Here is a 137,984-nt window from a genome sequence, read left to right as displayed (position 1 = left end):
AAGTATGTGAGATTGGTTAATGACTGGCCCGTGTGCAAACGTGTGTCCCTGTGCACATTCCTTCATATATCTTCATGTATGTGGGTGTGCTCAGGTATGTATGTGTCTGTAGGTGCATGTGGGTGTTAAGACCTTGGATTCTCTAGCCCAAAAGACCTGAGTCCAAATTCCTATCCTGTGGGCTGGCTGGTTAGCTCAGTTGGTTAGAGCACTGTGTTATAACACCAAGGTCAAGGGTTTGGATCCCCACACTGGCCAGCTGCCAAAAAAAAAAGAACAAAAACAAATTCCTATCCTGCCACTTACTCTTTGTTTATAACTTCAAATAAATGACTGCTTCTCTCTGAGCCTGTTTCTTCACCTATAAAATGGAATATAATAATTATGCCTGTCCAACATGTTGGCTGAGGAAATTCAGTCAGTCAATGTCAGTAAAGTGCTAGCTGTGACAGCTGATGAGGTTATTATTTATTGCCATATATCTATACGTGGGATTATTTCTGATGTATGCAAGTACATGTGTGTGGGGATAAAAGCTACACCCTAGCTGTACCAAACATTTCAGAAAACTCCCTCTTCACACAGGGACTACCCCAGACTGCCCCCAAGGATACATCCATCACGGCCACCATACTGCGACATGTGTCAATGCCAAAACCATCGGTCTTCAGATCAGGGTCTGTGGGGGACAGGTTGAAGGTCAGAGGCCAGATGTCACAACCATCCTAGCCCCTATGCCTCTAAACCTGCTCTGTGTCTTGACTCCAGTCACTCACGTCGGGTCACAACTTTGTTGAGAATGTTCATGAGTTCTGTGGCGCTGACCTCCATGTCCTGTGGGTGGAAGTTAGGGGTAGGTCAGGGGTGACTGAATAGAGTCTGGGAATGTCTCGAAGGAGAATGGGAACTTTGGGATTGCCAAGTGTATGTACAAGGGCAGCCCAAGGGAAAGCATGGAAAGGTCAGGACAGGAGCAGGGCCCCGGGTTACTTACATCTCCAGCCAGCTGGGCAAACAGTCTCCGGAACTGCCGGACTTCCTCACTCTCGTTGGCCTCAATGTTGGAATAATGGGTGCGTGGGGGCTGCAGAAAGAGGAGATCTCAGAGCAGGTAAGAGGGGTGTCTTGGCTGGGACAGCTCCCTACACCCAAGCGCCCTAGGTGGGAAAGTCAGAGTGGGCTGGGCGCCTAATGATCAAAGGAATGAGGGATGGTTAGCAACTGGGGAGTGAGTATGTGTGGCATGGCTAAGACACATGGCTCAGTTTGGGGACAGGACAAGGGGTGGACTTAATGGCAGAGGAATTTCATGAGAGGGGAAGGGAGTTGGAGCTTCTCGAAAGGATCAGGGATGGAGCCTGGAAAAGGCCTTGGAGGAAGAGGGGTCTCTGGTTGTGGAGGGCGGCTTACCGGGGGCTCCGGGTTGTACTGCGCAGCTGCCTCACTGAGAGGAGACAAGGAGGAGTTAGCACCGGGGGCGGGGCCTCCAACTGGCAGCGCCAGCAGAACCGCCAGCTCCAACCTCCCAGACTCCAGCCTACCGCTCTCCTTGGACCCTCCGTCCTTCATCTTTCCTTGTCTTCACCTGTCCTGCCCCTTCTTTCCCTCCATCAAGCCAACCCCAACCCGGAGTCTCGCCCCAACGGTAGGCTCCACTGCCAAAGCACAGCCACCCAATGGCAGATTCCTAGAATCCCTTCGGCCCCACTCAAATATTAACCCCAAATCTCGCCTAGACTCAATAGACCCCACTCCTTCGAGGGCTCACTTCATAAAGGCTCTGCCTCAGCTTCACAGGGCCTCATCTTCCTTAGATCTCATCTAACCAGAACCCTACTCCATTGCCTCCCCTTCCTGAATGCCTGTCTTCCCACCATCTTGTCCCAGCTCCATTAGTTCCTGCTCCTTCGAAGGAGCTAAGTAGGCCCTCACAAACAATCTGCCCTTAGGGCCGGCCCGTGGCTCACTCGGTAGAGCGTGGTGCTGACAACACCAAGTCAAGGGTTAAGATCCCCTTACCGGTTTTATCTTTAAAAAAACAAAAAAAGCCATTCTGCCCTACCCCCACCAGGGCATTTTTCTCCATTAATCCGGTCAGTTCCAGACCAGCCCCAGCCCCTTTTGGGCTATTTCTCTTGTCTCATTAGGCCTTGGCTTCTCCTTGGCACACCTCCTCATGGACCCACCTGGGACAGCAGGTCCCGCCCATATCCCAAGCTCTGCCTCCACGAAGTGTCACCCAGATTTTTGGCTCCGCCCCTTTAACGTTGGCCTCGAGGATAGCCAATGGGGGCCGCGCCCAGCCCCCATTAGCCCCATCTCCTCAAACCCCGGTCAGTCCCCTCAGTGTCCACATCCTCCTTATTAATCCGCACTAGACTACACCCATGTCAGGCCCTGCCCCACGAACTGACGTCAGCCTCATTAGGGTTCTCCCAGTTTAAGGCCGGTGCCCCTGGCCAGGCGAGCCCAGCCTAATTCACGCTCCCAGGTCAGCCTCCAGTTTAATTCCATTCTATCAGTGTTGGGCCACGACCCTTTCACCAGGCCCCGCCTTACCTGATGGCGCTAATGACTCCGCCCAGGATGCGCATGGCCGTTCCACCTCCTCCGCCGCCGCCTCCGCCGCCGCCTCCGCCGCCGCCCCCGGCCCCGCTGATCAGGCCTCCGAGCACATTCCCCAGGCCCCCGCCCAGGCCCCCGCCTCCACCGCCACCACCACCGCCACCGCCCTTCAAGAACGAGTTAACCAGGAACATGGCTGCGATTCAAGACTGCCGAGGGGGGAAAAGAAAATAAGGTGGATGCCTCGGCCCTGGGCCCACCCTCTGCCCCCCAAACACGCATTTCCAGTAGCTGGGCGTCTGGAGGGAATCAGGCCTCCGAGTGGAGGCCAATCCTCCTGCTGGGGATCTGGGTTTCTGAGGGCGGGTAGTCTTCGAATGGGTGGGAAACCCTCACAGGTCTAAAATGTACCCGTCAGGTTTGAGAGACCCTGGACTGAGTGCACGCATAGGCATCATTAAGTTAGGTGTACAGGTCTGGTGGGAGTTCTCCATAAGTGGGCTCCAAATTAGTGTAAGGCGCACCCGACATGTCTGGGCGTTCCAAGGTGAGATCCAGAGCCCCAGAACTGAATTTAAGGGTCCTTGGCAGGTCGGGGGCTCGGATCATATATCCTCGGCCCGGAAGTCCCCGAGGCGGGGTTTAGGAAATCCTGAATGTGAGTTTGAGCGTTTAGGTACTCCCTGCAGAGGGATTACAATGTCACCGCTGGGTTTGTGGGTCTAAGATCGTGGCTGTGAACCCCAGGCCCCGGGATAATTGGAATGAGGGTCCTCATTGGAATTGGGAGCACGGATCTAGGATCGCGGTTCTGGATGCCGCAAGGAAAAATTTACAGGGTACCTCTCAAATATATAGACTTGTATTTTATATCATGAGATGGGGAGTGGAAAAGGGTCCCCGGGACGGGATAACAGGGATTGGACAGATATGAGGGTTCGCATCTGAGATCACGGGTCTGCGGGCCGCCGGGGCTGGAATTACGGGGTACAGGGGAAGTCTGGGCGCTCACCGCCTCACTTACAAGTCCGGCGATCCGGCGATCCGTTCTGCTGCCCTCAGGCCTCCCGCTGCGTCGGGCTCCTGAGGGCGGGGCCGGTGACTCAGGAGGCAGCTGTGGGGTTAGACACTGCACCGCGGCCCAGCAGTCTTCCGCGCTGTCCTAAAGCCCGCAATGAGCACTGCGCCTGCGCACTGGCCCCAGCCCCCGTAACGGGACCGGCACGCTTGTGGCCTGCGTGTTTCTGGCGCCCCAGTTTCTAACCCCCGGACTTAATAGGTGCCCAGTGTTTCTCCACAGCTCTGAAGCCTCGGTGAAGGCCTTCCGGGACGGGAACTCTGAGGTGACTCCCCAGTGTCGTAGGGTGAATATTCGCCCCGAAGCCTGCCAATACCTGGCCACGGTGGCAGTGTTCTGTCCGCTCAAAGAGGGATTCAGCACGCGGCCCCTCCCTAGGCCTTGTCGCAACAAACAGACCTGGAGGCCCCAAGTTTTGTTTGGCTCAGGAACTGAGAGAAAAATGCCCGCATCTGTGGCAAGGACTGACGCTAGACCGGATTTCCCGGGTCCCTGCAGCAGCCCGGATGGCCGTCAAACTGCAAGTAGGACTTGGCGGCCTAGGAAAGCTGACTTGTGCCACCCAGCCCCTCCCGCCAGAGGTCACCGGAATCTTTTTTTCCGTGGACGGGCCCAAAGTGTCGCCTCAGTATTCCAGTCTCTAAAGAGGATCCTGGACACCAAAAGAGTCCTTTGGCCAGGGCCTGTTTTCAGAGACTAGGTGTTCCCGAGGTACCTGAGGAGGAGGAGGGAGACTAGGAGGAAGGCTGCGACCGAAGCCGCCTGTGGAGGTCTTTCGCTTGCTCTCCATTCCAGCTTTCAACCTGTGCGGGCCCAGTACTTTGCAGGGCTCCTCAGAGAGACCTAAATCTGGCTCCCAGGCAGTCTGGCTGTCTGACTCGTAGTCCCTCCCCTGGAGGCTGGCTAGGCATTAGTTTGAATCCTGGCTCTGCCTGTAATATCTGCGCGACCCCAAAATGGTGACTTGATGTCTCTGAGCAGCGACTTTCTCATCTGTAAAATGGGAACACGTGTTGGCTCCCCTCACTAGGCCCTCATCAGAATTAAGTGATACACGCTTAGTAAATGGCAGCTATTAGCCTCTGTGTCTGTGCTCTGCTGTTCCCTCAGCCTGGAGCCCACCTGTATGCCTCAGCATGCCTCAGCCTCATTGACTCATCCTTAACACTGACAAAAACCGGTACTTGCCGAGCACTCTCCTTATGTATATCAGATCATTTGTCCTCATAACAGCCCTATGGGATGGATGCTATTTATTATCCCCATTTTACAGATAAGTAAACTGACTCTGAAGTTAAACCCAGGTAGCCAGTCTCCCTAGTCTGTACCCTTAACCACTTATCTTATGCACTGACTCTTTAATAATATAATTACGATAATACCTCAAATAACAACAGCACAACGGACAAAACTGCAGTTGCAGCTAATGCTTCTTGAGGGCTTGCTGGGGCCAGGCCAAGGTGACTGCTACCTAAACCTCTCCATGAGGTAGGATCTAAAAGGAGGGAAAATGGAGGCTCTGAAAGGCAGGGTCACAGAGGATGGCAGCACCCAGTCTGAACCTGGGCTTGGCTGATGGCAAATTTTTTGGTGATGACTAATCTGGATTCTCTTCTCACCACATCCCTCCCTGCCATTCTCTGTCCTCTCCCCAGGCTCACTTGCTGCCAGGCCTTTGCACGGGCTGTGCCCTCTGCCTGGAACACTCCTGCCTTTTTTTCCCTCCTGGTTATATAGTTACTCAGGCTTTGGGTGTCAGCTCTGGGGTCATCTCTTCTAGGAAGTCCTCCCTGTCTCCATCTCCACCCCCACAGAGACTAGGTGAGGCTTCCAGTTAGAATGCTCTCAAAACAGCTGGTACTTTCTCACAGCACTCACTGCCAAGTATAATGATATTAGGTTTTGGTCCTCCTGTCTGTACGAATCATGCCACAGGGTACCTCCCCTACACACATGGCTTAAATTCCATCACGGGGTATCGACACCTAAATTTTTGTCTTCAGCCCACACATCTCTCCTAAACTCCAGGGTTGTACAGCCTGCATACTACTCACAGTCTCCATGGGGAGGGTGGAGGATCTTAGAGGCGATTCAAGCTCTATGCGTCCTAAACTGAGCTCCTGATCTTCCTCCTGTAGGGGCCAAAGGAAAACTTCACCCCTAAAGTTTCATTAATAAAAATCACTGACAAATTTAGATCAATAAGAAGAAAAGGCATAACAAATTTTATTATTTAACGTGCTGGGAGAAAGCAAAGCACAGGGGAAGCACAAGAGTAATGTCCCAACTTTCCTTTGGGGTACAGAGCTTATATGCCTGTCTCCATAGGCTAAGAGATGGGGAGGGGGGTGTAGGAGTAAATGATTCTTAGGGGGATGCAATGGGCCTGGAGAACATACAATAGCCAAGGATAAAGTCTATTTGGCCTGCAAAGCAGGCAATGACTGGTAAATTGTTTTCTTTAAAATACTGAATGGGACTGAAATTTAAGACAATGGCCTGTGACAAAATTAGTCCAAGAGTGTTGACTCCAGTCTTCCTTCCTATGATATAAGTTAAGTTAATGAAAACTCAGGGAAACTACCAAAGGTAACTGTCTTCTTTGGTGGGTCCGGACTTTGGGCAGATAAGGGAACCAGCTTTATCCTGTGTTTCAGAGAGTGACAGAGAATTGGGGGACAGGACGAGGGGGAAGGGGAAGCCAGAGAGACCTTGGGGCTGCTTCTTTATTTCAGCCTGTCAAAGCACCATAGTTTTGGGGTAACAGCTTTTTGCACCCCAACACTCCCAAATCCGCTCCATCCCCACTTTCCCCATCTAGGTTGATGGCATCTCTGTCGTTCTGGTGACTGAAGCTAGACAGCCCAAGGTCCATCCTTGACCTCTCTCTTCTTTTCACACACACTCCAACCTGTCAGCAATCCTGTTGGCTTCACCTACAAAATCTAAACTCGTCTCCCCCTGCCTGCACCTCACTCCAGGTAAGTGTAAAAGTTCTCACCACAGCCACCAAGGCCCTGGTGATCTGTCTTGTCACCTCACTGCCTTCATCTCCTCCCCCTTGAAAAAATAAGAAGAAGCCCTACTGGCAGCTTCACCTGAATGTTCCCAGCTGAACGCAGACAAAACTTAATGAAGAGGTTCTGCAAGCATGACAGTGTCTAAACAGCCTCTCCCAGCACACACACAAGGCTGCCACTCCATTACTAAGGCCCTTTCTAGCCCCACCTTAGTGCCTCACTTCTTAGTGCCTCAAGTCTACACATCTAGTGATCTCAGAAAGGTCCCCTCAGATCTCTGATTTAACCCCCGCCTCACCCCCACACTGCTCTTATCATTTATCACCTACTAACATAGTATGTACTTATCCATTTTCTTGTCTGTCTCCTCCACCAGAATGTGAGTTCCCCGAGAGCAGGGATTTCTGTCTGTTTTGTTCACTGTGTACCCAGTTCCTAGAACAGTACCTGGCATATCTTAGGTGCTCAATAAGTATTTGTTGAATGAATAAATGGAATGTTTTGTGTGTATTTTCTCATGAGATTTTCAGCACCATCAATGAGACAGTATAGCAATCATTGCAATGCCTCTCACCCTCTCTCAGACTCCCTTAAACTCAGGCATAGTTAGGTGACTTGCTTTGGCCAATAAGTGAGTGCAAGTGTTGGGTGTGTCACTTCCTTGTAAAGCATTTAAAAGCCAGTGCAGTATTGGCCAGCCACCACAAACAACAACAACAACTCAAAACAAAAGTCAGTGCAGGATGCTCCATGCTCTGTTGCTCCATGGTCCGCTGCCCAGGCAACACTGGGGGCTGTGCAAGCACAGAGGTGCCACACGAAGGCAACCAGCTGTATCACTGAGCCATGGCATGGAGGACACCTGCCCTAGATAGTCACTTAAAAAGCACAGCAGACTTTGTATGAACAAGAAATGAATTTTGTGGTATTAGTTCACTAAGGTCTAACCCAGGGCTCATTTGTTACCACTGTGTAACCCAGGCTATTCTGACGGAGGAAGGTAGATGTTATTATCATGCTCACAAGGAAACTAGGACCCAGAGAGTGAGGTTACTTGCCTGAAATCACACAGCTGGTAAGTGCCAAAGTCAAGATTTGAACGTAGGAAGGCTGGCTTTGTAGTGCACGCTTTTAATCCTCACAATTTGCTGCCTCAATGACATCATTAATATTATACTGGTACCAATTAATAAACTTGCAATAGTCATAACTACCTTAGCTAATGCCACCCGACGGCTCGATGGGACCAGGCTGGAGTGACTACTTTATAGGCATGTCTTGACAAGGCCTCTCACTACCCTCTCAGAAAGGAACTATCTGAGGAAGTGGCTGCTCAGAGGGGCTGAGTCACTTGCCTCAGGCCACACAGTACATGGCAGAGCCAGGTCTGAACCCAGGTATGGTTGATACCAAATTGTTATGTGATGACTAACCCAGGTACCTGTCTCTCTCCTGCCCTTCCTTCAGCAGGTCTGAACCACTTCATTTCTCTTTCCTCTCACCAGGCTCCTTGCTGCCAGCTATTGCATGGGCTGTGACTCTGCAGGATCACCCCTCCCACCCATTTTGCTTTGGATTTAATCATCTCACCAAGGAAATCTTTCTTGACCTTTCTCACCACAGACTAGAGCAAGTTGCCCTATTATATGCTCCTAGGACTCCCAAACTTCTCCATGACACTCATAATAAATTACAATCTGTAGTGTTTAAAAACATCTGTCTCCCTGACTGGCTTGGAAGCCCTATGGTGGGGACAAGGCTGTCTCAGGCACCACTGTGTCTCTAGCATCACCCAGTTCAGGGCTAGGCATGGTAGACATGGTCAGTAACTGTTAGCCGTTATCTTCATCATCATCCTTTCTTTTTTTTCTTGGCGGCTGGCCGGTATGGGGATCTGAACCAGTGACCCTGGTGTTATAAGGCTGTGGTCTAGCCTATTACCAAACTCAGGTCCAGCTGCCAACCCCTTGAGTAGAAAAGAAAAAAAAAAACAACTCAGAAGTCAAATGGTTGGTGTTAGAAAAGCAGATGTATTCAGCTGAAGGAGATGGTAGGCTATCCCATCTCAGAGGTTTAGATTTACTGAGGGGTTTTTAAAGGAGGGGTTGGGGGAATGGAATGTGGGAGGTGAAAAGCAGGAGAGAAAGAGATGTGAGTTACAAGGGGTCTATTTCTATGGGTCAGGTACAAGGTCTCACCAAGGCCTCATCTGGTTTCTGTTCTCATCCTCACTGTTATCTCAGGACCCTGCAAGATTTTGACTTGTGCCAGTGTACTTGGAGGGTGCCCAAGGTCAGCTTCCAGTCCTTTGGCCTTGATCTTTTCTCAAAACTCTACAAGTCTCAAAGAAAGAACTGTTAGCTTTGCAAAGTACTAATTAGCTTCTCGGCCTTGTTTCCCTACTTAGCGAGCAAGATAAGAAAGTCAGGGGATGGGAAGTGTAAGGAAAATAGCCTAAGTGATTCATTTTCAGGAAGAGCTTAGCAAAGGGTGTTTAAGTTGCAAGGGGATAATAAACCTTAGGCAGTGTCCAGGAAGACTGTGCATCCCATAGCACTCAGCCAATGAGGAACTTGGGGGAGGGACTTGCACACTAGAGAATAAATTGCTTGCTGTAACAGTTTCCTGTGTGCCTGTTAGACACCTGATCTTTTAAGACCGTTATTAAAGTCTTGTTTCGCCATACCTCGTGTCTTCGTGTCCATCCTTTGGCATGGGATGGGTGAGGGCATTTCTCACAATTTGGGGGCTGGTCTGGGATATCCTGCAACTGTGGGACTGGGACCCGGGGTGGGGAGGGGGGAAGATGCATCCCACCCAATTTCGGGTGGCCTGCTCTGTCTGGGTGCCCCGGCTTCTCGCAGACTGCAGAGACTGTTATTCTGAAGATGGCAGAAGTGACGCTGGCAGAAAGAAAGCAGACACCGCGGCAAACAGGCAACCTCGTGAACGAGCGAAGGTAGGAAATTAGACTATAAGTACTGCCTTGGTTGTTGGGCATTTCCCGGATGTGGCCGAGTGTGTGTCTGAGATGTATCCTAGATATGAAGCAAATGCGGAGTCTTGATCCGCAGTTCCATTTTCCTGGGAGGGAAACGCCGGCGACAAAGCGGGTCCTGAAGTGTGCAAGAAGCCTCCAGTAGGGGGCGCGGAGTGCCTGAGGAAAACGCAGACACAGGGATCCCTGACCTAAGTGGAAATGGGAAGCAAGAATTCTGGGCCGAGAGAAACAAGGAAGGGAGAAAATAAAGAGATTCTTCCCAACATTCCCTCAGATAGTCCCTTGGAGGGAATGTTAAAACACTGGGAAAGTAATTCCTGGACAAAAAGTAAGAAACAGAAAATGATCAAGTACTGTTGTTTTATTTGGACCAAAGAGCCCATTCATAAACCTTCAGTTTTTTGGCCACAGTTTGGCTCAAATGAGGACTGGGTCTGTCAGGCCCTCGTCCTCTATGTTAATGATAAATCCCCATCCTCAGGGCCGGCCCGTGGCTCATTTGGGAGAGCATGGTGCTGACAACACCAAGTTACGGGTTAACATCCCCTTACTGGTCTTTTAAAAAATTATGTATTTATTTATTTTGTTTGTTTGTTTGTTTGTTTATTTATTTTAAATTTTATTTTGTCAATATACAATGTGATTGATTATTGTGGCCCATTACCGAAACCTCCCTCCCTCCTCCCTCTCCCCCCTCCCACCCAACAATGTCCTTTCTGTTTGCTTGTCATATCAATTTCAAGGAATTGTAGTTGTTGTGTCTTCTTCCCCGCCCCCCCCCCCCCGGTTTTTTTTTTGTGCGTGTGTATTTATTTATTTATTTTTAGCTCCCACCAATAAGTGAGAACATGTGGTATTTCTCTTTCTGTGCCTGACTTGTTTCACTTAATATAATTCTCTCAAGGTCCATCCATGTTGTTGCAAATGGCAGTATTTCATTCGTTTTTATAGCTGAGTAGTATTCCATTGTGTAGATGTACCACATTTTCCGTATCCACTCATCTGATGATGGGCATTTGGGCTGGTTCCAACTCTTGGCTATTGTAAAGAGTGCTGCGATGAACATTGGGGAACAGGTATACCTTCGACTTGATGATTTCCATTCAGAAATGGTGCTGACAACACCAAGTTAAGGGTTAACATCCCCTTACTGGTCTTTTAAAAATTTTTTAAAAAATAAAAACAATTAATAAATCCCCATCCTCTCAGGAGGAAAAAGATTATGTTCTATGATGGTTACCAGGGACAACTCCCATGTTTCCTTTCAAAGTTAAGGGAGAAGACCCCAAGAAAAAATCCTGGGACCCTCTGTCCTGCCTTCTTCCTCCCTATGCCCAACAGAATGGGAGGCAAAAGGACCCTAGACAGTATGAATGTTTGGATTCCCATGCAGAGCCCGAGCCCTCAGCCCCCATGGATCCATATCCTAGTCTAAGGAAAGAATTAGAGCAATGTAGAAAGCCCTTGAGAACGTTCTCCTCCCATCGGGGTCTCCTAGGGAAACCTCCAAAATGTTTTCCCTTAGGGAAGTCTCTATGGGACAAGGAGAGATTGGATTCATGAATGCCCCTCTCATGAATACTGAAGTTAGAAATTTTTAAAAAGAAATGAAATCATTATTACAAGACCGCCTTGGTCTGGCAGACCAACTCAACCAATTCTTAGGGCCCAGCTATTACACTCAGGTCAAAATGATGTCTATAATGCACATCCTCTTTATGGGGGAAGACAGAGGATCCGGTCTGCAGAACGAAAGTTTCCAAATTTGGATCCCAAATGGCATAATAATGATCCCAGAGACAGACCCAAATGTAGGACCTCAGAGAGTTAATAATCAGAGGAATCAGAGAATCCACCCTGAGGTCACAAAATGTTTCCAAGGCCTTTGAGATTCACCAAAAAAAAAGAGGAGACTCCTTTTGCCTTTTTACAGAGACTCAGAGAGACCAAATGAGAAAGTACTCTGGGTTAGATCCAGAAGACCCAATAGGATAGGTCCTCTTAAAGGCTAATTTTGTGACTAAAAGCTGGCCTGATATTACAAAAAAATTACAAAAATTAGATGGTTGGAATGAGAAACCAATTCAGGAACTACTCAGGGAGGCCCAAAAGGTGTTTGTGAGGAGGGAAGAAGAGAAACAAAAACAAAAAACAAAGATCATGGTATCCACAGTGGAAAAGGTTGTTTGAAAGAATTTGAATTCAAACCCTCCTCACCGGGGATGAAAGAACCCTAGATTCCAGTAAAGGGACCAAAAGGGCTCTCATGGAGAAAAACTCCAAGCTAGCAATGGGTGTTATAAATGTGGGAAACCTGGTCATTTTAAAAGAGATTGCCCCAAATGGGAAAAGGAAGAAAGGTGATATCCCTCATGACTTTTGATGAGGATTAGGGGGGTCAGGGGTTCCCTTTGGTAAGGTCCCATCAGGAACCCTTGATAAACTTAAGGGTGGAACCTCAGGAAGAAGAGGCAACATTTTGACACAAGGAAAACCAAAGATCAATTTCTTAAAAACTATATACTGGCCATATCCTCTACTCTGTCTACCCTCGGGTTAAAAGGGCTTCTTGCTTAGATCCTGCCTCTTGAACCCGCCATCCATCATTTCCATCCTGGTGGCCTGGTGCTGATCAAGACATGGAAGGACGACAAACTTTGGCCGAGCTGGGAAGGTCCCTACCAGGTGCTTACTATTGCTGTATGAACTGCTGAAAAAGGGTGGACTCACTATACGACGGTCAAGGGACTAATGACCTCAGAAACAGAAACTGAAGATCAGTGGGAAATGTGCAGGTCCCCAGGAGAATTAGGGGTATCTTTAAGGAAAGTCCCATAGGAAATATGGGCTGGATTCAAATTTGGGCTGTAACATGGATGATTCCAACAGGATGAACTCTTATACCAGGGGTTAAAGGACAGATAGGATGGGATAATGTCCAGGGGGTTAGTACATCCACACATGCCATCAAGCTAGTTATAACTATAGCTATGATTTCAAAACCCCAAACCATCCAATTTGATGCACGTCAGGTCCTTTCCTGTGGTAATTTAGAAAACCAGACAGTTGTCACAGGTGGACAAATATCTCTGCCCTGAGCCAACTTCAACTACCAACCACCTGGCAGATAACCCTGTCCTAGCTGGAACAATGTATGGTGGACCACCCAATGGAAGGGATGGACAGTAGACATGGGAAAGGTCACTCCAAATTGGAGGCCCTTAAAAGATAAAATACATTTCACCAAACACCTGCCAGAACTTAGATTGTGACCTTGTGCTTCTGACTATTAATGACCCAATCACTTTAGATAAGGAACCTACGGTGGCACTCTGAATATATGGGCTGGGAACAGATATTACAGGAAGAGAGCGCATGGGGCGATTTGCTCTCAAACTAATTGAGAACGAAATAGTGAGTACTCCTGAGCCAATCTCAGATTCCAAAGAATAATACAATTTTCCCAGTAATGACCTCAAGAGAGTAACAATTGAAATAAAAGATTTGAGACAGACTCTGGAGATTGAGACAGGATATGGGGATATAAATGCCTGGGTAAAATGGGTTAAATTCTCAGTGCATGCATTGAATAAGAGTGACTGTTACTCGTGGATTAATTATATTTATTACAATCAACAGAGGTTCATTAACTATACTAGGGATGGCTTCCAGTGGGTAGCCAGTTAGTTGGATGCCACTAGCCAAATGGCCTGGGAAAACTGGATCGCATTGGACATGATTCTGGCAGAGAAAGGGGGAGTTTGTGTCACGCTAGGAGGGAAATGCTGTACCTTTATTCCAATAATACTGCCCTGGATGGGACCATTACTAAAGCACTACAAGGGCTCACAACATTGGCAAATGAACTGGCTGAGAATACAGTACAGGCACTAATGATCCCTTTACTGATTGGTTAGAAGGATGGTTTGGAAGATGGAAGGGAATGGCAGCCTCGGCCACGAACCCGGCGAGGCATTCTCTCTCTTTGCCTGCCACCCCCAGAACGAGGTCTGGGACTCTGGCAAAGGACTTCCTCTTGCAACCTGGGAAGCAATGGGCAGTGGCAGCACATCCCAGGCTTACTCCCAGATCCTGAGTGGTCCTTTGTCCCCAACCCTACCTGCCTTCAAACCCTCTCTTCTCTCTCTCAGATCTCCCATGAAAAGGTGGACTGTTGGCTGAGGCTACACCTCAGTACGGTCTAAAGGCCCCAGGATTGTTCGCCCCAGTAGTCAGCACCCCAAAGGGTGGCGACCTCTCTCTTCTGCCTTGCCTCATGTATCCTGTCCCAAGACTCGAGCCAGCTGCTTTTCACCACCACATTCTATTGCTGATTCCTGCATCCAACACTGACTATTGATCTCTGCTTAGGTGAGTGAATTCTTATTTCCCTCTCACTGTGGGACCCCCTTCACTGACAGTCCAGGACTGTCCTCAAAACCTCAGCGCCAGGGTGGTGGCTCTCCTCTCAGCCACACTGGGGGCTAGGAACCTCCACACTTAGGGATGCCTAGTGTCATTAGTTTGCCTCTCACTCTCTCAGATCCTCAATGATTTCTGGGGATGCCTGGTGTTTAACTGGCTTGACCAGTTCTTAGAGAGTCCCTGAATAGGCAGAGCTTAGAAACAGCACGTCACTCTTGAGAAATGACTCCTCAAGATGGTGGTTAGTTAATAGCCCTTTGTTCTCTTCATTTCCTGGTTCTTCTCCCTTCTCAGGGCTCTGGCAGGCCTTTTTCGGGGGCTTGTCCTGAGCCATCAGACAAAGGGATTCCTTTCAAGGGGATAATAAATCTTAGATGATGTCCAGGAAGATTGTGCATTCCATAGTATTCAGCAAAGAGGAACTGGGGGGAGGGAATAAATTGCTCGCTGTAATAGTTTACTGTGTGCCTGTCAGACATTGGATCTTGCAAGACCGTTTTTAAAGTCTCGCTTTGCCATACCTCGTGTCTCTGTGTCCATCCTTTGGCATTGGACGGGTGAAGGTATTTCTCACAGGAAGAAAGAATAGAGAGAAACAAGCTGTCCTTTTTAAAATCCTCCCCCTGTCTGGCGCCCAGGCAGTTTTAGGTCCCAACATGGCTTCAGTCCTACTCACTCCAACAAACCAACTGAACCACCATCATTCTTTGGGGTATTAGTTATACAACTCAAACTAACCAGAATGAAAACTTGCTGAAAGTCAGGAAAGTTGTGTGCCTTCATGGTTGCACAGCAAATCTTCCTGATGCTTCCAAATCATGGTGCAAATGGCTCCCCCTCCCTTAGGCTCTCCTTGATAATTCCCTCCTTGCCTATGTGGCCCCAGCTAAATCAGGAACCTTCTCTGGCACAGCCTCCTGTGGTCCCACATCTCAGCCCTGATCACTCTAATAACCTATTCATTTTATAATGATTCAGTATACTGTGCATTTATGTTTTTTGCTCTTTCTGCAGGCATGTTATTTTTCACAATTAAAGATGTTTAAATATCTGGTAATGCTTGCTCTTTGCAGAAAATGTGTAAAATATAGCGAAATATATTTTAAAACAAAAACTCCCCTATTTTCAGAGACAACCTCTATTATATCACCCTTCTGACTTTTTCCGGGAATATTTTATATATTTCTGACCACATACTGTATATGCAAATTTGAATCCTGCCTATTTTTGCAAACAATTTGTAGTAACCTGGAATGAGCACCTATGTTCCCTTTGACTGCTCACCTGTGACTTGACCTCGCTGTTGTACATGGGCTGTGCCCTGGAAAGTAACCAGGAGGTGATCCTTGCAGTCCTTAGGGCGGAATCAATTAGATGTACAATTGGTTTCAATATCCCTGATAGGTCCTTACAGGAACAGTGGCTCCAACCTGCTGGGCCCAACTAGAAAGATAGGCTATTGGTTGTCAGATATCCCAATACAGCAGAAGCCAGAAATCAGGACTGTCATGGGAAATGTTGTTTGGATATTTCAAACACTGGGGACACCTGGAGATCCTTGAGACCTTTTCAGGGGATTTTTGAAGTTAAAATTATTTTCATACTACTACTAAAATGCCTTCTGCACTCATTCTTTCATGAGTATACAGAAGAGTTTTCCTGAGGCTACATGATAATATTCAACAGACTGCATGCAAAAGCAGATATGAGAGTCCATCTGTCTCCTCTTAAGCCAGGGAAGTGGATTGAATTATGTTCCCCCCAAACTCATTGAAGGTTGAATTGTGTCCCCCAAGTTTTATGTATTTAGCCCTCACTGTAACTGTTAAGAGAGTGGGAAATCCTAGTATGGTAATTGAAAGGTGGAACTTTGAAGAGGTGATTGGATTGTAGGACCACGCAGTAGTGAATGGATTAAAAATGGTGGTCAGGGGCATGGTTCTGAGGGCTTTAAAAGAAAAGAGTCTGTCTTTCTTTCTGCTCTCTCTGCTTCCACCATCTTGCAATGTGAGACCCATGAGTCACTGTTGCCACCAACAGATGGACTTTTGACTTCCCAGCCTCACAAACTGTAAGTAATAAATGTCATTTTTCTTTATAAATCACCCAATTTCAGGTATTTTGTTATAAGCAACATAAACGGACTAATACAGCCAGACATTAAAAAGATTTTTTAAAAGATTTTCAAAATATAAAACAATGCCATTCTTCTAATTTTTTTCAAAACAGTTATTCTTCATTTAAAAAATGTTAACAATGGGGCTGGCCCGTGGCTCACTAGGGAGAGTGTGATAACACCAAGGCCATGGGTTCGGATCCCATATAGGGATGGCTGGTTAGCTCACTGGGAGAGCGTGGTGCTGACAACACCAAGTCAAGGTTTAAGATCCCCTTACTGGTCATCTTTAAAAAAAAATAATAATAATAAAATAAAAAATGTTAACAATGTTAACACGTGTTAAACAAAATTTATAGGAGGCCATTGTTTTGGACTGAGGTTCTACTCTAGGCCCCAACAGATCAAACCAAATGGAGTTACTCATGCTAAGTGCCACATAATCAAACTGAATCTTTAAGGAAGCAGGAAAATTCCCAAACAACCCAGTTTCTCCTAAAAACAGGAGATTCACAGCAACAAATCAGAAAGGACCCAGTCAACCTGAAATGGCATAAGGAAGTCTCCTCTGCTTTAACCCCTTACAAGGAAAGTAATCTGAAGTAACTAAACGTTAACCAGTCTGCTTTTTTGTATTATTCTGTTTCCTTTTTCCTGCTCAAGCTACCTTACAAAAACCAATTGTTCTGTCATGCCCAATGGTGTTTCCTTCTATTTCTAGACAGGATGCTATCCAGTTCATGAATTGTTAATAAAAGCCGATTAGATCTTTAAACTAAATTTGTTGAATTTTTTTTTAACACATGCAATGGTTTATTATTTTTAAAATAATAAATACTCAAAAAAATTTTTTTAGGAATTCTAAATTTCTAATGTGGTAAATATCTGCAGATATAACCCTCATTAAAAACTTCTTTTAAACAAGCTCTTTGAGGGCCGAGCCCGTGGCGCACTCGGGAGAGTGTGGTGCTGATAACACCAAGGCCCCAGGTTCGGATCCCATATAGGGATGGCCGGTTAGCTCATAGCTCACTGGCTGAGCGTGGTGCTGACAACACCAAGTCAAGGGTTAAGATCCCCTTACCGGTCATCTTTTTAAATGAATGAATGAATGAATGAATGAATAAATAAATAAATAAATAAATAAATAAGCTCTTTGAGGTCCTCAATAATTTTCTCAGAGTGTAAAGAGGTCCTGAGACACAAAAGTTTAAGAACTACTGGTTTGAATGTGAGATATTACTGCAGGACCAGTAAGTTGAGGTGGAGAATTGCCTCTTGAGTTTAGCAAGGAAGGGCTTTAGCAACTTTTTTCAAAAGTTGCTTTTGTGGAGCAGAAGGAGGGGGATCAATGGAGAGACATGTAGACACCTCTTTCCTGAAGCTTGACCATGGTTTTATAATGGATGGATCAGGCTAATAACACAGGAGTTGACAAAAATTCTTTGCTTGGCCAAACTTTAGTCCTGTTTCTGATCCTTCTCCTAGGCCCATCTTCCTTATAAAATCCAGTTTTAGTAAAGAACTCTGCTAAGTTAGTTTGGCAAGAACCCCCTGCCCCTGATATCTGATCAGGTTCCTCATCCTCCACCATTTGCCAGCTGATGTTGGATCACCCTGGCCTGTCTTCAGCTAGAATCCTGTTAGGCAGGTTTAGCCAGAATCTCCTTACCCCTGATGTTTCCTCTTAATAATTTTCCATTGACCCCCACATTGCTCCTTGGCTATGTATTTATTTTTTCGTTTTTTATTTGTTTGCTTGTTTTTTACTGTTCTTTTTATTGCTCCTTGGCTGTAAATTCCCACTTGCATGCTGTATTCAGAATTGAGCCCAATCTCTCTCCCCTACTGCAAGATCTGGTTGCAGCGGTCTTTTTTTTTTTTTTAAAGATGACCCATAAGGGGATCTTAACCCTTGACTTGGTGTTGTCAGCACCACACTCACCCAGTGAGCTAACCGGCCATCCCTATGTGGGATCCGAACCCGGGGCCTTGGTGTTATCAGCACCGCACTCTCCCGAGTGAGACTCGGGCCAGTCCGCAGTGGTTTTTATATCTATTGTGATGGTCCCGAATATAGTCTGCCTTACCATGCTTTAACAAGTGTTACTGAATATATTTTTAAAAACAGAATCCAACATTGGATTTTAACATTGAGGAGAGACAGCCAAGCAGTATGTGCTTCCTGACAGAAGAACTCAACATCACCCGTAAAGTATATTCACCCTCAAATTGAACCTGAATATGACCCAACTCTTTGGATTTACCAGTTTGCAGAACATACATGGGACAGAAGAACATAGTAAAGGACACCAAGAGGGATAGGTGGTTAGCTCTAAAAAAAAAAAGGACACCAAGAGTTGCAACCAGCCAAACCAGCCAAATAAGACAACTGTGGGAAATCCCACAAGAAGAAGGAGAGGGAGAAGGAACTGCCGTAAAATAAGACTTTTTAGAGAGCTATCACCAGAATGCAGTGCATGAACCCTGTTTGGACTCTGATCTGAACAAGCCAACAGTAAAAAGAAATTTATGAAATAACTGAGGACTTTTTAATACTGACCGTATATTAGATAATATTACAGAATTACTGCAATTTTTTAGGTGTGATGGAGACACTTTTAGAGATACATACAGAAACATTTTCGGATGAGATGATATGTCCTGAGATTTGCTTTAAAAAATGGGGGACAGGGAGCGGGGTGCAGAATAAATAAAACATGTTTAGCCATATTGAAGAGGAAAAGAGGCCAGAAAGGAAAACTGAAGAGAAAACTGAAGTGACTCCATGTTGGAACTTTACATGACTAGCTCCTCAACGCCTGAGAAACCGACCTTTTACTTGAATGTACTGACGTCAGGAATCCTTCTGTTCAGAAAAAGATAGGTATAATCATTAGACTTGGTACCGTAAACACAGTTAACTTTGTTCTATAGATCAAAATTGTCCTGGAAACCCAGTGTAATCACTTACCTATTATGTTTTAAAACAATATTTGGAATCTTGTTAACTGCTTATACTTTCTTGTACTTTTACTATAGAAACCTCTTGCTTTTTACCTCAAATGGGCAGACTCTCCCCTCTTGAGAGGTAGTCTTCCCTGATGTAGAAACCTAATAAAAGCCTCCTTAAAATTCCTTACAGACTGGGTGTTTTGCTTCAACAATATGTTGACCGTTACCGAAACTGGGTACTTGGAGATCCTTATACTATTCTAATTTTAAATTCCCTTGATAAGTTAAAAAAAAAAAAAAAAAAAAAAAAAAAAAAGCTTGACTGTGAAGGTGAGGAAAATAAAAAAAGAGGAAGGGCATTTTTTTTTCTTTATGACAGAAGCGTATTGGGTAAGTGACCGGTTGAGATGCAGGAAAGCAGGAGGGAAAAAAGGAGGCCCAGCCAGCCTCGGGCTCCAGTTAGTTAGTTCTTCCACCGCCAACCCTGAGTGAACAGCAGCGCCACCGCCAGGGCGGGGGTTCCCTTCGTCCAATTAAGCACGCCGCCCTTTGCAGGACGCGGAGCCAACTCCCTGCACCCCATAAACCCTCGTGCCGCCCGCAGGGGGCAAAACCTCGGCGGCCAGATTTGAGCAAGGTGAGGATGAGGATGTCGCATGGTTTTCTGGGAAATGCAGTTCGCGTGCCAGGCTGGAACCACCGCCCATGCCGCTGGCGAGACTACGCGCCCCACAATGCGCCGCGCGCGGATTCTAAACGGCGCGCTGCTGCCCCCTCGTGGCAGCTGAGAGGTTATTTTGCCGAGGATAGGGATGGTGAGGTGGCTGGGACTTGGGAGGAGAGCCGTCGTCCTGGTAACCTACAGGAGTCCCTTCCCGAGGGGGTGACCCAGACTTTGACCAAGAATAGTGAAGTAATTGGGGGCTGTGAGGATTAAAGGAAACCAGCACAGTAACTGTTGGCTGTACATAATTGTTATTATATGACAGGCGCTGATGTAAACGCTTTACATGTATTATTAGCTCCTTTACTCTTCACAACAATCGTTGGTGATTGGTACTGTTTTCGGACACAGTTTATGGGAATGAAGCTGAAACCCAGAAACAAGGAATATTCGTTTAGTCACTCAACTGGTCAGCGACATAACTGGGGTTTGAACCTGTTCGGTTTTAGAGTCTCTGCTCTTCCTCACTAAGGCTGTTACATCTCTCTTAACCAACTGAACTATCCGAAGTTTGTAATTGTCACATGAGTCAACTCTAGAGGGCCATGAAGATGCGAATCCTTGAATTGGCGATTTAGCCCTGCTCCAGGACAAAGGTCGCATTCAGCCTAAATTAGTGTTTCACACAGGGATCCAGTTTCTGATCAGCATGAATCACCAAAGGGATTACTTCAGGCCCAGAAATTTCTGTCCCTTATTGTTCAGGTGACTCCTATTCAAATGTCCCCTACCTCCATCCCTTCCCTTGATACCACCACCACTGGGCAGATTAAATCAAATTCCCCCTTCCCCCACTCCAGCAACGTTATTAATAATGGAATATTATAGTCAAACAAAAACAATATTCTGTAATTATCTGTTTACTTGTCTGCTTTTATTTATTTATTTATTTATTTTTTTTTTTTTTAAAGATGACCGGTAAGGGGATCTTAACCCTTGACTTGGTGTTGTCAGCACCACGCTCAGCCAGTGAGCGAACCGGCCATCTGTATATGGGATCCGAACCCGGGGCCTTGGTGTTATCAGCACCGCACTCTCCCGAGTGAGCCACGGGCCGGCCCTACTTGTCTGCTTTTAACTCCCAAGCAAGGGCTGTATACAATTCATGGGTATGTTCCCAGCATCAGGCCTGACATACGGTGGGGGCACAAAAATGTGGGGTTCAAATAAGGGAAACCAAAAGTATTTCAGCCCAAAATATACTATTTTGACATTTTCAAGATGGCTATTCAAACACCAAGGTCAAGTGTTCAGATCTGTGTACTAGCCAGCCATCAAAAACCGGACGCACGCACGCACGCACGCACGCACGCGCTATTCAGAGGGGCTGGAAACACAAAGATAGCTAAAAAGCTGCCTTTTGTCAGGGAGATTTGCATCTGTAGAGAAAATCTGCATTGCTGAAATAAACAGCCAGGCTTTCTCTGATCTAGGAAAGATTAACTGTGAGTCCTACACCTTTGTAGGAACTATTACCACAGGCTTCCATCTATTCTTCCTGACAGCTGCTACCTGTGAGGTTTCATCTGCAGGTGAGAGGTTTCTCACCGCTTTACTAGCCATGCTTCAATTCTGTAGCCACAGGATATTAAAACCTTCAGTTGGGCCGGCCCGTGGCTCACTCGGGAGAGTGTGGTGCTGCTGACACCAAGGCCACGGGTTCGGATCCTTTAAAAAAATAAATAAATGAATAAAATAGAAATAAATAAAACCTTCAGCCATCCGGCCTTTGAGTTTTTCAATACTTTGTATGGCTCCTGTGCACACATGTACATGTAATAAAATTTGTTATGCTTTTTCCCCCATTAATCTGACTTTTATCAGTTAGGTTTATAGATTCAATTACTGAACCTTCATGGGAAAAATTTTAACTTCCCTACACAAACAATGTGGGGAAAGGGTGTTGGACAGTCACTTGTCTTCCACCTGAGGACTTATGAAACCAAGCAAGGTTCATTTTGCGTTCAAAAGCATTGAATTCATGTTCCTCCCCTCCCCCCACCAAGAGGGAGAGTGGTGGACGGTGTAGGTCAGACATGGGCAGTTGTCGAGGAGGCAGGAGGATTTAATGAGTCTAGTGGAAGGAAATCCACAGCCTCTTCCTGCTGCTTCTCCTGAGGTCATAGATCTGGTGATCAGTGGAGGGTGGTCAATGGTGGGGCCACCAAAATCCACCAAAATCCATGGTTCTTTTTCACCATAGTGGCTGGGAGGGAGCTGCCCAGACCAGAGTGGCTGCATTAATGAGTTTGCACCAATACAATATGAGCAGCAGTGAAATGTGTAGATCACTTCTAGGACAGATTGTTAAAGAATATGGTGGGGGGCTGGCCAGTTAGCTCGACTGCTTAGAGCATGGTGTTAACGCCAAGGTCCAGGGTTCGATCCCTGTTACCAGCAAGCTGCAAAAAAAAAAAAAAAAAGTATATGATGAACTTTCTCCACACCATCTCCTCCCACTTGCCAGTGGAAAGCAGATACTTTTTGTTGTTGTTCTGTGGGTTTTTTTGGCAGTTGCCAGGCACAAGGATCTGAAACCTTAACCTTGGTGTTATCAGCACCACATGGAAAGCAGATAATTTGGAGCCTCTGGAAGTAATGGACACACAAGATGGAGTCTGGGTGTGTGAATAACCACACTGAGATTGCTACCAATCATCCAGAATACCTGCACTGGACTGTGCATGTGGGGGTGGGAGGATTTGTTACAGCAGCTACTGTTATGCTTACACATTGACCACCTTCCTTTCTTCTCTGGATCCCTGCAATAAAGCGAAAGCTCAAGGTCATTCTGTAACGTGAGTTTCTAATCCATAAACCCTAATGATGGTCCAGCCTTTCATACTGTAGGTAAGGCTTCCTATTCAGAAATTATCAGCATGATCCCTTCTATTGTCATCAATAATTTAAATGTTTCTCCATGTTCTTTTTTTTTGGCAGCTGGCCAGAATGGAGATTCAAACCCTTGACTTTGGTACTATAACACCTTGCTCTAACCAATGTGGGCTAACCAGCCAGCTCTCTCCATGTTCTTATGGACAGCTTCTACCATGCTGACAACTGAAAGGCATTCAAGTGCACCTGAGAGTCTGTGTTTAGATCCTCCACTGTGCCTTGGCAGTGACTGTGACCCTTGCCTGGAGCTCAGAGGTGGGATTTTAGGTGGTTCGTGCATCTATGGGGGGCGCATGATCATCTTCCCCTTCTTTTGGCCTCATCATACAGAGGTGCACTCTGAAGCCAGATCTTACAGTGAGTCTCAGGTCTTCAGTGATGCTTCATTAGCTGAGCTAATTCTGCTGGATTCTCTGGCTGAACCTAGCTTTGTAGGTGTAGGTTGGAAAGTTGGGGACACCTCCTCTAATGCTCCTCACTTTGACAACTCTTCGACCCGGAAGGGGCCTAACCCTTGGGGTCCTTTTCTAAAGTAACCGTGTTGTTTTCTTTTTTTGTATATTGACAACTTTATTGATTTGTGTGTTTGGGGGTGTGTGTGTTTAAGTAGATATCTGTATCCTTTGTGTTTGATATTAATCTGTTTGCTGTGTGTGAGAATCTGTGTGTACTGTTTCTGCATGTGACCTTTCATGTATGCCAGTCTGTGTGTTTTGTGTGTGTCCCATGTTTGAGTGTGAGTCTAGGTGTGAGGGGTATTCTGTATATCTGAATGTGTCCATGTACTTTGTGGTAGGTATCAGAGTGTGCATACATCAGGCTGTGAGGGCATGTGAGCAGCTTCCCCTGAGGATCCAGCCCTCAGGCAGTTTAACCTCATTCCTCTTACTGTAGTTATTCCCGCTGCTGCTTCCCCCTTCTCCAGAAGTTATAATTAAGTAATTACAATTAAATAGAGTCCTCCAAATAGTCATCCCTCCAGGAATCCCTTCCAAAAGTTAACAAAGGGTTATTATTGCACATGTAGACACAAGCACGGTGCAAGTCAGGCTCTCCAGAACAAATGGGCTGTACATGCACATGTCACATACCTGAGAGCACAATGTTTTTTGCCAGGCTCTATGATGCTATGAGGAACAACTTTTGTGTTACTTCTAAAGTCTTTTGATTTTTCTTCTTCAAAATATTAAGTGACCAGGTAAGGTCCACCACCCACAGGGACTGTGGCAGGACTACTTGTTGACCCCAATATCCCTTCTGCCTTACCTCTGTAGTATAAGAACTTGATATTTGGCTGGGAACATGGCTGCGTAGAATAAAGACTACACTTCCCAGACTCCTTTGCAGGTACATATGGCCATGTGACAAAATTCTGGCCAAGAAATAGGAATAAGTTTTGAGTAGTACACCTTCCTTAAAGACAAAGGGTATCCCCACCCTTCCTTCTTGGTGGCTGGAGCAGGTGAGGTGAGAATCATGAGGAGATGAGAGAGCAACCAGATACAAAGAGATGGAGACTGGTCCCTGACACAGAGTGGTCACTAGATTAGCTCCTAGTGATTGCACGAGACTTTCTTTACTTGAGAGAGATAAACTTCCATCTTGTTTAAGCCACTATTAATTTGGGCTTCTTTCTTATAGCAGCAGAAAATTATATTAACTAGCAAAGGACAAAAAACAATCTCGTGGGCCTCCAGCTATGAGCTCAGGGATAAAGCCTCATCCTGCCCAACCTCTACTTTGCTTAGCCCTCTATTTCATCCTCTTTTACCCAGCCTCCCTTGACCCCTCCCAAAATCATCAAGTCTTCCAAACACTTCCCAGGTTTCTGGCAAATTTAATGCATGAGTCTCAAAAAATCAATGGCGGGGGAAAGGTGAATAAAATTAAAATGGGGTCTGGGAAAGAGGGCCATGGCCACACGTAAAGAGGACAAAGAGTGGCCAGGTTATGAACTGGAGCAGGGAGACTCCTTGGGTGTCACATCTCATCCAACCCGTAGTCGTCCTCTGGGAAGTCGCCCACCGTCACAAATGATGGCTTGACAAAGGCGCCGTACTTGGCCTGGCATTCAAAGTAGCGTTTCCCATTCACACTGCAGGGCATGATGGGGGAGGAAGTGGTCAGAAGACGCCAACATGGCTCCCACTCCAGATGCTAGTATGGGCAAGCTTACCCAGCAACACACACGGACTTACACATATATACATTCACACACACATGTGCGCACAGATGCCTGAGTGGGAGTACTTGTTACCTGCCATCGTTTTTCCCTAACGGTTCATCATAGCGGATGCCAATCCAGTAGCCAGGCTTGAAATCTGTGAGTCCTGCCCAGGGAAGAAATCCCAGTGAAACTTCTGGACATAGCTCAACGCAGATTCGTGTCTGCCCATAGAGTGGAAAGCCTGTCCTGGAGAAAACCACTCCTTGCTACCTCCACTGGGGACACCCAAGACATCTCCATCTCCTGCCTGGACTAATACGGTAGCCCCTTCATAGATCTCCCTGCTTCCCACCCCTGTCCCCCTATTCTGTCAGCACCCCCAGACAGACAGGTCTTTGTAAAAATCTAAGAGGGATGGCACTGCTGCTTTGCCAAAGAGAGAGAGGCCTCAGAATAAACCAAATCTGTTGACAGTTTGATCTTGGACTTCCAGCCTCCAGAACTGTGAGAAATAAGTGTCTGTTGTATAAGCCACCCAATGTGTGATACTTTGTTAGGGCAGTCCTAGCAAACCAATACACAACAACAAAAAGACAACCCAATTAAAAGATGGGGAAAGGATCTGAATAAACATATCTCCAAAGAAGATATATACAAATGGCCAGTAAGCACATGGAAAGATGCTCAACATCATTAGCCATCAAAGAAACGGAAATCAAAACTAAAGTGACTTCTACTTCACACCTATTAGAATGACTATAATCAAAGACAGATGACAGTAAGTGTTGGTGAGGATATGGAGAAACTGGAGCCCTTATACATTGGTGGTGGGAATGTGAAATGGTGCAGCTGCTATAGAAAACAGTATGGCAGTCCCTCAAAAGGCTAAGCACACAATCACCATGTCATTCATCAATTCCACTCCTAGGTATAGAGAAATGAAAACATATGTCCACAAAAAAACTTGTAAAAGAACATTCATAGCAGCATTATTCATAATAGTCACAATGTGGAAATGATGCAAATGTTGGTGAATTGATGAATGAGTAAATAAAATGTGGTACATCCATACAATGCAGAATTATTTGTCAATAATGAAGTAGGATACACGTACGACATGGATGAACCTTGAAAACATTATGCTAAGTGACAGCAGCCAGTCACAAAAGACCACATAGTCTATGATCCCATTGATATGAAATATCAATCATATCACATAGAGGCAAATCATATCAGATAGAGGCAAATCATATCACACAGAGGCAAATCTACAGAGACAGAATGTAGATTAGTGGTTGCCTAGAGCTAGGGGATCTGGGTTTTCAGAAATGTTGAGTGGCTGCTCATGGTCATAGGGTTTCTTTTTGTGGTGATGAAAATGTTCTAAAATTGATTGTGGTGATGGTGCCAAAATTCTGTGAACATGCCAAAAGCTAATGAATTGTACGTTTTAAATGGGTGAGCTGTGTGGCACATCAATAATATCCCAATAAAGATGTCATTTAAAAAGAAAATCCACATGGCTCTCCATTGTCTCCAAGGCCCGGTGTGGTCCAACCCTGCCCATGCCCCCAACTTTACTTCTTACCTCTCCCTCACTCCCCACTAGCCAGGTTGACCTCTACCTCAAGCAAGGCTTGTTCTGCTCACTACCGCCTCCGGGTGGAACACTCTTCCCCACTTTTCACCTGGCTTGCTGCTCCCTTTCCTTCAGATGGTCCCACCCCAGGCCCGCCCTCAAGTCTGGTACTTGCTCTGGGCTCTCACAGTCCCCTAAGCTTCGCTCATCCCTGCCCTCTGCCTGTTTCCCATCACAGCTCGGACTACTGTGTCCTGTGCTTCCACGGTCACAGTCCTGTTCACCCTGCCAGATCACGCTGCCTCTGCTTTCCACTTCCCTTCACGAACACTTCAACACTCCGAGCTGTCACTGTCAGCTGATGGTTCTGTCTCCCCTACTGGATGGGATCTCCGTGAGGGCTCAGCTCCCAGCACAGCCTACCTCAGGACAGAGCATAAGGTCTCACAGACCCTGCTGGATGAATGACTGGTGTCCCCCTCAGCCTTGGCACCCAGGGATCCTATGGAGCACATACCTACATACATGATGGTGCCCCGGCGAGGGTATTGCCCAGGCACCCGCACCTCACAACGGCTGCCCACAGAGATGGCACTGGCCTGGGCCTTCTCCTCCGTGAGGCGCTGGGTGGCCTTGGCCTCTTGCTGTGCCTGCTCCTCTTCGTTGTATCGGCCTAGCTTGCTGCGCTTCAGGAATGAGCGAACTGAGTCTGTGGGGGTGGGGGGACTGGGTCAGACATGGTCTCTGGGGCTGGGCCTCTGGCCTAATGAGATAACCTTCCAGCCACAAGGGGACAAACTCTTCTGTTCTAGATGCCAAAGGGCTGTCGCTCAAGCCCCCCATGTCCCATCACAGCCTCAGCCTGTCCTCAGGACTCCCGGGGTCTCCCCACAATCCAGAAACTAAAGGGATGCTGGCTGCCTCCAGTCATTCACATGACCCCATCTTCTCATGTGTTCCTTCAGTCTCACATTTGCCTTCATACGGCCCCTGAAAGCCTCCTCATCTTTGCCACCACACATTCTGATCTGTCACCAGATGCCTGCACTGACTGCCATGCTGCCCTGTCTGCCCCATATTCTACCACGTTCTGCCCTATCCCCTGCCTCCATCTCACTCTGGCCACTCCCCACATACCTGACCCCCTACCCCTCCACCTTCCAGGCCCCCCTCTGCCTGCTCACACCCCCTCACACCTCCCAGCCCCCATTCATACCCCACGCCCCATCTATCCTGGCTGCTCTCCCATGCCCCCCACCTTCCCACATATAACTCACCCTCTATCCTCCCAAGCCCTCTGCCCCTACTGCCCACGCCACCAACTTTCTTGCAACAGCCCCATCTATCCTGCCTGTCCCCCACCTCCACCCACCTCTGGCCCCCACATGCCCCCATCCAACCCCATGTGCCCCATACCTTGCCTCTGCTCGTAGGCTTCTTGTGAGATTGTGTATTTCTCCACCTTGGATACATCCTCATATTCCCCAAGGCGGGCACCACTGTGGTCAATGACCTGTGTGGTGAGGGGAGGGAGGTCAGTGGGGATCAGGGTCCAGCCAGGGAGGCCTGGGATGCTGGGGTGCAGTTGCACACTGGAGCATTCTATAGACTTAAGTCCACCCCATCTGGGAAAAGACACATTCCTCTACCCTCACCTTTACCCCATCCTTCTCTCCTCTCCTGAGAGAGCCCAGCAGAAGGATAAGAGTAGGTATCTACACTGACCATCCAAGCCCCTGTAGGCTACTTCTGCCCCCAGATGTCCTGCACATGCTGGAATCAACACCACTGATGGCCTTGAAGTCACTGAACCCAACTGGCAGAGCTCAGGCCTTGCTCACAGCACATCTAACCTCTCTGGGCTTCTAGACCCTCCTAAACTGGTCACAACCTCCAGACCCGGAGCATCTCTTCCTGCACTACCTCCAATATTCATTCACTCATCGCTTACTGAGTTCCTCCAAGGTGCCCAGTTTGGCCCTGTGCTGGACGCTGGGGACATGATGCAAAAATAGACAAACACTTGCCCTCAAGTAGTGCTCATTCTGCTGGGAGGAGACCAACCATAAACAAACGAACAGGTATGTGTACTCAACACCAAGTGATGACAAGGGCTACGGAGAAAAATGCAACAGAGAAGAGGCTTAAGGAGCATGGGAGGGTGGTCAGGGCAAGCTGTAGGAAGGAGGGGATGTTTGAGCCAAGGCCTGAAGGACAAAAAGGAACAGCAGGTGCAAAGGGCCAGAGGTACAAACGTCTTTAGCCTTTTGAAGGAACAGCAGAGAGGCTAGCATAGGTGAGGTGGAGTAAGTCAAAGAAGAGAGGGAGACATAACGGATCATTGTAGACTTTGGTTTTTAGTAGAAGTAAGGTGCAGCCAGGGCAGGGCTCTGAGCCAGGAGGGCCCTGACGTGACTCAGGTGTTCACAGGCTCCCCTGGCTGCAGGTGGAAGCAGACTGTGGGGACAGGGACAGGAGCAGACCAGGGAGGAGGCTGCTGGGATGTCCAGGCCTGAGAGGATGGAGGCTGGGCTAGGGCAGGGGCATTGGAGGGGGTAGAAGAGTTTAGATTCTGGATAGATTTTGTAGATGGAGCGGACGGGGTTTGTGACAGATTGAATGTGGGTGAGAAGGAAAGATAGGTCAAGGACAATACCAATGTATTTGGCCTGAACCACTGTGTTAACATGGCAAAACAGAAATGGCTCTTACCTCAGGGTCAAAGATCACTATGAATTTTTATAAATTTGAAGTTCTATTATTTTAATCAATGAATATGGGTGATATTTATAAACAGAAAAAGAATTTTAGAAAAAATTCAGAGGCTCCACCTCTGGGACACCTTCCTTGAACGGTCTGGGAAGTCAGAGGCCTGTCTGGTACGTGAAGCACCCAGGTATGAAACCCTCTTGTTCGAGGATGCCACTGCCCACACCGGGTCCGCTTGCATCCCTAGGCTGAGGTTGCCCAGGTCATCCCAAAGTCTCAGTCCTGTGGACCCAGCACAGATTCCTGACCCACACCTACCATGGCCCAGGCCTCATCACCTCATCTGGACTATTCCAGCAGCCTCCTCCCTGGTCTCCCTATTCCTCCTGTCCTCCAGTCTGTTCCCCACACATAACCAGAGGGAGCCTGCAAACATCTGAGTCAGACCAGGGTCCTCCTGGCTAGAGTCCCCCTCTCAGCTTCCACTTCCTTCTGCCACAGGCATGACCTCTCTTCTGTCCCTTGTTACCTACCACCATCCCACCCATCTTAGAGTGTTTGCCCATGCTGTGCCCTCCTCCTGGAGCATACTTTCCCCTCTTCTGCTAACTCTTCCTATTTGTCTGGTCTCTGCTCAGGCAGCACCTCCTCCAGAAAGTCCGCTCCTCCTGACCTCACTGATCGGTCAGATACCCAGTATAGGGTCTCCCAGCTCCATGATCTCCTCCTGAAGGGACTTTGTCTCCACTGATCCTTCATATTTGGTCCTGTGATCATTTAGCTAACATCTACCTAACACACTGGACCAAACTAAAACAGGGATTTTCTCACACATGGCTCACAACTATATCCCTGGCACAACACAGACATTCAATGAACAAGAATTGAATAAATGAAAGAGAGAAAAAGAGAATAGGCACACTGACTTCTGGAGTCATGCAGACCAAGGTCAAAATTCTAGTGACAGTTCATCCTTAAGAAAGTAAATTTCATCCTGAAGCTAAATTTTCTCTGCTGCAAAATGGCAATAATTATACCAACTTCCCAGTCTTATTTTACGGCATTAACTCATCATTCAACAATGATTCACTGAGTATCCTCTCTGTGCCAGGCATTGTTTCAGGTGCTAGGGACACAGATGTGAACTAGAGTGAGGAACATTTCTACCAGACAATAAACCAGACCAACAAGAAAAATCCAGAGTACGTCAGGGGGTGATAAGAGCTAGAGACAAAAATCTAAAAGCAAAAATGAGGAAAGGGATGAGGTAAAATTTTATACTGATGCTGGCAAAGGCTTCACTTGGAAGGTGACATTTTAAGTACAGACTGGAAGGAAGGGTTGAGCCATGAGGACATATTAAAAGAACCATTCAGGTAGGAGATATAGTACATGCAAAGGCCCTGAGGTGGAGCTCACCTGGGATGTCTAAGGAGCAATGTGGTTGGTGCAGACTGAGTGAAGTGTGTGGCGGGGGGGATGAGAACAGAAAGGACAAAGTGAACCGATGCACACCGAGGTCCTTTGTGTTCTGGCTTCTCCCAATCTGTCCAGCCTCATCACTTACCCTGACCCACCTCACATTCTAGGCCTCTGTGTACTCTTCCCTCCACCTGGTATGCCCTTCCCACCTCTTCTCCTAGGCTGCCCTTTCCTCATCCTTCAGGTCTCAGTTCGGACATGCCTTCCTCCAGGAAGCCCGTTCGGATACTTCGAGGGGAAGTCAGGCACCTCTTCTGGGTGCCTTCTGTCTCCTTAGCTTTCCCCACCCCAGTACACACCACTCTGGGCTGTCACTGTCTAGTGATGGGTCTGTCTCTCACCATGCTGGACTGCGGAGTTCATGAGGGTGGGGCCTATCCTGGCTATTCCACAGAGCAAGGCACAAGTATTTATTGAATAAATAAATAAATGGGGGTGGGGGTCCCAGGTAGGGAGGCCTCACGTGGATGCGGCAGCCGTCATCTACAGGGTACGAGCCCAGCAGTGCATCCTCCTGATCCAGCTTGCTATAGAACTTGTCGTCAACTCCATACAGCTCCAGTTCCATGCAGGAGGCAGGGCTGCCCACCACCAGCTCCAGTTTACACTGTGGGGAGGGGCAGGGTGAGCAGGCGGGTTGCCAGTGGCCCCGCTCTCTGCCCTGAGGCCCTGCCTCTTGTATCAATAACCATCATCCATCCCTGATTCTCCGAAAAGACCCACCATTCAAGACCCACCGGGCCCCATCCCCTCTGCTCTCGCCCCGCCCTCTGATTTTTCTCTGGCCCGGCCCTGCCTAGGTCACCCCCCGCCCCCCCAGATCCCCAGTCTCTGCAACCTGGCATCATCTCCGACTCCGCCCTCTAGCCCTTTGGCCCCTCCCCCCGCTCGGGAAGCCCCCCATTTCTTTGCCCCGCCTCTCCGGGCCCCGCCCCTACAGCCACACCTTGAACTCGGCGATGGTGAGGCCGCGGCTGTACCGCTTCTCAGAGCGGAAGCTGTTCAGGGAGCTGCTGATGAAAACGGTCACCGTGGGCGCCGACACCCCCGCCACCTCCATCTCGCCGCGCCCTACCGGGGCCCGCAGCCCGGTTCAGCAGCCTCACACTGGCTCCGCAGGCGCCGCTGCCGCTACTGGGGTGTCAGCCCCTCCTCCTGCTCCCGGAACGGACCAATCCACGCTCTTCCGCAAGGAGGATCCGCCAATCGCCGCCGTCTCTGCTCCACCGCCAGCTCTCCGGTGTACTTGGGTCCGGCTCAGCCAATCCTGAGAGGTCTTCCATGGTTCACAGTTCTCCCAATAGCGGCACTGAAAACAGCCAGGACGAGAAGAGGCTGAAGCCGAGAGAAGGACTGGCCAAAATTGGCTCCTTCTGAGAAGTGGAAGTTCGCGCATGTGCACTGGCCCTCAGCCAAGCAAAGAGCAGTGGGTTCTTCCATTTATGCTCAGAGATTTACGGGTTACGTTGTGCATCGTTTTCCTGGCTCTTGTACCAGATGCATGCTATTCTGTAAATTGGGAAAGCGAGGCCTAGGAGTCGGAAGCAATTATCCTAGGATACCAAAAAATTGAAGCAAGTAGTTCGGCAAACCTCAGCGCGGTGAGAGCCAAGCACAAGGCCACTGCCAGCCAGTACACGTGCGTAGCTCCGCCCCTCTTTTGGCGAAGCAACTAGGCCAGACCCTTCCCGCGACCTGTAGCGCGGCAGAGCATGCGCGGAAGGTTGGTGGGCAGTGCGTCGCTATGGAACCAGACGGGACCTATGAGCCGGGCTTCGTGGGTATTCGATTCTGCCAGGAATGGTGAGGCCGGGGAAACAGGTGTGAAAGGGAAGCAAGGAATAGCCCCAGGACTGATCTCTGGCCTCCCCCTCCCTGCAGTAACAACATGCTGTACCCCAAGGAAGACAAGGAGAACCGAATTCTACTCTACGCGGTGAGCGCGAGCCCGCCGGGCCCCCAGTCTTCCCGACCGGTCCACCCATTCCCAGCGTGGCCCCGCCCTGCCCCGTGTGACCCGTACTCTGTTCTCCCCCGACGTGTCCTGGTCTTCCCTTCTGACCATCCCCCGAGTGAACCAGACTCTCCTGTCTTGTCCGTCCCCGAGGCGACTAACCTCAACACTCCATCCCGTAGTCATCCCCTTCGGGGAACACCCTGCCTTCCCTTCCAGTACCATCGAGGATCTCTCCATGATCCCCTTCCCACCACACCCTCCCTCTCGTAGTGCCGTAATTGTGATTACCAGCAGGAAGCCGACAACAGCTGCATCTACGTCAACAAAATCACGCACGAAGTGGAGTGAGTGGCTGGACCGGACTTTGGGGATGGGGGTGTTGGCTCGGGAGGCCAGGTCTGAGCGTAATTATTCATCTCCACCCCCACAGCGAACTGACCCAGATCATCGCTGATGTGTCCCAGGACCCCACCTTGCCTCGGACCGAGGACCACCCGTGCCAGAAGTGAGCGCGCAGCTGGTATTGGGGAGGGAGAGTGGCTTCTCTCCAAAAGGGAGGAGGCGGGTATGTCAAGCTCTGAGTGACTGAGCCATCCCCTCAGGTGTGGCCACAAGGAGGCGGTGTTCTTTCAGTCACACAGTGCCCGGGCTGAGGTGAGTGGCACGACTGCTTCCTGGGAATCTGGATCTTGGGCCTCTCCGGGGGCGGGGATACCAATATTGGGGTGAACCTGCCTTTCTCGGAATTCTCAGCCGGATCCTTACCAATTGGGAAAGTTCTCCTGTCTGTTCTTTTGGGATGAGGCCCTGCTGCGTGGAAGATTCCATCCATACCCTTCCTAACCATGAGTTCTTTCTGCCAGGACGCCATGCGCCTGTACTACGTATGCACGGCCCCACACTGCGGCCATCGCTGGACTGAGTGACTCCCCCATCCCTCGTGTTTAATAAATGCCACGTTCAGTGCGCCAGTTTACTGTGTTTATTTGCCCCATGGGCAGTATGCCTGTACACAGTCTCATGCAGCGCGGTGCAGGGCCCGGTGCTGTGCATAGGCGTCGGGCCTCGAGCTAGTGAAGCCGCAGTCCTCGCACACATGCAGCTTCTCGCGGCGCTCACGGTAAGCGTAGCTGGCTGGCTGCCCATGCACCTTAGCAAGATGCGCTTCAAGGGAGCAGCGCTGCGTAAATGCTTTCCCGCAAGCTCCGCAGCGGAAAGGCCGGATTCCTGCGCAGATGGGGCGTGGAGGGCAGGACAAAGAGGGCAATGACCTCCAGACCTAAAACTCTCACCTTGCCCTTCAATGTTGAGATTTTCCCATCCCTATTCCAAGCTCATCAGACTCATCTACCTGTGACCCCGATCTGCTATCCCCACCCAATGCAAACTTGGGCCAGACACTTGTGTCCCTACCCTTCCTCACCAGGATGTTCCTTCCCCTGGGGGACAGGGAAGGAGGCGTTCCCTTGCACCCTTCAATCTGGTACCTGAATGCTGTAACCTGTACCCATCTTCACTCTCTACCCCTCGGCTGGTCCCTACCTTGATGCCACCTTATACCCACCTGCTGGGGTCTGAGGTGCACCTGTCCCAAGTCTCCTATTGGCTGCATCCCTGCCCCACATAGACAAACACTGGAAAGTCCACAACCTGGGCACCTTCCTTCATTTTGTTCCATCCTGGCCTGGGGCCCCACAGCCCCTCCCCATCCCTGCCACTGCTTACCAGTGTGAGTCCTCATATGACGCTTGAGATCGAAAGCATCATGAAAGCCCTTGCCACAACAGCGGCACACGTGGCGGCGTGCTGGGCTGTGGCACTTGAGGTGCCGCGTCAGCATGCGCTGCAACGGGAAGGCCTTGGGACAGAGCGGGCAGCCAAGTGTCCCAGGGCCCCTAGGAGCAGAGGCCAGGGTGCCCTGTGCGGGCTGCCAGAGAGATGCAGGAGTTAGCCCTCCAGCTATACACTGCCCACCCTTTGTTACTCTGCAAACAAGTATTTACAAGTGCCCAGAGCTAAGGGGGACTAGGAGGCCTAGCCTAGCCTAGGAAGCAACTGATTAGTGTGTATGTATGTGCCACCCTCTCTCCAAGGCTTTCCCTCATCATCCCCCATGGCCCTTTATATTTCTCCATAGCGAGTACCATCTTCCAATGATTAATATATACTTTTCTAATTTTATTGTCTATACCCTCAGCCTCCACCAGAATATAAGTGCCATAAAGGTGTGAATTTTTATCTTACTCCTGCCAAATACCCAGTGCCTAGAACAGTGCCTGGTTCTCAGTAAACACTGAAATAATCTCAAGCACATTTACATTCCAGCTATTGCTTTCCTTATTCCAATGCATGCACTGCTGAAATATTCTGAGAGGCTCCAATACTCCTCATGCCTTATACTGCGCCTCTCACCCTGTTTGGTGTTCTAACATAAAGCAAATGAACACCCACTTGTTGGCTTAAATCCTGTTTTGCCCCAGTGGACAGAGAGATCTCTGGGGACAGGGACTGCGGCTGTCCACCTGAGAATATTGTTCTTGGGATGAGACCTAACAGTGAGGTCTCTACTAGGAAAGGAGAGGAATTCCCAAAAGAGAACAGGTGGAAAAGTCCTAAGGCAGGAGGGCATGGGCAAATGGGCCTGGGGAGAAAGGGGCAACTAACTTCGGTCAAGGCTGAGAGAAGGAAGGGATGAAACAGAGCCGGTCCTGTGGGCCTGCTTCAGACTCACCGCTGCCCAAGAAGAGTCCCTGAGGCCAGGAGACCGGCATGCTGGTGGCCCCCCTAGGCTGCTGCAGTCTGAGGAGAGAAGCCAGACAGTGATGCTTTCTGTCACCCCTGCCTCTTACCTCCAGACCCAATGAGGGGCCCACCTGGGATGTAGGCGTCTCCCCGGAGCTGGTCAGGCAGGTGGCCCCAGTTGGGTGGCTGCGGGCGCCGACTCCTGACCAGGAAGGCACGGGGCATCACCACGGGAATGGTGAGATGGCTCCACTTGCACAGGCTGCCTCCTCCACCGGTTGTCAGACCTCAGCCCCAGGACACCTATCCCAGGTGGGAAGGGAGGGGGAAGCTGTGGAGGAGCCTCATTCTCTTTATGCAAATTTCCTGATAGGCCCAGGGAGCAGATTTAGCCAGCTCTGGTTACCTCTGTCCTGGGGCCTGCCATTCATTCACCTTCTCCTATGCCAGGTACCTGAGGGGACTCTCCAGCCTCCGGGGCAGACAAGCACTAAGACTCCCAAGGAGGGTCAAGCCAGGGTAGATGGGCCTAGACAGCTCTTGCGGATGGGGAGAAAAAATATGGCCCAGAGGGGCTGAGTGTCTCCCCATAGTAACAGCACAGTAAAGGACTTGAAGGTCTGTTTGCCAGGCAAATCAGTCACCACCGGACACCCAACAGCCTACTTGGTTATTCAAATCACAGCAGCTGTCTGAGGAAGCAGGGGAAGGGGGCAGCTGTGATTGCCCTGCTCCAGAGGGTGCAGGGAGGACGGCAGAGCAAAGTAAGGACCCAGGCTATGCACCTTCAGACAGGAGGCTCCACCTCTCTTCAAATGCCCAGGCCTGAGTTCAGGTGTAACAGTTGTTAACAATTAATGGTTTAATAGTCCAGCCCTTAGTGAATGCCTGGGATACCACTGTCCTCCTCTCTCACAGTCAAGAAACTAAATGGGGTCACCTGACATAGCCAGGGCCTCCCAGGACCCTACCCCAGCACTCTTTTCTAGATTGGTCATTGTCTAACTTTTTTAGGAGTTAGGGATTTTGAACACTCCCTATGCAATTACTTTCATTTATTTATCCAACAATCTTGTAAGCGCCAACTATAGGCCAGGCCTAGCTCAACACTGAAAATGAACATTTTTTTTTTGGGTGGCTGACCAGTACAGGAATCCAAACTCTTGACCTTGGTGTTATAACACCACACTCTAACCAACTGAGCTAACCAGCCAGCCCTGAAAATGAACACTTAAGTCCATGCGGGAGTCACACCAGTGACAGACCAGAATGATCAAGACCATGAAGAGGAAGCACAGGCAGAGTGCTCCACACCATGACGGAGAAAACCTTGGGGCCCTAGGGACCCAGAAGAGGCTCTTGATCCAGCCTGGGGGCTCAGGGATGGCTTCCTGGTTGTAAGCCCTGAAAGAAGAGGCTTCAGGTGAAAGGGAAAGTTGTTCCAGGCAAAGGGAACGGTCTTTACAAAGGCGTGGTGGTGAGAGAAGGATTCTTTCTTTATTTCTTCACATTCCCTGAGAGTCAGTTCTGCTAATTCATTTGGGAAAGCAAAGGAGGCAGTGCTCAGGGTCTGCTGGCCAAGCTTTGTCACTTTATCTCTGCAGGAACTGGGGCAAGTCACTTCTCACTAAGCCTCAGTTTCTTCATCTGGAAAATGGGATTAAGGAGTCTGTCTATCCCTGGTTTGTGTTGAAGATCCATGTAGATCATATGGAGAGAATGCTTAGCGTGGGGTGTGGCATACAGTAGACACATAAATGGGGATGATTAGGAAGACTTGACGGGTAAGGTGGTCAGGGCAAGCATCTGGGCCTCAGTTGGGCCATCTGTTAAATGGGGATCAAAGTGGTGTCTCCATCTCACAAATGTTGGATTTCATGTGGCCATGTTTGGTGTGTCTGGCACGTCTGGCAGCTCAGCACCTAGGAGCTGTCCTGATGGTTACTGCTACTGGATGGCTAAAGACAGATGCAGAGTGTAGGGGGCAAGCTGCAGTGAAGGATGAGCTGGCAGATGGGTTGGGGAGAGCTATTCTTTGCTTCTTCTCAGGTGCCCAGTGTTCTATGCCCACCTCCATGTCTCTTGGGGCAAGTGGTTCCTGTGTTGCTGAAAACACATTAGGGAAGATAGCTGGTGCCAGGCATCATTTGCCCCCAGGCCCTCTTCTGTCCTGTTCCACCCTGCGCCATGTCCTGGGAGGCCGACTGGGTGTGCTGCATCACCTGGACTTCCATGTCCTCTGGTTTCCAGTGGATGTGGACAATGGGGTGCCCCACAGGATAGGGGGAGGAAAGTACAGTCTGGATGTTGGTCCCTCCAACTCTTTCCTGTGGGTTTGCCAGGGACACAGCTTCCCTCAGGACAGCCTTCTCTCCAAAATTTGCTCTTCTGGGTTCTCGTTCCATCCCTTTGTGCCCTGTGGCCTAGGGGGTGATAACACCTCCCCTCTGGTACCAGTCCTGGGGTACTATACCAGCCCTAGTGGTTTCTCTAGTCCTTGACTGCTCCTTTGCAAATGGTCCCTTTGTTAAACTCTCTTTGGAATATCCCACATGAGCTTGTTGTCATCTTCCTGTTGGGAACCTGTGGGTTCATAAACCGCATGCACACATATCAGATCCGGCAGTAGTTTCTTATCCAGGTGGTTTGTCCAAGAAGAAAGTCTGATCCTTCCAGAGCTGCAGAGCTTGGCATTTGGAAGAGGGGAGTGGCAGACATGCTGGCTCCTTTCTAATTACCAGCCCACCCTCCTTTCTTATTGAGAGAACCCAATCTTGTTTGAGTAGCAACATGCCCAGAACAGGAGAGATGGTCCAAGCAAATCAATCTCCACTCCTGTTGCCTCAGACTGATCTGAAGGAGAGACCTTTTGGAAGAATTTGTGCTTCTTTCCTGCTATCTGGTGGCTGCCCTGCTTCCTGCCTTTGCTCCTGGTTGGCTGAGGATATACTGCTGGGTGCTATAAGCTGGAGGGTAAAACTGACTCATGGGCGGTGACAGAGCAGGAGAGGAAGAGGCCAGGTCTATGACATAATCCAGAGTAACAAATGTCCTTACAGCTTGGGTCCCCATAAGCCAGGTGTTTGCTACTTGATATTGAAGGATTTACAATACAGGAGGGGTAATGCCATAAGGAACAGAGGCCCAAGGTGGTCTCCTGGGTGTCCAGTGGGGCTGGACACCAAACCTTGCCTCAGGGATCTTAGATGACCTCAGCCGAATTAGGCAGGTGCATCTTGAGTCATGCCAGGGTGGTCTGTGGGCCTGCAGGGAGCTTGTGGGGTCAAGCCTGCCAACAAGTTCTGGGCCACCTGGGCTCCCTGAGGTAGTGAGATGGAGCCTTGAGAAATAAACAATATTGAACATCTCTCCAAACACCAAGAGCAGGGGTTTTATTTAGGAAAAGAATATGGTGTTATGAATGTTTCTTGGACTTAAACTTATCATGAAGCAACAAGGCCCTCCCACCTCATCTCCGGCCCTCTCCCCTCACTCAAGCTATCCCAGCCATCCTGGCTTTGCTGCTATTCCTTACACATACTCCTCCACAGGGCCTTTGCACTGGCTGTTCTGTGCTTGATGTTCCTGAGATGTCGTCTATCAAACCTCATCTCAAATGTCACCTCAGCAAGGCATTCTCTGACCCTTCCACCAACAAAGTCAATCTCCCTAGCCTACTTACAATTATACAGATATAGTTCTAATTCCTGCCTGTTTCACTCTTCAGAAGGTGAGTGACATGAAGGCAAACACCTTGCCTGACTGTTCCTCACTCTAACCCTAATGTGGAGAACAGCAACAGGCACCTGGGGACTAGGAAGGGTTGTTTGAATAACTGCATGATTGGTCTTGATGTGTGCCACAAGTTATGGTAGCAGAGGGCCATGTCCTTATGTTAAAGGGTCCAGCTGTGCCACCAGGCAAGCTTGGGTTTAAGTTTCAGCTCTGGGACCGTGGGCAAGAAATTGGATCTCTCCAAGCCTGTTTCTGGTGGGCCATGACCACTAAATGGAGCACAGAAGAACTCACAGGCCACAAGTTTCCTTTTGATAGGCATTTGGGACACTGCAGGTGTTTGTGGTCACGAGTGGCCTTTTTAGCAGACACACCATGTGACTAGATGTCTGCTACCTGTGGGAGCTGGTACCATGCTGAGAGCTCGCAGGATATTGAAGCTAGACCCAGTCCTTCTGGCAAGGAAGGAGTTACTGGTCTCAGTGGCTGTGCCTGGCTCAATGGCCTGTGCCTGCTGCTGGGATTGTCCACGGGTGAGCCTGTTTATCTGTCCTCAGTTTTTTTTGCTGCAGATGTGGACAACAACAGCCTGGACCTTGTAATCCTATGTGGGCCTGGCCCAGGGGCCATGAGCCAGTGATGTAGCAACACAGGTACTGGTGGGAAAGGTCAGGCACATGGTGATCACAGCAGTTTCAGTGGGCTCTCAGACACCAGCAGGGGGCAGAGAGGAAGGGTTGGCCCCTCCTTGGGGCACAGTGAGGCCCCACTGGGCAAGAACCACACATGACCCCCCTGCAGCAGCTTAATGGACTGTAGATAGATAGGTGATGTGGGAGGCCAGGCCATGGGGTCATTATTACTGCAGTTCCCAAACTTCTTGGGAATGTTGATCCCACATTCTGCAGTGACAGAATCATGGAACAGGACCTGGCATTGGAGCAAATCCAGGTCCCTCTGGGACTCAGTTCACCTGAGCACTGCCCTTTGCCCTCCCTCCCTGCATCCACCTGAAAAGGGCTTGGTGGACGAGCCAGGACAGGCAACAGGAAATATTCCCCCAAGCTGTCAGTTTATTTGCTTAAAATACTTATTTCTTAAAATGTAGCAGGGCTGTGGTGGAGGGTGGCGGGCCGCTGCTGGCCCTCAGTCCCCCCGCGCCTTCTTCCTCACGGCCTGCACCAGCAGCTCTGAGTAGTGTTCCAGCAGGGCATGCAAGTCTGGGCTGGCCAGGGGGCACAGTATAGGTGGGGAAGGGTGATCTGGGCTGGGCAGGGGCTGGGCTGGGCCCACCTTGGTCCCAACCAGCCAGTCCTTGGCCTCCAACTGGCTGTGGATCCAAAGAAAAGTGGATGCCAGCTCAGTCCGTGCCTGCTCCTGCTGGGCGCTCACCTGGTTGCTGGAGACCAACTGTAAGAAATGGCAACCTTGTCAGGGGCCACCCAAGCCAGGCAGTCCCAGGGAGACTCCTCAACCCTTCCCCTCAACCTTGGGGCTCAGCTTACCATGTAGTAAAGGTCAAGGGCTTCTTGGAAGGCAGTCTGCAGCCTGTGCAAGACGTTCCTCACACTGCTCAGCTCAAGGGGAGCTGGGGGCAGGACCTTGGCTGGCACCCTGGGCTCCCCCCAGTGTCCAGGGCTGCCCTGAATCAGACTGAATGCATCTGGGGGTAGAGAGGAGGGAAGAAGCAAGACACCTCTACATTTTAGCTGATCTGAGAGAGGCCAGGGTGGCTGGGCTGATTCTACCTGTTGTCCCTCTGTTTGGAGCACTTCCCTCAAGCCCCAAGGTTCCCTTCCCTCCCCTCTGCAGGTCTCTGCTCAAATGCAACCTTCTCCCTGAAGCTGTTTTTCATCATCCTGTTTAAAACTGCACTGCCCCCGCTTCTCACTCCCTAACCATCCCCTCATATTTCTCTCCTTAGCACATATCACTTCCTAACACATTTGATACTTTCTTTAGAGATTTGGTCTGAGCATCTCCCCCAACTAAGATGTCAATTCTCTGAAGTCTTGCCTAGCACCATGCCCCATGTCCCTAGTGCCTAGAACAAAGCCTAACATGTACAAAAGTGCTCATTAAATGTTTAAGTAAATGAAGGAATTAATGAATAGCACAGTCCCTGTGGCCAGATCAAGTGCCCACCTTTGGAGCTGAACCAGCTAGCACATGGGATGAGCTTAGGGGATAGTCCCTTGTCCCAAGAGTGGTACTCACCAGAGGTAGGCTCCAGGAGGGAGGCAGTGCTATCAGGGACCCCAGGCCTGGCCTCTGGGAGCTGGGGGCTGTTGGGGTGGGCAGGAGGGTTGAGGGGCCTAAGGGTTAGGAGCCTTGGGAGAAAGGCAGAGTAGTGGTGCTTCAGGGCGCTCATGTCCATGGGGTTGGGGGTTGGGAAGCTGCCTGCTGTGACCATGACATCAGGGTGGGTGTCCACAGGCTCCTGGGACCAGACACATGTGGTGGGCGGCTCTAGTGGAGATGGGGGCAGCAGGAGCCCGTCACAGACACTTGACAGGGTCAGTCTCAGGCTGGCCCGGGCCTCATGGTTGCCCCAGGAGGTCAGGGCAGGCTTTTGGCCTTCACTGCCAGAATTGGGTGCCACTGTGGTGGTGATGGCCTGGAGCTCCTGGCCCAGGGAGGCTAGCTCCCCCACAGATGAGGGCCTGCGGAGGGGCCTGGTCTGCTCAACCATGACAGAGCTCTCACTGTTCCCAAGGGAGATGCTGCGTGACATTTTGGCACAGGAGCTGGCAGTGGCCTCCATATAAGAACAGATGGAGGGGGCACGGATACCCTGAGCCAGGCCTGGGTCAGGTATGGATGTGGGCATTGGAGGCTTCCTGTCTGTGGGCAGCACTGAGGAGGAAGGGACACAGAGTGCCAGGCTTGACAGACCGGAGGCTGCAAAGGAAGCAGATGGTTCACTCTCACAGCCTAGCCACAGAGCAGATGGGCAGGGCCCTGCCTCAAGGGGCTGCAGCGTCTCAATGAACACTGTCCACAGTTCAGCTGGGAACCCAGGGCCGCCTGCTGAGAAACCCAGGGCTGTTCATTTGGGGTTGGGGTACTCACTCAGCGGGCACCAGGCCTCTAGGGTCTCGAGGGGCTCCTCAGCCTTCCCCCAAGAGAGAACCTGCAAGTACAGCTCTGAGGTGAGGAGAAGGCCTCCTGGCTCCCAACCCTATGCCTTGAAGGAGGCAGCCCCAATACTCACGTTGGTCCTGTCTGGGGAGGAGTAGCCAGTACCTGCTCTCAGGGGCTCAGCTCTGGGCTGGCTTCTCCCTCGGTCTGTGGTGGGCTTGACCTCCGGAGACTTCACAAGGTGTGGGGAGAGCCGGGGAGGGAAGGCGTGGGTGAACCTGCTGGGAGGAAACAAGGTGGGAGAGGGACATTCACTCAGCCTTCCTTCTTGGGGTGCCTGAGGGACACAACCACGGGGGTAGGGGCCTACAGAGAGTGGGAATGTGGGGTGGTGCTTTACTAGCTTCTACCTGGGTGTCTCCTGGAGGCGTGAGAGGAACTGGGCTGAGATGCTCAGCCGGGGATTGAAGAAGTCGTCCTCGCCCTCAGAGACCTTCACATCTCTCAGGGACCCACGGAAGAGCTCTAGGGGAAGATGGCAAAGGGGCCCTCAGAATCCCTCCAGACAACCAGCCCTGGACCCAGGCAGACCCACAGACTAGCAGGTGATCCCTAGAAGCCCCCATCAAGAGTCGTGACACAAACAAGTCTGGAGTGGATGGAGCAGGGAGAGGAAGAACTGTGCAGCTCAGTCCTTAAGAGAAAAGGTATGCTCTCCCACTTACTTTCCCCACCCCCACTCTGCCAGGGGAAGCTCTGCTCCAGAGACACCCACACTGTGCCCAGCACTGGATGGACAGCCCAGGCAGGGTTCAGAGCACGGCAGGGCCCTACCTTCAGGGTGGGCGTCAGTTAGTGTCTCAAAGTGGTGGCGGAGGAACTTCTCCTGCTCAGGAGTCTGTGGCAGGGAGCCACTGCACATGCCTGGACCTTCGGGCCGAGACAACTCTCCTTCTGTGGTGCCTGGGCGTCCTGCAGAGAGGCGATGGGGGAGGGAGGGGAGAAGAGAAAGCCATCAACACCAGGAGTCACGACAGACGCCACTTAACAATGGAGAAAGCTGGACTCGCCCATCACACGCCCTGTTGCCAATGGGCTGAGAAGGAAACCTCCCTGTCCACCAGGTGAAGAAACTGAGGCTCAGTGAGTGCCAAGTCCAGAGCTGATGTGGGGCCAGTGGTTACAAACTATGACCATCCCTTAGCCAGGCCCAGGCATTGCCCTTCCCAATGTGTCTGGCCTCTGCTTACCTGGTGTGTGCAGCACTGTCATGGCAAACCGAGGGTCTAGGTCAGGCAGCGGAGAGGGGGAATGAATGGTGCTGAAGCTGCACTCCAAGTCAGCCTCTGACTCCCCTGAGTCTGAAGAAGCAGAGCATGCGGTCAGGAGCCCACAGCTGGGGCCCCTTCCAAGTTGAGCAGGCAAGTGGCTCAGCTTCCCTGGGCTCCAGTTTCCTTATCCGGAGATGGAAATAATAACATCCTCTGCCCCACCCCACCCCCATTCTTGTGGCCCAGCGAAGTTATACATCAAGAAGGTGGCAGAGCTGGGCTCTCAGATGGTGGGCAGTGGGCTCCATAATCCTCAGGTAATGGCAGGGACCATGTCTGTCTTCTGCGACAGAGTGAGCTTCAGGAGGACTGGGTCAAGGTCACCTTCGAGGCCCAGAAAGGGGCCTAGCTGAATGAACAGACTCTCACAGGGTCCCTCACTCACCCTCAGGAGGGCTCTGATCCTTCGAGCTGATGGAGGAAACCCTGAGGTAGGGGTCACCATGCTGGTCTTCAGGCCCTCCGTCTGCTTCCTTCTCACAGTACTTGCTGCGATGCCAATGGGGGTGGGGTGAGGGAATAGTAACTTTGATGAGTGAATTCTGACACAGAACCCCCAGGCATCCAAACCCTGCTCCTATTGGGGGCAATACTTCTGCCTCTCCTGCCTCCTCCAAATGCTCCCTTCTTTCCCTCAGGAACCCTCTGCCCTCCACTTGGAACCAGGGAAACCAAGGCTGCAGCTGAGGCTGCAGGACTGGGCTCCTGCCCTATCCAGGCCTCATGCATCCCCACTCCCACAAGCCCACTGGGAGAGCAGAAAGAAGTTCTTCCAGTGTGTGCCTATCAGCTGAGGTTTCTCTCCAACTAAGGCTCTCTTTGGTGTGCAAGGGCCACCCACCTGTCTGTCCCTGTGACTGTCACTTCTGCCTCCAGTGAGCAGATGACGAGCTTGCCAGCCTCAGAAGAATCCCTCTGTAGGGGTAGGAAGGAGGGATGCCCACAGCCATCCTCCTGGGGACTCTCCGACTGTGGCATGAAGAGAGCACGGCCATTCTGAAGCAGCTGAGGCATCCAGGCCCCTCACAAGCCGCTAGGAGTTAGGCCAACAATGGCATAATAGGAACAATGCCTGTAGTCCCCACTGTTGGACACCTGTGCCTGTGCCAAGTGCCCTGCTCACCATGAGCTCATTCTACGTCCTCCCTGCAGTCTCGGTTCCATTGCACATAAGGAATAGGTATGAATCCAAAAATGATGAGGCTCAACCCTCGAAGAGTCTATTTTATATGAAGTTCAAGAACAAGCCAACCAATCCATGGTGAGAGATCAGAATATTGGTCACCTTGGATGGGGGGTATTGCCTAGGAGGGGCACAACGGGGTCTTCCAAGAGGTAGAAAATACTCTATATTTTGATTGTAGTGGTGGATACATACGAATTACACAGGTAATTCATCAAGCTGTATGCCAAAGATCTGTGCATATTGTTGTATGTATATTATACCACAATAAAGAACAACAATTATGTAATAGAAAAAAAAAAGAATTTTGTTTGGAAAATAGAGTAAGAGCTGAAGTTGCTTGGACACCTCTATGGACCCAGGCACTGTTCTTAGCACTGAATTTCTGTAAAAGCCCCGTGAGTCAGAGATCATTATGACCATTTTTTGGAAAACCAAAGCCCAGTGAGGCAAGCCTCTTACTTTATGTCACACAGCCAGGAAAGGATAGAGCCAGGGCCCTATCTATTTGAATGCTCCCCACTCGCCAAAGACTCCCTGTCTGCCCTGGGAAGTCTTGTTGTGCACTAGGCCCAGGGCTCACCCTCCTGCCCTCCACCATCTCACGTAATCCTCTCTTAGCCCTGGAGTGGGACAGTCAGGCCTATGTTCAAAACTGAGCACTGAGGCCCCAAGTCCTGGGTGGGCAGTCATGGTGTAGGGGCTGCAGGCCTTGCTGGAATGGACAGTACATACCTCGCTCAGCAAGCCCACCAGGCTCTGTGGCTCCACTGTATCCAGAATGGAGTTCTCCAGACTCTTGGGCTTCATGGGAGTAAAGTAGCAATCCAAGTCCTGAGCATCCAGGATGGTCTTGAGGGGCTCTTGGTCGGCTCGTTCTGCCCAGCGGCCATGTGGCTGGTAGCTGCTCTTGGTGTAGAAGGCTGAGCCATTCACCACATCCTCATCTCCTAGCTTTAGGGATAGGGGATGGTCAGGAAGCCAGCCAAGTGCTCACTAATTCCAACAAGGGCCATGAACACTGGCATAGACCTGATCCACTTGTGGCTTTAACTGCCACTCAGCAACAACTTCCAATTATGTATCTCCAACCTGAAACTTTCTCTTAAACTTCAGAATTGCACACGTAACTGCTCTACGTCTCCATGTGAACATTTAGTAGATATTTTAAAGTTACATGTTGAAAACTCAACTCCTGATTTCCCCCCCAAACCTGCTCCTCTTTAAGCCTTCCTTGTCTCAGTTATTCTTTCCAGTTGCTCAGGCCCTAAGCCTTGGGATCATCCTCCATTCCTCTCTTATTCTGTCCCTTATACTCCACATTGTATTTCATCTGCAAATTCTGTTAGTTCTGCCATCCAAACACATCCAGAATATGGCTACTTCTCCACAGCCCCCATCCTGGTCCTGCCTACCACTGCCTCCTACTAAAACTGTTGATTGAGAGACAGTGGAGTGTAGTTGTTTGGGAACCAGGCTCTGGAACCCATCTGCATAGGGTCAGTCTCACTTCTTCTAATTCCTAGCTGTGTAACCCCGGACAAGTTACTTAACCTCTCTGGGCCTCACTTTCCCTATTTAATGGGGATAAGAAAAGCCCCTACCCTTAGAGAGAATTAAATGAGATAATACATGTAAAAGGCTTAGAACAGAGCCTGCACAGATTCGGTGTGCTATGAATATCTGTTGAATGTCATTCCAACTGTAATATGTGCTGATAAGGAGAAGCTTAAGCCTGAGTGAGCACAGCCAGGTGCCCTGACCTGGTCTGCAGGGGAGGATTTCACTGAGGTGCTGATATTTGGGCCTTGACCTTGCTCCTGAAATAAACTCTCAAACCTATAGTTTAGGATTCTGTTGCCAGCTTCTAATCCATCAGCTCCTAGCCCACTCCTCCATGTCAACAATCATTCATTCAATCTTTTTTTTTAGGTTATACTGTTCCAATTTAAAAAAAAAAATTTTTTTTGGCAGCTGGCCAGTATGGGGATTCAAACCTGTGACCTTGGTGTTACCAGCACCACGCTTGCCCAAGTAAGCCAGCCAGCCCCCAAATTTTGTTTTAAGTGATACATTGTAATTATACACACTTATGGAGTACCATCTGATGTTTTGATACATATATGTTGTATAATAATCAAGTTAGGGTAGTTAATGGGTCAACGCCTCATGCATTTATCATTTCTTTGTGGCAAAAACATTCAAAAGCCTCTCCTCTAGCTATTTTGTCATATACAAAAATTAACTGTTAAGCATAGTCTTTCTACTATACAACAAAACATAAAAACTTATTTCTTCTATCTAACTGAATTTTGTACCTGTTGGGCAACCTGTACCTGTCTTGACCCCCCGACCCCAGTCTCTGGTAACCACTCATTCATTAATCTTAATGTCATCTTGGTCCATCCTCTTCTTTGCCTCATGCCCAATCAATTGGTTCCACTTTTGAAATCCACCTAGAATCCAGCCATTTCTTCTTCCTGGTCCAGCCTCCAACCTCTCCTGCCTGGATTATTACAGTGGCCTCCTCCTTCCTCACCCCACAGTCTGTTTCAAACATGCAGCCATAGGGACCTGTTAACACCTGAGTTAGATCACAGCATTGCTTGACTCAGAGAGCTGCCCTGGCTCCATCTCACTCAGTGCTGTGGGAAAAAAAAAAGTGGAGCAGGACAATAAGGAGCATCGAGGTAACTTACCACAGTCCATGACAATCTGGCCCCTGTTGCCTCTCAGAGCCCCTCTCCTCCAACTCTGCCCCTTATTCATCCCTGACTCAGGCACCTCAGCCTCCCAGTTATTCCTTGGACTTGCTAAGGACAATACAGCCTCATTGCCTCTGCAAGTGCAGACTGTTCTGCCTAGAACATTCTTCCCCAGTATCTGCATGTCTCACTTGCTTCCGCTCTGCTCAAATAGCACCTTCCCAGTGAGGCCTTTTCTCTTCACCCTAAAACTGCCATCCTCCAATAATTCTTATTTTCCTTCTCGATTTTTTTCCCCTCCGTAGCACGTATCATCTCCCAATATACTATATAACGTGGATACTATCCCTCTCCCACACTAGCAGGTGAGCCTGTGAAGGGAGAGACCTTTGTCTTCTTTGCTCCCTACTGTATCCCTGGAGGCCAGAACGATGTCTGGCACAGGGCATACATGTTGCATGGATGAAGGGCTGTCTAGGCCGAGACTGAAAGGATGAGAAGGGCTCTCCAGGGAAGGGAGAGACATGGAAGAACACAGAAGGGCACCCTCCTTTGCTAGCCGCTAGGGTGTCCCACTCTCCTGGAAGACTCACCAACCGCTTTGCCCAGAGTGGTAGCTTGCCATTGGTCAGCAGGCACCGAGGATCTGGAGAGATACATAGAATCCATGAAAATAGGACAAACAACCCAATAGACAAATGGGCAATATACACAAACAGGTAGTTCTCCAAAGAGGCAACATAGGAACTGATGGATCAAAAGATGCTCAATGTCACTAATTGTCAAGGAAATGCAAATTTAAACAATGGGACACAATGTTTACTCATAAGATTGATCAAGATTAAAATTCTTAATACTACAACATGTTGGCCAAAAAACTGGGGGTGGCGGGGAGGGATGGAGGGCCTAACACAATGCTGGGTAGGGCAGTAACTGCATTTGGAGAGCTCTTGGGGTTCTTTAAAATAAAAAATGTACTAACCCCAGGACCCAATGGTGCCACTCCTCAGTCTCTATCCTGGAGAAATACTCTCACACGTGCCCAAGGAGGAGGCCCAGGAGTGGTCGGGAAAGCCTCATGCACAAAGGTGGTGTAAAATCAGGGAAAAGTGTAAATGCCCACCTGGAGGGGAGTAACTTAAAAAACTGTACTATGGTACTGGTTAAAAGATGGAGGCCTCTGCTTTGTATCCAACAAATGGATGGAGACACTTTTGAGAGGAAAAAAATACAGAAAAATATCTGCAGAATAATGTAATTTATGGACATAAATAATATGATGTGTTTCATAAGACCTATAAGAATTCATACTAATTAAAGTGGTCAACCTAGAGAGGATATTGGTTTGGGTATGAGGGTGGTGACAAGGAAAATTAGCTTACTATGCAATGTTTGGTTTTCCAAGGCTGAATTCTCATATTGCTGTTGCCTGTCAGTCAGCCCCTGCCTGTTTTCTACTTGTTGGAAGAGGCTACCACCCACCCTAAAAGCAGCCAGTGCTAGTCATTGTTCCTAGCCTCTTTGGCAGCTAGAAACATCACAGCCAATAGGAACTGACGGTAGCCTGCCAGGGGCTTTTGGGAAAGAAATGCCTCTCTAAAGGAGATTCTCAGGAGGGATTCTCTCCTCTTCAATCATATCTCTGATGTCTGGACCTTTTAAACCAACTTGCAACCATGAGGGCCTATGCAGAGGGGCTGAAATTTGGGAACTGGCCTTTTCTAAAGTTGTTAAGCTACTACTCTCCCTTTTGCTTGAACAACAGAATCTGTTCTGTCTTCTAGTTACCACCACCCTGCTTTTCCCCAGGACACCACCCTCCCCCTTTGGTCAGGTGGTGAGTGGAGCTGACTAAAGCCTCTGCCCTCGGATGTGATAACATGATTCGGGCCTGGCCAGTTACAGTGATTCACTCAGAAATGGGCACATGATTTATCCAGGAACATGAGTCACGGCCCCAGGACTTTTGGTGGGGCTATCTAGCAAAGAAGTGCTCTTTTCTCCATGGAGTTTTATAAACCGTAGCTGCTGTGGGCATCTTGTCCCCTAGTAAAGGGAGAGTATGCCTGAAAGCAAAGCCAACACAAAGAAAAGCAGAGCCAAAAGATGGAGGAAAAATCTTCCTTTTAACATCATTTGACTACCTGGATCCAGCCATGCTTGCAGACAATCCTCTCATATTTGCAGTTACATGAACCAAGAAATTCACTTTCCAGCTTAAGCCAATGAGAGTCTGGTTGCTATTACACTGAAAGAGTCTTGACTAATATTATTGAGTTTCAATATGTGCCAGGCACTGAAAACAAAGCAGTGGGCAAAACCCAGCCATGATTCCCTACACTGACAGAGTTCAAAATAGGGCCCCTACAGACTGGCCCTTTTCCCAACCTGGATCCAAGCTCTCTTTGGATGGTGTCTTCAGCAGCTCTTCTGGTTCACACTCTTCCTCCAGTTCATCTTCTGTCTGTTCTCCAGGGCTTAGGGAACGAATCTCACTGGGCATGGATACATATGTCTCCTGCCTAAAGCCAGGAAGGAGGATGATAATGAAAGAACTATATGTAAATAGGTGGGGGTGGGGAGCTTGCCTAGACTGGGCCCTGTGCTAAGCTCCATATGAACATATTCTTGGCTTCTGGTCAAGATGGTGCAGGGAGGTCTCTCACTTGACACACCCCTTCCACGTCACCACAAATAATGAGGTATAACAAAGGCTGGGCTCAGAAATAAGACAAACTTTCCAAGGGCTATAGCAATGAAACAGAAAACAAAGCAGATAGTGGGGTTGCAGTTCTGAGCTGCTAGCTTTCCTTCAAGTGGTAGCTATGAGGTTTTGGCTCCTCTGGAGTATGGGAGACTAAAACATGCTTGATATGAGGTGGGTACTGGAGCCATGACCCTGCTCATAGCAGCAGGTAGGCTGAAAGCCTCAAAACCAAGAGCCCATCTGTGATGCCTCCAATACCACCTCAGTCCAGGTCAAGCCCTGGTCTGCATGGGGGCCTAGGTGGCTGCATGGAGGCAATGGCAGAGCCTCAAGACGGAGAGGCACAGTCACGGACAGAGGCGGGAGAGAGAATAAAAACAAAAACCTTCCCACTCAAAATAAGTACCCCCCAAATCAAATCTCAAATCAAAAACTAGAACATGAGTTCACTCCAAATAAACTGGTTTTACAGCATAAAGACTTTAAAGAAATAGGTTTAGAAGACTCAAAGAAATAAGTGAAGGTAGCTATCATTTAAAGAGTAAGAAGATACTTCAGTTCCCTTGGACCCTTCCCTACAGTAGCCCTGTCCAGGCCACCCTCCTCCTACTGCTAGCTAGGTCAGGGGCCTCCCCTGGTCCCCACAGCCCCTGGGCCTTCCCCATCACAGTGCTCAGAGCCTCACCAAGCTCTCTGCTTTTCCACTTTGCAAACCTTCTCATATATATTACTCTAACTTTATATTCAAAGTCTGTCTCCCCCACTAGGCTGTGGTGCACTGAAGGCAGGGCCCAGGGCTGTCTTGACTGTGGCTATGTCCCGAGCATCACTCCTCATGGAGCCTAGTACAAGGAGACATTCCTCTGGTGAACGGACAGATAGGGGATAAGCAGGGGGCCACCAGGACCTGGGGTGGCTGCTCCACTTCCTGTCCTTGGTGTGCTGCTGCTGCTGCTGCTGCTCCTGGTGATTGATCTCCAGCAAGTGCTGCTTCATGCAGTTGGTGATCTCTGGGCCCAGGTGCCAAATGAACACACAGCTATAGAGGTCAAGAGTGATGAGGAAGGGGGAGGAAGAGGGAACACGGAGCCACAGCCTCGTCTGATCCTGGAGTAACCTGGATCACCACAGCCAAGACCCCATTCCCCAGACCCTCCTGGAAAACACCCCACCAGTTTAGTGCAGGGGCTCTGGACTTTCTCAGATCTACACCCTGGGCCCATGTCCAGGGCATCCCAGCAAACCAGGAGGCCCCAAGACCCAAAGAAGGGGGTTGTAGGGAAGGATTGTGGTATATCCAAGGGAGCAAGAAAAGGGACTTCCTCTGGCACCAACCACATGCTAAAGAATTTATATATATCACCTCGTTCAATTCTCATCATGCAATTTTCAAGGTAGATGGTGTCATCTCTCTTACATAGGAGCAAACTGAGGCTCAGAGAAGGGAAATGACCTGCTCAAGGTCACAAGAATATAAGTGACGGATCTGGGATCTTGGGTGCACACTGTCCAAGATGGAGTAAGCTGGAAAGCTCAGAAGTGCTCTCTACACAGACAGGCGTTGAGCTCTGTGTTCCTGGTGTCTGAGTCCCCACTCTCCCCGCAGTATATGTCCCACCCACTCCCACAGGGAAGAGCAGCAGGGAAGCCTCCAGGCCTGTCCCACCTGTCTCCAGATACTGTGATCAAGTGATGACAATCATAGGTAAACTTCATGCTGGTGACGATTTCTGCAAGCAAAGCATAGAAGGTACACTTGCCTTCTGAGTCACAGGCAGTGTGGGCAGGTAGGGAGGTGTCCCAACAGCGAGGCACACCCACCTGAATGGCCAAACATCTTGGCAATGCACTCGCCCGAGTAAAAGTCAATCACCGAGATGCTTTTGTCAGAGCAGCTTGTGGCTAGAAAGGTGCCTGAGGGGTCCACGTGGACCTGCCAGGAAGGGGAACCATACATCACTCAGGCTTCCTGCTTCTTACCTATAGAGAGGCCTGGGCCAAACATCCCAGCCCTCTCTGACTGAAGACGCCTTGTGCTGACGCTTGGCACAAGGAATCATCTCAGGTAACCCTCATGACATACACTCTAGTAGGGTAGGAACTCCTGCTCCCATTTTACAGGTGAAGACATTAATGACCGCCACAACAGTAATAATGGTAGCCAGGCCCTGTGCTAAGCACCGTACATGTGCAAACTTAATTCCTCCACAGAACAGCTCTATGATAGAAACTGTTTTTATTTTCATTTTACAGATGATGAAACAGGCTCAAGAGATGACACTGGACCAAGGTCACACAGTTAGCCTGAAACAGAGCTGAGGTCTGAACCTAGAGACTGAACTCATAACTCTCCTAGTCCAGACGCTCTGAGAAGGTCCTCACCTTGTCCTGGGTAACAACATATGTGGCAAAAGGAAAGCCAGGAGAGGAGTCTGTGCCTGTGATTCCTCCCACCACACCCTGTTGCCACTCAAAGTGGAACCCACTTAAATGCTCCCCCTTGGGAAAGGGCTCAGTAATAAAAGTGAAGCAGTCAGGACCACCCTCCCAACACCCTCTTCCCAAGCACACTTGCTTCACCAAGCCTGAGTGGGTGCTGGTCAGAGTGTGATCTTTTGATTAAGCACCAAGGATACAGGTCTCAGGAGGCCCATCAGGGCAGCAGATAGGGGGGCCCTGTGCAGGGGTGTTTATGTGTGGTTTTCACTCTGGAGGCCCCCACTCCTCACCTTCAGCAGGGACCCTTCATCACCCTGGGAGCCCTTGTAGCACTTCTTCTGCTTCCCATTCACAGTACTGTAGACCCTGAGGAGGTAGGGGCATAATGTGGCCAGCAGAGCCCTGCCTACCCTATCCCCTCTTACCCTCTAGTTCCTGCTGCCCTCTTGTCCCCTGAATGCCCCCGATACCTCTTGTCTTCATCTGATGCCTGGACTGAAACCCCATCTCAAGCTGAGGTTATGGAGGTTATGTATTGAGGTACTCACTGATTTAATGTCCGTCTCCCCCACCACATAGCAAGCATTGTGCCTAGCACTCAATTGGAATGAGTCAGTGAAGGAGGTGGAGAACCTGCCCTCTGCACATTCCCTCTCTGCCTTCCCCTGGCCCACTCCTCCAAATCCTTCCTAGACTCAGCTCAGATGTCTCTCCCTCCAGGAAGCACTGCTTGATCCTCAGGTGGGGTCAGGTGTCTCCCCAGAGCCCCAACAACCCCCTGGGTTCTTTCCATCACAGCCCTGACCACTCTGTGTTGTCACTGTCTGGAGAGGTGGCTGTATCCCCTCCATGGGACTGTGAGCTGCATGAAGGAGGGCCTGGGACTGCCCTGGGGCCACTGTCATGACCCCAGCACTGTCCAGCCCAGACAGGTGCTCAGGGAATGCAAGTGAATGAATGAGTTCATGAACCACATCAGCACCTCTCAATTATCCATACAGGCTCCTGGGAGAGCGAGAAGGAAGGCCTCTGCTGACCTGGAGGCTAGGCCTGGGAGAGCCTAGTTTCTAAGAAACACTCGCTGGGTTCCTCCACCCCTCCCAGCTTCTCAGGAACCAGATGAGCAGGGGAAGGAAAGCAGACAGCCCAGGAGCAGGGAGACCCAGATAGGCCTGTCAGTACCTGTTCAGAAACCAGCCAGGCCAGACCAACTAAGGGCCCTTGGTAGCACTTACCTCACGTTGCGGTCCTGGCAGGCCACAGCCACATACTTCTGGGTGATGTCAATGTCCATGTCATACAAAGTGGTTTTCTCTGCTACATGGTGTGTACGGACAAAGTGTAGTCCATCTGAGGTCTGGCAGAGCAGGCAGGACCTTCAGATGACATCCCTGACAAGCCTCCACCCCAGTCCCCAGGAGGCCACCCCACACTACCCTCTGGGCACTGCGAAAGTAGATGCTCTTGTCGGCCCCACAGCTGATCATCTGGATGTCTCTGTTGCCTGGGGGAGAAGAAGGCAGTACATTAGGCAGGGCTGGACCACACAGGTTAGGGGACCCATCCCAGCTAGGAAACTCCACTGCAAGGGCAATCAATGAACTTTGCTGGGATCAAGGAGGGCTTCCCTAAAGAGGTGATGTGGGTGATAGGTCCAGGTGGGACTCTGTAAGATGTGAGTTGTGTTTGTGAGGGGGCACAGATGGAGCTGTGGGCAAGGCAGGCCTGTGCAGGGCAAGGGCATATAGCAAACAAAAGGCCAGGGACACCAAAGAGACTCCATCACCAATCTGGGATTTAGATGGGTGACATGAACCACAGAGTGCAAGTGGAACTGGCTGGGAGGGACAGTGGAGGGACAGCGGAGGGACTGGCAGGGACAAGTGGAGACAGGCTGGGAAGCTCATAGCAATAAGATCAATCAGAACAACCACACAAACCTTGGGCCAGACCTGTGTGTGTGCCTGATTGTCCTGAATGCTCACCATCCACTCCATTAAACAAATGTAAACAAAGGGACTCAGAGACACAGAGTCCTTGTACCAAGGTACACAGAGAGTCAGGACAGGGCAGGATTGAACCCAGGCATTCTCTGGTGCCCAGAGTCAAAGCCGTTAAACACTGTGTCCTGAACCTGGGCTTCTCCTCTGAGCCTCAATTTGCTGTCTGTACAATGGGTCTAATAACAGTTCCTCCCCGTAGAGCTGTATGAAGCCATGGGAACACGGGCTGCCACGTGGTAAGCACTATACATGTTCTTGTTTTTATTATTATTTCTTTGTAGAATCAGAGTTGTGGTAAGGACAAAAAGACAGAACATATATAAAACACTTAAAATCTAATACAGCAGATGCTGCAACTCCATGAAGGACATTCAAGAGAGTCTGACACACAAGTATTAGATGTTACTCAAGCAGGAATCACCAGCTCACAGAAGGGAGTGAGCACTATGTGGGGAAGGACTGTGACCTAGGAGGGACTCAGAGAGGGCCTGTAAGCTACTGGTAGTGTTCTGCTTCTTAACCTGCAGGTGGTGAATCCAAGTATTTAACATCAGGACCACATGCAATCAGAACAGTCTCTGGCTATCAACCACGGGTGCATCTGTCCTAGTTCACACCTATTGACTAGGAACTTTGATGTGGATGTTCACCGTGTCATTCTGTAAACTGTACACAGATATTGTATTCACTTGCCTGGGTATATATTTCACAGAAAAAAGTTAAAAGATTAAATCCTTCTTTAGCAGGGTAGCTTCAGACAGGTTCTGGCTGGCCAGCGCCCAGTTTATACTGACTGATCAATGTTTTGAGCATAGCTCCTGGGGGAGCTAGCCTAGCCGGAGTAGGGCACCCAGCTGGTTTAGGATCTACATCCTTTTGGATTGGCCAGGGGCTCTAGAGAAGGGTCCATGCTCTTCAGAAGGTGGCCTTAAGGACCAACTCCTAGCCTACCCCCTTGGCCAGTCATTACCTCTCAAGGATCATTCATTAAAGGTAAGGTCACTGCTGCCAAACTGTTAGGTTTATTGATTTATTCTGACTATCTATATTCCATGGAATGGGATGGTTTGAACAGTTTTTTAAGAAGTCTGAGAAGTTTCAGCTGACTAGCTTTTGTTAGATCTTTATCAAAACATATCAAACACTGTTAACTTATCTCTGCCCAGCTCTCTACTACCTCAGCTAGACAGAGGCAGGGAAGAAAGTGGGGAAGACCAAGGGACATTAATACATTCTTACGCACAACATTATATGTAAAAAACTCTTCATAGGAACTTAAGAGTCAATGAATATATTTTCTCCATGAATAGATTCTTCCTGAATATAGTTTGAACATGTTATTAGGTTTTGATCAGTTAAACCCCTCTGGACCTGCCTTCCCTCCCTTTGGAATCCCTTAGGGTCAAGCATCTCCATACTGAATCTTTCCAGACTTAAGGAATCCCTTCAATTTTCCTGGCTGAGGGTGGGCTTTGGGGAAGGATAGCCTTAGGCAAGATCCTAGGCTGTGCACCTACTTGCTGTGTTGTTCTGGCTGTAAAATGGGGGAGCAAGGGGATAACTGCTGGGAAGAGTCCCTGTCTAGTTTACCTGATGCAGCCTCTAGCAATCCTTGATATCACCTGTTTTTCTGTCAAGGTTACCAGTGCCCATCCCACCCTCTCACAGGATCAGCACCACAATGATTTCCTTTGGGGGCCCAGCACTCTCCTAATGCTAGTCCTTCTGGACTGGGGGGAAATGGGGGAAGCAGGAATGAACAGAGGACACGTGAGTCAGACCTGGCCCAAGAGAACACCCCAAAGCCCTGGCATCAAGTAACTGCTTCTGGGAAGGGCAGATGCCTCAAGTCAGGACAAAGAAAGTCAGTCCCCAACTGCTGCCAAAATCGATAGGAAGAAGGGCAATCTCTTTCCAAGGGTACAACGGCAACCAAGATCCTGCCCACCAGAGAAGGGCACAGCTGAGAGAGAGAGAGAATTTTTTTTTCCAGCTGGCTTGTACTGGGATCCAAACCCGTGACCTTAGTGTTATAAGGCTGCGCTCTAACAACTGAACTAACCGGCCAGCCCTGAAAGTGGGGGCAGGGGACAGGGGAGGGAGAAAGGGGGAAGGGGGAGAGGGGGAGGGAGAGAAGGGAAGAGAGAGTTAGTTTTGATAATTTTAAAAAACTTCAACCTTTGGATCCAGCTGTGCCTGAATCCCAGACTTGCTTCTCCCTTTTCTGTATAAGGTAGAGGGAGTTTTTGCTCTTACTTGCAAGCAAAGCAGCCCATCTAACCAGGTGCAGGAAGCAGGAAGGAAGGGGCTCACCAGCAAACTTAATGGCCGTGATGGAGGAGGAGTGGTCGTCCAGGGTCTGTTCCAGGTTGTAGTTCTTCTCCACATTCAGTACATGGATCAGTCGGTCCCGACTGGCTGAGGCCAGCAAGGTGAGACCTGTCAGTAGAGGATAGGCCTGGGCTCTTGGAGGCTGCATGGGTGCCATGGTCTCCCAGAAGAGCAGTGAGACAAAGCTGTCCAGTCCTTGGAGAAGGGGTCTTTGGTTCTAGAACTGCAGTCAACTTATCCAAACCCAAAAAGGGCCACTCCTTCAGCTCTGTATGATCTTTGCCCAGAGCCCCCCCCAACCCTGGCATTTCATATCCCTCACCACTAGTTCAGGGAAGATGGATCTTGAGGTAGATATGGGCACTCCTCCATGCATGCCCACAGCAGACAATCTGTCTAGCTGAGCCCAGCACTCCTTCCTGCTGAGTCCAACTCCTGCGCCTGCCATGTGAAGCCCTGGCAACCTCTCAGCCTCATCTCAAACCACCAACCCCTCACTCTCTGAGCTCTGGCTACCTGGGCCTTGTCCAGGACCTAGTGACTGCCTGCTACCCTACCTTCCTTCTACCTCTGGGCTTTCCCTACTGCCCCTTCAGATAGCACTTACCCTGGTCACCTGGTATGGCTGAGGCCTAACAACACAACCTGAGGTACAGGGGAGATCAGGAAAGGAATACCAAATGAAGAGAGATTTAAAGAAAATTTGCTGGGGCAGAGGATGTGGAGGATGGAAGAATGAAAGAACAGCATGGGAAAAGAAAAAAATCAAAAAAATTTAAAAAAAGAAAAGAGGAAAAAAAAAAAAAGAACATGGGAAAAAAATCAACATTTAACATATCAGGACATAACTTCACCTATATTATATTCTGTCCAAAAATGTATTATCTGAATCAAATCATGAGGAAAACAGACAAACTCAAATTAAGGAAAATTCTACAAAATGATTGACCTATACTCTGCAGAAAACCATAGTCAAAAACAACAAATTAAGACTGTGGCAATGTTTCAGAGTAAAGGCAACAAACAAGACATGACAAGTATAGGGGTAACTTGGACTAGCAAAACAAAGGTGCTATAAAGGACAATGCTGGGACAACTGGCAAAATTTTAATAAGGACCTCAGGAGTACTCAAGTGAAATCCCCAGATTTGATAAGTGAGCCATGGTCATGTAAATGGATGTCCCTGTTCCTAGGAAATGCTCATAGAAGCATTTAAGGGTGAGGGGGCATGATACCTCAACTTACTCTCAAATAGTCTAGCAAAAGAAAAAAATAATAAGGTATATGCTATTATTTTATATGTGTGTGTGTGTGTGTGTGTGTGTATGAGTATGAACACACACATACACATATACAGAGAGAAATGAAAAGAGGGAAAGCAGATAAAGTTATACGTATAGTCACACGGTCAGACAGGATCTAAAAGAAAAAAAGTTGAGCAATCTGGGTGAAGGGTATGCAAGTGCTCATGACAATATTCTTGCAATTTTTCTATAGGCTTGAAACTTTTTTCAAAATAATTTCTAACAATCAATCTAGCTACTCCAGTAGAGGATGAGCTCATTCACATATTCATTTATATATTCACTTCTTTAGCTTGGGCACTGTTGGGGGGTGGGGGTGTGCTGGGACCAGTGGTGAGCAAGTCAAGCTGAGTCCTGCCTGCAGGTGTCTTGCTTTCTGGAATCCCAGCCACCCTGGTCCCTGAGTCCAGCAACAGAGGCCCTACTAAACACGGGACTCCCAGCTGTCATCCATAGTCCCACAAGACACCAACTACTCCTTTCTGTGGCTCTTCCAGGGGGCCCACTCCCCTGCGTACCTCCCCACACTCCACAACTGCCGTGGGCTCACCTGTCTCAGGCTTGGAGTACTCCAGGCATAACACCTCAGCATCATGGGCCTCCACCTTGACCAGCTCATCCATGAAGTGCAGCTCGTGGATCCTGGGAGACACATACTGCCCACTGTACCTTGCCTGGATCCACTATACCCCATCCCTAGGCACTCTGACACTGCTAGAAAAGGTCAGAACAGCCAGGTAGGCAATACGGGAACACCCTATTATGGCCAACCAGTCTAGAGATGCCCAACCACATCTTCTCATCTAGAAACCTGCCATTGTAAAGGGAGCAACATCAAGCAAGGGATCACTTCAGTAGGCACCAGCCCCTTGGGGTTCATGGGTTAGAGCATAACCCTAGGGATCCAGGACAGGCATTCAGGCAAGGCCACGTTAGAGGCGGTCCCTGGAGGTGGGGCAGGGGCCAGAGATCACAGTCAAGGACCTATGGATGAGAACATTTGATTCCAGTCTCTCATTCTTAAAGAGTCTTGGATCTAGACCTTCCTCATTTCCTCTAAATGGAATCAATCAACAGATCATCCCAGATCTCCACTCTCCACCCTTGTGATCTTAGCCCAGCCACTTGGCATCTCTTGTCTCGGTTAACCCATCTGAAAATGGAGTTAATAACAGCACTTACATCAGAGGGTCAGTGAGAAGACTAAATGAGTGAGTACACATAGTGCTCAGGTCAGCTCCTGGCTTGGGGGAAGAGGGCTATATCCATGATAGCTATTGTTACTGTCTTGCCACTCATGGCAGAGGCCTTTCTACGTGAGCAGCCCACCGACCCATTCAGTTTGCCTCATGTGGTGATTGATATCAAAACAGTAGAACTGGCCAGTAAGCTCAGTTGGTTAGAGCATGGTGCTGATAACACCAAGGTCCAGGGTTCCATCCCTGTACTGGCCAGCTGTTAAAAAACAAAAACAAAAACAAAAAAATACCAGTTGCCAATATTTAAAAATCAGAGAATTCACAGAAAAACCATCTGCACTTTCTGCTCCCATTGGACAATGGGAAGACATGACAACTTGGGGCATGTTTTCCTGGTGTTGTGTAGTGGCTGCCCCTTTATGGGACACATGCTCTCCAGTTTCCCCCAGTCTCTTCTATCCCCCAACAGTTCCAAAAAGCAGGTGGACACAGCTGTCATTTGTCATCTTAAGCCTGGTCCCTGTGAAGGGTTCATGTTCTACTGGGCTCATAATATCTTGAAAAACCTCTACAGGATTGGTAAACAGCCCAAACCCTCAAATGTCCCACCCTCTTGGCCCCTCTCCCAGGGCCATCAGGACCTCCTTCTAGCTGGCATCTTCAGTGACAGTTCAATATTGGTACCCAGTGGCTGGTGAAAGTATCACTCAGTCATGTGAGTTTGCATGACCACTCTGTAGGCAGAATTTAGATGCCCAGCTGCTGAGGTCCTGGTAGTTACCCTGATCTCTGCCCTTCTGGAAGCCCCTTCCCAGCTTAAGTTCCCAGGGAATAAATTAACAATATTATAATTAACAATATTTTGCTTTACTAGATTGCAACTCACAGTCCCTCATTCCTGACAGGCAGCCAGAGGTGCCAAGGCCCCCATTGCCCTGAGACCCCAAGCCAGAGCTGGGAAGTGTACACTAGACACCACCAGGGCCCACTTGCCTCAGATTTCCACTTCGGTCGCCTGAAGCCAAGTGCTGGCCATCAGGACTGACCTGCATGACTCGCACTCCAGCTTTCACATCCAAGGGTGTCCCATTCTCACTTCCCCGGTCAGGGAAGTGTGACATATCCTGCAGATGCTGGATGTCATTCTCCACATATATGACCTTCAGCAGGGTCTGCAGGGAGAAGAGGGCTGAGGTTAGTGCTGTGAGGCATTCGAAACACCTTTGAAATTCTGTGTTTCCCCACAGCCAGTCTCTCCTTCTTCATTAGTAACAGAACTCCAATTTTGAGCTGTGAGCTTCATCACTCAAATAACAACTGTTTCCCAGCCTCCCTTGCAGCTAGGTGAGGCTATGTGAATAAATTCTGGGCAATGAGACGTAAAGCAAGCTCTGTTCTGCTGCCATTCCTCCATCTTGGTGGGAACTTGAAGATGATGGCTGGATATTCAAGCTGCACATCTGATCATAAGGACAAGGGCCACTCCTTTAAATGACAAAATGAAGAGCTGGAAGGCCTTTGGGTCTCTCAGCTACCAAAACAGCCTGGACTGGTTACCTCCAGATTACTTCTATGAGTCAGAAAAACCAAACTTTTACCTCTTCTTTTGAGTTTTTCTATTGTGTGCAGCCAAGTATAACATTTACATCACAGGTACAGAAGAGATGACAGTGTGTGGGGAGTGAAGGAAGTAGTAAAAGAGCACCTGCTACACACATCCTGGATTAAGGGCCTTTTTCATTCCAGCCACACTGACCTCTTTCAGGTTTCCCAACTTACCAAGCTCTTTTCTACCTCAAGGACTTTGCACAGGCTACTCCCTAGATGTAGAACACTTTCCCCTCCCCTCTTTACTCATCCCAGTCTTCCATATCTCAGTTCAGTTGTCTTCCTCAGGAAGCTACTCCTAGCGATGCAGACAAGATCACACGATACTGTTATATATCTACTAGCACACTGCAAGTTTCTTTCATGGTGCTTATCACACTTTTTTTCCTTAGGTTGTTTTTTGTTGTTTTATTTTTTTAATTCTCTTTTTCACAGAGTATTGAAAGTTAGCATCAAGTGATTAGGTAAAAGATAGCAACATATATCAGAAATATATAACTACAGTGACATTGCTGTCTTTTTTTTTTTTTTTTTCCCCACAGTGAGGTCTTCTTAAAAGCAGCTGCTATTAAATTGTTTTCTATCATACTACCAAAGGTCAAAATGTTCTTTTAAATGCTGTACCTGGTTCTAGTGTCTTACTGATTTTGACCACTGCTGTTCATTTATTAGTTTAATTAAGTTTTGGCTCTTCATCACATCTTAGTGCCCAAAACTTCAAACCCAAACCAGTTGAATGGCCAAGTATATCTTATGCAAAATATTTAACAATATTCTGTTTTATTTTGCCACTCAGTTTTCTCTCCTTATAGTTTTGGAGGCTGGGAAGTCCAAAGTCTAGGGAACACATCAGGTGAGGGCCATCTGCTGGGTTGGAACGCTATTCTATAGAGTCCTGTGGCAACTAGGGTGTCACATGGTGAGAATGGCCTGAGCAAGTGCTTGCACTTTTGATTATACATAATTTGTACAGTTATTGGCTCACTGTCTGCCTTCCCTTTAGACTGTGGGTGCCACAAGGGCAAGAGAAGGGTCTATCTTAGTCTCTGTTGTGTCCCCAAAATACAGCAAAACACCTGGCACAGACCTTAATAAGTGTCTACAGAATAAATGAATGCATGATTTGGGTCTCAGCTCCCCAGAGCAGCTCCCTTGCTGACTTAGCAATACTAATCAAAAGTTCTTCAGTGAACTATTTTCTCCCCAGCCTCTCATCATGGCTCTCCCCAGGATCCTGCCAGAACCCCTACCTGGGGACTCACTGCATGGCAGCTAATAAAACAAGGGAAACCCCTGCCCAGCTTGGCCCATAAGGTTCTCTCCTTGACTCAAGACTTGGGGAGCAATTTCATTTCTGTTCAGCGTGTCAGGCTGCCTGCAGTGGCCATGTCCACACACACTTGAAGGACGGGAATAGACTGGAAGAGAAAATCAGAGAAAACTCCCTTCTGCCCCTGTATCCTAGCTAAAAGTAGGTCTTTGTTCCTCCTGAAAGATGGTTCTCAATGAAGTCACTCACATTGCTGAAAATGTTTTTCTGCCAGTGAGAGTCGGTTCTGCTATCCATGTTCCAAAAGCGGATGGTGTTGTCTGAGGAACAAGTCAGAAAAGATCCCGATGGCAAACAAGCTCTCTGATCTTCAAACTCAGGATACACCTATCGTTCCCAGAGAACAAGGAAAAAGGTGATTCATTACAACCACCTCAATGACAGCATTATGATACACTGTTGTATTCTAGTGAAGTACGGTGAAGATAAACAGGGATAGTACAGTACCTTCTATGTTAAAAATAAACAAGAAAAAAAAGGACACAAAATGCTACCATATATCATCTACATCCCACCTTCAGCCCAGCCTCAAAACATCCCTACTAATATCCAAGGAAAATGCGCAGCTCAGTCAAAAATAACTAAGCATGAAAAGAATCAAGGTACCATGAGCAAGAAGCAGCAGAAACAACAGAACCTAGCAAAGTCTTCAAATATTGGAGTTATCAAAATATAAAATAACTATATCCAATATGTTTAAAAAAATGATAACTGACAAGATTAAAAGTATGAGTAGCCAACCAGATATTATAAACATTAACCAAGCAGGGCTGAAAAAGAACAAAATAGAACTCCTTCTAGAAGCAAAAAATAAAACATATTAAAAACCAAAGATGACACACAGCTGAAAAGAAAAATAAGTGAATTAAAAGTCAGAACTGAAGACATTATTTAGAATGAAGCTCAAAGAGACAGAGACAACATATAAAGAGATTTCAAAATATGGAAGATTGGGTGTGGGAAGATGATGATAGCAGCAGCATAGATTTTTAATCTCCCAAAAATCCCCACATAAGAAAAAGACGAACCAGGTAGCCAAAATAAAACCCCTGGTTGGTTAGCTCAGTTGGCTAGAGTGTGGTGCTGAGAACACCAAGGTCCAGGGTTTGAGTCCGTACAGCCAGCTGCAAGAAACTAAACCAAACAAGCAAAAAACCCCCTAAACCAAAACCCCGTAGGCAACAGTTACAGCAAAACTATGTGACAAAATATCCCAGTAACCACCAAAATACAAGCAGGTAGGGACAAACAACTACCAGTCACAAGACCTATCTGGTACCAACATGTATGTGGGAGAAAGCAGAGAGAAACAGTGCAGCATCTGATAGACCAAAGAACCCCAAAGTATCCAACAAGTATTCACTGAAAAGCACACTGGGCCAAACTGAATAGCAGCTGAAACTGAGAGGGTTTTATCCATTCCTGTAGTGGTTGAGTGCAAAGTGTTGGCAGTAGGCCTAAGGAACTAGAGCAGCCTAGGCCCTGTGAACTCTCAAAACTGATCTGCCAAGGATCCCTCCCAGGACAAAGCTCCATCTTGAAGGGAAACTGCTGGGAGCAGAAACAAAATTGATCAGGACAGGGACAAGAGAGATAAAGTAAAGAGGACATTCAGATAAAAGTAGAAACATAACACATAAATAGGAACATAAAAAGGAAGTACCAGAAAGTAAGCTGCCATATTTTAGAACATTATAAAAATAACAAGATGGAATTCTTTGTTGTGAAGTTCAAAAACCTGTCCTGAAGCACACCAACTTCTAACAGTTCAGAAAAACTAGGCTGGCCCACTAGCTCAGTTGGTTAGAACATGGTGTTATAATACCAAGGTCAAGGGTTTGGATCCTCATAGCAGCCAGCTGCCAAAAATAAATGAATGAATGAATGATCAGAAAAACTAGTACCACATAAAAATGAACAACAACAAAAAAGACCAAGGTCAAATCCAAACAATCACTCATTTTTCATTTTTTTGGCAACTGGTTGGTACGGGGATTGAACCCTGGACCTGGGTGTTCTCAGCACCATGCTCTAGCCAACTGAGCCAACCAGCTAACTGGTCGGCCTCAAACAGTTCTTATTGGAAAAAAAAAAGAAGAACGTACACCAAAAACACTTTAAAAGAACAGATGAAAACTATACCTTACTATTTCAAAATAAGGTAAAAGATATTAAGAAAATGATCCAAGATATGAAAAACAATCTATTTGTTTTTGTTTTTTGGGCAGGTGGCTCATATAGGGATCTGAAACATTGACCTTGGTGTTATCAGTACTGTGCTTTTAGTCAACTGAGCTAATCAGCCAGCCATGAAAAACAATCTAAATCATAATTAGAAAAACTCAGAAACAAGGTGACAGAATTCAAAGAAAGAATTAGAAATAAATAGAAAAATCATTTTAGAAACCAAGGCCAAGAACATAAGGAACCTAAAAGTGAATAAACACAAAGATAAGGCATTAAGAAATAGGTGAAAAAGAGGAAATTATTAAAAATAAAAAATAAATAATGAAAGAGATGAAAGGATTTTAGTAAAAGTGACAAATATTGAAGCTAGGCAAAGAAGATCTAACATACATATAATAGAAATCCCTGAAGAAAACCAAATCAAGGGAACAGAAAAGAATACTAAAAGCTCTAATTCAAGAATATGTTGATCTATAAACTAATATCAAGACATAGTCAAGTAAAATTATAAGTTTTAAAGAAAAAAAAAAAAAATCCTGTGGGCTTCCAGGCAAGAAAACCAAGGGAAAGAAAGACATCAGACATTTTAATAACCATAAAAAAAAGCGAGTAACATATTTAAGATAGGCAAGGGAAAAAATGTGAGCCTAGCATTTTATATCCAACAAAACTGACTTTCAAGTATAAAAGACAAAACTGTTATTGACATACAAAAGGTCATAAATCAGGAAATATTGTCCCCATGGACTGTTTCTGACAAATGTACTACAGAATGAGCTTCAGACAATAAAAATGACTACAGAAGGGCTGGCCAGTTAGCCCACTTGGTTAGAGTATGGTGTTCATAACACCAAGGTCCAAGGTTTGTTCCCTGTTACCAGCCAGCAACCCCCCTCCCAAAAAGAAAAAAAAGACTAGAGAGAGGTTGACATAAGGAGGTGTAGATTAAACATGTAGTTACTTGTAGAATTTATAAGAAATGAGGGTCAAATGATACATCTGAAAATGGCAGAGTAGGAAATTCCAAAAAGCTGTTTCTCCACTCAAGCATTTTTTTTTTTTTTTTTTTTTGTCTTTTTCGTGACGGGCACTCAGCCAGTGAGTGCACCGGCCATTCCCATATAGGATCCGAACCCGCGGCGGGAGCGCCGCCGCGCTGCCAGCGCAGCACGCTACCGAGTGCGCCACGGCTCGGCCCTCAAGCAACTATTAAACTGGCAAAAATTGTCAGAATAAATTTTTTTAGGACTCTGGAATATAATGAAGAATTTCCAAGAACCAGGGCAGTGGCTTAATGAAAAAGAAGCTGCTAGGGCTGTCCAGATAAGATAGCTCCGTTGGTTAGAGTGTAGTACTGATAACACTGAGGTCAAGCGTTTGGATCACCATAGTGACCAGCTGCCAAAAAAAGAAAAAAAAAAAGAAAGAAAGTGCTAAATTTTGGCATTTAAGGAAATCTCTGTCAAAGCACTAGATGATCACTAAGATAATAGAACAGAGACTTCAGTGACAACACATGACAAAGAATACAGTCTTTAGAAAAATATTTCAGAAAAGCCCCTAAACAACAAACTACAAATAACAACAATAAGCAAAAACAAACTCTGGGGAAGGGGAGAATCTGATTTCCAGAGTTATCACATTATAATATTCATAATGTGCTGTTTTCAACAAAAAAATTATGAGGCAGGTATGCAACAAAAGAAGAAAGGATCATCCACTCACAGGAAAAAAGCAGTTAACTGAAACTGTGCCTGAGAAAGCTCAGATTGGACTTTTAGACAAAAAATTTAAATCAAGCGTCTTATATATACTGAAAGACGTAAAGGAAATCGCAGACAAACTAAAGGAAACCAGGAGAATAATGTCTCAACAAACAAAGAATATCAATAGTGACAGAAATTATAAAAAGGAACAAAATAGAAATCTGGAGCTGAAAAGTACAATAACTAAGATGAAAAATTCACTAGGGTTCAACAGCAGATTTTAAAGACCAAAGAAAGAATCAGCAAACTTGAAGATAGGTCAACTAAAATTATCTCATCTAAGCAGAAAAAAAAAAGTATGACAAAAAATGAACAGAGTTTAAGGGACCTTTGGAACACCATCAACAGTACCAACGTGTGCATTATGAGAGTCTCAGAGGGAAAGGAGAGAGAGAAAAATGTAGAAAGAACATATAAAGAAATAATGGTTGAAAACTTCTTAAGTTTGATAAAAGACATGGATCAACAAAATCAAGCTCAACAAACTCCACATATAACAAATACAAAGAGACTCACATCAAGACACAAAGTCAAATTACTAAAAGCCCAAGATAAAAAGAGAATCTTGAAAGCAACAAGAGAGAAGTGATGGCCACTTATGAGGGATCCTCAGTAAGATTAACGATTGATTTCTCATCAGAAACTATAGAGGCCAGAAGAAAATGGATGACATATATAAAGTGCTGAAAGAAGAAAACTGCCAACCAGAATTCTATATCTTGGCAAAACTATCCTTCAAAATGAAGGAGAAATTAAGATGTTCCCAGATAAACAAAAGCTGAAGGACTTTTGTTTACAGTTAGTAGACCTACCATACAAGAAATGTTAAATTCTTCACAGGGTGAAGTGAAAGGATGCTAGACAGTATCTTGAAGCCATATGAAGAAATAATAAACACTGGTGAAAGGTAACTACATAGATAAATATAAAAGCCCCCATTATTGTATTTTTGATTTGTAAATCCTCTTTCTTTCCCTATTGAATTATTTTTTGTTTATTTTGTTGGCTTTTTCTCATGAGGTACCAGGAAACCATTTTCCTATTGATTTAAAAGGCAAATTCATAAGACAATAACTATAAATCAAAGTTAATGGGCACGCAATGTATAAAGATATAATTTGTGATAACGACAACATAAAAAGGGAGGGATGGAGCTATATAAGAGCAGAGGGTTTGTATACTATTGAAGCTAAGTTGGTATTACTTCAAACTAGTTCATTATAAATTTAAGATGTCAATTGTAATCCCCCACTAAAAAACAGCTTTAAAATATACAGAAAATATGAGGATATCAAAATGGTACACTATAAAAAAATCAAACACAAAGGGAGGCAGTAATGAAAGAATTAAGGAGCATAAAAAAGATATATATAAAAGAAATAGGAAATGGTTAAGAGTTAAGTCCTTCCTTATAAATAATTAAAGTATAAATGGGTTAAACTCTCCAATCAAAAGGCAATGATTGGCAGAATGCATTAAAAAAAAAGATCCAACTATGTGTTGTCTACAAGATACTCTCCTTAGATCCAAAGACACATATAGATTGAAAGTGAAGGGATGAAAAAAGATTCTATACAAATAGTAACTAAAAAGGAGCTGGGAAGTTTATACTAATATCAGAGAAAACAGACTTTATGTTGAAAACTGTTACAAGTGACAAATAAGGACATTACACTCATATATCAATAAAAGGGTCAGTCATGAAGAAGATATAACAAGCATAAATATATAAGCACCTAACAACAGAGATCTAAAATATATGAAGCAAAAATTGAGAGAACTGAAGGGGGAAACAGTTCTACAAAAACAGTTAAGAGACTTCACTACTCCACCTTCAATAAAGGATCTAGAGAAAATATCAAGAAGAAAATAGAGGACTTGAACAACACTATAAACTACTTAACAGACATATAAAGAATATTCTACCTAACAGACATATATAAAGAATACATTGTGTGTCCATTAACCTAACAGAATACACATTCTTCTCTAGTGAACATGGAACATTTTCCTCAAGTGAACATGGAACATTCTTCATGATACATCCACAATATGTTAGGCCACAAAACAAGTCTCAATAAATGTAAAAAGACTGTAATCATACAAATAATCCTGTGACCACAATGGGATGAAACTAGAAATCACTAACAGAAGGAAATTTGGGAAATTAACAAATATGTGAATATCAAACATTCTCTTACACAAGCAATGGGTCAAAGAAGAAACCAAAAGGGAAATTAGAAAATACTTTGAGCCAAACATGAAAATGAAAACACAACACGGGCCGACCGTGTGGCGCACTCAGGAGAGTGCGGCACTGGGAGCACACAGGCGCTCCCAACGCGCAGGTTCGGATCCTACATAGGGATGGCCGGTGCGCTCACTGGCTGAGCGCGGTATGGGCGACACCAAGCTAAGGGTTGCGATCCCCTTACCGGTCACAAAAAGGACAAAAAAAAAAAAAAAAAACACAACACAATGAAACTTAATAAGATGCAGCAAAAGTAATTCTCTGAGGGAAATGTATAGCTATAAATGCTTACATTAAAAAATAAGAAAGATTCCCAACAAATGATATGAAATGATAAATGTTTCAGGTGAAGGAAGAAATAAAACAGCTGTGTTTGGAGTTGGAAAAAAAAAAAAAAAGATCCCAGATCAACAACTTAACCTTACACCTCAAGGAAGAACAAACTAAACCAAAAGCTAGCAGAAGGAATGAAATAATAAAGATTACAGCAGAGAGAAACAGCTTTTTTTTTTTGCTGAAATGGAAAAGCTGATTCTAAAATTCATATGGAATTGCAAGGGACTCCAAATAGTCACAACAATATCAAAAGAGAACAAAGTTGTAGGATATACACTTCCCAATTTCAAAATTTACTACAAAGCTACAGTAATCACAACAGTGTGGTACTGCCATAAAGACTGACATACAAATCAACAGAATAGAATTATATTATAGAATAGAATAGAATTGAGAGTCCAAAATTAAACTCATACACTTATGGTCAATTAATTTTTGACAAGTATGCCAAGATCATCCAATGGGGAAAGAACAATCTCTCCAACAAATGGTGCTGGAACAAGAAATCCTTATGAAAAAGAATGAAGTTGGATTTTTATCTCTCATGATATACAAAAATTAACTCAAAAGGTATCAAAAACCTTAAAATAAAAGGTAAAACAATAAAACTCAGAAGAAAACATAGGGTTAAATCTTCATGACTATGGATTTGGCAACAGTTTCTTAGATATGACACCAAAGGCACAATAAATAAAAGAAAAAAATAGATAAATTGAAGATCGTCAAAATTAAAAACTTTGTGCATGAAAGGACACCATCAAGAAAATGCAAGGATAAGATAAAGAATGGGCAAAAATATTTGCAAATCATATATCTGATAAGGTCTAGTATCCAGAACATATAAATAACTCTTAAAATTCAATAGCAAAAAGGGGGCCAGCCCATGGCTCACTTGGGAGAGTTTGGTGCTGATAATACCAAGGCCAAGGGTTCAGATCCCTTTACCGGTCATCTTTTAAAAAAAGGAAAAAAACCAAACTCAATACCAAAAAGACAAACAACCCAAGTAAAAAATGGGCAAAGGACTTTAATAGGAATGTCTCCAAAGAGGATATACAAATGACCAATAAGCACATGAAAAGATGCTCAACATCATTAGTCAACAGAGAAATGCAAATCAAAACCATGATGAGATACCACTTCACAAACCTAAAATGACTATAATTTAAAGAAAATAACTACTGTTGGCAAAGTTGTGGAGAAATTGGAACCTGCATTTGTTGCTGGTGTGAATGTAAAATGGTGTAGCTGCTGTGGAAATTTGGTGGTTCTTCAAAAAGTTAAAAACAGAATTATCATATGATCCAACAATTCCATTTCTGGGTCTATACCCCAAAAAACTGAAAATAGATGTTCAAACGAAAGGTTGTGTACACATTCATAAGAGCAGTATTCACAATGGCCAAAAGGTAGAAACAACCCAAATATCCATTGACTGATGAATAGATAACAAATATGATATATCCATACAATGGAATGTTATTCAGCCATAAAAAAGAATGAAATACTGACACATGCAACAATATGGATGAACCTTGAAATCATTATGCTATGTGGAAGCCAGACACAGAAGTCCACATATTCAAGGATTTCATGTATATAAAACGTTCAGAACAGGCAAATCCATAGAGACAGCAAGCAGATTAGTTGTCACCACATATATGTATATCCCGCCCCAAAATATATGGGGGTCAAAAGGGAGAGAATATACTACATAATGGCTACATGTTCAGATCATGTAGATGTAACTACTTAAAAACAAAAGAGAGTCTAGAGAACTTATGCAAGAAAATAAGTTTTAACTGTTTTCAAAATTGAATAATTGTCGTTCTTAGACTGTTGTGTGTGTAATGTGGGAAAAAGCAAACGAGTCACTGAGGATATTCTAATTCTACCATCCCCTGTGTCCTTGACAACTAGGATTCTAGAAGGATCAATACAATAACCATGAGCATCCTTTAACACTCAGATTATGATTTTTTTGTTTGTATGTTTTGGTGGCTAGCTGGAATCTGGATCCGAACCCTCAGATTGTGATTTTGAAATACCAATTCATATTGAAAATTAACAGGGCTTTTCCAAGAAATGGTTGATTCCAGGTCTGAGACAGGAAATGTACAAGATAAGGCTGGAACATCTTGGCATCCCAGACAGCAACAAGATAACTATCAAAGTCTACTAGGGTAATGTACAGAGGACTCAGGAGCCAGTGTTCCTACTAGTGAGGTTCCTACTAGGCAAAGATGGAACAAGTTGAGCTCTAGTAACGTAAATAACTGCAATGGATTAAAACATATCCAATATAATATATGAGTTTATACTTATATTAAATAAAACAACTAGTTATCTTTAGAAGATAAGGAACCAATTAATTATCTTGAAAACTGGGAAATAAAGAGAAAGAATCAAGCATTCACCCTGCCTTTCCTTTATGAAGTATACCACTGGGTGACCACATAGTAGATGAGGGGAAATGTCTCTTCATATAAGTGGTCCAACTAATAAAAAGAAATGATAAAATCAGAATATCACCATATTGCAACTCCAGATGAATAAATGAATCTAGGCATTGAGCATAATAGCTGCTAACAAGAATTTTGTCTGGTTTTCTTGATCTGTTTTACTTTTAGAAATATGAAGAATAGAAAGAGATAGGACATTAGAGTTATAGAAGAGAGAGAAGAGGGTAGAGGCAACTCTTAAATTGGTACTGGATAAGAATTTTCCAAAACTGATGAAAAGAACTGAAAGAACACATAATAAACTAGTAACAGTGGATGAGGGTGAGAGAGAGCAGAACTGGGAGTTGGGGTCGTGATTAACATAGACTTTAGCCTTATCTATAATCTTTCACATTTTTTTCCAAATTTTAAAAAATTTCACATACATTTCATGTATAAATTTTAAAAGTTACTAAAAACATTCTTGTTAAGTGAAAAAGTGCTGTCAACAAAAACGTCAGATCCATGAAGGCAGATGGATTCAAGCAGAGTCAAGGGTTGAATAATGCCTATTGAAAAGAATAATGCTCTTTCTCACAATCATGAATTGGGCCATTCAAAACATAATTTCTCTAGGACAAACAATCCCAGTAGTAAGAAGTTTTCTGCAAAAAAAAATTAATAATAAGTGAATACAATTCCTCTCTACCAGTTGTCATATATGCAAGCAGTATTTAGAACAGCTTTAGAGAAACAAAAACAAAAACAAAAACCAACCACAAATTCATTCTCATAAAATAAAAACTTCAACATTTTAAGCTCTCCATAGCAAGCTGAGGGAAACGTTCTACAACTGCAGGACCTTTGCTCTTGCTGCTCTCCCTAATTGTCACATACCCCTTTCCCTCACTTCCTGCAGGTCTTTGCTTAAATGTCATGACCTCAGAGAGGCCTTCCCTGACCACATTCCTCTCTAGAATAATACCTTGGTCTCCTTTTCCCCTACTATCCTCCATTTTTCTTCAGAGAGATATTGCTACTTGGCATGTTATATATTGATTTTGTTTCCAGGTTTATTCTCCCACCCAAACATGAGCTTCATAAGGGCAGGACTTTTTGTCTACTCCCTTCTCAGCTATGTCCCCAGCACCTAGAACAGGACCTGGCACATAGTAGGGGTCAATGACTATCTTTTTTTTTTTTTTTTTTTTAAGATGACTGGTAAGGGGATCTTAACCCTTGAGCTGGTGTTGTCAGCACCACGCTCTCCAAGTGAGCTGACCGGCCATCCCTATATAGGGATCCAAATCCTTGGCCTTGTTGTTATCAGCACCACACTCTCCCAAGTGAGCCACAGGCCGGCCCTTCAATGAATATCTTTTGAAGGAATGGCTGAATGGGTTCCTCTAACTCTTTAGAAGCTTATTCCAGCTGAACCCCCAAATGGGAGCTAAGCAGGGATGGTAAGAGGCAGACGGGCTCACCTCCACGTTCCAGACGTAGGAGCTGTGGAAGAGCTCTGACCACAGCTTGCCCACTTTGTTGATGTCCTTGACATCCCAGATGTAGATGCTGTGGTCCTTATACACGCAGGATAGCCACTGGTGGACGGGGTCGAAGGTCAGTGCCACTGTATCTGGGTAGACTGCTTCTGCCTTCCTGCAGAAGAGGAAGCTAACAAGGCCACAAGAGTCATGAATCTCCATCAATGTCACTGTTCACTTTGAGTAGTGACAGCCACCTCTGATGATACTGGAGCTGCCTCTTGCCTGGCAATGTCATTTATCATGGTATTTGTGGCCATCCATCTCTCCTACTCCAACTCTACTTCTCCTTCTTCCTTTGCTTTGCCTCTAATACAGAGGGTGCAAATGGGAAGCTTCTGCCTGACCCCTGAGAGCATTTGAGTTTTCGACTCCCATTAACATTTTCCTCCTATCATTCCATCCAACCCAAGCTCTCATCCTCTCTCTGAGCATGGAAGGATAATGGGCATGTACTTCAGGCCTTCTCTCTCGTTGGCCTCATCTACACATGATCAAAAAACCCCAGTGTAAGCGGGCTGGGGAGCTGTCTCCTGGCCTGGGACCTCCCTACAAAGGCTATAGTTTACTTACTGTGTGCCAGACCGAGAGTTTTAGCTGCACTGAAGTCTCACAACCATCACCTCATCTGTAAATAAGTACTGTATTTTACAGATGAGGAAACTGAAGCACAGGGAGGTGCTGTGACCTGCCCAAGGCCACACAGCACACAACAGAAGGTGGTAGAGCTGGAAAGCCTGGCTACCGCAATACACCACCATCTGTGGGTTGCTCATCCACCTTTTTTCCTTAGCCATATGCAGCCGCCCCCTCCAGGCTCTGTATTGGAAAAGGAATCCAGGAGCTAGTGTCTAGAAATCTACAAAGAGGCAGCCGCTGGCACCCAGCAACCCTGGCTAGGTAGCACCATCCCCCACCCACCCCTTGCAATGCCATAAAACATACTTACAACAAAGGGGAAAATAAGCCATAGCTAGGCCCTTCCATGCAATCTTGACACAGCAGCCAAGGGATCTAATACGCAAGGCCTGGTCTTATAATTCCAACTCCTGAAACCCTCAGTGGCTGCCCCATCAACCTTAGAATAGACTGCTAGGAACCCAACTGGCCTCTATCAATGCTCAGACCTTACCTCCTGACATCTTCCCCCAGCACTCTGGGCTCTGGTTACACAGCTTCTAACTATTCCTGCAACATGCCAAGCCCAGTGTGGTGTTGTTCTCTTAAAGCCTTTACACTTGTTGTTGGAACCTAGCTCTCTACACAGCTGGCTCCTCATCAGATACCCAATCAACACAGTCCATACCCAGGCATTCTCCTTCCCAAGTCCTTGCTTTATTTCACCAAAGCCTTTGTGACTATCTGTACTTGTTTTTTGTTTGACAGCTGGCTGGTACAGGGATTGAACCCTCAACCTTGGTGTTATCAGCTCTAACCAACTTAGCTAATTGGCCAGCCCTATCTGTACTTGTTTATCGTCAAGCTCCCTCTCTAGACTGTAGATATCATGGTGGCAGAGATTTTACTACCTTGTTATACCTGTATCCTGCTTTCAACCCAGGGCTGGCACTTACTTCTGCTTAAGAAATGTTAGCCATATGGATGAAAACATTCATGTTATTCATGCCTGCTCCAAGTTTTTCTTCACAGCATTTACTACTATCTAAAATGATTTTATTTATTCCTTTGTTTGCTCACTGACTGTTTCTTGCCCCACAAGCCTCCCTTCTCACTCTGGAGCTTGCCTCAGGAAGGCAGGAACTTTCCTGCTGTGTTCACTGCTGTAATGCTCAGGGCCAAGTAATCACTAGTACTTGTAGGAAGGACAGATAGGTAGACAGATCTAGAAGCATGGATGGATGCCAGAAGATACACTCTGGGTGGCCCTTTCCCCCTACCCCCTCCAAACAGTACCTGGGCTCCAGCCCCTGTGCCACATCTATCCCAAGGTAGTGTGGCTTGGGCAGGTTGGCGAGGTAGTGCAGGCTATGGGCCTGGAAGATGCGGACTATCCCATCTGTGCAGCCGCAAAAGATGAGTTCTTGGCTGACACAGAGGCAGGAAGACAGGGAGACCTGTGGGGGCAAAGGGGACCCAAGTGGATTTGGTGCTTCATGTGGCCTGGCCCAGGGACATGGGAACTGACAGAGCAGCCGTGGGCCTCCAGAGAAGACTTAATAGTTCGCTGGGTCTAAGATGTCCATTTTAGCACATTTTTAGATTTCTGTAACCAGGACATAGCATACATAGTATTCCATACTATTGAAGGAAATGTGCCAGCGAGCAGAGAGAGAAGCACAAGTGGGACAGAGTTGTCATTGCTGTTTACAGAGGAACTTAGCTATTTGTGGAAAATATCTGTTCAGCAGATCGCAACTTCAGATGGGTCACTTGCAGTAACAGGTTTGAATTTTAGGCTTAAATTTTATTCTCTATTGCTTAAAAACAACTTTATACAGATTATACTCCAAAGTGGCATAGAAAAAAGTTACAGTATAGGAAGGACTGTCAATACTATCAGGATACAGACAGAAAGGGCAGGAAGTGAAACATCTCTAGACACAGATTAAAGGAATTTTTCCAAATCTACAGGGACTTAATTCATAAGACATTTAATGCTCAGGCACTAAAAATCTATCAGTCAAAAGCTTTTGACTTCCTTAAAGCTGCTTGAGTACTAGCAAAAGGATTAAAACAAAAAAATGATGTTTAGCCAACTAGGAAAGACAGATAAAACTTGGAATTTGTCCACGTGCCATTAACCCGAAAGGTGATCTCTGGAGGTAAGTCACAAGAGCAGGCTAGGAAAAGGAGTGAAAACCATGACATTGCTGTCAACAGCCACATGGGCAATCAATCTCAGAATGGGAAGACAGCTTGGACTCAAACCTTCAGATACTGAAGAAAAGAAGTTCTGCAATTTATTGATACATCATCCTTTAGTTTAAAAGGTTATGGATTTTGTGCAGTTTTTGACTGAAAAATTAAGTCAATGGTACCTTAAATTAAAAAAAAAATGCAGTCCTCCGACCAGCCAAGAGTGCTCAATTAAGAAGAGAAATGTGAACTGGATCAAATAGTGATGGAAAACAACTGTAACCTTGATCCCATTTCAGGGTACCAGGCACTGTGCTAAGTGCCTTATATACATTATATTATGTGACTTCCTTATCAATTCTGCAAGGGAGGAAGCAGTATTCCCATTCTGCAGATGAGGAAATTGAGGCTCAGAGGGGGAGTCACTCACCCAGCGTCACACAAGTAGGACCTGTGTGGTCAACCATTGGCAAAGATACTGCTGAGCACCCCTGGAGACACTTATCATGGGAAAAGAGCAGAGAGGGAGGGTGGGTACCTTCAGGTTGATCCATTTCTCCAGCACTCTCTTCTCGTTGAACTGGCAGAGGAGGCCCGAGTAGGACACACAGAAGGTATTGCCTGCCACCCGGCCCCGGCCACAGGCCACACCACAGAAGACGTTGTTATGTAGCTCGCCCAGGATGCCTGAGCGCCCCACGAGGGGCACTGTGCCCGTCACCTGGAGGCACAGTAGGACATAGTGAAACACTGTCAACATAGCCTAGCCCCCAACATGGCCATGATGAGCCCTTCACGACCAGAGGATATGACATTGCTTAACAGGAGAACTCTAAGAAATTCCTTCAAGTGGAGGAAAAGGAAAGGAAAAACAGAACACACACTTCTGAGCTGAGGTCCAAGAATGAGGTCTGGCCCCAGGGTTGGGGCAGTCCCAGCAAAGCCTGTCAGTCAGCACCTGGAGACCAGGCCCTGAAGCAAAAGCTAGACCCCTGAAAGACCAGACAACCTGTGAGACCACTGCCCCCAAATCTCAGGTAGAAACAAGAGCCGGTGGTGCTGCTGATGGTGACTCCCCCAGGGCTTGGCTGAGGTGGCAGGGAAAGAAACTCACCTTTGCTTCAGTGGAAACTTCCAAGAACCAGAACCTCACATGCCGGTTTCCAACGGTAACAAAATAGCTGCTGTCCTCTGAGAAGGAGAGGGCAATGACCCTGCATGATACCTTGTTGGAGGCCACCACGATGTCTTTCTAGAAGAATCAGTGCAGAGAAACTCATGACAGCACCTATCCCATCAGACTATTTGTGTCTTTGCCCTGAGTCCTGGGTCTCCCTGCTTTCTCCTATTCCAAGTCCGTTTCCCTTGGACCCTCCAGTGAGCTGCTTTATGGGGAAGCCTATGTGTGACTCTTATTGCTCCCATTCTACAGAGGAGACTGAGGCTTGGAAAGGTCCTCATGTGAAAGTTCCAGAGCTCTCCCTAAAGGTCCAGGCTCTGCAGCCCACACACGGTGCTGGGAATAGTCACAGTTGAGAGGGAGGGACGACATAGCGTATGGCTGCCACGGACAGGGCTCTTGCTCTGGGTCCCACCCTGAGCCCTTCTGGGATAATCCACGAGTCCCTTCAATATCCTGATGAGGGAGGTATTTCTCCCCCATCCTGCCAGGCTGGGGGAAATGGACGAAGTCACATGCTCAAGGTCACATAGTAGGTTATAGGCAGAGCGAGAACTTGGTACCCACTTCTGCTGACTCCAAGTCTTCTCCCAACTGTTCCAAAGTTCAGCCTTCCAGTGAATATCAACTCACTGAAGTCTCACAAATCAATGAGATAGATACACTATTATATCCATTTTACAGATGAGGAAACAGACTCACAGAGAAGTTAAGTCACTTGTCCAAAGTAACAGCTGGTCAATATGAAAATAATTATAATTCCACTAGCTGAGAGCTTGTCATGTGCTCTACAATAAGGGATCAGCATCTAGTAGGTGCTTAATAAACATTTGCTGGACGAATGAGCACTTTACCAAGTTATCTCATTTAGTTCTCCCAATGCCTAAGACTGAGGACTCTCTGGCAACTGCCCATATGCCCGCTTGGCCAGCTCTCACCTTCCAGTCCCAGACGTTGAGTACCATGTCATGCTGGTAGCCCATGGACACGATGTGCTTCATATTGGGTGAGAAGGCCACACAGGCCACACCATACTTGTGACCCAGCATCTCCGCCACCTGACTTTTCTCCTCCACGTCCCAGATGCGCACGGCAGGCCTGTGCCCGTTCTGGGGAAGGTGGGGCCATTACTGCTGCTGGGCTCTGTACCAGGTAGGGCTAGAGGGGCTATCAGGGCTGAAGCTGGCATTGCCACAGGGTGTACCCAAAAGCCACCTCCCCCACCTGCCACAGGGTTTTTCTGGCCCAGGAAGAAGCTATTCCAGGGACTCCCGGGCCTGCTGGGAGCAGAAGGAATGACTCCAAAACCCTTCCCACCTGCTCAATCACGATTGTGACTCACCTCCCCTGTCACTATGTACTTCCCATCAGGGGAGAAGGCCAGAGCACTCAGAGACTTCCTGGGAACAAGGAAAGGAGTTGACCACTGGTTCCACTGAGGGTATGCAGCGAGACGCCAGTCAGGCTGCACTCACAGCACTCTGCCCACTCCTGGCTCCCAAGCCTCAGAGCAGGCCAGGAGAGGGGAGTTCATACAGCTCCCAAGGAGCCAGTACTGCCTGTGTGTCCAGCACAGCACACAGGGAAATGGTGGTAACAGCAAAGTCCCCTTCTTCCTTAAAATGCCAAACCCAAATGAGGTGGATGCTATATAGGGACCCTGTTTTCTTCTCTCTCTGCAGGGGTAGGGCTCCCTAAGACCCCACCTACCCTGTATCCCTGAGAAATTCAGATGTAGGAAATGGTACAGACCTGGCCTAATTAAAGGGGTGGTGCTGATGGGAGGACACTGGTAGACTTCACACCAAGACAGACTGCAGTGTGTGCTCCAATGCTAAACATTCTATGTGTTCTGAAATACCCATAAACAACTAAAATATTTCTGATACTCCTAACTAAACTGCACAAGGACAATGACCAGATTAGTTTGTATGTTTTTTGGCAGCAAGATTCACTGTTCCCAGATTGTATCTTTTTTTTTTTCTCTCTCTCTTCTCTTTTAAACCTGTTTTCACCTTTGTTCCCTAACAGTCTAGTAATTGTCTTCCTCACATTAATTAATAAATTGGCATGCAGATAACTAAGTAAATGCCTGTAAGTGAGTCTTTGGCAACTTCACAGAACATTTATCATTATCAAGACACCCCTCTGGTAGCTTCCCATCACTCCTCACAGCAGCAGACAGGGCGAGCTGCCTATCCAATATCCACTTGCCCCTCCTTCCTCACTGACATAAACCCAATTTTAATTGGGATGGCAATGCACCCAGCTACAGTTCATTTCCTGACCTCTCTTACAGCTACACAGGTATAGCTATATGACTTAGTCTGGCCAATGAGAGGTAAACTGATGTGCTGGATGGGACTTCCAGAAAGGCTCCTCAAAGGGAGCCTTTGCCATCTGCCCTGATCCCCACCTGTTCCCTTCCTGAAACAAGGACATGATAGCCAGAACTCTATCTTGGGACATGAGGTGACCTCAAGAACAGAAGCCTCACAATAAGTATAGTGGAATAGAAAGACAGAAGGAGTGGGGTCCCTGATATTCACAAACACCAGCTCCCTGGCTGCCCACTTCCAGACTTCTTATGGGAAGGAAGAGCATGCCCTTGTGTTTTAAGGCAATCTTGTTGTGGGGTTTCTGCTGTCTGTAGCTACCACTACCCTGTCGCATGCTCAGACCCTGTGCCTGGCCCCCTGGCAAATAATGAATGGGCATCACTGCACTGATTCCTTGTGCATTATCCGTGGACTCAGGACTCTCATTAGTCATTTTGCAAATGAGGAGACCTAAACACAGGGAAGCCCCCTGCCCAAGGTTGCCTAACCAGACAGAGCAGAGCCCTGACCTCCAGGCCAGTAGTTCTCAGTCCTGCTTAAACATCAGAATTCCCTGGGGAGCTTTTGAAAAATGTCAAAGCCATGCTAAGACCAGTTGAGTGAAAGTTTGGGGGAGGAACAGGATAATATTTGCATAGTCTTAGAGAGGATCCCCCCAAGATACTCGCTAAATCACAAAGGGAAAAAGAGAGGTAGAAGCTTCGCAGTGGAGAAGTCTGACAGCCACCACCTTAACCAAGTGCTCCGAGTGAACACCACAGTCATAGGAGTGCACAGAGAAGAACACAGCATTTCTTCTGAGGTATTCCTGCCAAAGATGTAGAACCTGAATCTATCCATGAGGAAACATCAGACAAGCCCAAATGTTTGGAAATACCTGGTCTGTAGTCCTCAAAAGTATCAAGGCCATGAAAGTCAAGAAAAGATAGAGGAGCTGCTTCAGCCTGAAGGAGACTGAAGGGACGACTAAACGTAATGTGTTATGCTGGACAAAATCCTTTGGCTATAAAGGACATTCTTGGAACAAATGGTGAAACTTGAATGGAGTCATCTGCGGAGCAGAAAGTAGTGATGTACCAATTTAATTTCCTGATTTGGCTGGATATGGTGCAGTTTTGAAGAATTATGTGAAATATAATTTTTTCCATAGGAAATACACACTAAACTATTTAGATATATAGGGGCATCGTGTCTGCAACCTACTCTCAAATTCTTCAGAAAAAAATTAATATGTATATAGATGATGATAAAGAGAATGATAAAGCAAATTTGGTAAAGCATGAACATTTGGGAAATATGGGTGAAAGGTACATAGGTGATCTTTGTATTATTCTTGGAAGTCTGTAATTATTTCAATATAAAAAGTTTAAAAATTGCCAATGCCCAGGTCTCACCCCAAACCAACTGATTCTGCCTTCTCTGGGGTGAGGCCCAGAGATCAGGTGACTCTGATATGTAGTCAGGATGAAAACCCCCACCCTGGCCACACCACCTCCGAAGACATACCACTGGTAACTGGGTGAACAACTCCATGCCATCCACTTCAGATCAGGGTCACCTACTATACTGCCTGCAGGATGAGGGAGGTAACATGGTTGAGAAGAACTGGCTAAGAGAGGTCTTACAAATGCCACTAAGCTCCAGCCAATCACCAGCACAAGGGAATGTGGGCCCCAGAGGCCAGAATTCCTCACTTTTCCAAAATGAGACAGACATCTGTATTTTTGCACAAAAAACCTTTAAATGTTGTCAACTAATTCCAATCTTTAAAACAGACTGTGGGACTGGCCCGTTAGCTCAATTGGTTAGAGCGTGATGTTACAACACCAAAGTCAAGGGTTTGGATCCCTGTACTGGCCGGCCACCAAAAAAAAAAAAAAAAAAAACTCAGACAAAGAGTTAGGTAAGACCGTGGGCCTCTGGTTTGCTATTGTTTATTGTTGCCTTAAGGATGCTCTCACAATTGGAGGCAGCTATTTTACTTCCAGAGGAGGCCAAGGCTTAGAAAGAAGTACCTCACCTGAGATCACACACTGAACAAACACCTGAGCCAGGACTAGACCCCAACTCTGCCCTCACCATCAGCCACAGAACGCTCAGTTAGGAGATAAGGGTCCAAGAAGCCACTTTCAAGAGAGAGTCCATATCTGCCAATTAACAGAAACCTGTCATAGCTTAAGGACCATATCTTAGAGACCATAAGGAAAGGAGAAAACCCACATCTTATCCATCCACCTGGAAAACTGGGCAAAAGGAGCTGAGCTTGAGCTATGCCAAGGAGTGACGTGGTGTGCCTCCCAAAGGTCCTAAACCTGTTGGGACAATATCCCTATAATGACACTGTGATTAGTCAGCCTCAAGGCAGAGAGTAACATCCCAGGCCCAAAGGGCCTTTCCTAATAAACCTGCAGCTGGAGGGATCTTTCTAAAACCCAAATCACATTCATTCATTCATTCATGAAAACAGCAAGTGCCATCAATGCGTCAGGCACTGTTGTAAGTGCCAGAGACACAGAAAGGAACTAAGAGAAAGTCCCTGCCCTCAGAGACCTCACATCGTGGAAGGGAGACAAACAGTGAATATCATCAATGAGGGAATTAGACAGCATACCAGAAAAGGAGTACATTTTGTGGAGAAAAGTAAAGCAGGAAAGGGAGATAGAGTGATCTGGAAGGCTCGCATGTGGAAAGTATACCCCTGGCCTGTAAATGCTGTTCAGCAGCTTCTCTTTACACTCAGTATGATCTCCAAGGCTCATGAGGCTCATGTGATGTGCTTCTGCCTGTTTCGGCTTCCTCGCCCCCTCACCTGCTTCCCTATTTCCAGCACTTGAATGCTCGGCTGCTCCTAAAACCTCTGCAAGGCCTTTGCCCTTGCTGTTCTCCCTGCCTGGTGTGCTCTCCCCACACCTTCACATAGGCCACTCTCTCACTTTCTTCAGGTCTCAGACTCGGGGAGCCCTCTGACATGAATTTCCCCCTATTCTCTGACCATAAACCTGCTCTAATATATCACTGTCATTTCCTTCATAGCACTGAACAAGATCAGCAAATAATTTGCTGACTGGTTCACAGTCTGTCTCCCGCACTGGGCTTCCAGCTCTAGAGGGCAGAGATTCTCATCTCTTTTGTTCACTGCTGTGTCCTCAGCACCTGGAACAGAACCTAGCGCAGAGCAGACACTTGGTGAATGTTGCTGAACCAATGTGTGAGTGAACGAGTGAGTCACCTACCCCTGAACACCTCCAGGCTACGTGGAGAAGGGGTGATGTGTCAAGATCCTGGTCCCACCCCTACCCCATGCCCAGGCCCCAGCCTACCTTGCAGTATTAAAGATGTGTTGCTGCTTGTTGTCCTTGGGGTTCAAAATCACCACCACACAGCTGGAGAGAAAAAGGAAAATGTGCCTAAACTGGAGGAAGCCCTGGGATCCAGGGATGATTCATTTCCCAAAAGAAAAGCCCACACATAAGCAAGGCTCCCTCTGAACAGAAGATTCTCTGGACTCTTCCACCTCCAGGTGTTTATGCTGAGAATTCTAGAGCACTTAATATTATTAATATACTCTTAAATAGAAATCAACATTTCCTCCATGGTAACTATTCTGTCAGGTCCTAGGCTAATAAAGACCTTATGTGCATAATCACTTTAAATCCTCACACAGCTGGGTGAAGTCAGGATTTGTTAGGCCCATTTTATGATGAGGAAAGTACAGTCCAGGTTGCCAAGCAGGTCAGGAACAGTCAGGATGTGAATCCGTACGTGTCAGATTCAAGAGTCCACTCTTCTTCTCTATCTTGGACTGCTTCCCAAAGATTCAATAACAGACACTGTTCATCAGGAATTACTATGGGTCTGCCCTGCCCTGCCTTCCCAGGAGGTCCCTGTGGTGCCTAGAATAGTGCCAGACTAGATCAGTATTTGTGGACTAAACAGCTGCAGAATCTCCTTTAGTCCTCTGGACTCAAGTGGTAGGTATCACTAGTTCTGTTTTATAGAGTCAGAAGCAGAGGGGCAGAGAGGGGCATATAGAGTAGAGCTGGGACCCAAATCCAGGTTACCTGACACCACAGCTTAGGTTTTAACCATCTGTATTTCCCAGAATCACTGCCACCTCCCACCTGCAGTCACAACTGAGGCATTCATAGCACACCACTACATGCCAGCTACTGTTCTAGACACAGGCCCATGGAATCCTCTCCACAGCCCTCAGAGGTAGGGAGCACTAACCACATTCTACAGACGGGAAAGGTGAAGCCTAAAGAGCTTCTCCAATGACTTCAGGCTCCAAATTTCCTAGCAATGATTAAATGCTGAGGCCCACCCATTGCTTACCCTGCCAGGTAGGCCACATGGCCTGTGCCAGGGTCACAGGTTAGGCCACTGCTGTTCTGGGCTGTGATGCCAAGTATCTTCTCGAGTGACACCTGCAAAGAAAAGGCCCAAGTCAGAAGCACCCACCCCAGCAGGCCCCACATGGCACAGCCACCTAGGCCACCCATTCAGTTCTTGTTGCATTCAACACACATACTCACTAAGCTTTTGCAGTTATGCTACCTACCAGCAGCAGAACACTTGTTCTTTTCAACATTCCTTTGACAAACACACAGTGCTAGGCGAAGGGCGTAGAATGGTGAGGAAGACAGACAAAAATCCCTCACATTCAGGTGGTGATGGGGAAAGAAGACATAGGAAAGGAACAGAATAAGTAAATTGGATGTCAGGTAATGATAGCAGTCACAGAGAAAAAATAAAGCAGATACTGGCCAGCTGCCAAGAGAAAAAAAAAAAGCAGGGAAGGAGACTGGGAGTGCAGGGAAGGGGGAGAATGCCACAGTGAATAGGAGACCTTTGAATAAGTTTTTAAGTACTTTTATATGGATGAAAGACTTGAATCCCCACAACAACATAAGGAAGAAAGCACTATTATCACCTCTGTTTTACAGATGAGGACACTGAGGTCCAAGATCCTACACCTGGGAAGTAGCAAGGTCAGGACACAAACCCAGGCAGTCTGGCTCCAACGCCAGCACTTTAGGCCCTATAGGGGAGACACAGCAGTGAGCAAAAGCAGACACTGTCTGTTCTCTTATCAAATTCACAGTCTAGAGGTTCTAGAGGCTTCAACAAGTAAAGAAACAAGTGAACAATCACATTTGAAATTTATAAAAACTCTCAAAGCGAAGTTAAATGGCCCAGACCCCATCATGGTTGATTAAAGAACTTATATAGAGTTTAGACTAAGAGATTTGTGTGGTATTTTCATATTTTGAATAGATTAGTTTCTAATTATTATAGAGTAAATCATTCTTGAGCAAGTCCTTGGCCTCAGAATTGATAGAAAAATAGAATAATGACTAATGTTTATTTATCAGGAGCTAGGCACTGTTCAAATATCTATAACTGTATTAACTATTAACTTATTTAAAGCTCACAATAACCATATGATATAGTCACTGCTATGGGTCAAATGTGTCCCCCAAAAGTTCATGTGTTGGAAACTTGATCTCCACTGTAACAGTGTTAAGAGGGTAGAAAATCCAATTATGATATTTCAAAGGTGAGGCCTTTGAGAGGTGATTAGATCTTGAGGACTGTTCCCCTGTGAATGGATGAATACATTCATGGAATAACGAGTGTCACTGAGTCATGGGTGTGGTTCCAATGGCTTTATAAGGAAAGCAAGTGAGCAGGTTAGCTCTTTTGCTCTTGCCATTCTTGCCATGTGACACCCGGCATTGCTGTAGCATCACCACCAAGAAGGCCCTCACAAGGTATGTTCCCTGAACCTTGGACTTACTAGTCTCCAAAACTGTAAGAAATAAATTTCATTTCTTTATAAAATACCCAGCTTCAGATATTCTATTATAAGCAGCAGAAAACAGACTAATACAATCAATCATTATTATCATCCCCATCTTACAGATGAGGAAACAGAGGCCAGAGGGGTTACCCATTCAAGAAGGAGCAGTGCCAGGATTCTAACACAGACAACCAAACAATGATACTCATGTTGTTTTATCTGTCGTTCAGCATTATTAGGAATTAGTATAAATGGTCATTTTTTGTTTTGTTTTTTGGGGGTTTTTTTTGGCGGCTGGCCAGTATAGGGATCGAACTCTGAACTAGGGTGTTATTAGCACCATGCTCTAACCAATTGAGTTAACCAGACAGCCCTACTAGTTGTTTTTAAACTAGGTCTTTTGCAGGCCAGATGTACTCTGTTGCCAAATAAGAAAAATACGTAAGCATTACCCAAAATACCCTATAATAATAACAGTATTACCTAAAACTAATAGAGTATGTGCAATGTGCAAGGTGTTGTTCTAATTGCTTAAGATATGTGAGCTCATTTAATCCTCACAAATACCCCATGAATGATTTCTGCATCATTACTCTCAGTTTATAGATGAGAACACTGAGGAACAGAAAAGCTTGTAACTTGCTAGGAAGAACAGAATTAAGGTTTAAGCTCAGGCAGTCTGGGGCCAGAGGCTGTGCATGTAACCACCTTGCTATATTGCCTCTCTGAATTTGCTATTGTTACTCTCCTACATAGTTTAAGAGTTCACAAGGCACTTTCAGAAACATACAAGTTAAGGGCTATGAAGTACAGGGCACTGGGAGATTAAGGTGGATGTCTGCTTTAGACTGTGGTTCAAGAACGCCTCTCAGGGTACGGATATTCAGGCTGGACTAAAAGGATGGGAAGGACCCAGCCAGGTAGACTGCAGCAAAATGCCCAGCAGAGGACTCACTAAACATAAAGGGTAGAAGGCAGAAAAGAACTTGGAGCCTCAGGAAAACAGAAAGCAGTCCAGCGTAACTGAACCTTGGTGAGAGGGAGGACATGAGAAGTACATCTAGAGAGGTGGGCGGGGGTCGCTTGCCCAGAGTCCTGCAGCCAGGAATGGGCAGTATAATCAGACTGTAGAAAAAGACAGAGAACAGGAACAAGACCCACCGGCAGCTACCAGTTATCTGCACTCTGTCTATGCCAAGAAGGTCACAGTCACAATTTCATGTCCCTGCAACACCACTGTATGGTTACTGTTACCTCCATCCTATAAAAACAGATTTTGTGCCTAAGGAGTCAGAGAACAATTTTAAAAATTGCTGCTATGTTAATGGAATTCCTTGGACCTACTCTAAAATCATGTCCTTCTGTGTTTCCGTGTCTCAGGATTTAGGGCACTGTTCTGTACGTCTTCCTCCCCAGGCAGCGCTGCTGAGATTTTGCAAATAATTACTCACATCCTCTCCATAGTTCTTGTCTTGTTTTTTGGCGGCTGGCGGGTTCAGGGATCGAACCCTGTACTTTGGTGTTACCAGCACCATGCTCTAACAATTGAGCTAACTGACCAGCCCTTCTCCCTAGTCTTGAGTGGCAATAGGGACTAAGAATCCCACCTTGGTGAGGGGAAAAAAATGAGAAGGCAGGGGATGAGAGAAGGCGGAGTACACCTGAGGAAGAGTTGGGACAGGTACTACTCCGAACTGAACCCAGGCAAGGACCTTAAAGACCCAGTGGGGGCGAAGTCAACAAAAATGGAAGGGGCTGGAGAGACGTCTAAAGACGACTGAGTGGGGCTTAAGGTATACTGAGGAAGGCGGGACCAGGCAGTGATATGTATTAGCAAAATGCATTTCAGGAGCGGGAACCAGGGAGGAACCCTGGGAATGCTCCAATGCTAAGAGTGGAACTGGGAGTATTGGGCAGGACCCAAGAGAGGAGGAGACGTTAAAGTGGGACGAGCCTTGGCTACAAGGGAGGTGCTTAACGGGCGAGGCGGGGCCGGGGCAACCTGAGGAGACAACCCAGGGCTGATAAGCGGGGCCAGAGATCTGAGGACGGGACCAGGAGCGGCCCAAGGAAGCCTGAAATTGGGGTTGGCGGGGCGAGCAGCTCCTCACCCGGTTGTGCACCGTGTCCTCGGGCGCCGCCATGAGTCGCGTCCGCCGCCGAAGGCAGAGCGCAGGGGCAGGGGGCGGGGAGGACTGACCCCTCCGCGCCGGAACTCCCGCCATGATAGACGGCTGCTTCTCGACTGCATCGTTCCGCGCGTAGCCTCCGGGCCCTAAGGCCGCCATTGTTGCTCCAGAACCGGGCGACCGTTACAACCCTTAACTGTTGCCGCCGCCTCCACGACCCACTGGACTAGCGAACTGCCGCGGGAAAGCCGGCCCCGCTGCCCATTGGACGCGGTGATCCGCCGGTTTGGCCAATCTCAGGGCTGCGGGGTGCTGCTTATGACCAATGGGTGCTCAGAGGCGGGGCGCAGTGTCTGGCAGGGTGGTGCCAGAGCTCTTCTAATTGGTGGTTAATCAAACATTGTGGAGTTTTTCATCTAGTCCGTGCTTTCATCATTCACTGAAACAAAGATTTTAATTTTTAGGAGGCCAACACCATAACCTACTCGCCTCGCTTTTTGCTGCCATCTAGGGCGCCTAGCCTGACTGTGGCCCGGATGTAAGCATAGGGTGGAGCCAAAAGAAACTGACTGCCCGTCGATTTGGTTGGCCCAGGCTTATAAACATCATTTCTCCACCTATCCCCCAATTCGTGGTGGTCTGGGTAGCCTACTGCCGGTCTTGCGCAGACGTACTCGCGTCTCCCATTCGGCACGTGACAACGGCGTAGCTGCGAAAACGCGGAGGGGCTCCTAGTACGCATGCACCGTCATCTTTCCCGCGGCACGTGACAAGAAACCGGGGGCGTCACGTGAAGCACGCGGAGAGGGCGGGGCGTGGTTCAGCAGCGCCCTGCGAAGGTCAAAGTGCAACTGCTCACCGGGTAAAACTCAACGGGGCACAACAGCCATGCCCAAGTACTGCAGGGCTCCAAACTGCTCCAACACTGCGGGCCGACTGGGTGCGGACAACCGCCCTGTGAGCTTCTACAAGTGAGCGCAAGCGCGGGGCGGGGCTTGAGGGAGGGGCGGAGCCGGGGCTAACGCAGCGGTGCCGGGCACCTAGTCTAACTTGTTGAGGTTAGGAAGTAGGGTTAGAAAAGTGAAGAGACGGTATTCCTAGCACTAAACACTGCACATGCAAAGGTGTAGGCAGATATGTGAAACAGCAGCGGTAGAAGATTTACTACAGGTACTGAACGGAACGAGCGGAAGAAGGGGAGGGATGTATAGGGAAAAGTGAGGTTGATTCAAGTTCTGTAAGAGCTTGCACATGCCCACTCGCCATCTTCACGAATTTGAGGCATTTCAAACTCAAAACGTAAAACTGAGCTTCCGATCTTGTTTTCCCTCAAGTCTTCCACATCTTGGTTACTTACTCGATCTTTCCTGTTGCTCAGGCAAAAACCTTAGAGTCATTAGAGTCATTCTTTTCTCTTTCCTCACACGAGAAAGTCAGAATTAGATTGGACTGTAAACAACAACAGACACCTGTCTTCCATTCATTTTGCTGAAATAGACAGAAAAAGCCAGCTGAGGAGTTAATAGGAAAAAATATTTATCTCAGGGGCATGTGGCAGATGTAAAGTGGCAGAACTCCCCTTCCTTGACTACTGCTTTCTACTCTCTTACTGGGAAACTTTCTTGCTAAAATCAGGGATTATCACACATTTTGCTGTTTGAAATTATATCAGTAAGAATGGAACATCTCACTTTTTCCTGGAGGAGTTAAGTCACTTTGACACAAGAAGATTTACAGTCCAGGTGTGGCCTGGGTTTATAGTCCAGGTTCAGAACTTCAGATAAGAGGTTTCTGGACACAGTATTCCACATCTGCCTAACCTTTTTTGCTTCCATGGAGACAGGACCCTGGGCCCACTTTGCAATCCGTACATTGTATTGAGTTCTGATTTGCTTTGATTCTTTTCAAACATGGTTTCGTTTACATTTTATCCGAATTTCATCCTTCCCCTAAACCCAAATAATAAGTATATTTTTCTTTGGTGAAACTCCTCGTGGTATCTCTGGTGTGTGGACTCCCTCATTGCCATGGTAAATAAACCTGTGTTGGACTACAGGTTTGTCCCTGGTGGTCTTAGTCTAAGTAGGCTAGGACACATTCCTCATCCAGTCAATCAGAAAATCCTTTCGAATTTCCCTTTAGAATATATGCAGAATTTGATCACTTCTAATCCCTTCCTCTGCCCCACTCTAGTCCTAACCATTTTCACCTCCAGACTGGACTATTTTATTAGCCTCTCCATTGCTCTCCCTGCTCCCACCCTTCTCCCCTCCCACCCTCAGTCTGTTCTCCACATGCAGCCAGAGGGAGCCTGGAAACACCTGAGTCAGATCAGGACCTGCCTCTGCTCAGATCCCTCCACTGACTCCCACCTCACTATAAAAAAAAGGTGAAGTTGGAGCAGGCAAAAAGCAGGCCTACAAAGTCCTACAAGAGCTGGTTCTCCAGTACCTGTATGACCTCATCTCCTCTCTGCTGCTCCTTACTCTGTTCCAGTGACACTGGCCTACTTCATGTTCATTTAGCATGCCAGGTACATTGCTGCCCCAGGACCTTTGCCTATGCCATTCCATCTGCTTGGAAAGTTCTAGCCTTTTATGACCACTACCCTATGTAAAATTGCAACCCTTTCTCAGACACACACATAATTCTCCCTGTCTGCCTCCTGCTTTATTTTTCCCTTTAAATATCACCATCTGGAATATCACATATTTGATGTATTCATTCATTGTCTCCCCCACTAGAATATCAATCCCATGAAGCCAAGGAATTTTTTTTTAAGAAACACAGTTGACTGTACATATCTGTGGGGTACAGAGGTGAATATCAATATGGTTATATAATATGTATACAATATATATGGCAATATAGTTATACAATATGTGATGATCAGATCAAGATTATTATTATATTTAACATTAGATGCCGAGGAATTTTGTCTCTTGTGTTTCCTGTTGTGTCCCCAGCTTCTAGAACAGTGCCTTGTAAATAGTGGATGCAAAAAATACTCACTAATATTTGTTGGATGGATTCAATGAAGTATTTCAGATGGGCTCCCCAACAGTTCATGTCCCAGCTATCTGTTAAGGAACCCTGGTGCAGTACAGAAGGAGTGCAGGGGCATCTTTAAACATAAATCAGTGTGTCCAGAGCTGCTTTTTAAAATATATCACTCTGGCACTGTTTATTAATTCAGCAACTCTTTTAATCTCTCCTGGAGAAGCAAGCAAGCCCCTGCTAGACACAGAGCACCTTGACAGATCTTGTTTCTGCCATGACAGAGCTCATGGATAGGTGAGGAGTCAGACTTTGAAGAACTGAATACACGACCTGGGAGTCACCTGTGATCCTTTCTTTTCATCAGCACCACTGCCCCCAATCTAGTACGTTAACCCATCCTTTGGCTCTACTCTCAAAACACATCTCCATCCTGCAACATCCTCTACAAAATCCCTAACACCTTGGCAATACAGTTATGAATGCAAATGGGAAAATCCTAAGTAAACCGTTAGGGGATAAAAAAAAAAAATATCACATTCCCAGACTAACTACTTCCCATCACATCCACTGTCACCATGTGGCAGTCCAGGCTTCCATCATCTCCTGTGATAGCCGCTTGCTCCCTTCATCCACTCTTGCCTCCCTTACTACAACAACAATAATAACTTACTTAGAGAGCACTGACTGTGTGCCAGGCACTGTTCTAAGTGCCTCACATGTGATAACAAGGAAGAGAACAATGACAACTGTACCCAGAAGCCATATGACTTTATAAAAACCAGTTCTGCCTTTGTTAACACCCACCAATGGCTGCCAGGCTGTTCCTCACACAGGCTAACCCATTTCCACCTTAGGGCCCACCCCTAAGTCAGTGTGGCAGAAGCCACTTAGCTAAGAGATGAGGAGCAGTTTCCAAAAGAGATTTAGGAGGGGTGTGGATGCCAGGTAGGAAACAAGATGAAACACATTGAGGGGAGTGGCTGCCAGGAAATAACTTGAGCGCCTGCCTGGCAACCAGAGGGGAACATTCATTAGCTCCGTTTTAGGCCCTTTCAGAAACAAGTGATAGTCATCTGTAATGGGGGGCCTATCAGTTAGGAATTGCATCTGGCTGGCAGCAAAAGTCCTGAAATAATAGTGGCTTAAACAAATTATGGTGTCTACAGGAATCAGCATGGTTAAGTTATGCTGCACTAACAAACTCCCCAAATCTCAGTGGCTTATTACAACAAAGGTTTATTTCTTACTCACACTATGCCATTTGCAGGTCATTTGTGGCCTACTCTACTGATCTTAATTGGGGACTCAGGCTGAATGAGCCATCCCTACTTGGAATATTGCTGGTCTTGAGGGAGGAGGAAAAGAGAAAGTGGAAAGAACCACCCAATGGCTCCTGGTAAATTTTATATTAAGAAGTGGCCCATGTCACTTTCACTCACATTGTTTTGGCCAAAACAAGTATACAGCAAGCCTCCCGTCAGTGGAGTGGAGATGTGTAATTTCATTGAGGAGAGGCAGCAAATGTTTTGAGCAGTAGTACAAAAATAAACCACAGGGTTTATTTTTCTCTCATGTAAAACAAGTACAGAGATTGGCAGACCAGCACTGGCATGGTTAGAATGCAGTGTTAATAACACCAAGGTTAACGGTTCAGATCCCCATACCAGCCAACTGCCAAAGAAAGAAAAGAACAGGACCAAATTAGGGAAAGGTTTCTTATGATATCCACTTTCCTCCCCTGCCCTTTGAACTACTCTGGTTGCATTTGAGCATCCCTTCTGTTTAAGGTACCAACCCAGATGTCCCACACAACACTAAAGCATTCTTTGGCCAGAACTGTCCCATGGCTCCACCTAGCTGCAAAAGAGCCTGGGAAATATAGCCTTTTAGCAGGACACATTATGGCCTCAAAGTTGGAGTTTTGTTAGTAAGGAAAAAGAAGACAGTTTGTATGGAATAGTCAATTGGCTGTCTCTGCCTGGGAGAGGGTGAGGATGGGGCGTGCTGCTGCAGTGGATCTCATGTTTGTGTCCAGAAAGAATGGAGCTGGTGAGAGCATTTGGATCCTAGATAGAGGCTAAAGGGATTGCAGCAGACTCCCTGGCTGTGTGCCCTGGAGTTGTGCTCTTTGGCTGTCACAGCTCTTCTCTGAGTCAGCCCTTTTGTCCCCCTTCACCAGCTGCCCCCTCTTCCTGTCTGCCTTTTGTCTGAGAAGTCCTCCCCCCATCTCTGACCATTCCATCCATCTCCTCCCCACTGGTAGCCTCTTTAACTTCTTAAGTGTCCTTCCCGTGGTTTCTTTTTTCTTACAGGCCAAGATTTCATCGTGACACCATGGTTTCTTTATGCAAATACAAGCAAATTTGAATATATGTTCTTATTTTTTTCTCTCTTTACTACTGTTGTAACAAACCTGATAGCTTAAAACAAGAAAAATTATCCTCTAACAGTTCTGGAGGCCAGAAGTCCAATTTAGTTTTACTGAGCGAAAAATCAAGGTGTCAGCAGGGCCGTACTCCTTTGGAGGCTCTAAGGGAGAATATGTTCCTTGCCTTTTTTAGTTTCTGGTGGCTGCAGGCATTCCTTGGCTTGTGGCCACCTCTCTACAATCTCTACCTCCACAGTCACATTGCCTTCTCTTTTGTCTGTGGTAATATCTTTTACTCCCTCTTGTAAGGATACTTGTGATGGCATTAGGGCCAACCCAGATGATCCAGGATATTCTCCCCACCTCAAGATCCTTAACGTAATCACATCTTTTGTCTTATAAAGTAATATTCATAGGGTCCAGGGATTAGAACGTAGATATTTTGGGGGGGGCTTTATTCAGCTAATCACAATTACTAAAAGCTGACATACTCCATTTTGAAGCTTGCTTTTTTCACATACTATATGCATGTCAGTTCATAAAGTGCCTCCACATTCTGTTTTATGGTCGCATAGTATTATTTCGTGTGGATGTGCCTGAGTTTATTTACCCTATCTCCTGTATGTGGTATTTTCCCTGACTCTCTAACACATTGTTCTTCCCTTTTTTTTAAAACTGAAACATAATAATTGATATTACATATTTGTGGGTTACAGAGTTGACTATCAATACTTGTGTACAACATGTGATGATCAAATCAGGATAATTAGCATATTCATCATTACAATATGTAATCATTCTTTGTGTCCATTAACCAAATGCTCTTCCTTTTTAATAAAGAGAAAGAAGGCTTCCAGGTCATAACTTCAGCAGATAAAAGTATCTGATGTTTTCATAGTTAACTTCTATTTATGGAATTGATACTGGTTTTCCATTTTCAATTGTGGTGTAAAGTTTCTTTTAGGTATCTTTGTTTAATACTTAAAGTTGGTTAATTTTAAGAAAAATGTAGAGGTCTGGCCAGTTAACTCAGTTGGTGAGAGCATGGTGCTGATAACACCAAGGTCCGGGGTTCCATTCTTGTCCTGGCCAGCCACCAAAAAAAAAAAAAAACCTAAGAAAGTAAGAAAAAGAAAGAAAAATACTAAACATTAAATAAATAATATTGATTTCCAGATATGGAAAACATTGTGAAGGTGAGATGTGCATGACTGACTGTATTAGTTGTATCATGCTACATAACAAACTATCCCAAAATTTAGCAGCTTAAAATAAGGATTTAATGTCTCACTGTTTCTGGCAGCTGCCACAGGACAAACTGGCCAGAACTTAATCATGTGGCCACCCCTGGCTGCAGATGAGACTGGAAAATGGGATCTTTATCATGGACAGTCTTGAGCCCAGGTCTAAAAAGAGAGTGTATTGCTATCAAAGAGGGCAGGAACAGATGTCGAGAACAAGTGGTACCAGGAAACAGGAGCAGGGGGGTGGCTTTGGAGATTACCTTAGATAATCCTTACCCAGTCCCACTGAAAAAGCTTTTATTTAGTTCATTTTTTAAAAACTTTTTAAAAGGTTATTTTGTAGTAAAATACATATAATATAAAGTCGACCATCTTAACCATTTTTAAGTATACAGTACACAGTAGTATTAATACAGAACTTTTTCATCTTCTAAAACTGAATCTCTCTCCTCATTGAATGATTCCCTATCTCCCCCTCTCCTCAGGCCCTGGCAACCACCATTCTGCCTTGTCTCTAGGAATTTTACTACTCTAAGTACTCTACCTCATATAACTGGAATCATCAGTATTTGTCTCTTTGTGACTGGTTTTCTTCGCTTACTATAATATCCCCCGATGTTCATCCATGTTGTAGCATGTGTCAGGATTTCTTTGTTTTTTGAGGCTAAATAATATTCCATTGTATGTATAGGCCACATTTTGCTTATCCATTCATCTGTTAGTGGACATTTCCACCTTTTGACTGTTGTGAACTATGCTGCTATGAACATGAGTGTGCAAATATCTCTTCAAGACCCTGCTTTCAGTTCTTTTGGGCATATGCCCCAAAGTGGAATTGCTGGATCATATGGTAATTCTATTTTTAATTTTTTGAGGAAATGCCATATTGTTTTCCATAGTGGGTACACTGCTGTACATTCCCAACAGCACACAGTTTATCCACATCCTCACACACTTGTTATTTTCTGTTGTTGTTTTTTTTAATAGTAGCTATTCTAGTGGTTATGAAGTAATAGTTCATCATGGTTTTGATTTGTATTTCTCTAGTGATTAGTGATGTTGACCATCTTTTCATATTCTTGTTGGCCATTTGTATATCTTCTTTGGAGAAATGTCTGTTCAAGTCCTTTGCCCATTTTTAAATGGAGTTATTTGTTTTGTATTGGTGTTGAGTTGTTTAAAAACTTTTTAAGGGGTGTTTTCAAGCACACACACAAAAATAGAGTTATATAATGAATGCTTATGTATCCATCCCTCAGTTTCACCAATTATCAATATTTTGCCAACCTTTTTCACCTCCTCCTCCCCACACCTCTAAGTTTTTTGTCCCACAGTACCTTAAAATAAATCCCAGATATCAGGTCTTTTACCCATAAATAGTTCAGAATGTTTTTCTAACAGAAGACTATTTTAGAAGCATAAACCAAAACAATTGTCATACCTAGCAAAATTAATTTCTTATAATTATCTAATACCCAATTCATGTCCAGTTTTCCCCAGTTGTCTTAAAATGTCTTTTTACCCAATGGTTTATTGCAAATGAGGTCCACATCCTGCAATCGCGTTGATGTTTCTTAACTCTCTCTTAATCTATAACCACCCCCCAACCCCATGTTGTATGGTTGTGGAAGAAACATTTTCACTTGATTATAGAATCTCCCACATTCTAGATGTCTGATTTTATAAACTGCTTCTTCAGGTTCATGTGTAGGAACAAAGGGTTTGGGGGCAGAGTAGTGGTAGGCTAGAAGATCAGGAAGGAGGCTGGATAGGAAAGGCAGTGGAGGTGGGAGAGGTAGGCTGATGCTGGATGTTTAAAAGGTAGAGTCAAAGAGTGGGATGTGGGTATGAGGTAGAAATAGCCTGGGTGGAGGCAGGGCCAATTCCTGGCCCAGGGGAGGCACAGGCCTGGAGCCCAGAAACCTCCAGATGTGGGTATCATCAGGGAGGGGTGGGTCTGGACCATATAGTACTGACCCAGTGACCCTGCCACCCCTTCAGGTTCCCACTGAAGGACGGTCCCCGGCTGCAGGCCTGGCTGCAGCACATGGGCCGTGAGCACTGGGTGCCCACCTGCCACCAGCACTTGTGCAGCGACCACTTCACGCCATCCTGCTTCCAGTGGCGTTGGGGCGTGCGCTATCTGCGGCCAGATGCAGTGCCCTCCATCTTTTCCCGGGCGCCACCTGCCAAGGTGAGCACTGGGAGGTCCTACTGCTGGAGTCTGACCCCTGGCCTTCCCCACCTGGGGAACTACCCATGGAATCTGATCTCCAGCTCCCCCCTCCTAAGGGAAGTCCCTCCTTGAGTATGATCCCCAGCCCTTTTGAGGGAAGTTGCTCCCTGATGTCTGCCTTACCTGAAGGAGGTCCCCCTTGTAGTGCGGTCCTGGTGTACCCGCACTCCTCTCACCCCATGCCTTGTCTTCCAGAGCCAGCGGAGTAACCGAAGCACTGAGAAGCCGCTAGTGCCTCTGCCTGCTCCTCGGCAGGAGGCCACACCCCTGACCCAGGGCCCCAGCATCCCGGCCTCTGGCCCAGTGCACCTAGTGGTGCTGGGGCCCGCACCCGGGGGCCTTGAGGCTGCAGCCACTGTGCTCCTGACTCCCCTGCCCCTTCCATCGGCTCTTGTGGGGCCGCAGCCCGGACTTTCTGCCCAGCACACCTGGGCTGGGCTGGGCGCGGCACTGGGAGCATTGCAGCGGCGGGTGCGGAGGCTGCAGCGGCGCCAGGAGCGGCACCAGGCGCAGCTGCGGGCTCTGGAGCAGCTGGCGCAGCAGCTGAGCAGGGAAAGCCTGCTAGCGCGGGCATGCCGGGGCCTGCAGCGCCTGGTGAGTGCCCACCACCAGCCCGTGGCCCTGCGGGCGGCTCGCCTGGCCCCGACAGCCTGTTTACATTTAAACTAGGGTCCGATATTTAAATATCAGAACATTTCACCTGGATTTCCAAATTTCTGGCTTTACTTGGAAAAAAAAAATCAATCTGGCAATGTCAAGCAACTGTTTGTTGGTCAGAGCTGAGTATGCTCCATTTATTCATAATAATATTTAAGGAGTTATTACTCTCTTCCAGACTCAGAGTTAATAACTTACGGAAAACTCACCAAGATCTTGATACTACTGTTGTCCCCACTTTCCAGATGAAAGAAACTGAGGCACAGAGCAGTCCAGTCACTTGCCCAAAGTCAGGCAGCCACTAAGTTGCAGAACCAGGATTCAAACCCAGGTGTCTGGTTCCAGTGGAGGCCTGTGCTCTCCTGTTGGAGAGCTCCCTGCCTGGCCCCTATAGAGCTTGAGTTTTCTTCCCCTGGACTAGTGTCTCCCAGGCCCTGTCTAAAGCCCTTTTGCCCCTATATTTTACTCCTGGGTTATTTGAGGGGCAGGGGCAGGGGGAGGGCTGGAGAAGTGGAGAGGAGTGTCATGTCTCTGAAAATAAAACTTTGACCAAAACTTTCCCCTTCTTAAAACCCAAGGTCCAAGCTTCAGATCCCCAATCTAGTACCCACAGCTCGCAGAACCCCACCTAGATGAGAGAGGCATTCAGGCAGAACTATGAATGTTGGACTCATGGGAGGGGGGCTTCAGAAAGGAGACCCCACAGTACCTCTGTGGCTAAGGTTTGGACATGACCCACTTATATGATTTGTTTGGCCTCAGAATTGCTTTGAAATAATTTTGGTCTTTCCTGAAGGCTCAGCAGATCTAGCAGCACTGGGTTCATATTCTCAGATAATTGCAGTCAGCTGCAGCTTCAGTGTAGCTGTCTCTAGGGGCTCTAAGTTTGAGACTGGCTGAGGCACAGAGGAACAGTAGGGGCAGAGACAGAGCTCAGACTCATGCCTAGGGCTCTTCATGGAGCCTGTCAGGGCCCCTAGGCTGACACTGTCTCTCTCTATCTCTCCTCCCTCCATTCAATCCATGACTCCTGCTGATTCACTCCATCTCTCAATCTCCTTATCTCTCGTCCACATTCATTGTCTTTCTGTCCCCCCATCTCTCTGTACCCCCACCTGTCTCCCCATCTCCCCATGTCTCTCTTCATCTGCATCTTTCTGTGTCCCCCATGTTATGTCCCTGTCTCTCCACATCTGCCTGTCCCCACATCTGTCTCCCCATGTCTCTCTCTCTCCGTTTCCCCATACCTTCTTCCTCTCCCATGAATGCCTCTTTGGTGCTCCCATCTGCTTCCCTGCCTCCCTACATCTCTCTACCCACATCTCTTCTCTGTGACACCCCCTCCCACCTTGGCCTCCCTGTTTCATCATTTCTGTTTGTCTCTCTCTCCCCTCCCCCCTCCCTCCCCTGTGTTTTCCATCACTACCGTTTCTTTGCCTGGGATGGCCCAGCTCCCTGGACCTGAGGAATCTCAAACGTTCACCATCATCTGTGAAGGGTTTGACATGGCTGTGGTCCTTGCCCAAGGTCCAGCATCTCCGACATTGGATGCCAAGTCTGAGTTCATGGGCACTCAGACCCCCAGTGCATGAGGATCAGGACAGACTATGTCATAGAACAGAAGATAGAAGATGGAGGAAGAGAGACTCATCACACATGGACTTGGCCCAGCCCCACCACCCATGCCTAGGAAGTAGCAGTGCCTCCCTGAAGGACCTGGGTTTGCCGCACCCCCCCGCCCGGGAACCCTTGAATTTAAGGGTGACCAGGGCCCAAGTCCCCCATCAACCCCCATTCCCCTAGGTACCAGGCCCATGCCACCTCTAGTTCAAGTCTTTGCGGTCAGTAAAACACCTCAGAGCAGAACAAGGGTTGCTTTGTTTGGGGAGCATTGTACCTGGTTCTAAAGAGCCCTCATGCCCTTTGCCAAGCCTGGTGCCAAGTTGGGGAAACAGCAGTGAACAGAGCTGAGAAATACCCTGCCCTCATGGTGCTCACATTCTGTTTGACTAGAAGTTGAACTAGTGAACTAATAAACAAGATAATTTCAGACTGTGATAAGTGCTATAAGTACTGAATAAAAATGTAATTGAGAGGAGGGGATAGGGGAGAGGGCTCTTTAAGGAGGCTATTTTGAGGAGAGACCTGGATGACGAGAAGGAGCTGGGTCAGTGTTCCAGGGGAAGAGCAACTCCTGTAAAGGCCCTAACATCTAGAGTGTCAGATCAAGGAGGACAGCATTGTAGAGAAAATAAAGTTGGGAATTGAGTGAGGAGGTAGAGGTGAGGAGTGGGGGTGCAATTTTAGGTAGGGAGAGCAGAGAAGATGTTACGAAAAGGCAACCAGTAAGTAAAATCCTAAAAGGGGAGAGCGAACCATGCTGATTATCTGGGAGAAAAGAACTCCAGGCAGAAGGAACAGCCAATGCAAAGGTCCTGGGATAAAGAAGAGCAAAGAGGCCAGTATGCCTGGAGTAGAGTGAACAAAGGGGAGAGTGAGAAGAGGTGAGATTGGAGAGATGATGGGCAGGTTCACGTAGGGCCTTGTGGGCCATGGTTGACAGCATTGGCTTTTCCCTGGAGGAGCAGCAGGAAGCAATTGCCTCTGAGTCAAGGAGGGCTCTGATGTGACAGGTGTTAATAAGTCCCTGTGGCTGCATGTAGGGAGCAGATGGGGAGAGGGAGCAGGGAGAATAGGAAAGAGGCTGCTGCCATAGTCCAGGTGGGAGAAGATGAAGGATGAACCAAGATGAGGGCATGGGGTAGGGGTGGGGGTTGGGGGAGAAGATCTGGAAATACTTTGGAGACAGATCTTTGGTGGAAGGCAAAGTTACCCACCCCTCTTCAGGCTGCGGTACTTTGGGGAAGAGCAGGTAACAGCCAGCCATGTGTGAGGCCAAGCCAGGATGGTGGAGCTAGGGCCGTGGGCTGGCTCCAGGAGGCCTTCCTGGGGAGATACAGGTTCTGAGAGGGTTGGAGGGGCCCGTTGGCAGATCTGTCTCCTAGACACTGCTATGGCCATGCAGCATGGTGATTAAGAGCCTAGACTCTACAGCCATGTAGCTTGGTGATTGAGAACCAGATCTATAGACTGCCTGATTTCAGATTTTAGCTCCATCACCCACTTCTGTGTACCCTCGGGCAAGAGTAAGTGTACCATGCTGAGTAAGTGCTATGTGAGCACTGAATGATAAGGACGACAGAGATTATGATAGGAGTCTCTGCAAAATCACCCCTCAGAGACTCCCCATATATAGGGTAAGCATGCTGTAGGTGTCAGATCTGAGATCCCATAGAGAAGAAACCCATCACCACCCCACACTGGGACCTCTTCCCTAACTGGCCTGGGTTACTGGCTTGGGGGAAGGCTCTACCACGGCGGGGATGGATAAAAAGAGTTGTGCCTGCTTTCCTATCCCTCTTTTTGCCCTTGTATCTGCTTCATCTCTTTCTGTCTCCGTGTCTCACATGCTCGTCCGTGGCCATCCCTCCTCCTTCTCCCGGTCCTCGGTGTCTATCCACTTCCGGTGGCCGCCTCCAGACCCTTCATCAACGCTAGCAGCCTCCCAGTGTCTCCGCCCCCGCTCCTGTTGGGGGTAACAGCGCATGCGCCATCAGCGCCCCTCCCTCTCCACCCTCATCCCCCGTCGGTGTCTGGGCCTCGTCCCCTTCTCTGTCTCCCTCTGTTCCCCCATCACGTCCCCCGACACTGACACCCCATTGCTCCCGCGGTTTCCCAGTCTCAGCTTTGGTCCCCAGACCGGTCCACCCGCGGTAAGATGGGAAGGGGGAGGCCTGTAGAGAAGGGGAGGGGCGAAGCATCCTGCATCCCGAGATAAACAAACCCGGGGAGGGGGCGGCGGAGACTGAGGGGCCTGACGCGGGAGGAGAAGAATGGGGGGCTGGGTCTGGGGGAGATGGCAGGCCCTGGGCGCACATACCGGGGCCCTCTGACGGGTAACGGGGGTTCCTATGGTTGCCCAAGATGCAGAGCTGGGGGCGCCGAGGCCACCCGGGGTCTTGGGAGCTTCTGGGGGCTTGGACCCCAGAGTCTCTGTGGTACCCTCTCTAGTTGACCTCTGCCTCCAGGATTTGCCTGGAGCCCGCCCCTAACTCTGCACCCGCCCCCCGAGGGCCACTGAAGATCATGACTAAGACAGATCCCGCCGCGATGGCCCCGCCGCCCCGGGGGGAACAGGAAGAGGAGGAGGAAGACTATGAACCCGTCCCTGAGGTCCCTAGCCCCACTCAGGAGCGCCGGCAGAAGCCTGTTGTGCACCCCTCAGCACCTGCTCCCCTCCCCAAGGACTACGGTAACCACTGTTCTCACCCTGGAATCTGGCCTAGAGCTTTGGGTGGCCAAAGCGGGGTCGGTTGAGCTCTGCTGGTGGTCATAGGGGGATTCTGGTGAATTTGAAGGTGGTCCAGAAGAATCTTGGCTTCAGGACCCTTGGGTAAACCCCCAGTTCATTAGTTCATTAATTAATTCATTCATCCATTGAAGAGTGGAATTAGAATAATTCTTTGATTCATGACACATCATTCAATCATTTAGTCATTCAACAAACATTTATTGAAAGCCACTATGGACCTGGCTGTTTGCTGGGAACTGGGGCCACAGCACAGAACAAGACAGAGCAGCTTGCCCTGAGAGAATTCATATGTCTCAATAACCACGCAAATAAATATTTAAAAACGAATATATATATATATATATATGTATATATATAATTACAAGATATAATGTGAATTGTGTTTGCCAAGAACAGGATACTGCAAGAACTTTTTAAGATATGGTTTCCCTGATGAGGTAACATTTGAGGGAGACCCGAGGGTGAGTTGGGGTTAATTAAGGGAAAGGTAAGGCAAGGAGGTCCCAGGAGAGGTAACCACAGGAATAAAGGATCTGAGGTAGGAAGGTGTGGATCTGAGAGGGTGGCCTCTTGGAGAAATTGAAAGTGTCTAATCGTTTACCAAGGAATATTTGTTGACTGCTGCTACTCCATGACAAGCCTTATGCTGGGTGATGGGGATTTAATGGTGAGTGATCCAGGCATGATCCCTGCTCTAGGAGAGGAGAGACTAAATAAGTGAACAGATAAATAAATCAGATAAACTCAGACTGGAGTGTGCGCTATGAAAGAAATAAAAGATGGAGACATAGTAGATAATGACTAGGAGGCAGCCACTTGAGACAAAGTAGTCAGGGTGTGTCCTTCTGATGAGGTGGCATTTAGGCTGAGACCCAGAGCATGAGGAGGAATCATCCATAGGAGAGCTAGAGAGAGTTCCAGGCAGAGAGCAGCAAGTGCAAAGGCCCTGAGGCAGAACTGAGCTTGGAACAGAGAGATCATGGAGCTGCATTTAGGGGGTGATCAGAGTTGAGGTGAGTGGTTGACATGGGCCAGATTTGGAAGGAACTTAAAGGCCACAGTGAGGACTTTGGATATAAGTATGATGGGAAGAGCAGTGTGTGTGTGTGGGGGGGTTAAATAGAGGAGTGGCAGGTCTGATTTATAGTTTTAAAATCTCCCTCTGTCTGGCTACTGGGTACAGAGGGATGGAGTGCAGCCAGAGTTGGGTATAGGAGGGGGGTTTTAGAAGATACTGGCTGGGAATCCCCAGCAGCTGTGAGATTCAGAAATTAGGCACTAGGTTCAGAGAGTTGGCATTGCCAGGATAGGGCAGAAGAGATGGTATCTGGGGACATGTCACTTCAACAAGTTGACTTCAGTCTGATAGAAAAGTAAGAAAGTTATCTGGGGGCCCAGGGCACAGGTGGATGTGGCTAGATGTGGCTGGGGCCTGTAGCACAGTGGGAAGTCCAAAGGTGTAGACTGGCCTTCCAAGGAATCCTTTTTCCTCAAGGAGGGTTTGGTCACAGAATATGAAGGAATCTGGAAATGTGGTTTAGGACAGAGAGAAAGCTAAGGTGGACTGCAAGAGGAAATTGTGTATTTGTTTGTTAAATTTGTAGATTAATTAAGCAGAGATTGACTGAGCACCTACTGTGTGCCAGGTGCTGTACCCAGCCTTGGGGATAAGGTAGTGAACAAGGCAGAACAGAATCATGGTGTTTACATCCTAGTGAGGGCGACAGATGAGAAAGGAAAAGAAAGAAAGAAAGAAAAGAAGAAAAAAGAGGGAAGAGAGGAAGAAAAGGAGGGAGAAAGGAAGGGGTAAACACATTATGATAAGTAGTGATAAGTGCTTGTGCTATGATAAAAAATGAAAATAGGATAGGAGATGGAGAAAGGTGGGGGTGCTGATTTAGACAGGGTGGTCTGGGGAGACTTCTCTGAGGAGGAGGTGACATTTGAGGAAAGACCTGCAAAACCTTGTGAAGGTCTGAGGGAGGACTGTCCCAGGTGGGAAAAACAGCAAGTACAAAGACTCTGAGACAGGAATTTGCCTGACATATTGGAGGGACAGAAGGAGGCTAGTGTGCCTGGAAGGGAATGAGTGAGGGGAGAGGGCAAAGAAGTGAGGGGGCCAGATTGTGCAGGGCCTTGTGGCCCATGGTGAGGACTTTGGTCTGTACTCTGAGTGGGATGGGAGCCAGGGGAGGGTTCTGAGCCAAGGAGGGCTATGATGTGACTTGGTTTTAGAAGAAGCACACAGGCCAATTCCTGGAGACACATTCTATGTGGCACATCCCTGGTCTGTGTATGATCTAGTCATTCATTAACTCATTCATTCAGTACACACTGAGTTCCTGCCACGTGCTCTGCCAGGCCCTGTGCTGGGTGCTGATGTTGTTACAGACAGCAATGCTCATCAGAATCTAATAGGTGGTTGGCCACAGGTTGGATCCTGATCATGGATACATTTTATATGGACTGTATGGTATTTGAAAAATTTGGGAGAGTTTTCTTAAAAAACAAAACTTCTGGCTTTTAAATTTATTTATTTATTTTTACTCTGGAGATCTGGCCAAACTGTGCCCATACCCTGACAGGGCAATGGTGGGCTAGAGCAGTAGCAGCCCCCTCGGGCATGCAGACTCGAAGGTGCTGCACTCCCTACCACACTCCTGTTTCAAGGGGTGGATTTTGCTGCTATATGGGATTTCCTGACCTTCCTTTTTTTCACGACACACTGAGCATCCAGATTTTATCTGGAACCTCATGCTGGTCACACAGAAAATGCCTGTGGGTTGACTGGGGTCCATGTGCCACCAGTTTGAGACACTCCATTAGAGGCTCTTAAAGGGAAAGACCTAGAGCTCCCCAGCCTCAAGATGGAAGGAGGGGGCCAGTTTGCCTGGGGTGACCTTGGACCTCTCACCACCCCAGCCTTCACCTTCTTCGATCCCAATGACCCGGCGTGCCAGGAGATTCTGTTTGACCCGCAGACCACCATCCCAGAGTTGTTTGCCATTGTGCGCCAGTGGGTGCCCCAGGTCCAGCACAAGATAGACGTCATTGGCAATGAGGTAGGAACACTGGGAAAGCCAGGGAGGGAGGGGATGTGGAACCCCACATGTCCTGGTAACCCTCTCTGGTCCCCTGGTTCTCCCAGATTCTACGTCGAGGCTGCCATGTGAATGATCGTGATGGGCTGACTGACATGACACTGCTCCATTATGCGTGCAAGGCTGGGGCCCACGGAGTCGGTGAGGTCCCAAACCCCCCAAGCCATGAGCCCCCAAACCCAGGCCTCCAGAACAGACACCCTCAAAGCCACCCAGAACTCATGCCCTAAGACCCCCATCTGGAACCCACAGCCTAAGATCCCAAAGTGCGGTCCCTGAGCCCAGGGCCGTCCCCAAGCTCCAGTTCTACGCTGACCCGGGCTATCACGCAGGGGACCCCACGGCAGCCGTGCGCCTCTCGCAGCAGCTGCTGGCGCTGGGCGCGGATGTGACCCTGCGCAGCCGCTGGACCAACATGAACGCGCTTCACTACGCGGCCTATTTTGACGTGCCCGACCTCGTACGCGTGCTGCTGAAGGGCGCACGGCCGCGAGGTGAGGAGGAGGGTCCTGGCTCGCGGGGCAGGACCCACAGGTTGGGGGAAGGGTGGAAGAAGGAGGGGGACGCCTAGGGTGTGTGTCGGGAGTGAGGACCTGCGTGAGGGAGGCGGGGACGTGAGAGGCGCCGGAGTAAGAGGGCGGGACGTGGGGCGATGGGGCAGAACTGAGGCCTTGCTGGGAGAGGAGAGGGGACTGGCGGCTGGAGGCAGGAGGCGTGGGAAATGGGGTCAGTGGTCCACAACCCCGGGGAAGGGCAGGACGTGGGCGGGGCTCCGAGGTGGGGGCGGGGCACTGCGGCAGAGGCTGCGGGAGGACGGCTGGGGTCCCACCGGTCCTCACCCTGAACCCTTCTCTCGTCCACTTCCCAGTGGTGAACTCCACATGCAGTGACTTCAACCACGGCTCAGCCCTGCACATCGCTGCCTCCAACCTGTGCCTGGGCGCGGCCAAATGTTTGCTGGAGCACGGTGCCAACCCGGCACTCAGGGTACTGCCTCCCTGGCTCGGCCCCCATTATCCTCCTCCCTCCCTACCCCGACTTCCTTCCAACAGGCCTCTGCAGAGGACAAGGGCCACCCGCACTTCTCGAGACTACCAAAATATTACAACAAACATCTGTATATTCAACAAATGAAATAATAGCTGAAATTTACTTAGTGTTCATTGTATGTCATGCGAAGTCTGTTATAAGCCCTGTTTTACAATGGGGAAATTGAGGCAGATCTTATTAGCCCAGGGTAACCCAGCAAGGAATATGTTTTCTTTCAATCCTGGCTGACCCCATGGCTGTGTAGACAGCATTTCAAGGTCATGGGGAAAGTAGAAATTAGACCCTCTGTTTGACCCGCAGACCACCATCCCAGAGCTGTTTGCCTCTGTGAATGGGACGTTTGGGTTTCTCATAAACCTCAAATGATCTTTGACCCCTGGCCTATCATTACCACTCACATCCCTAATACCAATTTCTCTGCAGCATCCCAGGCATGGATATCTTGGGGGGACATGGTCTGTGTCCCTGAGACCCTGCCTCTCCTCATTCCCCATTGGCCCAGAATTTGAACCCTGACCCTGTACCACAGGAGCCCATTCTCAATGTTTATCCCCAACATGGCCCCATTACAGGCTTGGGGGTCTCTGGAGGCACAGCTTTCCTAAGGGTATGACCTATAGCACTGAAGTGTGTCCCTCATTCCCTGTTGGCTCCACCCCCAGTCCCACCCTCAATTACTTAACACACATCCCCAGCCTAAAGTCTCAGGGGTGGACTTCCCTGGGAACTTGGTCTGTACCTTAGTGCCCTGCCCCTTCTTATTACCGTGTTGGCCCCAGGTATGACCTAGTCCCACCCCTGCTTCATCCAGACTTGGGATTCTAGGTGTATGGCTTCCATGGGAGTGTGGCCTGTGCCGCTGAGTCCCCGCCCCCTCTCTTCCCTTTGGCCCCCAGAATCGAAAGGGACAGGTACCGGCGGAGGTGGTCCCAGACCCTATGGATATGTCCCTGGACAAGGCAGAGGCGGCACTGGTGGCCAAGGAGCTGCGAACACTGTTGGAGGAGGCTGTGCCACTATCTTGCGCCCTCCCCAAAGTCACGCTACCGAACTATGACAACGTCCCAGGCAATCTCATGCTCAGTGCACTGGGCCTGCGCCTGGGAGACCGCGTGCTTCTGGATGGCCAGAAGGTCAGGGACTGATGTATATGTGTTGGGGGGGGGCAGAGGGCGGGACTGGACTCAGCCCTTTCATCCCTCAGAGCTGGGTCCTTGTGCAGAGCACAGACTCTCCCCTTTGTCTGCTCGCCCACTCAGTCATTCACACAGTACTTTATTTCATCTAACGATTGTTCTGTGAGTCCCCCTTTGTGCCTCACCCTGTGCTGAGCTCTTGGTTCAGGAGGGGAGGCAGACCCATCCTTGTCAGTGACAGCCCAGAGCAGTCGTGGCTGTGATGGGGAAGCACAAGCAGAGTGGTCGGTGCAGCTCTGTGCAGCTGGGGTCAGTGGTCCCCAGCCTGGCCTCACCTCCATTCTTAGAGTGGTCAGGACTTTAAGTAGGAAAGTACCGGCCAGAGTGACTGGGGATGTGATGGGGGATACACTCAACTTGAAGATGAGGAGTGAACGAGGGGAAGAGAAGGAGAAAGGGGTCTTGGTAGGGGTGCAGATGTAAAGGCCCAGAGGGCAGAGAATACCTTCATTTATCCAGGTGGTCCAACTTTCACTCATTTACCTGGTGTCCCTCAGGCTCCGTGCTGGACCCAGTCCATCCTTAGGGATAGAGGGCTGTGTCAACCCCAGCTCTGCTCTCATAGAGCTCCTCTTGTATTAAAGAGACAGTAAATACAGTAAACCGATAATTAAGATAATTTCTGGTAGCAATAAAGGCTGTGAAAACCATTAAATGCCTAGATTTAGTAAGTTGTCCTTGGCTGAAGGCAGAGATGGTTTTAGCTGGGGTGTTCTCAGAAGGCTTCTCTGAGGAGGTGATGTCTGAGCTGAGATGGGAAGGATCTCATCCTACAAAAAATAGGGAAACAGAGGAAGCAGGAGGTACAAAGACCCAGAAGTGGTTAAGGGGCAGTGTGATTGGAGGGGAGTCATCCAGGGAGTGTGAGGTGCAGAGGTCAGCAGGGGTTGTATCACACCAAGCCAATAGGTCACTGGAAGAAATTTGGATTTCGTTTCTTATACAGTGAGAAACCATAAAACTTGACATTTTCTTTCCTAAGAAGAGTTTCCTTTTAAGCATTTTGCATGTGTCAGCCCATCCAGAAAGCTTTCCGTATGTGATCTAATCAAATCCATTGGACAATTCTGAAAGAAGGATGGGTTGACTCTTCCCATTTTACAATCCAGAAGCTTGTAAGAGGCTCCAAGAGGTGAAACCCTTTGTCTGAAGACATGTAATACCAATCACAGCCCCTTAGAGAAGCAGCATAGCACTGTGTTTATGGGCTCAGGCTCAGGGATTTGCTCAGGTAAATCTCAGCTTTGCCACTTACCAGCTGTGAGACCTGGGACCAGTGATTCCACCTTGCTGGGCATCAGTTTCTACATCTGTAAATGAATATAATAATCGTACCCACTTCAGGGTATTTTGTGAGGTTTAAATTAGTTAAAATGTAGGCCATTAGAACAGAGCTTAGAACTGAGGCTTGGAAAGGTAAGGGAGCCTCACACAATGGTAATAACCACACTCACTGAGGGCTCACTGCAGCTAAGCTACTTTACATATGTTAAAAATGTTTTCACCGGACCACCACCCCAGGAGGTGGGTTGCTATTGACTTCACAAATGAAACTGAGGCCCAGGAAGTCCCCTGACCAAATTTACAGCATAATAATAGCCAACACTTGCTGATCCCTTACTTGGAACCAAGTCCTGTTTTGAGACCTTTAATTCCTCCATGACAGCCCTGCCCAACAGACCTTTCTGTGATGGTGGAAATATTCTGTGTATTCACTGCCCAATAACGTAGGCACAACCCACATGTGGCTATTGAGCACTTGAAATTTGGCTAGTGAGACTTGGGAAATGAATTTTTAATTAATTTACATTTAAGTTGTCATGTGAAAAAATAATAAATTGTCATATGTGGCTAGTGACTACTGTATTGGACAGGGAAGCTCTATAAAAATCCTATAAGGTGGGAGTGTTCTTAGTTCCCGTTTCGCAGATAAGGAAATTGAGGCACAGAGAGGTTAAGTCATATCGCCAGTGAATAGTCATGTCTGAGCTGAGATTGGAGTCCAGGGCTCTCTCAACTGCTCCACTCCACCATGCTGCCTGTGTGTACCAGTGATCCACTGTGGCCTCCCAAGACCCCTTCCCAAGCCGTATCTTCCCTTGTCTCCCCAGACGGGCACACTGCGGTTCTGCGGGACCACGGAGTTCGCCAGTGGCCAGTGGGTGGGCGTGGAGCTGGATGAGCCCGAGGGCAAGAATGACGGCAGTGTTGGGGGTGTCCGGTACTTCATCTGTCCTCCCAAGCAGGGTCAGTCCCACTTGGGGCTCAAGGCGGGTGAGGGGCCCATCAGTAGTTCTGATGCTGCTGACTGGGTAAGGGGTTGGGGGATGAGGGTGGGGCCAAGGGCAGAGGCTTGGACAACACCAAGCCCAGGCTCTGTCTCTTAGGTCTCTTTGCCTCCGTGTCCAAGATCTCCAAGGCAGTGGACGTGCCCCCCTCATCTGTCACCTCCACACCCCGGACTCCCCGGATGGACTTCTCCCGGGTTACGGGCAAAGGTCGCAGGGAACACAAAGGTCAGAGGAGGGAGCCTTAGTGTGGGAAGAGCCAGTCTTGGGGATATTCTGTGGGTAGCTTAGCTTCTGTGGCTCGGTTTTTCCTCAGGCTCAAACCCCAGTTTTAGAGGATAAGCTCTGACTTCCTGACTTCTGTGGCTGAGTTTCTCCTTTGGCTCTGTACTGGCCTAACCCAGTTCTTGGAAGGACCTGTGGGTTCCCTGCCTTCTGTGACTTAGTTTTCCCTCAGGCCCAAAGTTTTCTTCTAGTTTTAAAGAAGAATCTGTAGGGGTCCTGGCTTTCATGACTTGATTTAGTCTCTCCATTTTAAAAGGACAATTTCTGGGCAGACTGGTTAACTCAGTTGGTTAGAACGTGGTGCTGATAAAAGAAAAATTTCTGGGTTCCTGACTCAGTTTTTCCTTTGGCCCACATATCCTCAGCTTTGAGCAAGGATTTTGGTGTTCTCCAGGTTCTGTGACTCAGTTTCCTCTCAGTTCTAAAGCCCCCCCTCCTAGGTCTCTGGCATCTGAGATTCAGTTTCCCTTCAAGCCCAGAGTCCCCCTTCCCCACCCCCTGACCCCCCAATTCTGTGAAGACTCTGGAGTTCCTCTGATTGGAGCCAGGATGGGTTTTTATCTTGAGGCTTTCCAGGTGGTATAGGGTCTCCAAGGCTGACATCTGGGGGCCCACCCCCACCTCCGGAACCCTCTACCCCCAGGCAAGAAGAAGTCCCCATCGTCCCCCTCTCTGGGAAGCCTGCAGCAGCGTGATGGGGCCAAGGCTGAGGTTGGAGACCAAGTCCTTGTCGCGGGCCAGAAGCAGGGGATTGTGCGTTTCTATGGGAAGACAGACTTTGCTCCAGGTGAGGATGGGACTCTGGGCTAGGGAGCAGGCAGGGCCTTGAGGCATCCTGACACCCTCCTCCTGCAGGTTACTGGTATGGCATTGAGCTAGACCAACCTACGGGCAAGCATGATGGCTCTGTCTTCGGTGTCCGGTACTTCACCTGCCCTCCGAAGCATGGGGTCTTTGCACCAGCATCCCGTATTCAGAGGTGAGCCCGGACTCCAACTCCAACCCAGGACACCACCCAGAACCCTGATCCCCTCTCAGATGGTCTCCTCCTCTTGAACCAGCAGGACAGTTTGGATACCCCCCCATACCCTAGTTCTTTCCTCACAGGCCCCCTGGGGCTCATGTCTCAATCAGACGCTGGCCTCTTGTGGATCTGACTTCTTCCACTCTTTGTGTTTCCCCAGGATTGGTGGATCCACTGATCCCCCTGGGGATAGTGTTGGAGCCAAAAAAGTACATCAAGTGACAAGTGAGTTGGAGCTGGGGCATAGGGAGGAGTGTGGATTTGGGAATGGAAGGAAGGATTATGGGTTCTCAGGTATATGCTGGTGACAGATTCACTGGTATTTAATTGGGGACACAGGGTCCAGGAAAATGAAGAGACAGGGTCCCAAAGAGGATAGGTGCTATAGGGTATGGGGAAGTTAACGACAAGACTCTGAGTAGGCACTGGGGACGTGGGGTTGAGTGGATACTGGGGACATGGGTAGGCATTGGGGGACATGGTAGGTATTATTGACAAGAGGTCCACATGGGTATTGGGAATGTGGGATCCAGGTAGGTACTGGGAACATGGATAGGTATTAACAACAAAGAGTCTGGGTGGGTATTGAGGACACAATAGGTCTGTCATCTCCTCATCTGACACTCTGCTCTCCTCTCCAGTGACGCAGCCCAAACGTACCTTTACAACAGTCCGGAACCCAAAGGACATTGCATCAGAGAATTCTATCTCCAGGTGTGTCGTCAACCCCTGTCCTCTCTCCTGTGGGATGTTCATTGTATATAGGGGTCTGGAGCTCTGATTGGGGCTGAAAATAGGATTAGAAAATCTTGTGACTAGTAAGTCTACCCAAAAATAGTCTTTAGGGTATAGGGCCCCACACTGAATTCTGGTGACTTCAACTTTTAGGGGTCAGGTAAGGGAAATAGAACATCCTTCACTCCACATGAGCCTAGGAAGGCACAGTTAGAGAGGCAGAGGAAGAATCCAGAAAGGCCAAATCCCAAACACTGGGGGAAAAGCTGGGGGGTGATGGATCCAGATGTTCCTGCACCCCACATCAGAGTGTGAGCCAATTTTCCTCCTTTCCAGGTTGCTCTTCTGCTGCTGGTTTCCCTGGATGCTGAGGGCAGAGATGCAGTCTTAGAGGCCCCGGATACCTGACACAGACACAGAGTCCCCTCTAGCGTCTCCTGACACAGGAGCCCCCAAGTCACCCTGAGATAGAGATACCCAGTAACATCCAGAATAGAGACCCCCATTAGCCAGCCCTCAATCACTGAGGCCCCATTATTAACATTCTCCCATGATAGCCCCCCAATACAGACCCCACATCACCCAGAAAGAGATTCCCTGAGTAGCACCTTCAGGCTAGTCCCTATCCCCAACCCCTCAGAGCAGACCTCCCAATTAACAGATTTCCACATCACCCCAAATAACAGTGACCCTTTCCACATAATGCTCCACAACAGAACCTTGAGTCACTCATCACTGGATCAGAAACCTCCCCCTTTAACAAAGACCCCCTCTCAAGTCCCCTTGAAGTAAACATAGGTCACACCTCCAGAACAACAGAGTAACAAACCTTTGTGTCACTATCCCCCATTTAATGTCAGTCCCCTCAAGATGTGACCCCACGGTCACCCTGATTCTAACCCTGCAATCAGACATTCCTTCCATTAACAAACACCCTTGTTCTTACCCCTCAAGAAAAGACCCACCTTAACCAGCCCATTGTCACCCCCAATTTACAGACACCAAAACAGTCCTGGAAGTGCTAATTACAGGACTCCCAAGTCTTCCTACCCTCTGCACCCTCAAGAAACCCCCAGTGCCTTGTATGAAGCCCACCCCACATGGCCCACAGCCCCTGTGTTGGCCAGGCTCCCAGAAAATTCTCTATTTTTTAAGTAATGACTTCAAAAATGACCCCCAAAGGGGGACCCCAAAATTTGGAGGCTGCATGCTGGGATTCTGGGGATCCCAAACACTAGAGTACATATGTCCCAAACTCCCCCGTGCCCTTAAGTCCTATAGCTCCTAGAAGACTCCAAGGCCCTAACTCCTAGGACTCCAAAATCATGGAATCCCCAAATCCCCAGGGAATCCCAAATTGAAAAACCCAATCACAAGCCCCCAGGAAACTTCAGTCACAAGGTCCTTGTGCCTGGGATGGAGGAGACTACAATCAGGATATGCATTCCAGGTTCCCAGGGCACCTCAAGCCCTATTCACAGGCACCAAGAGACCCCAAAAAGGAATTCCCATCCCTGGAAACTGGAGGACTTCAATGCCCTGAGTCCATGGATCTCAAAACAATCAAATTCCAAGAGAACCAGCCCCAAGGGAAACCCAAATCCTAAAACCTCCATCTCTAATATATGGAGGGTCCCAAGACCCTGAGGGGAATCCCAAATCCTGGAGCCCCCATTTCAATCTATATTCTGGTCATAGGTCCAAGACATCAAATCTAAGTCACTGGCCCCAAAGGACCTCACAACACCTGGGCCAGACCAGCCTGAAGGAGAACATGAAGGCCCAAGGGGTCCGGGGTGGACCTAAGGCCCTGATCACCAAGGACAGCTCACGACTGCCCCTTCACTGCATGTCCCTAAACTTAGCATGACCCCTGTCCTCTTCAATAAAGGCGTTTCTATGGCCTCTGTGTGTCAGGTCATTGTTTAGGGATTACGGCCTTGCCTCTGTCCCCTTGCTGGGGGAGGATAGGAGAGAAAGTCCTTTTAATCTGTCCTCCCTGTGTCATGGGCATAGGGTGGCCTAGCCTGCGGGAAGTCCTTCCATTGGTCTCTCTTGAGTCCTTCCTGCCCCTCCCAACTGGGCCCACGTTGCAGTGTGGACGGTTTGGTTCTGGAGTTATGACTGGCCGGTGCCAAACAAAGACCAGTGCCCAGTGGGTCCCCAAAGGCTCAGAGGCCAGGAGGCGCAGCCTATTCCTGAGCGAGGGTGAAGGGGCGGAGAATACTGAGAGAGAGCGCCGATTGGGTGGGAGGCGGGCCCTTAAGGTCTCTGAGCGCTTCTATTGGTGTGTGGACTTGCGTCAGTAACGTGGGGCGGAAGGGGCTGGGGGGAGGCGCTGAGGTATTGAATTTGGAAATTGGAGGGGACACTGGTGGACGGTCAGTTTTGGGGGTGGCTACGGGCAGAGATGGTTGTCCAAGAGGGCTGAGAGTAGGGATCCCGGGAGCTCAGTGCGGGAGTCCGGGGAGGCTCAGAGTGTGGAGTCCTAAAAGACTCAAAGTCTGGGGTCTGAGAGGTGCTTGGCAGGGAAGAAGGTTTGAGAGGAGTCACGCTCTGAGCCGAAGGTCCAAGGGTGCTGGAGTGAAGGGGCGCTCAGAAAGGGAAGTCTGAGGGTGTCCAGAGTCGGGAGATCCGAGGAGGCTGAGAGTGGACGGATCCGAGGAGGCTCAGAGAGGGAGCGCAAGTGTGCTCAGAACGGGGCATCTGAAAGGGCTTGGAGCTGGCGGAGACTCCACCGGGGTCCTGAGTGTTATTAGAAAGCCGGGATCGTTTGAAGTGAGGTCTCAAATTATGGTGTTTAAGGAGGCTTTGGGGTATGTGTGGAGCTTTTGAGAAAGGTTCCCTGTGTGGGATCAGAGAATGTTCTCTGTGACAGCATGGGAGGGCACATGTGTAATATCATAGGCCCTTGGTGGGCAGTTTTGGAGGAGTGTTTCCCAGTCAGGGAAGCTGGGGGTCCATTGTGTGTCTTTTGAGATGCTGAGGACTCAGGTTTTAGAAACTGACTGGGTTTCACTAGAGGACTGAGGTGAGGGCCTGGTCCATGATGGGGCAGAATGCTGGATCATGGCCCGAGAGTGGGAAGCTTAGTGACTTCAGTGTGTCCTCCCCTCCCCACAGGACTGGATGCAAGGAGATGATGTCGATGGAGGAGCAGGACGTCAGGGTCCCAGCTCTGGAACCATTCAGGGTGGAGCAGGTTGTCAGGACTGGGGATGCAGAGGGTGAAGGAGGGCACTAGAGGGTGGGAGGTGGGTGAGGCAGGCAGGCTGACTCCTGGGTTCATAGATTGCCTCCTTCCTCCAAATTCATTCTTACCCTCAGAGTCCAGCCCTACCCCCAATCCCATGCTGGAATAGGCATGGGCCCCTTGACTTCAGACCCTGGACTGTCTGGGGACATCCTGATCCTCTCTACAGAGGGAGAGGTTGCTCACAATGTTAGGGCCCCTGTGAGGGTCAAAGGGCTACACCTTCATGGGGATCTCTATCCTAGGCACCACCTGTAATCTACTATGTCCCTGACTTCATCTCCAAGGAAGAGGAGGAGTATTTGCTTCGACAGGTGACCCTAATGCCCTTCTGGTCTGTTTCTCCCTCTTCCCATATCCCTCCCCAACCCCCAGCCCCATATGAGAGTCCCCAAGGCTGCAGTGAAGACCCTGGCAGAAAGGAGAGTGCCACACAGCACCCACTCCCCACCATCTCCTTCTCTCTCTCTTAGGACCTGCTAGGGCCTATCAGAAAGAACTTTTTTTAGGAGGCTTAGGTGAAACCAAACTGATTCTTAGGAAGGAGGTGGTTAAATGAGCCTCAGACTCCTTGTACTGAGATAGCCCAGTACAGCCTCCAAAATGAGGATGTTGTTGAGATCAGATTCCCTTTATTTTTTATTTTAATTTTTTAATTATTTTTTTAAAGATGACCGGTAAGGGGATCTTAATCCTTGACTTGGTGTTGTCAGTACCACACTCTCCCAAGTGAGCTAACCGGCCATCCCTATATAGGGATCCAAACCTGTGGCTTTGGTGTTATCAGCACAACCCTCTCCCAAGTGAGCCACAGGCCGGCCCTTGAGATCAGATTCCTTATGCAGGAATAGCCCAGCACAACCCGAGAGTCTCAGGAACAGGGAAGTTATATAGAGCTCATACTTCCTCTGCTGAGGTAGTCCAATCCTGCTATCTTAAAGAAAAGGTTATAAACATAGGCTGAGATAGCCCAGTTTAGAGCCTTGAGATTGGTCAATTAAGAATTTAGTATTCAGATTTCTGTACTGAGATAGCCCATGGTGTAGAGTAAACTTTCCCTGTGCTAAGATAGCTCAGCATAGACCCAGATGTTTAGGAACAAGATTACCAAGCACAGATCGCCTTTGCTGAGATGCCCCGTCTGTATTCTATTCTTAAGGTTTGGGGAAAGAAGAATTTACTAAGCTCAGAGTCCCTGCACTGGGATAGCCCTTTGCAGCCCTAGAACCTTAGTTACAGAGCACAGGTCTTCCCTGTGCTGGGGTAACCCATCTGAGCTTGAGTCCCAGGAACAAGTTAGCTACAGAACAGAGACTTCTGTGCTGAGATAGCTCATTCCAGACCTTTGGATTCTTGGTATTGAAAAAATTTATGTATTTTAGAATTCCTAGGCTGAAATAGCCCAGTCCAGCCCCATAACTATGAAGGGAATAAGGAGATTATCGACAGAGTATAGACTTCTTGGACTGAGATAGCCCATTCTAGACCCTTAGGATCTTAGCAGTGGAGGATTTTCAAAGTGCTTTATTTGCTATGCTAAGATGGCCCAGCTTAGCACATTCCCTCCCCCAGGAGATAAGAACAAGGAGGTTCCAGAACTCAGACTGTCCTCAGGTAGCCCAGGTTCCTCTCTTCAGTCCCAGTAGACACAGGTGGGCCTTAGTGCCAAAAGCCTCCCCAGGAAAGAAGGCAAGCAACAAAATCCCGGGAACATACTACCCCAGAGGACGATCCCATAGATACTGAGATGACCCATTTACACCCCAGGTAAAGGCCTCTATGTTGGCCTCAGTGGGAGAATCACTGAGGGGTGGTCCTGAAAAAAGGAGTGACCCCTTCCCCTACCTCCTAGGTTTTCAATGCCCCAAAGCCAAAGTGGACCCAGCTTTCTGGGAGGAAGTTACAGAACTGGGGTAAGTGTCCCTGGCTGGGGGCATGGGTGATTCTGTGATGTGGGCTGGGGCGGAGGACTCAGGTCCAACAGTCTCAAGATGTTGGGAGGGTCCCTGAGGGTTCAAGGGGTCCCAAGGGCCAGGAGGATTCAGTGGAGGTCCTGAGGGTTAGGGATTTCCTGATGAGTTGGGAGTATGTTGAAGGGTCCAGTGGCGATCTCCTAAGGGTCAGGGGTCCTTGAGGGGGTCGAAGTGCTTTCAACCACTGGGATATCCCTAGTGGGGGCTGCAGGTACCAAGACTCCTTAATTGGGTGCCCTCAGAATTGCATTATCCTCCCCAGGTGGGCTCCCTCATCCCCGGGGGATGGTCCCTGAGCGGCTGCCCCCCTGGCTCCAGCGCTATGTGGACAAAGTGTCTGACCTCAGCCTTTTTGGGGGTCTCCCAGCTAACCATGTCCTCGTGAACCAGTATCTGCCTGGAGAGGGCATCATGGTAACCACATGGCCTCACCCCAATCCCCAAAGTAACTGCCTCCACTAAGACCTCTGAGCCTTCGGGGGCAGGGCATCATGTTTACCCACCCTCACACTCATTAAGCAGCCACATACCCAACCAGGCATCCACCTCCCTGTTCCCAACTTGGGAGCCCCCCTTTAACCGAGAGGGTGGGGGGTGTGGACTCCTGCCCTGCCCAGCCCTGGTGCCCACTCCCTAGCCCCATGAGGATGGACCACTGTACTACCCGACCGTCACCACCATCAGCCTGGGTTCCCACACCATGCTGGACTTCTACAAGCTGCGGCAGCCAGAGGATGATGACCCTACAGAACAGGTGGGCCTTGAGACACTGCCCCAACCACTCATGTGTGCTCTGACATCCCACCCCCTCCAAAATAACCCAATCCCCCCTGCCTTTTGGGTACTCCTGACACCCTCCCAGACACCTTCCCCTCTCCCCTCATGGGGTATACCCACTTCTTCCCAGACACCCAACCCATCTGCATGCATGCAGGGTACCCTAAACACCATGATATCCACAGACACCTCAATACCTCTGCCTGCTGACTGGATGTCCCTGACACCCCACAGACCCCTAACCCCACACACTCAAGTCTTTAACAGCCCAACATGCACATATACCCTCTGTAGGGCTCCCCAGTACTCCAACAGACACTGATATCAGATACCTCAATGTCATTCACTCAGGGTGCCCCAACATCCTCCCAGATGCCCTGACTCTCTACCCACTGCACAAGGCACCCCAACACTGACATCCTGCCACTCCAGTAATGTGACCTGTGCTGGAGGACACCCCTAGATTCTCCTTGGCCCCTCAACACATGACTCGCTGCTCAGGGAGGCCCCAGATGTCCTGACAGCAACTTCTCTGACCGTTTTCTCTGAGTGATGCACTTCTGACACCCCAGTGTTCATAGAACTCTCCTGGACACCCTGCCCCTGGCTATTCCTTGGGGCTTTAGCTCTACCTGCTCCTGGATACTCCACATCCCCTCATACTCTACTGGTGTCCCCTATAGCCCACTCGCTCTACCCTCTGCCCCTACCCGGTCCCACCTTCAGCCATGCCTGCTCAAGCCCAGCACTGCTCCAGTGTCCTGGGGACTACTGATCCTTCAGCCCCTGCCCCAGCCCCTTGGAGATCCCATCTGCAGCTCCCACTTCCAATGATCCTTTGACCCCGCCCCCCATCTACAGCCTAGTTCCTGCCCCCTCGCCCTCCCTACCCAACAGCTCCCTGCCTGGGGCTTGCCGATTTTCACTCCTCGACCCCCAAAGCCTCTATCCCTGGGAACATGCTTGCTCCTCAGCCTTTGCCCCTGGGAACTCCCCTGACTCTTGAAGCCTGCTGACCTCTCGCACACCCCCCGACCTCTGGAGACCCGCTGACCATCACCCACCCTGCAGCCTCGGCCCCCACCCCGGCCCACCACCTCGCTGCTGCTGGAACCGTGCAGCCTGCTGGTGCTCCGTGGCGCCGCTTACACACGCCTCCTCCACGGCATCGCCGCCGCCCGGGAAGACACGCTCGACGCCGCCTTCATGCCACCCAACGCAGCCTCCTGCCCATCGGCGCAGCCCGGAGCCCGCCTGGTCCGCGGAACCCGCGTCTCGCTGACCATCCGACGCGTGCCCCGCGTGCTGCGCACCGGCCTCCTGCTCAGCAAGTGACCGCCAGGCTTCAGGACTAGCGGGATTCCGGGCTCCTGCCCCCTGGGGCTGCTGCAACTCTGTGACCTTGGAGCCCTGGAACAGAGACGGCTCCCCTGGGTTATTTTCCCAGTAACTTTGTGGGAACCACAGGAGAAGACCCCATTCCTAATAAACCAAAAATGTCTTTCCTTAGTTTTAGATTTATTTGCAGGGAGGGGGCAGTTGCTGGGGTTCCTGAGAGACACAGCATTTGGCACTGTTAAGTAGGTGGGGTAGGCCCTGGAGGTCCACCATTTGGGTCATTGAGTGGGGCAGAATCCAGGGCTCTTTAGGGAGGGGGTGGGGGGTTATATCTGGAACCTCCTTGGAATGGGGTGGGGTGATGTTGGAAGGCTTAGCTACTGGTCCTGCTAGGGAGGAAGGAGTTAAGTGGCTCTGCTGTCACCTGAGCTGGGCATCGCATCAAATTAACTGGGTCCAGGTTCCTCTTGGAAGGGGTGGAACTAGGTCTGCCTCTGGGCCTCTCCACAGCCTCAGGCCTGGGTGAGTTCAGCTGACTAGGTCTAGGGGAGACATCCTGGCTAGGGAAAAAGCTTTTACTGGGTGTCTTGACCTGACTATCTGTCCCCAGGCCCTCCAGCTATGGCCTTGTCCCCCCCTCTGAGTCTTAGATTCCCCTCAGAACCCCTCAACCATCCCCCTGGAACCGCTAGGGAGCCAGACATTGCTGGATGCACCCTCTGCCTTGCATCTGGAGAGGAGAGAATCAGGTGGGGGCTGGGGTTTTTGAAATATGGTCCCAAGAGGGTGGGGGCAGTAGCAGGGGCCATTTGAGGATAGGAAGAGCTGTAGTTATGATGACCTGGGGACATGGGAGACAGCTGGGGGTGGGGTTAGGGTGGGGTGGAAAATGGGGCACTGAGGTTCACCCAGGGGCTTGTCAATGTTCCCTACCTCCTAGGCCAGAGCAGGCCCAGAAACTGGGACAGGACTCCTTCGACCCTCCTGAGCATTTCCAGGGTGGGCCGAGGGGCACTGAACCTACTGTCAGCCCCCCAAGATTGTCAACACTCTCTTCCCATGAGGACCAACTTGGGGACAAACACTGTGAGGTGAGCTGAAGTGACCCAGACCCCTGTGCCAGCCCCTACCTCCTTTCTGTCCCCCAGAATCTGGCCTCCACACTGGGAATGAGGTGATGATTCTGGAAAGGGGCAGAGCATCGGTGAGGGGAGGGACAATCTGGAAAATATTTCTTTACTGATCAGTATAGAAGTATTTCAATATTTCACCAACTGGGAGAGAAGTTTTTCATCATTGGTCCTGGTTCTGTCCCATTCCTCTTGGAAGGGTGCCCAGCTCTATTACCCCCTCTCTGTCCAGACCCCCAGGCCCCACATATTCAAATCTTCAGGAGGCTTGAGAACCTGGAGACCTTGAATTTAGATGTCCCCAGGCTTGGCTCCAGTGGGAAGATCCCCAGGTGGGAGCATCCCAGGTGCAAACACAGAGATGGACTCTGCTATAGAGAAGCATCCAGAAGGCAGGAGCCTACAGAAGAGGGTGGCAATGGCGGGGGGAGGTAATGTCTTGATTGGCCCATTGGCCCTGATTCACCCCCTGTTCCCAGCACTGCATCGCTGGCCTGGAGGTCTTGGAGGCTGAGCAGGACAGCCTGCACCTTTGCCTATTAGGGCTAGGCCTCTGGCTGCAGGACCTGGAGCAACGGCCAGGGCCCTGGGCATTAGCCAGGAGTGGGATGCTCCAACTACAGGTAGGCAGTGGGAAGCCAGGATATCAGAGGGTGGCCAGGGCCCCAGAAGTGGGTGCCAGCTTTCTGGGGTGGGAAATGGGTTTATTACATGTTCCAGGTCTCTGGATAGAAAATGGGGGAGGGGATAACTGCAGGTTCTGGGTCTCTGGTGTCCTTGGTGTGTGAGGGGGGTGATGTCCAACCATGTGTACTCAGGCCCTACAGGCAGACCTACAAGGGGCAGCTGAGCACGTGGATGCACTGCTAGCATTCGGTGAAGGGCTGGCCCAGTGGAATGAGCCGAGGGCCTGGGCATTCCTGGAACAGCTCCTAAGGGCCCTTGGAGCCCACCAAGACACCATCTTCCAACGCCTCTGGCAGCTGCAGGCCCAGCTGGTCAGCTACATCATGGTATGGCCCACCCTGGTGGTCCCTGGCCTAGGCCCGAGTCTCACAACTCCCATGACCTCTGTCCTCTGATCCAGGTGTTTGAGGAGGCCACCATGCTGGACCAGGATTTGGAGGTCGAGGGGGACTCAGACAGGCCAGAACCTGGTGAGGTCTGGGGGCCCTGGGCACCCACTAGCCTCCCCATTCCAGCAGAGTTGGAGTGGGACCCAGCAGGGGACGTTGGGGGCCTCCGGCCTTTGGGGCAGAAGACAGCCCGGACACCAGGGGCTCCCTGTGAACTGTGTGGCCACAGAGGCCCACAGGGCAGGGGAAAAGGCCTTGAGGTGAGAGCAGAACCCCTTGAGGGACCCCCTCCTCAGCACCAGGTACCCACGGGGCACCTTTGTGTGCCTTCTAGCAGGGCCCTTCCTTTTCAATGAGGTCTTGGTAGCTCATCCCTCCCTCTATGTCTCCTTTTGTCTCTGTGTCTGCCTTTGTCTCACTGTTTCCCTCTCTCACATCTTTCTCTGTCTACATCCTCAACCCCATTTCCTCTCTCCCTGCCCCCCAGTCTTCACACCATCATGGCACTAGCCTCCTGGCTCTTCTGCAAACACGCCAAATTCACTCCTATCTCAAAGCTCCCTGATGTGTTCCCAACTCACCTCCTCACTTTATTCCAGCCTCTCCTCAAATGTCACCTCTTCAGAGAAGCCTGCCCTGGCCCTAAAACATTAGCACTCCTTATCTTCTTATTTTATTTCCTAACAGCACTTACCTCAGCTTTACATCCTACATTTATTTATTAATTTATGGTCTTTCTCCCACCAGAATATAAGCTCCATGGAAGCCAGGGTTTTGCCTGTTTACATCCTCACTGTGGCCCAAGCTCCTAGAACAGTGCCTGGCATGTAAAAGACACTCATTAAATATTTGTTGAATGAATGAATAAGTAATATCTCTTCTCTTGGTTTCTTTGGCTGGGCACCTCTCCTGGTGTCTCTTGTGAGATCTCTCTATTTCCGCAGAATCTCATCTCTAAGACACCCCCATCCTTGCCCTTCCCCAACCATGTTTCTCTTTATTGCTGGTTTTCCAAGGACTATATTCCTCTCTCTCCCCACAGGACATGCTTGTATTGGGCCTCAGCCACCGGAAACGCTTAGCAGGTCACCGAAGACGGTCTCCACTTCAGAAGCCTCAGGTGAGCTGGTCCTCAGCCAAATGTACCATTTGGGAATCTTGATGACAAGTGACAGAAACCCAACCCAAATTGAAAAGCACAAAAAGGGATACTGCTTTTCTCATGTAACTGAAAAGTCGAGGCACTGCTGAATTCAGGACCTCAAATACTATCAGGGTTCAGTCTCTCCCTCTCTTGGGCTCTACTTCCCCAAGGTGGCCTCCTTCTCAGCAAAATGCTGCCCCAACCGCTACACACACACTTCCCACTGTTTACCCACCCCAAGGGAAGGAGAGTGACCTACTGGCAGCAGCCAAAGTCCCAGGGCTGACTCGCACCTGCCCAGCTTGGGTCATGGGCTGTACCCTGAACCAATGGGAGTGGCCAGGTCTGGGTCGGATGCGCACTCATGGAAGTGGGGGAGGTGGGGATCAGCCTCACATGAACCTGAAGGTCTGAGTGTGGGAGGCATGACCACTCCCCCTCCCCAGATTGAATCACTACTAACAGAAAAGGGGATTGGATTGGATGGAAGACAGGCACGAAACATACATCCACTACACTTGGAGATATTCCAAGTCCACGTGGGTCCTGGGGACAGTGGAGATGCCAGGAAAGGAGGAGAAATAAGACCAGCCCTGTAGGTAGGTAGCAGTAAGGGAAAGTCCACACTAAGTATCACTTCCATCTATTCTGCTGCTGGCTACTGTGTCCCCTTGGGACAAGAAGAGGCAAGCATCTTCCAGTCTCCAGGATGTGATGCTGGAGGTGGATCCTGGGTGAGATGCCAGGGAGATGGGTCTGGGGTGTGGGGGACAGGGCTCAAGGTGGCAGCCACCCATGTATTTAACACTGTTTTTCCCTTCTCAGGACCCCTGATCCTGCATCCAGGCAGCCCCTCACCTTCCTCCTTATCCTCCTCCTCCTCTTTCTTCTCCTGGTGGGTGCCATGTTGCTCCTGCCCATGTCAGGGGGCCCCTGCTGCTCTCACACCCAACTGGCCAGGACACCATACCTGGTATTCAGCTATGTCAATGGTCTCCCCCCAATCTGAGTATACAGGCCAGACATATGCAATAAATGGTCATTGTCAAAGGATGTGTGAAGACATTGGGTGCTTGAGTACCCAGAATCTAGGCTATGGCCCTGATATGTCTGGATAGACCTCTTCACCTTGAGCACAGAACATAAAACTGAATGAGCCCATTTTGTGTTGGGTTTGGCTTTCTCCAGTCCCCAGTGCAAAGATTCAAGCACAAATAGTTTATTTGGGAGATGATGCTAGGAAGAGCGGTAGGGGAGTGAGGAAGTAAGCCAGGGAAGGGAGAAAGCCAGTATCGGGTGAGTTAATGAGCTGGTTGTTGTTCCGGATACCTGGGGCGCCATCCCACTGAGGACCTTTGAGAAAGTGTGTCAAACACAGTTCAAAGTTGTTCCACCCAATACGTGAAGTTGTTGCATTTGTATACCAGCTTCCTTCTCTCATTGTTGAGGACTCTTCCTGGAGATAGTAACTCCCTAACACTTCTGGCATATGAAGGTCCCTCCCTCAGGCAAAGAAGCACAGGTGCTTGCCAGAGGAAGCCAGAGATGTGTCTGGGAAGGGTGCAGGTGATGTGGGTGAGCTGCCAACAGCATCTGCTGCAGCCCCTGACTTGCATCCACATAGGTGCTCTGTTCAAACATTCCACAGGTGGGCTCTTGGGCAGGGCCATCATTGGCCCAAGAATATGAAACCTCCCTTCCCAGGGTCTTAACAACACCAGGCTGAATTGTCAGGGCTCAGTCCTGGAGTCATCTCCCCAGAGCTTCAGGTTTCAGGACAAGATGGGGAAGGCCTGTGCTGAGCTCCTGGATGTGCACAGATCCCCTCTCCAGTAATTCCCACAATCACCCAATGAGGGGGCTCCACTTAATAGAATGGGAAACAGGCTCAAAGAGGGGAAGTCACTGGCTGAGGCCACACAGGGAGCAAGTGACTGAATGAAGCCCAACCCCCACTGACGTTAAACAGAAATGGGAACTTATTTTTGTGGGTAACTGAGCTGTTTAGGACTTCAGGCACAGCTAGATCCAGGGACCCAAATGATGTCTCCATCTCTCAGTTCTTTCCAGTTTTGGCTTCATTCTTATCCTAGTGGTGGCCAGAGTGCCCCTCAAACCTCCAGGCACACATATGGCAGCCAATAGCAGTCACTTCCCTTATAGTTCTAACCAAAGTCCCCAGGCTGGCTCCACTGGCCTGGGTCACATGCCCCATCCTCATTGGGGCTGCAGTCAGCTCAGCCTGAAGGAGGACTGAAAATGGGCAAGCGATGGGTCTCTAAAGAAGATCAAGTTGCTGTGTACTAGAAGCGGGAAACAGATACTGAGGGGGTGGAGAAAGCAGCAGATTCTGGGAGAGACTCCAGGTTCAGAGAAAAGTCAGGATGCAAACCTGGTCTGTCCTGTTTCAAATGCCAGGCCAAGTCTGCCCCCAACCAAGGAGGAGGCATGGTCTCCCTAGGATCACCAGCAAATAGGGTGGGCAGGGTCTTGGCAATATTGACCCAACAGAACTGTTAATGGAGCAAATCTGTGTCATTCGTTCATTCATTCACTTAAATATTGACTGTCTGCTATGAGCCAGGCCGGTCAAGGAGCAGGGATATGACATAGAACAAGATGGACTAAAATCCTCGTCTCTCCGGAGCTGACATTCTAGTGGGGGAGATCGAAAATAAATAAAATAAATAAACAAAATACATAGTAGGTCAGATGGTGATAAGTGCTAAGGAGAAAAATAAAGTAGGCAAAGGGAAAGAGGGTACAGTTTAAATAGGGTTGTTGAAAAAGGCATCAGGGAGACAGCAAAGTCATTATGTTATGACATTATAGCAAATTGCAGTGAGGAAACAAGCCACGTGGACTCACATAATAGCACTGTCCAATAGAAATATAATGCAAGCCACAAATGTAATTTTAAATTTTCTAGTAGAAATGGCCGAAATTTTAATAATTTAATTTATATTCTATTTAACCAATATATCCAAAATATTATCACTTCAATATGCAGTCAATATAAAAATAATGAGATATTTTACAATCCTTTTTTCCTACTAATTCTTTGAAATCTGTTGTGTATTTCACACTTAAGCACATCTCAATTTGTATGCCAAATTTTTAACAGATAAAAATATAGTCCTACCAAAACAATACAGTTGTGAGGGCCAGTCCATGGCTCACTTGGGAGAGTGTGGTGCTGACAACACCAGGTCAAGGGTTAAGATTCCCTTACTGGTCATCTTTATATAGGGGGGAAAAAACCAAAAAAACAATACAGTTGTGTAACAGAAAAAAAATTCACTACTTCAGTTTTTAAACTTAAATTACTTAAAATTTATGAAGTTAAAAATTCAGTTCCTCAGTTGCACTAACCACATTTCAAATGCTCAAGTCACAGGTAGTCCCAGCTATGGTACTGAACAATGCAGACCTTGAGAAAGAGCATGTGCAAAGGCCCTGAGGTAGGAATGCGCCTGGCACATGGGAAGGCCAGTGTGGCTGAAGCGTGAGTTGTGGAGGGGGAGAGTGGGTGAGAGAGGTGATGGGGCCAGATCAGGTGAGACCACAGTGAAGACTAGTCTGAGCAAGATGGGCACCACTGGAGTATTTTCAGCTTTCATTCTCGTAATTTTTGAACTGGTACAAAAGGGGAAGGAACAGCATTACAAGTCTTGTGACCTCATCATCAGCTTTAACCATTATCAAGTCAGGGCCAATCTGGTTTCATTCTCCCAGGAACCCACTACCTCTTCCCTAGATTACTTTGAAGCCAACTCTAGATGTCATATCCTTTTTAACCCATTCATGGAGCATCTCCAGAAGATCAGGACTCTGTTTTAAAATCTATTTACAATACTTTTATCACTGTAAAAAAATTCCAGGCATTTCGTCCATATCATTCATACCCAGGATGTTGCTATTCAAGGAAGGGTGCTGAATAAGAGTGATGGGAAATTGTCAGGTATACCGTGTTTCCCAGAGTTCCCAACGGCCCCACAGAGCCACCTCATGCACTGGTCACTGGCTTAGCTCATTGGGAGAGTTGAGTTTGTGACCCAAGACAAGAACATATTCTAGTAACCTGTGATTCCTAATAGAGTGTAGATTAGCAGCTGCAAGGGACACCAGATGTTATTTTTTCAAAGGCCAAAAAAAAAAAAAGCAGAAATTTTATTTAATTTTAATTAATTGCAAAATCCGAGAAGCAGCAGCTATGCTTAAGAGTTTAATAAAGTCTGACAAAATATAGGCTTTCCTTTTATAAAAATGTGCCCTGTGTGTGAGGATCTCTGATGTCCAAAAATGACTAGTGAGACAGTGATAGATAGTTGACTTTTTTTGGTTTTTGATTTTTGTAACTTTTTGTTTTGTTTCAAATTACCAAAAAATTTTAAGATAGTATAAACTCCCATATACCCTTTACCCAGATTCACCAACTAACATTTTGCTCCATTTTCTTTACTATCCACACTCTTGTCAATATATTTATATATGTGCATATGTTTTGGAACCATTTGGCAGTAAGTTGCAGATGTGATGCCTCTTTACTCCTAAATATTTTCAGTGTGTATCTTAAGAACAAGGCATTCTCTTACACAATTATAGTAGTTATCAGAATTAGAAAACTTAACCACTTAATTCAATTCTATTTTTAACTCATAATCCATATTCCAAATTATTCCAATCCTCATTTTGTTTTTATAGGAACTTTCTTAGATCAGGAGATTATTGTTTAATAGACAGGGTCAAAGGGCTGAGAAATGTTGACCCTTTACCTTAGGAGAGCAAAAACACAGCAGCAGACACACACAGAGTATCAGCAGAGTACTGGGCACTGTGCCCATGCTTTACACATAAGCATATTTTGAGTCTAGTACTCAGGTGAGGTGGCTTAACTGGGAGGTAATCCCTGGAGGCAGGAATGGGGGAGTGGGGAAAGTGAGACAGGGCAGGGGGAAAGCCAATATAGGTGTTCATGGAATGGTAACCACTGTGGGCAACTGAGGCCCAATCTTATGGGGGAGTTCTGAGAAACTCTGTAGGACACATGTTGCAATTGTCCCACCAGACAAGAGGCAGGCCTGGGCACTTGGCCAGTGACTGGTGTCCCCTACAGGCTGAAGGTAGTCCCTGAGGGCATTAACCCACGTCCCAAACTCCCAGAAAGCCCTCAAGCAGAGCAGCAGAGATACAGGGCTCAGGGCAGGAAGCTGGCAGCTGCCTGGCAACCTGCTTCTGCAGTTGCAGTTGAACTCAAGTATGCAAAAGGGTCATGGTGGGGGTGAGGGCGGCATCATCTGCTGACAGTACTTGTATTTAATTCACTATGTCATCATAACAGCCATATGAGGGAGGCACCATTACTATGCTCATTTCATTGATAAGGACATTGAGGCACAAAGAGGTTAAATCACTTGCCCACGATTATGTAATTAGTAAGTTTTTTTTTTTTTTTTTTTTTTTGTCCTTTTCGTGACCGGCACTCAGCCAGTGAGTGCACCGGCCAGTTCTATATAGGATCCGAACCCGCGGCAGGAGCGTCGCAGCGCTCCCAGCGCCGCACTCTACCAAGTGCGCCACGGGCTCGGCCCAAATTAGTAAGTTTTTGATCTGGGACTCAAACCCTGTCTTCCAGTTCTAGGGTTCATGCTCTTAATCACCACTCACCTGCATACCTCCTCCCTCAAACCAGTCATTCTCCTACTCAACCCTCTCTACCTGGCAAACCCCATCCATCTGTAACACCCAGGGGGAATGTCTCTTTCCTTCTTGACACAGGATGCCCAGCCTCAGTGGGATCTTGTATGAATGCTGGTCAGAACTCACTCCATTCTAGTGGCCTTTGGAGTTTTGCCTTCAATAGTTACAATCTTTCCCCTGCATAGGTTGCTTAGCAACTGAGGAAGGCAGAGGAACAGAATGCTATGCTTGTGTAAGATAAGGGGAATGGGCTGACCTGTAAACTCACTTGGGCGAGTGTGGTGCTGAGAACACCAAGGTCAAGGGTTTGAATCCCCTGACCAGCCAGCTGCCCAAAAAACCCACAAAAAGCAAACAAAAAGATAAGGATAATGATACCAGCAACCCCAAGGATAAGCAACGGAAGGCTGTGAGGCACCTGGGAGTCTTCTATTTCTGCAGTCTTTCTTCCTTTCACACAGCTCCACTTTTGTCCCTAAGCACCTTATAAGCATCAACTCCTACCCTGGGGGTTGTGGAGAAAGAAACTGCACAGCACTCAATATTCCCCCAGATCCCTGTAACTCACCCATTAATAATAATAATAATAAGAAGAAGAAGAATAGGGTTCAGATCCCCATACTGTCCAGGGGCCAAAATAAATAAATAAATAATAAACTCCTTGTAAACCATATGTAGTGGCCTGCTTCATTCTTCAGTCTCAGGGTACCTTCTTAGTGTGGTGGGTATTATACTATTAGCTCACATTCAGACAGATGTGGATCACTGCCTGCAACCGGCTGGAAGCTCCCATCCTGGAACTTATTAGGGCTCAAGCTCATGGAGCCAGGAGTGAGGGAGAAATGGGAGATGCAGTTAGAGACGTAATGGGAGCTGGATGGGTAGGACCCCATTACCCACTTTTAGGACTTTGTCTTTACTCTGAGATGGAGCCAGGGCAGGATTAACAGGATCACCCTGATGAAAAAAAATTAAAAAAAAAAAAAAAAAAACTGAGGCTGAGAGAGATGAACAAGGTGGCTGAAGTACCGTGGTGAGGACTAACCAGAAACAAAGCTGAAGCAGAAGCCACATGCAAGTACTGCCACAGCCTTGTGCTCTGGGGCACTCAGGCCCCAGCTGTAACCCTGCATTTCTCCCTTTCATCCTCTCCACACCTTTGTCCACACTGGTCCTCCTGCTTAGAAGCCTATATTCTCACCTTCTGGCAAACTCCTAATTCTTCAAATTTCAACCTCACTTTATAACTATTTAGGGGCAGACCCATGGCTCACTTGGGAGACTGTGGTGCTGATAACACCAAGGCCACAGGTTCAGATCCTTATATAGGGATGGCCGCTTAGCTCACTTGGGAAGCATGGTGCTGACAACACCAAGTCAAGGGTTAAGATCCCCTTACTGGTCATCTTTTTTTTAAAAAACAAAAACTATTTGGACACTAGGCTCCTCCATTGGGATTAGGGCAGTGACCATGTTTCTCTTCTGTCCATCCTCCTTTAGTCAGAGGTCTGGGCTCCTTTCCTAAGGTCCTCCTCCTCCCCACAAATGCATCTGCAAGAATGCATCTGCTTTTCACTTATTTAACTGACAAGGGGGCAAATACAGCTCAGGGTTGCAAAATGCAGTACCCCAGACAATGTCTAGGCAGGGCCATATGGGGACATAGGAGGGAGTATGCCCACAGTCTATGGGTCCATCTCCCCTCCCCCACCCCAAGGCCTTGCTGATAAAAATCCCAGCTTGTAGCTGAGGCTGGACTCCTTAGCCAGGTTTGAAAAGGATGGAAGCTTCCAGGTTTTGTGAAACACTGAAAAGGGTTTGAGATCCTCACTACTGCCTAAGGGGTTACCAATCAAGCCTCCTCAGCTCCATTTCCTCTCCTGCCTCACTACCCGTCATTGAGGAGTCAACTGGGGTCTCTTTGAGATACAGCCAGGGTGTGTCTCCTCCATGGATCTGCCCAGGAGAGAGAACTATGACACTTCAACCAATCTGCCAGTCTAGAGAGCTCCAGAGGGCAAAAGAAAGTTTCCCACATGCATCCCCTCCTACCCCTCCTAGAGGGTCACTTCGTGTGTGTGTGTGTGTGTGTGTGTGTGTGTGTGTGTGTGTGTGTGTGTGTGTGTGTGTGTGTGTGTGTGTGTGTGTGTGTGTTTAAGACCATCAACAGGGAAGTAAGCGCATTTCCAATTTTATTCCCTTTGTTAAGCCCTTTCTGAGGCAGAAGGGGCAAAGGAGCCGGGGTTGCCCCACAGAACCATCAAGTAGGGATCTTGAGGGGTCTTTAGTTGGTCAGCTGAGGTGAAAGACCCCTATCTTTCCTCATGGTCCTGGTTTACCACAATTAATAGGGGAAAGGTTTTCCAAGGGGGGATTCCGGGCTTCTCACCATTCATCAGGGCATCTTCCCAAACTCCTCAGCAAAAAGCCTGCTCTTCTCACAGTTAAATACAGAAAAGGACACTCTCCTTGAGGAGCCGGGGTGAGTATGTTCTTCGAGGTCAAGAGAAGGGTGTCACATTCTCTCTGTCCATGTCTTTGGATAAGTAGATCTCAGCTTGACATTGTCCAGCTCGCTGGTGCCCCAGGCACTCCCAAGTCTTCATGGAGGGGTCCGACCTGTCATCATACATCGGAAAAGGTCAGGAATCTCTCGCGGTCCATCACGGGGCTTTATAGGTCCTCCACGTCGCCAAGAAGACGTTTCCCCAATCGTCGAGCTAGTCTCTCAAGACTTCCCACCTTTTATCAGGCGGGTTCCCTGGTGCCCCACCCCCACGCAACCAGGCAGGTCCCCCAGTTTCCCTGAGCCATCGAGCGAGCCCTTTTGCATGTCACTGTCCTTCGGACCGGGTCTCCGGTGCCCTTGGGCTCCTTGGATCGTCATCGTCGTCAGACGGGATCCCCACAGTCTCCGTGCCGCCGGGCTCCTCGGTTCTGCCCCGCGGGCGCACGAAGGCGCCCATTGCCGTGGCGTGTCCGAAGCGCAGCAGCTGTAGCTGGCGCCGCCCGCGGCGGTAGAGGTACTCGATGCGTAGCACGTCGGAGCGTGGGAGGCAGGCGTTTTGCCGGAACTCGGCCCGCACCCGTGCCTCGGCGCCCGGCTTCCCGCGCCCGGCGCGCAGCAGCTCGCGGTACAGGCTCAGAACTTGCCTCTGCAGCCGGCTGGGCCGGCTCATGATGGCAGCTGGGCTGCGGGAACACCCAGCAACGTAACAACTCAGCAACCACTTCCGCCACGCGCCTTCCAAAACCTCCGCCTCCTGCCTCCGACTATCCGGCGCCGTCGCCCCCGATTGGCTGTCATTGCAGTCCCGTCACAGCGGCCTGCGTAGAGGGCGGGGCCGCTAGTGCACTGGTCTGGCCCGAGGGGAATCGGTGTCTTTGAGGGGTCTGAAGTTCTGAGGACAGTGGCACCTGGGTCTGGGAGTAGGAGGGAGCTAGGAGCTCGGACTCTTAGTCTTGGGTTGAAGGGAACGGGGGTCCTGATCTAATTCCTGGGTCCTGGGAGAAGGGGTTCGGACGCTTGGGTCTTCAAGGGCGCGGGGTCACAGGGAGAGGGAAGACAGGCACAAGCATGTTTTTGTCATCAGTTATTTAAACCATCTCTGGAAGGTCTGTGCGTTCTCCCCGCCATGGCAGGCCTGTGTCGGGGGTCCCAGCCTTGGGGACGCGCAGAGGGACAAGGTCATTCCGTGAAATGTTGGGTCACGGCCAGTTGGACAAGCTTCTCTGTGCTGTGGGAAAACAAGCAGAGAGAGGGTGTGGGCGCCAAGCTTCCAAAAGTAGCGTGTGGCTCAGGTAGTTGGGCTGGTGGAGGGAAAGTCCTCAACAGCTGTTAGTCCAGCATTCTCTGAACTTGTCGGCTAGTCTGGCACCCCGGAGTCCTTCCGGGAGCATCAGGTCGTTGGCCGCTATTCCGTTGTAGTCCCCGCAGGCTGCCCGGAGGGGTCAACGTAGCTGTGTCCCTGCTGGCCTCCCCGGGCCCCACCAGCACCCGGACCATCTGGGGACTGCTGGATGATAACCTCGAAGCCCTCGGCCCAGCGCGCAATCACGCCCCCGAACACGTGGGACCGCAGCCGCGTAGGGCGTCCTGGGCGTCCGTTCACCTGCAGAGAGCAGGGGTGGGTCAGGGGCGGGGAAGGGGAGCTCAGAAACCGCTGTGAATCCTGTCCTCTGTATCTCTATCAGAAATGTATATCCAAGTCTTTGCTAGAATAAGATCTGGGATTTGCTTTAAAATCCCCTGTGCGAACAAAAAAAGAGTGGGAGGAAAAGATGAAATCAAGAACGGCAAAATATTTGTAACCGTGATGAACTCATGGTATTTCATACACTATTCTTATTTTGTGATGCTTGAAAATTTTTCGCAATAAACACTTTCTTAAAAGGGAGCGTTATAGAAAAAACCGACCACATTTCTCCCACCTGTGTCTTCATCATCTAATAATTGTTTACTGAGCACTTACTATGTGTTCAATTGTGCTCAGGCACAATTCCACGTGCCTTAATATTTTATTATTTCTTATTTTATAGGAATTATGACATGGTTTATTAGTATAATAAAACATGCAATATAATGTGATGCAACATATTTTAATATATTGCCACCTAATTTACATTATTTTATGTAATACTTTTATTTTTAGTGAGTATTTCAAATAGTTTATTAAACATTTATTTTAATATTTTAAATGATAGTTGCTATTTAATACTTATGGCACTTTACCAAGGTAGATTTATAGTACTATCTGCCTCTTACTGATTAGAAAATTGAGGCCTAGAGAAGTAACATACCTTGCCCAGGTTCGCACAGCTGGTAAATGGCAGGGCCAGTTTGAATCAAGGGAATCTGATTTCAGGACCTGTGTTCTTAACCATTCTACTATGTATACCACCTCTCCAATATTGTAAAAGTAGCTGCAAGGACGGTCACAGCTTAAACATATTGAGCACTTAGCATATGCCAAGCACTTTACAGGTATCCTCACAGCCACCCTATGTGATGGGTACTACATTTACCACTTTTTGTGCATGAGCAAACTGAGGCATAGAGAGAGGTTGAGTCAGTTGACAAGGTTACACTAGGTATTTGAGACACAAAGTCTTTCAACCCTTTAACCAAGTCTCTTGCTTAGCTTATCTGCCAGGTTGTGCCAGATATGCTGGCTGTTCTCTCACTGGCCCATCCTCCCACACCTACAGTTAGCCTGGAACCACATAGCTGGATTCCATTTCTCAGCACAGAATTTCAGATTTTGCCCCCTTATAAGTACTATCCATTTTGCCTGGCCAGATTTCAATTCTCCTGCTGCTAGTTTGCTTCCATGTTCCGAGGGGAGCCATCCATCCCCTACCCTGGCATCTCTCCTGGATTTCCAACCCCTCCCTGTCTGGCCACTTCCCATCAGCACTTAAACATCCCTGAGTCTCAAACACCTCAAAATCATAACAATAATAAGTCATTTCTAAGATAACCCTTGCCCTCTGTCTCTTCCTGGCTCATCTTCATTCTCTCCTTTCTGCATGGACAACTTGTCAAGAGGTGTCTGTGCCTGCTGTCTCCACTTGCTCAAGTCTCACTCCTGAACCCTGTAATCCAGATGCTGCTCCTTTGCTCCCTGGACCTCGTGATTTCTTAAGTCAGCAACGGCCTCCTTGGCCCTAAGTCCAAGGACATTTACTGGGCTATTACATTATACTCATTAGTTGATTTTTCACCACAGCCTTGATCTGAAATGCTCCCTCCTGCTCTCTTCCCATGCCTAACTTTAGCTCTCAGCTCATTTGTCACCTCCTTCAGAAAGCCTCACCAATCTCCTAAACGGGTGCACTTCCTCTGGCTCCCACACTGCCAGTGCTTCCCCCATCACAGTTCTGATCACTCTGGCCTGTGCTTCCCTTATTAAAAACTTAATCACTCAGTCAGTAGTTCCCAGGAGTTCAACAGACCTTGGGTCAAGGTGAGGTAAGAGGGTCCTGAGAAATCGAGGGCCAGGTTTGTGTGGGGTCAGAGGAGATCAGAGCAATGACATTTAGCCAGTGGAGGTCACTGTGAAGTTGGAGGATCACAGGAGAACAGTTCTGTGTTAGAAGGACATGGAGGTCAGTGAAGGATCCGCAGGTCCTAGGGATCAATGCCAAATTATGCACAGGTCTTGGCTAGGACTGGGGAAGTCCCTCGCCCATATTTCACAATTGGGCCCCACGGCTGCACAGCCATCCCTAAAGCCAACAATCACTGTGGTTTCCCGGCAAGGCAGCCAGGACAGAGCGGGAAGTCAGCAATGACATGGAACCAGCCAAGATCTTGAGGCGTGGAACACACCAGTGTGGCTAGCTCATGGGCACAAGGCATGATAGGCATAGGTGCAAGGCCACTGAAGCCATCAAAGGTGGTAAAGAGGCTCCCAGGCACTAGGCAACATGTGGCACCCTCCCTAGCCTTACAGCATGGCACACCCCCACCCAGGATGCAGCCTGCACCCTGTGGATAGGAAAAGGGCCCACACTGGAGGCCTTAGCCATACACACACAGCATTCCTGGCAGATGGGAAGGATCGGTGCGTCTCCAACCTGCAGAAACAGAGACTCAAAATCTGATCCAAAAAGCCATAATGAACAACATCAACAATGAAGTCACATGTGTAACACATATTAAAAACAAAGGACTAATTTCCCTAATATCTAAAGAGTTCCTAGAAATCAAAAAGAAAAAGACCAACAACCCAATACTTTAAAAATGGACAGAGACTATTCAGAGTGTTAACAGAAAAGGAAATACATATGTTTCTTCAGCATTTGAAAAGATGCTTAACTTTCTAATAAGACAAGTACAAATTAAAAGTCCACTGAGATATTTTTTCACCCATGAGATGGGCAAAAATAAAAAAGTTTGATAAGTTTCCCCAATTGCCCACAAAATATCTCCTATAACTGTTCATTTCAAAACAGGATCCAGTCAAGGTTTGAACTGAACTCGACTGGTGTTTTTAAAGTCTCTTTTAATCTAGGACAGTTGCTCTGCTTGTTGTGGTGTTTAAAAACTCTAAGAACTCTCTGAAGATTCCAGTGTGTGGCCAGCCTTGTCAACACTGGCATGGAGTGGACATGCAATGGCAGATGTGTCTGCTCTTCTCCTTGTTCGTCCTGGTGTGGGCATCTCTCCATTTCTAAGGTCACTCGGGTTTAAACATCCATGTTTTTCCTCTCAAGTGGTCCTTAATCTCCAAGACTACTATGCCAACCAGCCTGGGGGGGTCATTCTTTATTTCTCAATGGACTCAAGGAGATGCTAAACCTCAAAGGGAATACTATTCCCCACTGCCGAGTCCATTCATGGTTTTCTGATAGCAGCCTCTTAGTTTGTCTTTGGGGAACCAGCCCCACTCTCAGTCTATGAGCTTACCTAGGTGATAACCCTACCCTCTGGCTTTAGCTCTGTGCACGTGTCCCAGGCCTGGCCACAGACAAATCGGAGTACACCCTCCCCTGGCCCCTGGGATTGATTCAGGGATGAGCAAATGACCTCCAATGGGATAATGAGAATCAGCCCTGGGACTTCTGCTAAAACTATTGAGAAAGAAGTGCTGTCTTCCCAGTACGTAATCCTGGAGCAGTGGAAGGCCACCTCTGCCCCACAACAGAGAGGTAATTTGAGAATGAGGCTATGGCTGTATTCAAACATCCATTCTCCATTTCTTTGCTTGAATGAAGATATTCAGCTGCATAAATGGCCACCCACCCAAAGATACATCTTCCAGTCCCCCTTGCAGCTAGATGGGGTCTTCCCATGAAGTTGTGGCCAAGCCAATGGGAAGTAAGGAAGTGATATGTGCCACTTCTGGGTTGTGCCCTTAAAGGAAGGAGGCTTGACATCCTTCTTCCCTCTTTTTCCCTTCCAACTTGCTTGAATGTAGATTCGGTGAGGAGTGAATGAGGGCACTACCACAGGGGAGGCAGGGCCACATGACAGGAGGAACCTGTGTTGGAGGAACCAAACTCGTTATACTGAACTGTTTATGAGAGAGAAATAAACTATCAAGTTTAAGCCACGTTTAATTTTGAGCCTGTGTTATAGCATTTGGACCAAGAGCCTACCTAATATAGAAGCTAACACAGAAATAAGAAAAGGCAGGGATGAAGGATGGAAAGAAACTAAGTCCTAGTGACATCATTTGAGTCTCTGGATCCAGCCATGCCTGAAGGCCTCAATTTTACAGATAAGTAAAAATTGGTAAATTCCTTTTTGTATGTAAGACAGCACACTTTTCTGTCATTTACAACTGAAAATGCTGACTGATACAGTTGTGGTTCAGGAAATATCTTATGATCAGGTATGAGAGACCTCCCCCCGACTCCAGGCCTGGGGACCACTCTCATGGGAATGTAGTGTTCATTGTGGAAGCAGCTGCAGTGGTCCTGGAACACACAGTCTGTGCTATCAAAGATGAGACAAGGGTCACACTCACAGCTCTCATCAAGAGGAACAGTGAGCAGGCTGGGCAGGCAGGACACAGCCCCCATCACAGGTTTGTGCACAGATGCTGTAGTGGTCTTGGGGTGGGCAGGTCAGTGCTGCAGGCAGACGACAAAGGGGAGCGCTTAAGATAACTAAATTTCCCTTTCCAATCCCACTGCCTTCTGCCCCCAGGCAGGCTAGCTTCCCACTGATGTTTTCCCAACTCCACCCCTTTGCAATTGCAGTTCCCTTTCCCTTGGATCTCCCTCCCACATGCTCTCTCCTCAACCAATTTCACCTATGCTAGAGATTCATCCCTGACCCCCATCAGGGGAGGGCGCTCTTCCTGCCAACCCACAACCTGCCCTGGATGAGTTCCAGAGCCGGTCAGAGCACTCATGGCAAAGCTTGGGGGTCCCTCCAAGGCATCACAGGGATCCCAGCCTCCTGGAAGGCTGCAGTACAAGCTGTGAGGGTGTAACAGAGGCCAATGTGCTGGCCATGGACATGACAAACAACCTGCAGGCAGATCCTAAGGAAGGGCTTGGGGGCTGGCCCATGGTTCACTTGGGAGAGTGTGGTGCTGATAACACCAAGGCTGCAGGTTCAGATCCCTATACAGGGTTGGCCGGTTAGCTCACTTGGGAGAGCGTGGTGCTGACAACACCAAGTCAAGGGTTAAGATTCCCTTACCGGTCTTCTTTTAGAAGAAAAAAAAGGGGGGGGGGACATCTAGCACCTGCAGGAGTCCATTCAGTCTGGGAGCCTTAAAGACCTGGGCAAGTTTTGTGGGGCAGCTGATGCTAAAGCCATGGCTGGGCTGGGCAATGGGCAAGGTGTAGGGGCCAGGCCCTTGGGTCAGGAGCTGGTGTCCAGAAGACATTGCCACCAAAGGTCCCACAAAGCCCTGCCAGCCAGCATTGGAAGGTGGAAGGCACCGTTAGGCATTACCAGGCTGCCCTAGTCCTACTTGAGACGCAGCCCGCAGGCTATGTGCACCACAACACAGTGGCCCTGCAATGTGGCTCAGCCCCAGCCCCCCAGCAGTGCCCAGGGCAGCCAGCAGCAATCACCATCCACCTGCAAGGGAGGAAAGGAGTCAGGACTAGGGCTGAGGTAGCTGAGCCAGCTTCCATGCCTCCCTGCAATCTGGACATCCCTCCCTGTTGTGCCACAAAGGAGCTGTGAAACTTGGGTAAGGGACTTAGCCTCTCTGAACTCCAGTTTCTTTGTTTGTAAAATGAAAGGATAAGAGCACCCACTCCATGGGAAGAAGTAGATGAATTAACACAAAGTGCCTGGAACAATGCTGAATATATGGTAAGTGTTTTATGACCCCTCCTAAGATCAGCCAAATGCCAGTCAACTCACAGACATGGGAATGAGAAAGTTGGCTGGGGTAAGTTGCTAAGATTTTTGAGGCTGTTTGCTATGCCGTATTAGCTGACTGATACAGTTGCTGTATGGATTACATGGCATGATGCATGAAAAGTGCTCAGAACAGTGCCGAACACATAATAAGCACTAAATAAATCCCAGGGCCTCCTATGGCCTTTCCCTTCTCACGAATGTTGATCACACTCCTTTTCTGACACTCTGCCTCCTACTGGCTGTTCATTATCACCACACTTCTGCTTTCCCTTCTACTGTTCAGGCCACATAAGTCCTCATCATGGCCCAACCCACAAGCCCCTAATGATCTGTCCCTGTCACCTGACTTCATCTCCTCCCCTCAACCTCACTCACTGGCTCACTCAGATCCAGTTACACTGCCCTCCCTGCTGTTGCTCCAGCACCCCAGGCACCATCGCAGTCGCCTGACCTTTGCACTTCCTATTCCCTCTGCTGATTTGCTCCTTCTCAGATGTCCACATGGGTCTCTCCCTTCCCTCCTTCAGGTCTAGGCTCCTATATTACTTTGTCAGTGGGGTCTTCCCCACCCACCTTAATTAAAATTGTAAATCTCCTTCCCTGTACTTTCTGTGTCTCTTCCCTGTTCTATTGTTCTTTATAATTCTTATACTCACCATTTTACTTACCACCTATTTTGTTTATTTACTTATATCTGTTTCCCCAGAAGAATGCGAGCTCCTCCAGGTCTTGTACACCGTGGTATCTTCCAGGGCTTACCTTGCTGCCTGCCATAGAGAGACCCTCTGGAACTGGAATCTGAATGACTGATTTTCTGCATTCCTGTGTGGTAGATGATAATACAGCAAATCCTTGAACAACATGGGTTTGAACTGCGCGGGTCCACTTATACGCGGATTTTTTCAATAAATATATTGGAAAATTTGGGGTTATTCACGACACACCTAGTCAAACGGTTACGTAGCCTACCGAACAGTAGGGTATTAGTAAAGTACTATTAGCAGTTAGTAGTTAACTACCTTAAGTACGACGCGGCG

At 48.1% G+C, this 137,984-nt stretch overlaps 10 protein-coding genes across 12 annotated transcripts in view; 5 read left to right on the top strand and 5 right to left on the bottom strand.

Annotated features, from left to right (window-relative positions):
- The window catches only part of CAPNS1 (calpain small subunit 1), a 7,963-nt gene extending 3,963 nt beyond the window's left edge, over window positions 1-4,000 (bottom strand). Inside the window, exons 1-6 of the mRNA XM_063112113.1 lie at window positions 3,590-4,000; window positions 2,560-2,774; window positions 1,411-1,444; window positions 995-1,084; window positions 777-834; window positions 615-679 (exon numbers count right to left, since the gene is read on the bottom strand). Of these exons, the coding sequence (XP_062968183.1) occupies window positions 615-679; window positions 777-834; window positions 995-1,084; window positions 1,411-1,444; window positions 2,560-2,759 (447 nt within the window). The 5' untranslated portion in view covers window positions 2,760-2,774; window positions 3,590-4,000. The remainder of the gene's footprint in view (window positions 1-614; window positions 680-776; window positions 835-994; window positions 1,085-1,410; window positions 1,445-2,559; window positions 2,775-3,589) is intronic.
- A 20,596-nt stretch (window positions 4,001-24,596) lies between these two features.
- TBCB (tubulin folding cofactor B) lies at window positions 24,597-31,874 on the bottom strand. The gene is made up of 6 exons (XM_063111978.1): window positions 31,663-31,874; window positions 31,180-31,323; window positions 27,942-28,038; window positions 27,043-27,234; window positions 25,037-25,109; window positions 24,597-24,874 (listed from the first exon to the last, which is right to left on the bottom strand). Exons 1-6 carry the CDS (start codon window positions 31,774-31,776, stop codon window positions 24,760-24,762), a joined length of 735 nt encoding a protein of 244 aa, XP_062968048.1. The 5' UTR covers window positions 31,777-31,874; the 3' UTR covers window positions 24,597-24,759.
- A 179-nt stretch (window positions 31,875-32,053) lies between these two features.
- On the top strand, window positions 32,054-33,644 carry POLR2I (RNA polymerase II subunit I). The gene is made up of 6 exons (XM_063112524.1): window positions 32,054-32,519; window positions 32,598-32,652; window positions 32,944-33,017; window positions 33,104-33,178; window positions 33,276-33,327; window positions 33,537-33,644. The coding sequence occupies exons 1-6, from the start codon at window positions 32,461-32,463 to the stop codon at window positions 33,597-33,599; spliced, it is 378 nt and encodes a 125-aa protein (XP_062968594.1). The 5' UTR covers window positions 32,054-32,460; the 3' UTR covers window positions 33,600-33,644.
- A 47-nt stretch (window positions 33,645-33,691) lies between these two features.
- On the bottom strand, window positions 33,692-35,640 carry OVOL3 (ovo like zinc finger 3). The gene is made up of 4 exons (XM_063109125.1): window positions 35,547-35,640; window positions 35,405-35,472; window positions 34,399-34,600; window positions 33,692-33,900 (listed from the first exon to the last, which is right to left on the bottom strand). Exons 1-4 carry the CDS (start codon window positions 35,638-35,640, stop codon window positions 33,692-33,694), a joined length of 573 nt encoding a protein of 190 aa, XP_062965195.1.
- A 4,616-nt stretch (window positions 35,641-40,256) lies between these two features.
- On the bottom strand, window positions 40,257-87,366 carry WDR62 (WD repeat domain 62). Its single transcript, XM_063109256.1, has 32 exons — window positions 87,148-87,366; window positions 83,569-83,660; window positions 82,554-82,616; window positions 78,237-78,294; window positions 77,833-78,003; window positions 76,829-76,966; window positions 76,253-76,435; window positions 74,812-74,972; window positions 72,838-73,027; window positions 62,562-62,699; window positions 60,428-60,606; window positions 58,786-58,877; window positions 56,913-57,038; window positions 54,033-54,100; window positions 53,832-53,953; window positions 52,887-52,962; window positions 51,979-52,090; window positions 51,824-51,887; window positions 51,065-51,196; window positions 49,839-49,972; window positions 48,044-48,096; window positions 45,481-45,699; window positions 44,404-44,531; window positions 43,948-44,051; window positions 43,482-43,592; window positions 43,066-43,203; window positions 42,642-42,756; window positions 42,365-42,509; window positions 42,223-42,283; window positions 41,368-42,051; window positions 40,656-40,813; window positions 40,257-40,560 (listed from the first exon to the last, which is right to left on the bottom strand). The coding sequence occupies exons 1-32, from the start codon at window positions 87,322-87,324 to the stop codon at window positions 40,297-40,299; spliced, it is 4,656 nt and encodes a 1,551-aa protein (XP_062965326.1). The 5' UTR covers window positions 87,325-87,366; the 3' UTR covers window positions 40,257-40,296.
- Window positions 87,367-87,873: 507 nt separating this feature from the next.
- On the top strand, window positions 87,874-98,720 carry THAP8 (THAP domain containing 8). The gene is made up of 4 exons (XM_063111926.1): window positions 87,874-88,136; window positions 95,779-95,971; window positions 96,209-96,607; window positions 98,122-98,720. The coding sequence occupies exons 1-4, from the start codon at window positions 88,054-88,056 to the stop codon at window positions 98,260-98,262; spliced, it is 816 nt and encodes a 271-aa protein (XP_062967996.1). The 5' UTR covers window positions 87,874-88,053; the 3' UTR covers window positions 98,263-98,720.
- A 1,588-nt stretch (window positions 98,721-100,308) lies between these two features.
- On the top strand, window positions 100,309-112,619 carry CLIP3 (CAP-Gly domain containing linker protein 3). 2 transcript variants are annotated; one of them, XM_063109756.1, is made up of 14 exons: window positions 100,309-100,443; window positions 100,814-100,982; window positions 103,965-104,104; window positions 104,191-104,284; window positions 104,476-104,637; window positions 105,012-105,130; window positions 106,090-106,326; window positions 108,501-108,636; window positions 108,777-108,905; window positions 109,606-109,749; window positions 109,818-109,941; window positions 110,147-110,211; window positions 110,628-110,700; window positions 111,058-112,619. In XM_063109756.1, the coding sequence occupies exons 2-14, from the start codon at window positions 100,817-100,819 to the stop codon at window positions 111,110-111,112; spliced, it is 1,644 nt and encodes a 547-aa protein (XP_062965826.1). In that variant the 5' UTR covers window positions 100,309-100,443; window positions 100,814-100,816; the 3' UTR covers window positions 111,113-112,619. The 2 variants fall into 2 exon arrangements, with proteins under 2 accessions (XP_062965826.1, XP_062965825.1); XM_063109755.1 differs by having other exon boundaries at window positions 100,759-100,982.
- Window positions 112,620-113,054: 435 nt separating this feature from the next.
- On the top strand, window positions 113,055-118,233 carry ALKBH6 (alkB homolog 6). 2 transcript variants are annotated; one of them, XM_063112456.1, is made up of 7 exons: window positions 113,055-113,064; window positions 113,845-113,923; window positions 114,220-114,288; window positions 115,827-115,887; window positions 116,210-116,361; window positions 116,585-116,701; window positions 117,796-118,233. In XM_063112456.1, the coding sequence occupies exons 2-7, from the start codon at window positions 113,861-113,863 to the stop codon at window positions 118,057-118,059; spliced, it is 726 nt and encodes a 241-aa protein (XP_062968526.1). In that variant the 5' UTR covers window positions 113,055-113,064; window positions 113,845-113,860; the 3' UTR covers window positions 118,060-118,233. The 2 variants fall into 2 exon arrangements, with proteins under 2 accessions (XP_062968526.1, XP_062968525.1); XM_063112455.1 differs by lacking the exon at window positions 113,055-113,064 and adding an exon at window positions 113,068-113,102.
- A 321-nt stretch (window positions 118,234-118,554) lies between these two features.
- Window positions 118,555-122,426, top strand: SYNE4 (spectrin repeat containing nuclear envelope family member 4). The gene is made up of 8 exons (XM_063112550.1): window positions 118,555-118,811; window positions 119,003-119,153; window positions 119,672-119,815; window positions 120,011-120,205; window positions 120,280-120,544; window positions 121,291-121,388; window positions 122,094-122,146; window positions 122,238-122,426. Exons 1-8 carry the CDS (start codon window positions 118,684-118,686, stop codon window positions 122,419-122,421), a joined length of 1,218 nt encoding a protein of 405 aa, XP_062968620.1. The 5' UTR covers window positions 118,555-118,683; the 3' UTR covers window positions 122,422-122,426.
- A 6,861-nt stretch (window positions 122,427-129,287) lies between these two features.
- SDHAF1 (succinate dehydrogenase complex assembly factor 1) lies at window positions 129,288-130,341 on the bottom strand. The gene has a single exon (XM_063112575.1). It carries the CDS (start codon window positions 130,289-130,291, stop codon window positions 129,947-129,949), a length of 345 nt encoding a protein of 114 aa, XP_062968645.1. The 5' UTR covers window positions 130,292-130,341; the 3' UTR covers window positions 129,288-129,946.
- Window positions 130,342-137,984: the final 7,643 nt, after the last annotated feature.

This window comes from Cynocephalus volans, chromosome 10, assembly GCF_027409185.1.
Source record: "Cynocephalus volans isolate mCynVol1 chromosome 10, mCynVol1.pri, whole genome shotgun sequence".
In the NCBI taxonomy this organism is placed as follows: Eukaryota; Metazoa; Chordata; class Mammalia; order Dermoptera; family Cynocephalidae; genus Cynocephalus; species Cynocephalus volans.
The sequence above is the reverse complement of the archived record's forward strand: the minus strand, read 5'-3'. Positions and strand labels throughout refer to the sequence as shown.

What these genes read in the sequence shown, in the direction of transcription:
- TBCB (XM_063111978.1), bottom strand. Translation starts at nt 31,776, where the DNA reads ATGGAGGTGGCGGGGGTGTCGGCGCCCACGGTGACCGTTTTCATCAGC. An exon ending in ATGACGGCTGCCGCATCCAC is followed by an intron (nt 28,039 to 31,179) that starts GTGAGGCCTCCC and finishes CTCACCACACAG; the next exon opens with GTCATTGACCACAGTGGTGC. An exon ending in GGGCACCATCATGTATGTAG is followed by an intron (nt 25,110 to 27,042) that starts GTATGTGCTCCA and finishes TTCCCTGGGCAG; the next exon opens with GACTCACAGATTTCAAGCCT.
- POLR2I (XM_063112524.1), top strand. Translation starts at nt 32,461, where the DNA reads ATGGAACCAGACGGGACCTATGAGCCGGGCTTCGTGGGTATTCGATTC. An exon ending in GAGGACCACCCGTGCCAGAA is followed by an intron (nt 33,179 to 33,275) that starts GTGAGCGCGCAG and finishes CCATCCCCTCAG; the next exon opens with GTGTGGCCACAAGGAGGCGG. An exon ending in CACACAGTGCCCGGGCTGAG is followed by an intron (nt 33,328 to 33,536) that starts GTGAGTGGCACG and finishes TCTTTCTGCCAG; the next exon opens with GACGCCATGCGCCTGTACTA.
- OVOL3 (XM_063109125.1), bottom strand. Translation starts at nt 35,640, where the DNA reads ATGCCCCGTGCCTTCCTGGTCAGGAGTCGGCGCCCGCAGCCACCCAAC. An exon ending in GGGAGACGCCTACATCCCAG is followed by an intron (nt 35,473 to 35,546) that starts GTGGGCCCCTCA and finishes TTCTCTCCTCAG; the next exon opens with ACTGCAGCAGCCTAGGGGGG. An exon ending in TCATATGAGGACTCACACTG is followed by an intron (nt 33,901 to 34,398) that starts GTAAGCAGTGGC and finishes CCATCTGCGCAG; the next exon opens with GAATCCGGCCTTTCCGCTGC.
- WDR62 (XM_063109256.1), bottom strand. Translation starts at nt 87,324, where the DNA reads ATGGCGGCCTTAGGGCCCGGAGGCTACGCGCGGAACGATGCAGTCGAG. An exon ending in ATCACAGTATCTGGAGACAG is followed by an intron (nt 51,197 to 51,823) that starts GTGGGACAGGCC and finishes TGACCTCTATAG; the next exon opens with CTGTGTGTTCATTTGGCACC. An exon ending in CCTCCCCAGACAGGACCAAC is followed by an intron (nt 42,284 to 42,364) that starts GTGAGTATTGGG and finishes CTGTACTTGCAG; the next exon opens with GTTCTCTCTTGGGGGAAGGC.
- THAP8 (XM_063111926.1), top strand. Translation starts at nt 88,054, where the DNA reads ATGCCCAAGTACTGCAGGGCTCCAAACTGCTCCAACACTGCGGGCCGA. An exon ending in CCCGGGCGCCACCTGCCAAG is followed by an intron (nt 95,972 to 96,208) that starts GTGAGCACTGGG and finishes CTTGTCTTCCAG; the next exon opens with AGCCAGCGGAGTAACCGAAG. An exon ending in GCCGGGGCCTGCAGCGCCTG is followed by an intron (nt 96,608 to 98,121) that starts GTGAGTGCCCAC and finishes GGGATGGCCCAG; the next exon opens with CTCCCTGGACCTGAGGAATC.
- CLIP3 (XM_063109756.1), top strand. Translation starts at nt 100,817, where the DNA reads ATGACTAAGACAGATCCCGCCGCGATGGCCCCGCCGCCCCGGGGGGAA. An exon ending in TCCCCTCCCCAAGGACTACG is followed by an intron (nt 100,983 to 103,964) that starts GTAACCACTGTT and finishes TCACCACCCCAG; the next exon opens with CCTTCACCTTCTTCGATCCC. An exon ending in GGCTGGGGCCCACGGAGTCG is followed by an intron (nt 104,285 to 104,475) that starts GTGAGGTCCCAA and finishes GCTATCACGCAG; the next exon opens with GGGACCCCACGGCAGCCGTG.
- ALKBH6 (XM_063112456.1), top strand. Translation starts at nt 113,861, where the DNA reads ATGATGTCGATGGAGGAGCAGGACGTCAGGGTCCCAGCTCTGGAACCA. An exon ending in AGGAGTATTTGCTTCGACAG is followed by an intron (nt 114,289 to 115,826) that starts GTGACCCTAATG and finishes CCTACCTCCTAG; the next exon opens with GTTTTCAATGCCCCAAAGCC. An exon ending in TGCCTGGAGAGGGCATCATG is followed by an intron (nt 116,362 to 116,584) that starts GTAACCACATGG and finishes CCCACTCCCTAG; the next exon opens with CCCCATGAGGATGGACCACT.
- SYNE4 (XM_063112550.1), top strand. Translation starts at nt 118,684, where the DNA reads ATGGCCTTGTCCCCCCCTCTGAGTCTTAGATTCCCCTCAGAACCCCTC. An exon ending in AGCTGGTCAGCTACATCATG is followed by an intron (nt 120,206 to 120,279) that starts GTATGGCCCACC and finishes CCTCTGATCCAG; the next exon opens with GTGTTTGAGGAGGCCACCAT. An exon ending in CTCCACTTCAGAAGCCTCAG is followed by an intron (nt 121,389 to 122,093) that starts GTGAGCTGGTCC and finishes CCTTGGGACAAG; the next exon opens with AAGAGGCAAGCATCTTCCAG.
- SDHAF1 (XM_063112575.1), bottom strand. Translation starts at nt 130,291, where the DNA reads ATGAGCCGGCCCAGCCGGCTGCAGAGGCAAGTTCTGAGCCTGTACCGC.